The sequence below is a fragment of the Zootoca vivipara genome, chromosome 15 (genome assembly GCF_965207765.1).
Source record: "Zootoca vivipara chromosome 15, rZooViv2.hap1.1, whole genome shotgun sequence".
NCBI lineage: Eukaryota > Metazoa > Chordata > Lepidosauria > Squamata > Lacertidae > Zootoca > Zootoca vivipara.
This window is the reverse complement of record NC_142598.1, coordinates 34,956,407-35,058,787: the sequence shown is the minus strand read 5'-3', so window position 1 is coordinate 35,058,787 and position 102,381 is coordinate 34,956,407. Positions and strand designations below refer to the sequence as shown.

Genomic DNA, 102,381 nt, shown 5'->3' with positions numbered 1-102,381 from the left:
CCATGTTCCATTCTCCTTTTGTAGGAGTGGGGAAGCCACAAGGAAGCCACGGTTAACAACACTTCCTGTTGCCTTTGAACCAAGAAACATTCATGGCTTCCACAAAAGTCAGAACGGGAAGCCGTCGTCTGACGTAGGCTTCCAGTCAGAAGAGTACCTAAAGGTTGGTGAAACCAGCCCCTGCTGGGGACGCCGCTCTGGAGGGTGGGGCGTGCAAAAATCACATATCAGACCAAGGATTGTACGATGTGTATACAGTCATACCTCGGTTTAAGTACGCCTCGGTTTTAGTATTTTCAGTTTAAGTACTCCGCGGACCTGTCTGGAATGGATTAATCCACTTTCCATTACTTTCAATGGGAAAGTTCGCTTCAGTTTATGAACAGACCTCCGGAACCAATTACACCCATGCTTCAGTTTATGAACATTTCAGTTTAAGTACTCCACGGACCCGTCTGGAACAGATTAATCCACTTTCCATGACTTTCAATGGGAAAGTTCGCTTCAGGTTAAGTAGGCTTCAGTTTAAGTACTCCGTGGACCATGTGGAACGGATTAATCCACTTTCCATTACTTTCAGTGGGAAAGTTCGCTTCAGGTTAAGTACAGACTTCCGGAACCAATTGTGTTTGTAAACCGAGGTACCACTGTATGTGGCACTGCAGTGCCGCCGCCACAGTCGGATCCAGCATAGAAGACGCTTCCTTCTCACACCGCGGCACAAAAGCATGTGGTCAAATGATTTTTTTCTAGGGGGGCACTGATACAGCTCCTTGGCAAAGGCACAAGGCACCCTAGTTATGCCTCTTGCTTCCAGTCCCGGTACTCTGGATAGCGGCATCCCAAGCCAGATGGGCAAGTGGCTGTGGCGAGCCTGCATAACTGGTCTTCTCCTGGCTTCCATCACCTGCGGCGATTGCTTCATTTTGCATCACCGGACAAAAAAAGGCTGACATTTAGAGTTTTCGAAACTTGGAAGACTAGTTTTACAAGGGGTGAGCGCTTGCAATAAATTAGCACAGGCTTCTTTCCATTGTCTTAAGAGTTTTTGCAGTGATATTTTGGTGAGCGAGTAATTCTCTCGCCCCTGAAAGTTAGACGCCCCCCCCCAACTGAATCTTTGACCCTGCACTCCTCTCTAAAAAAGCTTTGACCTGAACCCCACTAAAACGGGGGTAGATCACCTCCAGTTTATAACTGCGAGTAGATCGCAGTCTCCTGGAAGTTGCCCACCCCTGCTGTATGTGGCTTGTAACCCTGCTTGACACCAAAGGAGGAGGATGAGTCTTCCTTGGAATTTAACACCACAAGTTGCTGCTGGCTTTTGTCACTGTAGAAGAGTCGTCTTCTTCATCATCATCTTCGATCACTCGTAGCTGAGTAAGATTGTCTTCCACAAACACGGTTTTAACAGTGAGTCCGTAAGTGACAGTGGAGGCCAATTCTGGATCCACACGTCCTTCTGCAGTGGGGACATAGGTTTCTGGATGGGAGCTGATCACGGTGAGGGTTTGCCAAGCACACCTTCCTCTTAGCACCTTTCTCTCTTTCGACCTGAGTTCAAGCGTCTTCAAAGTCCATGGCACCTTTGGCAAAGGCTGTTTTCCAATTGGAGCGCTTGCAGGCCAGTGTTTTCCAGTTGTCGGTGTTTATACTACATTTTTCAAGATTTGCCTTGAGAGGGTCTTTAAACCTTTTTTTGTCGACCACTGGCATTCCACTTTCCATTTTTAAGTTGGGAATAGAGTAGTTGCTTTGGAAGACGATAATCGGGCATCCGCACAACATGACCAGTCCAACGAAGTTGATGTTGAAGAATCATTGCTTCGACACTGGCGATCTTTGCTTCTTTCAGTACACTGGTATTTAACCCCACAAGTTGCTGCTAGCTTTTCTCACTGTACATGAGTAGCATTTTATTCGCTTCCTGAAGCATACAGGTTACATGGCATGACATCGCGGCTGCAGAAAACTGTTCATGCACCTGTGTGCTACATGCAACTTGTTCAATTGTAGTTTCACTAATACAATCACTTTTGTTGTTGTTGCTGCTGAAAACCATTAATTTAAATGGCTCTTCTCTGAGCAAAACTTAGTTGGATACAATCCTCTCTGCTCAGTTCATTAACTTTGTTCCACTCTAAGATGAGAAGTTTGGTGCAGGCCAGATCAGATAGCTGAAAAGGAGGTACCTTTTGCCTAGTTAAATTGCCAGGCCCCTATTTAATACGAAAAAGGCTATGGTTGTTAACAGTGGTAAGCTGAGAAACATGAGGAAATGGTTGAATCATACCCCAACTCACTGTAACTATATTGTGATGCATTGCCCACAGGGATATTGTAGCAATCTGCCGGCCTGAGAGTGTTAAAAGTTCATAGGCATGTGCAGTTCTATGTACCCCCATCATGTCTTGTCTTCATTCCAAGGTGGTTACTGTGTCATGAAAAGAAAACCACCACTTAGCTGCAGGACAAGAGTACAAAATGTTAACGGCTGGACAACAAAATGTGCTTGTTTTCGGTCATTCTAGCTATAGACAAAACTGGCTGGCTATAACTCGAAACCTTTATTGCAAAACTCTGGAAGCTTAAAGCAATCAAAAGGATTAGCTAGGGCAAAGTACTGACTGCATTGTCCTTTGCAGGTAAAGACATCAGTAAATACTTCTCTGCATTGCTTCTGGGAAAGGGGAGGCCAGCGGATTCTGCAGCCGGCCCTTAGGGTACAACTGCCTCTTGGCAGTAAGCTGGGTGTTGTTTTTCCTCCCATGGGTGTTCTTTTTCCTCAAAGGGGTGCTCAGTTTTTCCATGTGCAGAGGTTACTGGTGGTTTCAGGCTGAGTGGTGGACAAGGGAGAGGCACCCTTTCAATGCCAAGGAGATGAAGAGCTACACAACTTTTAGAAGACACCCGAAGGCAGCCCTGTATCGGGAAGTTTTTAATGTTTGTTATGTTTTTATATGTGTTGGTAACTGCCCAGAGTGGCTGGGAAACACAGCCAGATGGGTGGGGTATTATTATTATTATTATTATTCCTCCAGCTCTTTCTCAGTAGTTTTTTCTCTTGAGGTAAAAATAATTTTGTTGTTGTTGTTTAGTCGTTTAGTTGTGTCCGACTCTTCATGACCCCACGGACCAGAGCATGCCAGGCACTCCTGTCTTGCACTGCCTCCCGCAGTTTGGTCAAGCTCATGTTCGTAGCTTCGAGAACACTGTCCAACCATCTTGTCCTCTGTCGTCCCCTTCTCCTAGTGCCCTCAATCTTTCCCAACATCAGGGTCTTTTCCAGGGAGTCTTCTCTTCTCATGAGGTGGCCAATGTATTGGAGCCTCAGCTTCAGGATCTGTCCTTCCAGTGAGCACTCAGGGCTGATTTCCTTCAGAATGGATAGGTTTGATCTTCTTGCAGTCCATGGGACTCTCAAGAGTCTCCTCCAGCACCATAATTCAAAAGCATAAATTCTTCGGCGATCAGCCTTCTTTATGGTCCAGCTCTCACTTCCATACACCACTACTGGGAAAACCATAGCTTTAACTAGGACCTTTGTCGGCAAGGTGATGTCTCTGCTTTTAAAGATGCTGTCTAGGTTTGTCATCGCTTTTCTCCCAAGAAGTAGGCGTCTTTTAATTTCGTGGCTGCTGTCACCATCTGCAGTGATCATGGAACCCAAGAAAGTAAAATCTCTCACTGCCTCCATTTCTTCCCCTTCTATTTTCCAGGAGGCAAATAATAATACAGGGGTCCAAATCTTTTGCCTGATGGAAAAAACTGTCAAGAACAATGGAGATAAGGGAATACTAGGGGCTGGTCCCCTGCTCATGTCCCCTGCCACCCCCGCAGAAATCCCTCCCCAACCCCAACCCCCACCAATCCCTTCAGTCACCAGCCCCCTCCAACCCTCCCCCTTTCAGTCTGCCCCCTACCAGTTAACCCATTCTTTTTTAATTTCATGCTGCTATAGATCGCAAGGCTGCTGCCCCCAAATCAGGTGCACCTGGGCATTATTTGGAGGGAAGGAAAGGCTGGAAACGCATGGAGGGAGAGATGTCCCCTCCCCCTCCTTAGACCATCTCTCCCGAAGAGGGGAGTGTCCCTGGCAGCCCAGGCAAGCCATTCCCTTTAGCCAGCCCCCCCCCCCCCTCCTGGAGAGCTGTGGAGGCATAGGTGATGACAGGCCTGGGGCAGCTTCTCGGCACCCGCCCTGCTCGCAGGAGAATGGCATCTTTGGTGAGGTGGCAGCAACAGGAAGCGGGCAGGAGAGCTGAGGAGCTGTTGTGGCCCTTCCTCTGCAGGTTGCCTGGGCTGACTGCCACCACCCTCCAATGCTGCTATGATGGGCTGGCAGCTCTCTGAAGGCTGTTGTCCTGCTGTACTTTACGGTGCCACCTGTCTGTGGCCAAGTGAACTGCAGGGTGATGACACTCTTAAGATTTTATTATATCGGAGGTTTCCAACCTTTTTGAGTCCACGGCTCCCTTGGCCAACTACATTCTTTCTGGGGCTCACCTGTGGGGAAATGCGCTCCGAGCCTCAGGAACCTAGTTACGTCAGCCCTTGCCTGCAGAGCCAGCAGCCCCTCGCCCCTTTTCGAATACCCTGCCTTGTGGAGTGTTCGCTCAGCCTCCTCTCCTCTCCTTGGGAGTCCTCCAGGCAGCCGCTACCACCACCCCTGGTCTCTGAGCTGTCCCCTCCCCCCCGAGAGAGGTGCCTCCTCGCAGCGCCCCACAGGGACCTGGGACAAAGATGCACCCAGCCTTAGTGGCCCGACAGAGACTGGCCAAAGGTGAACATGAGGCCAGCACCTTACTCTCCTTGGGAGACAGTAGTAGTAGCAGGCCTGCATGTCGGAATGGCTTCACTTGGGCATCGGGCACTCGGCTCCAAGGCACTGCACACAGCAAGCACAAGAAAGGCCATTGTGGCACCTGCCTGGCATCCCACTTGTCTGTCTGTCCATTCCCAACAGCAGGGGCTGGCTGTTGGGCTGCCTTGCCCCCTTTCTTGCTTACTCCGAGGCCACCTCACCTGGCAGCCAGCACCCCCTGGTCAGCCCCAGAGACACTATTTGCCTGGGGAGCTTGTAGCCAGGGCTGCTGCAACAAACAACCGCACAAAGCTTTTGGAGTCGGAGATGTGGGAGGGCATCAGAGGAGGGAGGGAAGGGAATAGGGACAGAGGCCAGTGTTTCCCACATCATCCCTGACTATCATTCAAGGCAACCCAGGGTGCCACACCACACTGGAAATCGCTGCTATAACGCATTTCTGCCTCTCTATTTCCCCACAAAGCGCATTTATGGGGGATCAATTCCATCCTTTTTCCTACCACCGTTTTCCCAATTCACACATCCCCCACTTGCTATTTGGGAGGGGGTGACCGAGATGCAGTCATGCTAGTCAGCTCACCTTTGCCGTGCTTCAAAGGTTTCTCCAAACAACCTGCTGCTCATGTTCTGCCTCTTGCAATTTTCCGCTCTGGCACGGCATTCCCTGTGTTTTTATGGAGGAGTTTTGCGAGCCATCGGAGGATTTCCCAATCACCACTATCAAAACTATCTGACGTGAGCCCCACCCATTGCCCTCTGCTCCATTAGGCATTGTTAACACAAAAGTTGGCTTTGACCAAGTATTGGCTCATCAGTCTTGCTCAACTTGGGGTAATGAGAGAGAGCACCACCGTGTTTTCCGAGAGAGGGCATCACCATTTTAAGAGCTCTAAAAGGTATTCTGACTGATACATGAACAGTTCTGGTAAAGGGCTGTGTATGAAGCCCCCCTCCTCCTTATGACAGGGCAGAAAGATTGTCCTTAACAGTCACATTCCCCACAGGCTGGCCACACACTTCACTGGGAGTCACACACTCACAGGTTTCGTGGCGAGTAGACCAAGAGAGCAGCATGAAAAGAATGTATAAGGAAGACTGGAAAGGATACGTAGAATATCTGAAAAATCATTGTAAACACATTAAGTTGTTGACCGCATTAGAATAAATTCAGCAAGAAATATTTTGATAGAAAACGAGAATGGTGGAAATTGAATGTGTAGCAGAAAAGATGATGTTGTTGTTGTTGTGTTTGTTGTTGTTGTTATTTATACCCCGCCCATCTGGCTGGGTTTCCCCAGCCACTCTGGGCGGCTCCCAACCAAATATTAAAAACACAATACAGCATCAGCATCATATTATAATAATAATAAACCATGTATGGGGGGAATAGGGAAGGGAAGTGATGATAAATGTACCGTATGTTTTGTATTTGTTAAAAAATTGAAAAGGATCTATTTTTTATTAAGGAAACCCTCTAAGGCTATAGTGTTTTACCACGGGTTTTGAGATTTTGTGGGGCTTGCCAAGTTAACGAAATATAAACAGGGCAATTGTGTGCATGTTTACTCAGGAGCAAGTCCCGCCGTGTTCAATGGCGCTTATTCCAGATTCGTTTAGTGTGCAATTGGCTATAGAAGTGCTTTGGCATTTAGAGCGCTGAAACTGCAGGGTCCCCGTCCCCTCTTAAATTCAGAGACTAAGTGCAGATTTTGCCTGAGTCAGAACTGCGGCCTTTGCTCGGTGACACTCAGAATATTTGTGGGAAAGGATGCGGAATAATATCTGCGTAATGTCAAAGCCCAAATATCAGCATGTATGTACAATGGAAAACTGCCACAAAAGCCCAGTATGGTCACATTTCGTTTCAGAAGATGCAAACTCTTCAAGTACTTTAAATTGCAAAAAAGAAAATTTAATAATAAATCATATTTAAAAAAGAAGATGACGTCCTTCGATTCAACCGAGAAATCTTGGAGGCATCGGGGTCGCGGTGGCGCATCAAGCAAGGTGACGAAAACGGATCGCTGTGCCCAGCTTCGTCCTTGCGTTCCCTTTCACCCGAGGCGCCGCCTCTCCCAGCGGATCGCTCTCCCGGGCTTCGACGTCGGGCGTGGGCGGCGCGGCTCCACCCCGGCGCTCCGCGGCTCCTCCCCGGAGTGGCCGCTGCCGGCGCCCCTGCTCTCCTGGAAAGCCCATGCGTCGTGACGCAGCTGGCGAGCGCCTCCCGAGCGCAGGCCCTCGCCGCGTCCCGCGCCGTCTGGGTCCCGAGCGGAGGAGGCGCCTCTGTTCTCCACGCCCCCCCCACCGCCGGGCGAAGCGACCGGGAGAAGCGGGGCGGCGGGGTGAGAGGCGGACCCACCCGGGCGCGCTCGGAGGCTCGGCGGCGCGCGCAAAGCAGCTGGCGTCGTTTCATCCTCGGCTACTTCCTCCTTGCCTGTATGTAGCGGGGGGAGCCTGAGGGCAACCTCGGTTTCCCCTGCAGCGCCGCCGTCGCGGGAGTGGGGAGTCGGTGTGGCCACCTCCCCACACTCCCGTTTTCCGAGGTATTCGCTTGCCGTCCTTCTTCAGGGGCGGCGTTGCTCCCGGGCGCCTTACTGCGCTTTCGCTTCCCCGGTGGGGCGAGTTTGGGGGCGCCGCGGAGGGTTTGGTGCCTGGCGGGAGTGGGGAGGAAAGGAGAGCGGAGTTGGGGGGGAATAGGAGGCGGTTTTTTGGGGGGGGGGTTGTTGTTACTCCGGCCTCTTTATCTTTCTCTCAAAATACCCCCCCTTTAAACCACAAAACCAAAACTAATTTTACGCAGGAAACTTCAGGCGGGCTGGGCTTCCTTCCACCCACCCTGAGAAATTCCCTTCCCAGATACGAATGAAACCAAAGTGCAAGCCTATCAAAACGGGGTGGATCGGTTGGGATATTAAGAGTTTTGAAGGCCAGGGGTGTAATCCACCCCCTCCCCATTATTTTCACCGTTTCTATTAAAATAATATTAATGAAATGTTTTAATAATTATCTGTTTAGGCTGTAGTTGCAGTCTGAGGTAGAAAGATGTGAACTCTTTCCTCGTGGACAAGAAGAGGCCTTTCTGCCACCTTGCCGATGGTGTGTATTTTTTTTAATAATTTTTTTGGGGGGGTGGGAGTCGGTGTTTAAGTAATGCACCTTCAAAATATGGTTAAAGGGATGAGATTTCCCTCAGGTGCCTGTTGTGCTTCAGCTAAGGTGTAATTATTGTAGCCCTAGTGCATATAATTTTGTTACGGTTTGTTTTTTGCTCTTTCTCTTTTGCAGCATGGAACTTGTTTTCCAGCTGCTAGTCTGCTTCTTAAGAATGAAAGATTGTGTGGATTGTTGGAGAAGGGGAGATCTGGGGCAGCGGAACTTTTTATCTGGGGTGGGAAGGAGAAATGAAATGTGCAGTTTCAGTAACAGAAGCCAGTGAGGCTCTTTAGCTCTCCATCCTCTTACTTGATCACTCCAACTTTCCTGGTCTGTATAGGAAACAGATTCCCTTTGACATTGCTGGATTGTAACTTTGGAAAATAATGGAGGGTGAAGGAAATGAAAAATACCAGTAGGAAACATGTCAGGCAATTTTGTAGATTTTTAAAAGCTGTTTCTATTTAAAAAACAAAAACAGAGTCTGTATAGTAGCTGTTGGTTTTAAGACTGCAGAATTATATGGTTTTATCTTCCAACATCCATTCTTTGATTAAAAACAGCTGTGATGTCTTGGCTAATAAACCACAGAGCCGAGGGCTTGCCGATCAGAAGGTTGGTGGTTCGAATCCCTGCGACGGGGTGAGCTCCCATTGCTTGGTCCCAGCTCCTGCCAACCTAGCAGTTCGAAAGCACGTCAGAGTGCAAGTAGATAAATAGGTACCGATACAGCAGGAAGGTAAATGGCGTTTCCGTGCGCTGCTCTGGTTCGCCAGAAACGGCTTTGTCATGCTGGCCACATGACCTGGAAGCTGAATGCCGTCTCCCTTGGCCAATAATGTGAGTTGAGCGCCGCAACCCCAGAGTCGGTCACAACTGGACCTGATGGTCAGGGGTCCCTTTACCTTTATGGAGGGGGAAAGATAGGTGCCTATAGCAATTTTAAGTTGTTTGAAGAGTGTGGGAGGAAGCCCTCCCTCAGCAGCTTGCGATCCATCTAGTTTGGTTATTCATTGTGATGTGCAAACTCATTCCTTATATACTGTACTTGCAATTTATTTTTTGGTCAAATGTGCATGTGTTGTACAGTATATACAATTCATACATTAAGAAGAAGAATAGCATTAATATTGCTGTCAAAAGTTAAGGTTTCGAGCTCTTCCGGACACCTGTAAAATGTTTGTTGCTTTGTTGCCTGGCCAACTGCTGCCTTCCTTGGTGTCGTTTCCTTGTGGGCTGATAAGAATAATATTGCCCTTTCCATCAAAAATCAAATAGTTGATTATTCCACCCTGCAAATGGTAGTGTTTTACTTACACTGGAAGAGGAGTACAGGACCTCTGTTCCAAGTTGGCTGTTGCAGAGGAGTGTAAAACCTTGATTACGAGTTGGAGTGAAAAGCCCCCTCTTAAATGCAAAGCAGCAAGGCGCTTCATAGTTTTCATGGTAATGTTTTCTGCCACTGTTACACTGCTGTGTCGTTCCCCCCCCCCCCACACACAGCAGAGATGTGTGTGAACAAACCACACGTCCTCACATGTGTGTACACATTTCAGGAGAGTCTTGGCTGTCTGTCGTGGCCCTCAATGTTGGATGAAGAACTTGGAACTCCCTGCACAGTTTCTGCTAAAGGCTTTGATGCATGACTCAGATTGGTGCATAGCCAAAGCACAGGTTTCAAGATGCAGCAGGTATCTTGTATAGAGGGCCAGGTATAGAGACATGGCTGTGTGCAAGCAGATAATGTTGATTTGATAAGCCACATGCTCCCTGGACCTTCCTTTTGAAGAGTGGGGTAAGCACAGCTCTTAGTGTGGCAAGTGGTCAGCACTCAATTAACTCTCAGTTGCCTTCCTGAAAGAGGGGCATCCTCACTGACAGGAGGAGGAGGAGGCATCTGCCTAGGGATGTCCAGTGTCACAGGGCTGGAACAGTCCTCTGCCAACCTGCTCAGCCCCTACCTTGGATCCAGCTCTCCATTCCTCCTCGCCGAGATGTTTCTTGGGGGCCCTGCCCAGGGCCGCCCATCTCCAACTCCCTGAGCAGCACCTATTCCTCCTTAGCATCTGACCTGCAGTAGCTTCATGGCATCGCCCTGTTTATGAAGTGCCCAACCCCAGTCATCATGTTTGGACTTGCCTGGATAGCAATAATGAAAGTTGGCAATTAGTTGGGGGCACGCAAGTTATCCTTTTCTTCCCAGAATGGCTCTTTTGACCATAACTGGTCCAGTGAATCAAATACCTGCGGCCTAGGGTTGCCCAGCTCCAACTCCCTGAGCTCCTCAGAATCCGGCCATCTCCTTCATGACACTGACTCTCAATCACAAATACGGGTTTAGGGACCTGTCGGGAACGCTTTACTGTGGGGGCAAAAACTACTGTACTGTAACAGTTGCATTCCTGTGGCAGACAAGATTGCCAAAGGAAGAGGAAGTTTAAAAGCAAGGGAAGCTTCCAAAGGGTTTTGGAACTCTTTAAACCAGGCATCCCCAAACTTCGGCCCTCCATATGTTTTGGACTACAATTCCCATCATCCCTGACCACTGGTTCTGTTAGCTAGGGATCATGGGAGTTGTAGGCCAAAACATCTGGAGGGCCGCAGGTTGGGGGTGCCTGCTTTAAACCCAGTGGAAGCAAAATATCCTCAGCTATAGAATACTACTAAAGGACACTGAGTGTCTCTTGTGTAACTGTATAACTTTATGCTATGTTTACTCATTTCAGTGCCAGTTAATTACATAATTATTACCTTATTCTGGTTGTAGGGTTATACATATTTTTACAGGTGGCATTTTACTTTTAATAACAGCTTCATTAATTGGTTGTGTGTGTGTGTAGTGGGTGTTAATTCAGCTGTGGGAAGGGCAAATTATTTCACAATTGGGAGTTAGATATGCTTGAAAGAGGCAAAATGCTCTGCATTTATTTTGCTTTTAAAACCCGGCCACTGAGTTTTTGCCATGCTCCTTTGTTGTATCAAAGGCAATGTCCAAAATCAACTTCTGTGGTGCTTTGAGAGTTACAACTATGCAACCACAACTTTTAAATATACCAGAGCATTAAGAATTTAAGTTTTTTTTGAAATGTGTTTGAAATTTTTGAAATGTGTGTGTTTGACTTACTTTGTTGCGTATTTGATGTAGTGCACTTTCAGAATTCGCTGTTCCATGAAATATTTATTTTCTGTATTTAATTTGTATACAGTTCTTCCTCCCAAAGGAGCCTAGGGCAGCAAAAACATCCTCAATGTTAAACAAACCCGTCTAAGAGTAATCTTCTGTCATTCCTAGTGTCCAGTGTCTTAACTAATGCCAAACTAGAATTTTCCACTCTCTCAATATACTCAACAGATCTCAAAGCACTGAACAGTGTATCAGTATGTACTATAAGATACACAAGGCTCTCACTCATTGGTATCATTACCATCTGAAGGCAGCCCTGTTTAGGGATGCTTTTAATGTTTAATAGATTATTTCATTTCATTTTTCTGTTGGAAGCCGCCCAGAGTGGCTGGGGAAACCCAGCCAGATGGGCGGGGTATAAATAATGAATTATTATTATTATATTATTATTATATTCTGAAGCTTCCACTGTAAATTCTTGTAAATTGATGCTTCTAACTTACATAAGGATGTTCTAGTTAACCATCGTGGCAAAAAGTTGTTTTGATATTTTTTGGGGGGAAATTGTGGATTTTGTTTAACTTTGGGAGTTGAAAAGATGTAAGTGGTGATATCAAATGTTAGTAGTCAAACTCATACTTAACCCATTGATTTCAGTGAGTCTTGTATGAGTATGATGTAGGTATTGTTTTTAGTTGAACTGAGTGTTGAATCCATATATTTGCAGAAAGGGAGAACCAACATCAAACAAATTATGCCTTCCATTCCCTCCCTTTCCACTCCAAATTATTGCATTTTCTGCCTTCAGTGCAGCAGCGAAAAGCAGATTTCCACTGTGACTCCCACGGTCTTTAAACTATGTAGTTAAAGCCGATTTGGCGTCTATACAGAACAAACAACACAGTATGCATTGCTTTATGTTTGCTGAATGTTATCTGCCATTTCACGGATCCAATTTGCATTTTACCCCCAGGAATGATCGCATCTTCTAATTAATACCATATCCTTTTGTTAATGCTCCTTGCACACAATCAGAGTTACTCTGCAGAGTTCAACTCTAGTGAATCACAAAACTCTGATTTCACTGATCACAAAGCAGTTTTATCCAGTGCTGATCCAAACCCTCCTTCCTGCCCCATCTCGTCGCACACCATTTAAATCTTTCTTATTTAATGTCCCTCTGTGTGGAACAGAAAACACTTTTACAAATGCTATCACCAGTGTCTCAGGTTTGGAAATCCACCCTGGCGCTCCCATCTTGTCTTCTTTGCACGCTTGCATTGCAAACGTTCAGAAAACATATCACAAGACTTGGAAGCGAATATGAACGCAGCAAGGAACAGCAGTGTGTTTTGTTGTGAGTCATGAAGACCTGGATCATTTGTATCAATGCCACAGTTCAGAGCTTCTGCTGCAATATCTTTTGGTAACTGTTTCCATGGCAGGGAGCACATTATTCCAAAACATGGTTCAGACACTTCCCTCTTGACAAGCATATTTATATTTGCTGTATCCTGCTTAGATGTTTTCGGCACAAGTTAGCAGCATGTAAACATTTTTATAAATAAAATGAAAATACTGGCATTGGAAGTTCTCACAAGTCAGCAATATTTGCCATTTCTTTTGCTGGCATCAAGCATTTAGGGTTTCTTCTTCTTTTGATAGAAAACAATGGATGCCACCAATTCTTCTTCCTGAGCGTCATGTACCGACAACCGTTGCTACACTAGGCAACAATTAGGAAAGGGGAATCCTCCAAGCTTCTGTCAAACAATTGCCTTCTGATGAGGTTCTTTGGGCTTTGGTATGTTGGCCTAGACAGGTGTTGTGGTTATTCTGCATGTGAAAGGGCAGGTCCTGTGACCTGTGTCAAGCTTTTCTAGGTCTTTGAACACATACACATTTACTGCAACTCTGTTTAACGTTAGTACCGTATTGGCCTGAGTATAAGCCGCACCTTTAAAAAAAATTGGGGGGGGGGGAGAGACAATACCTGAATATAAGCCGCTCCCTTAAAATTCCGCAGGCACTCACACCCGTTCCATTTTACCGTATGACTGTGTTTTAGCAGCGACATCGCAAAAGCCTATTTTTGTAAGGTTGCGAATTTAAGCTGTGCTTTAACTTTTCACAGTTGGAATGTGGGGTGTGTGTGTGGCTTATATTCGGGCCAGTACAGTAATAAGCAAAAGGATGGGGGAGAACACTTCTTTTAATTAAAAAGTGCAGATAAAATTTTATGCCTGTCTCATAACAGATGTGGATATTCAATCAATGCAACCGAACCACTCCTGAATCTGGTCCAAATTTTAGAAAATAAAGGAATCACATAGATCAGTGGTTTTCTGGTTTGGGGATAGGATCAGAATCTTATTCTGATGTGTGAATGTCTCCTTGACTCGGTTGATGTCCCTATCCTCTAATTATCTCCTATAATTAGATTTACAGTAAGCAGAATGGCACCTGCTATAGCCTTAGAATGGCAATTTCAAAAACTTCCTATCTTAGTTGGGCTCAGTGCTCAGTCATCAGCTGACATCTGAAATAATTTGATTCTGTACATTTTTAATAGATTTTGGGATGATGGGCTTATTCAGTCAGAGAGAGCGACTGATGCAAGTTAAATAGCTTCTGGGCTTCATGCCTGCGCCACACAAATTGCATTGTTAGAGTACCCCAACTTTTTGGTAAGTGAATACCTAATTTCATGGCTGCCAACACCAGCTACCTTTGATGGGTGTAGTGTATTCACACATATTATTAATTTGCTTGAGATGGTTCTCTTTTGTACAGTTAAGCAGCTGCACGTTGAAACAGTTATTTTCTAAGACCGTTGTTTAGGCAGTTTCTCTCTTGGTTATAAAAATAAGTATTGATTAATTTTTGTTTACACTTTGTCAGATTCGTTCACACTGAACAGCTGCATGAGTTTATAACCAGGGATCTCAGGTCAGCTGGAATACGTTAAATATATTTTGCTGAAACAGAACATGCAAAACTGAAAGTATACAAGTTAATCATTAGTCTGCTATCTTTTTGTGGGAAGCCATATTCACACAACAAGACAAATATAATTAATATTGTTTAGTCTATGGATGCTATCACAAACCTGTGTGTTTTCTCATTGCATATTTGCATGGGAAAGGTCAAGTATTTAAAGAACTAAAATAACATGTTGACATTCTTTCATTCTCAAAATATTCCTTAAAGTTATTCATGGTTACATTTTATCTTCAGTCTTTATCCTAAAAGATAGCTATAATTGTATATTGGTTGGTGCTGAAAATAATTCAACTTCCAGGGAAACAGTGTCTGCATCTCTGCCAACCATGCACAGGTGTGTAGGGGGGGGTCACTTTGTGACACCTGAATTCCAAATCCTATCCCTAACCTTGGTAAAGTTCTACCTATCTCCGCCCCTTTCTTCCTACCAAAGAAGAATAATGCAAATCATGAACTTCTAACTAATTGCTTAAATGTCCCTTGCTGTGTTCTTTGGAAAGCTTTACCAATTATATAAACGCTAGAATTCTGACACTGCATTGATAGAACAGTTTTATGACTTTGCATTGCAGGTGATGTCTTCTCAATCAAACCATTGTATATTTATTGAACCAACTAGTGGGAGCAATTATAATTTTTGTTGCTTTTCTACCAGTGCTTTTATCCCAAAGCGTCTGCACTTCTCTGTTCAAAATCTACATGTACTCAGTGGATGAACTTAGGACTACTATGTATGAGGTATAAATTACAATTCCACCCAACTATGATTCTATGAGTCATTGTGCTTACTAGATGGCCTTGATCAAGTCACAGTTTTCCAGCCTTAGTTCTACATTTGTAAAATGGGGGAAATATCCACTTGCTTCGTATAGTATAGTTGTTGTAGTAGGAGTGGACTGTGCAGCACTGCTTCAGTGTAAGAGCATTTATGCAGTTCACTGGCAATTACAACAATCAAAAATTCGTAAACCGAGGTGTTTGTAAACCAAGGTTCCACTGTATGTATGAATTGTGATGTGTATCCTATTGCCTTTGAGTTGGGGGACAATTGGGCAGAAACATACATGCAAGTGAGGCATTCATTGATTGCATTCCATCTGAAATAAGCCCTTGGACTCATGAAAGCTTATATGATAGATTAAACAGAAGACTATTATGAATGGGATGGGTATAAAAAAGCACCATGAGAAAGGAGAAATAATAATGGAAACTGGCTTCAGAGAAAAAGTCACGGGTGACTAATGATATGAACCTAATGACCTGGAAATGAGTTTTGAATGATAAATTCCTTCCTCATTCTAACTGTAGACCCAAAGTCCACAGTAAAGTTAAAGTCTTAAAAACATTGTCAAAATGATTGAAACAGATTTAGTTTCTTTTATTTTTGACAAACCCGGCTTTTAAAAAATCTGCACATATATGTTCTTTCCTGCCTCTCAGTTGTTTTAAATTCTTTGGCTTGCTGCTTTTTGCATGTAAGGCTTGGTCTTCTGCCTTTTGAAACTGCCAGAACTAATTTTGAGTCAGCCTGTATACATTTTAATATAGCATTATTCAGAGGAAACGGGGGAATATGCATACTCAATTGCATGATTCATCACTAGAGAGACCTAGCCAAATGCCACCAACAGAATTCTTTTGAACAATGCCACTGCCTTAATGACAGATTTCTCATGCAGTCCAAATGCCTTTCAAGAACATGAGCCAATGTTTTCTTCTCGCCTCTTATGAAAGCAACCTTGTATAGTCATACAATGCACCAGAATACTACTTGAAAGGAATAGTCTTTCTGGTATGGAAATTGTATGAGTTGTAGCTTGGAAAAGTACCTTTCAAATGTCAAAGTTGGGGTGCCCTTAATATTTCAAATGACCCTGTATTAACATTGCAAAGTACTTCATTCTTAATACATTTGTGTTCCACCGAGTTTTCCTAGTACGGCCTTAGAGCCAAGCTAAACTTTGTTCCCACCAAGGGGGATGCTGCTGGAAATAAAATAGCCATACTTATACCTCTCTCTCCCCATCACATTATCTCTAGGAGAATGGTTCCAAAACACACTCTCACACGCCCAGGCCACTTGAAAATTGTTGAGAGTACTTGGTCGACCACTCACGATGTTTCTCCCTGTTGTAACTATGGCAACGCATTGGGTTAAATGCTGTATGCTTTTTAAATTGCTTTTTTATTTCTTATGTGTTGCATGTTATTATATTAAGCCTGAAATTAATGGAATTCAAATTGTGACACCATAAAATGCGAGAGAAGAAACAGAAGAAACACTAAAATGCAATTAAAATCAATACAGATATTTAATGCAACCGATATGCCTCCCATGTTGTTGTTTAGTCGTTTAGTCGTGTCCGACTCTTCGTGACCCCATGGACCATAGCACGCCAGGCACTCCTGTCTTGCACTGCCTCCCGCAGTTTGGTCAAACTCATGTTCGTAGCTTCGAGAACACTGTCCAGCCATCTTGTCCTCTGTCATCCCCTTCTCCTAGTGCCCTCAATCTTTCCCAACATCAGGGTCTTTTCCAAGGATTCTTCTCTTCTCATGAGGTGGCCAAAGTATTGGAGCCTCAGCTTCACGATCTGTCCTTCCAGTGAGCACTCAGGGCTGATTTCCTTAAGAATGGATAGGTTTGATCTTCTAGCAGTCCATGGGACTCTCAAGAGTCTCCTCCAGCACCATAATTCAAAAGGTAAAGGCGCCCCTGACCATCAGGTCCGGGCTTGCTGATCAGAAGGTAGGCGGTTCGAATCCCTGCGACGGGGTGAGCTCCTGTTGCTCGGTCCCAGCTCCTGTCCACTTAGCAGTTCGAAAGCACATCAAAGTGCAAGTAGATAAATAGGGACCACTCCGGCAGGAAGGTAAATGGCGTTTCTGTGCGCTGCTCTGGTTCGCCAGAAGCAGCTTTGTCATGCTGGCCACATGACCCGGAAGCTGTCTGCGGACAAACGCCGGCTCCCTCGGCCTATAGAGCGAGATGAGTGCCGCATATTCAACCACAAATCCACAGGTGCCCCGTGGGCCAGCTCCGAGACCATAGTTCGAGAACTCCTGTTCTAAGAGAATTTTCCATGTGACGCACTGTGACCACCCTGAGTTTCCTTGCCACAGTCAGTGGTAGCCAGTGCCATGAAGCAAGGGCAGCAAACTCATTTTAAGTGGGGGCAGGGAGAAGTCCAACTTGCTACAACCAGTTGGATAGAAAAGCTATTCACCACATGGCTCCTGGAACTGGGGTACAAGCACCAAAACAGAACAGTTAGTTGCCATATCCCTCCCCCCAACGTGTCAGCGCTATTTATTTTTATTTCCCCCCGAAACACACAAACGAATACGCAATTCACATCAGTGACACATTGTTAAAACCACGTTTTTAATGGTTCTTAATTGGTCGCCACAAACATAAATGAGGCTCAGCAATAGTGGCCAACCATAAGCATTTATAAAGACTGGTTGGTGTGCGTGTGTGGACCATGGGTAGGCAAACTAAGGCTGCTATAGCCTGGTACAATACTTTGTAACTTAAATTAGCAGGGGATTTTATTACCTTTTGGCACAATTAGCCACTTCCTCAGCCAGGGTTTTTGCCTTCTCAAGGACTGTCCCCTGTGCTTTTACTACGTTGCATATTCCTTCAGACAACTCAAGGTATCCTGTTCTTTTTAAAGTCTTCAGCGATTAACAGTTTCGTGCTATTTGTACATCTCCTTGTTCACAATGAAATGGACCTCCCCTAGCCCTGCTACGGCCTCTTGGATGCAATGCAGCCAGGCACTGAGGAAATAATGTACCCTACTTGAGCTTGCTTTAGTTTTGCTGCAACAGTTCGCTGCTGCAAGAGACAGGCTCCTGGTCATTTTGAAAAGCAGCTTATTTCTTAGAGCAGGGGTCAGGGATGAACGAATTTCTATGCCCCACAAATAACCCAGAGTCGCATTTTAAATAAAAGGACACATTCTACTCATGTAAAACCATGCTGATTCCCGGACCGTCCGCGGGTCGGATTGAGAAGGTGATTGGGCCTCATCCAGCCCCGGAGCCTTAGGTTGCCTACCTATGTCTTAGACATTAAGGGAATGCTATACGAAAAGTGTATGCAAGCAGAACTATTTTGGATTGAAATGCCTAATTTATTTTTTGTAATTTTATGTCCACCTCTTTTTGTGGGTGCAGGTACTTAAAAGTGGCTTACAGTTAAAGCTAGTATAGAATAAGAGAACAAGAAGAACATACATTTAAAGAAGATTCGAAAATGTTTGTTGAATATATGGGGGGGAATTGTGTGCACTTGAAAATGTTGGCAGTGTTAAGATAAACCCAACAGTGTAAACAAGTTTTGATGGATGTAATTATGAAATTCTGAATGGTTTAGTTTATGTAAAATATGCAGGGATTTATCATATGTAAAATGAACCATGGAAAGAGAAGAAGGGAAGTCATTGGCATTTTAAGGTTGTTTCAATGAATGTTCTAAATTATAAAACAGAAAATTTAATAAAGTTATACCTAGTACCGTGTTTCTCATATTATAAGACACGTTTTATATTTATTTTTTCCACAAAAAAACACACTATGGCTTATTTTCAAGGGATGTCTTATTTTTTTCCTCTTCCTCCTGCCGCGGCCAACATTGCTGCTGCGCCTATCACTATGTCTTACTTTCGGGGTATGGCTTATATTCCTTGAATGCTTAAAAATCCTGCTATGGCTTATTTTATGGGTATGTCTTAAAATATGAGAAACAGGGTATAAGTAATGTCTTTGTGTGTGCACCTCATAGTTCCATGAAGGTACCTACCTAAAAAGTTGTTTTTAATTAGCACAGAGTAGTAGTGTGAGCTCCATTCATGCCCCTATTTGGGGGGAAACTCAAATTAAAATTAATCTGATGTATGTGTGTGTGTGTGTGTGTGTGTGTACACACACATATACAGTGGTACCTCTACTTACGAATGTTTCTACTTACAAATGGAGCTCCGTCCGCCATCTTGGATGCGGTTTAGATAGGATTGTTTCTACTTACAAATTTTTAGATGGGGTTGCTTCGACTTACAAATTTTATCCCAATGCATTCCTATGTATACCTAAAGGAGCGTCTCCACCCCCATCATTCTGCCCGTACACTGAGGTCCAGCTCCGAGGGCCTTCTGACAGTTCCCTCATTGCGAGAAGCCAAGTTGCAGGGAACCAGGCAGAGGGCCTTCTTGGTGGTGGCGCCTGCCCTGTGGAACACCCTCCCATCAGATGTCAAAAAGGAAAACAGCTACCAGATTTTTAGAAGACATCTGAAGGCAGCCCTGTTTAGGGAGGCTTTTAATGTTTAATAGATTACTGTGTTTTAATGTTTCTGTTGGAAGCCACCCAGAGTGGCTGGGGAAACCCAGCCAGATGGGCGGGGTATAAATTATTATTATTATTATTATTATTATTATTATTATTATTATTATTATTCGACTTACAATTTTTTTCGACTTACGAATGTGCATTCGGAACGCATTAAATTCGTAAGTAGAGGTACCACTGTATATATATATATGCGCTGCATTTCTTCCTCCTTGCAATAAATGATCTTTCTGGCAGTCTTGGAACTTGCCATTTCTTAGGATATGAGATTTTACAGAACCATAGAGTTATAAATTTACCATAGCAGTCTCTTGCTCTGAGACCTCGTGTCATGTTGTCATTTATTGTTCTTGACGATGGTGAGCCTCCAAATGTACATTGATGGTTTAACAAATACCTTTCGGTGGTGCTGCTTCCTATGCAGAACTCATTTTGTTTGGTACTGTACTCTGTATCTCTCTTGTTGAGAATAAGAAATACGTATGCTTACAATGGGAATGGAATATACAGTGGTGCCTCGCTTAACGAATGCCCTGCTTAACGAAATTTCTGCTTAACGAAAGGTTTTTTCTAGTGGAGGTTGCCTCGCTAGACGAATTCGTTTTACGAAAAAATCGTCTAGCGAATCCCATAGGAATGCATTGAAATTCAATTAATGCGTTCCTATGGGCAAAAAAAAAAAATTCAATGCATTCCTATGGGATTCGCTAGATGAATTTTTCGTTGTAAGAAAAGACCCGTGGAACGAATTAAATTCATCTAGCGAGGCACCACTGTATATATATTTTTCCGTGCACATATTTTTGTACAATTTTTCAAGTGTTTATATTCCCCCCTTTTATAAAACAAAAATATTTTAAAAGGAAACTAATGAAAGAAAAGAAAAAAAATGCTGGAAATATATCACAATCATAATTTGGTGTTGCATTACATCATCTCAAATATTTTGGATCTGGTGGAGAATGTTACACTAGTATTTGATAAACATGAGAAAGAGTTAGAAATGAATCCAGCTCTTTGATACTGTACTTAAACTCACAGTGTCTTATCAGGCCTAATTATTACGTACTCTCATTAGACCAAGCCTGTATAGTGGATTGTTTTCTTCCAGTTACTGAACAGGGCTTTTCTGCACCCGTCTTTCCACTACTGCTGTCTGAGCCCACTAAAAAGCTGTGGAAAGCGGTATAGGAGGCTACAGCAGGGAAATAAGGTTGTTGTAAAGCTGGGACGCGGGTGGCGCTGTGGGTTAAACCACTGAGCCTAGGGCTTGCTGACCAGAAGGTTGGCAATTCGAATCCCCGCGACGGGGTGAGCTCCCGTTGCTCGGTCCCAGCTCCTGCCAACCTAGCAGCTCGAAAGCACGTCAAAGTGCAAGTAGATAAATAGGGACCGCTACAGCGGGAAGGTAAACGGCGTTTCCGTGCGCTGCTCTGGTTCGCCAGAAGTGGCTTAGTCATGCTGGTCACATGACCCGGAAGCGGTATGCCGGCTCCCTCGGCCAATAACGCGAGATGAGTGCCGCAACCCCAGAGTCGGTCATGACTGGACCTAATGGTCAGGGGTCCCTTTACCTTTAAAGCAGGGAAGGGGTACCTTGCACAAAGCAAAGTGCCTTCAGCTCAGTGCAAGAGCAGCTTCAAATCTACCCTAATAAATACACCGCAGCCTTTCCATTGCATAAGCAGGAAACTCTCTTATAAGACGCTCCAGAATTGACTTCCACTAAGTACCATTAAAGCGCCTTTAATGGCGTGTAGTTTTTTATCATAAAATAGCAGAAGGAGGCTGAGATAAGGAACTGAAAGTTACTGTTTTTGTTTTACGGACAGAAATGCAAAGGAAAAAAAGGAACTGTGGAAGTGCTGCCATTTTATCATTCCAGCGATTTAGTTTATTTCCCTGCATCTGCATGCTGGATTTTTTAAAATATTTTTTTACGATGTTGGCTTTCTGCTCGCCTTGAGATTTTATTTTATTTTAAGATGTTGGCTTTCTGCTCGCCTTGAGGTTGTTTTGAGGCATAGCCACTTTGCCAAAGGGGGTGGGGAGACAATCCTAATTCCATTTCTTACTTGTTTGCGGAGACTTAGCCAGTGTAATCAGGATAGTTGCATAGTGAGCTGTAACTGATTATATTAGGTCAAGGCAGCTTATTTTGGTGCGTGTTTGCCTGGCTAGGTAGGCTGACATGGTTGTGATAAAACTGAAAAATGTACATTTTACTGCCAGTGGGAAGCAACAAGAACCTCTGTTCTATTACACCAAGACAGCTGGTAATTGTGTTGGGAAACTTGATAAGAAGGCTATCCTTCAGCATCGTTTATGTACTCGGATAAAACATATATTATTAGTGCCTCAGAGAATCGCACTCTTGCTGTGGGCAAAGGAAATATGCTGCCTCTATAAAAGGCTGTCTAATTCAGTTCAGAGTTGAACCTGGCTGTTTAGAGTTGAAATTGGATTGTCAAGAGGAGAAGTGTTGAAAGTTTTCCAGGCAACACTGCTATATCTCTCAGGCTTATTGGTGGATCATCAAGGAGACAAAGTTAGTGTTGAAAAATGTTCCTTGGAGGAAGAAACTACAGAAGACCACTCTTTCAGACAACGTTGGCTGTATATACAGTGGGACCTTGGTTTACGAACTTAATCCATTCCGGAAGTCCGTTCTTAAACCAAAACCGTTCTTAAACTGAGGTGCGCTTTCCCTAATAGGCCTCCTGCTGCCGGTGCCCTTCCACCATTCGGATTCCATTCTTAGACTAAGGTAAAGTTCTCAAACCAAGACACTATTTCCGGTTTTGCGGAGTTTGTAAACCGAATAGTTCATAAACAGGGCTGTTCTTAAACCGAGGTACCACTGTGTGTGTGTGTGTGTGTGTTCGTTTGCAAGTCTGACAAGTGGAAACCTGAAAAGGCCTGAGGTTGTCGTAGGCTACAACATAACCTGGGAACCAGAGCTATGAACTGGAGCATAATTCTTTTGTGATCTGATTGGTTTTGCAGTGAAATAGATTCAGAGGTGGTTTTTAAGCTATACAGTGGTACCTCTACTTACGAATGTTTCTACTTACGAATGGAGCTCCGTTCGCCATCTTGGATGCAGTTGGATTTTTTTCTACTTACGAATTTTTAGATAGGGTTGCTTCTACTTACGATTTTTTTCTCTCAATGCATTCCTATGGGATTCGACTTACAATATTTTTCGACTTACGAATGTGCGTTCGGAACGCATTAAATTCGTAAGTAGAGGTACCACTGTATTGATATTTACAACAACATGTGCAACTTAAAACAATTAACCACATTGTAAATGGTATGCAGTGAGGGAAATCCCACTATGAGCTATTAATAGTTAAGCCACACTGTTTGCCATTGGAGTTTCTATTTAATATGTAACAGGCTAACCCTCGTGGCAGGGATAAGGTTGTGTGTGTGTACCGCCAGAAATTGCATTTGATGAGCCATTCAACAAACTGGGGCACTAACACCTGTAAGGTATGCAATATTGTGAAGTTGTTTGGCGTTAATATGGGCCTCTTTCATAAACTTATTTCTTACAAAATATAAGCTGATTCACATGCCAGTTGAATCCTGTGGGGTTAGGAAACTGATTTGTTGAAAATAACTTATTTGTATGTTTAAAAGTTAAACAACTCAGCCATTCAGAGCACAGCAGGATTTAATGCTCTGCAACTTTAGCTGTTTTGCAGCTTTATTGTTTGCAAAAAAATAAAAGCACCTTTTTTGCCTTAAGATTTAAAACTTGAGGTTTTCATGCCGTGTAAAATTTAAAGAATGACTAAAATGGAGTCACTTTTTATTCGGGTGTTGCTATGGAGTGTTCTAGCTCCGCATCGCTTCTATATGTGGGAACATCTGCCCTTTTCATTTTTGTGAAGCCTCTTTGATCTTTCCTTTCCTTCCTGTTAAGAGCTTGACGGCTTCTTTCTTCCTAACACGTGGGGTGGTATTCCTGCTGTCATTCAGAGACTCGTGCATTGAACAAATCCATGGATCTTATCAAACGCTCGCTGCTGAATAATGCACATTTGCTTGCTAGAAACTTGATTCTGAGTGACAACTTCGAGCTATTAATCATTTTAAAATAAAATAGATATAGTTTTGTGTTTTAAAGTAAACACGGTTATTTTCGTTTCATGGGTAAGGTATTTCTTTCCCTAGTCCTAACCTGAGGGGTGTTAAAATTACTGTGACATATCGGGAGGCATAATCCTCTATGTGTGTGCATGAAGCAATTTATATCAGAATATTAACGCTATATAATCATAGTTAACATGATGACTGGGGCAAGGAAGAGAGTTGTAACGTGGTTATAAATTGACACATGTTAAGTACTATATGGACGTGGGTGGCGCTGTGGTCTAAAACACAGAGCCTAGGGCTTGCCGATCAGAAGGTCGGTGGTTCGAATCCCCGTGACGGGGTGAGCTCCCATTGCTCGGTCCCAGCTCCTGCCAACCTAGCAGTTTGAAAGCACATCAAAGTGCAAGTAGATAAAATAGGTACCGCTCCAGCGGGAAGGTAAACGCCGTTTCCGTGCGCTGCTCTGGTTCCCCAGAAGTGGCTTAGACATGCTGACCACATGACCCGGAAGCTGTATGCCAGCTCCCTCAGCCAGTAAAGCGAGATGAGCACCTCAACCCCAGAGTTGTCCATGACTGGACCTAACGATCAGGGGTCCCTTTACCTTTATCTTTAAGTACTATACAGTGGTACCTCGGTTTATGAACACAATTATTTCCAGAAGTCTGTTCATAAACTGAAGCGTTCATAAACTGAAGCGAACTTTCCCATTGAAAGTAATGGAAAGTGGATTAATCTGTAACAGACGGTCCGCGGAGTACTTAAACTGAAGCGTTCATAAACTGAAGTGAACTTTCCCATTGAAAGTAATGGAAAGTGGATTAATCCGTTCCAGACGGGTCCGCGGAGTACTCAACCTGAAGCGTACTTAACCCGAAGCATGGGTGTAATTGGTTCTGGAAGTCTGTTCATAAAGTGAAGCGTTCATAAACTGAAGCAAACTTTCCCATTGAAAGTAATGGAAAGTGAATAAATCCATTCCGGATGGGTCTGCGGCATTCGTAAACTGAAAATTCGTAAACCAAGGTTCCACTGTATAAACATGGTTTTAGTGGCTAGGATCCTGACTAATTGTCCACAAATGAAAGAGCTACTTTGATCCAATGGACGTTCTTAACAGTAGAAGAGGAGAGGGAGATTTCTCCAACTTCTCCTTTCTCCCATGCAGTCCCTCTTGCTGCTCAGAGGGGCCCCCATCCCTCTAATGAAGATGGTGGGGCAGAAAGGGCTTCAGAGGGAAGGGAGAATCAGTGAAAATCGTCACCCCAGCCTCCTCTTATGAGTGGAACTCTGCTCTGGGGATGTTCTTGCCAGCAGAATCCTACTTACGGTACATGAGGGACGCTGTGGTCTAAACCACTGAGCCTCTTTGGCTTCCTGATCAGAAGGTTGGCGGTTTGAATCCCCGCAACAGAGTGAGCTCCCATTGCTCTGTCCCAGCTCCTGCTAACCTAGCAGTTCGAAAGCATGCCAGTGCAAGTAGATAAATAGGTACAGGTACCACTGCGTCGGGAAGGTAAACGACATTTCTGTGCGCTCCGGTTTCCGTCATGGTGTTCCGTTGCGCCAGAAGCCGTTTAGTCCTGCTGGCCACATGACTAGGAAAGCTGTCTGTGGACAAACGCCGGCTCCCTCGGCCTGAAAGAGAGATGAGTGCCGCAACCCCATAGTCACCTTTGACTGGACTTAACCGTCCAGGGTTCCTTTACCTTTTACTTAGGGTACAATACATTCTGTTAGCCTTAGGTTCACATGCTTTTAATCTTAAACCTACTGAGTATTATTTTTTTTAAATTCTGGTTAACAACTTGGGCACATGGACATTATTAATTTTTTTTGCATTGCTCTTTGCATCTGTTTGTGGGTGTACACACCCCCTCCTCCCTCCCTGTGCTTTGCATAGCTAACCTTCGTCATGCCATTCCCTTCCACCAGATACATTCTGTTGCAGGCTATACCGTTCTGGTACTGTACCGTAGCTAAAGATGCAGTTGTAGGCTTAGTTTGAAATAGCACTTTCCACTGTTTTCACTGGAATTCACGTCTTTTGACTGGATTTGCTGGAATCCATATGTTCAATATTTAATTGACCATATTAAAAAGTAATAAGGAAAGGAGTGATATCTGCAGTGGCCTTTTTATGCATGCAAGGCAGTTAAGAGTTGAAGGATACATATGCCAGCTCCCCCTTCCTTTCAACTCATAAGGTTGACAGATTAGGTTAAGAGTTCATGTTCTTCATTGCCTTGCACAAATAACTCTTTCCTTTCCCTGTTTTAACTGGCGAAATACCCTTACTTAAGTTGCTTCACACTGTTGGGTAGGTGTGGTTTCTTTTTTAGAATTGCACTGTGCAATCTAAAGCCACAAATTCAAGTACAGATCAGCTTGGCTAGACAGCAATTTTCGGAATTAGCCAGGCACCAGGCGCATCTTGCACCTGGTTATCAGCCACTTGCGACCAAGTGAAGAGGCCTAGGTTCCAGGAGGGCACCTAACATCACCACCTGGAGGTTCATGCTTGGGGATCATTGGACCTGGACTGTTTGCACACACTGACACCCCATCCTGTAGAATTCTGTCCGTTAGATTTTATCTGCATAATCCAAATGAATTTCGGGAACCAAAATGCTGCTTCTGAGCAGGAGCAGTGAATGACATTATAATTAATTGCTGTAGCCTGTCTTCACTTACTTCACCCTACTGCCCTGCTCACAATTGTGTGTGTGTGTGGGGGGGGGGGGAAATATTCATGTTATGAATGGTCCATATCACCATTAAGAAAAAGAGGTTGGAATAGGCCAATATATATGTGGCCTGTCTCTGGATCAAGTGACTTTTCTTCTTGAAGTTCTCAAAGCTCTTAACCTAGCTCAAGGTTGTCCTCTGAACTAACCAGATGTTTAACTCATAATCAGTCACAGTCATTTGGAAAATAAGACCTTAGAGACATCTTGCCCCAAAATAGCAACTAGAACATTCCGTACCACCGATTATAACCTTGGTTTAAGAGCCATTTGGCGCCTAGCTTACTTATGTGAGTTTCTATCAGTGCTGGACAAGGGATGAATGGCTTTTCCCTACACTAGAGGTTTTCAGGCTCTTTGGGTCCACGGCTCCCTAGATCAACTACATTCTTTCTGTAGCATCCCTGTGGTGCTCAGGAGCCCAGTTGTGTCACCCTTTGCCTGCAGGACTGGCAGTCTCTCACCCTTTTTCAAACACCCACCCCTTGTGGAGTGTTCCCTCAGCCTAATCTCCTCTCCCTTCTCCTTGGGTGTCCTCTGGGCAGCCGCAGGGGCCACCCCTGGTCCCTGAATGGCTTCTCCCTGCCCCAAAGAAAGGTGCCTCCTCCCACTGCCCACAGGGGCCTGGGAAGCACCCCTTGGCCAGCCCCAGCCCCACCATTCGCCTGTGGAGCTTGTAGCAAGGACTGCTGCAACAAACAGCTGTGCAAACCTTTGGGAGGCAGCGACACGAGGGCATCAGAATAGGGAGGGAAGGATAGATAGCCGCCCAGAGTGGCTGGGATAGCCACTCTGGATAGCCGCCCAGAGTGGCTGGGGGAACCCGGCCAGATGGGCGGGGTATAAATAATAAATTATTATTATTATTATTATTATTATTATTATTATTATTATTATTATTATTATTATTATTATAGAGGGGTGGAGGCCAGTGTTGCCTCTGGCACCCTTGACCATCATTCAAGGCACCCCAGGGTGCCACTTCACACTGGTTGAAAACCACTGACCTACATGATTATATATGATGCCAGTATAGATATATATTTATTGGGGCTGTTTTCCGAGTTTGACGTATCTAATAGGTGTTTTTCAGAGGCCAAGCATTATGTTAGGAGAGGATGGAGGAACATGAGACATATTCCGTGCTTGAGAATAAGCAAGGATATGTTAAGCCTGTTCTCTTGCAAAACTTCACTCTATAAAATGTGCTGTGCTGCCGGTATTGATTAGTACAAGTAGTAAATCCAAATGAGCAACTGTGGCCAATTAGTTTGTTTTCAGTGTCTTAAGAAATCACATTTCGTTGATTGCTCTTTCATGCGGAGTAAGACGTTGCATTTGTATTACTCCAGAGTTCACAGTTGGGTAGCAGCTCTGTGAGCGCCGGTTAGGAAGTCACAAAATTGTGGCAAGGTTACAAGTTCTCCAGAGTTCTTCATCAGGAGAAGTGCTAATGCAAAGTAGTTGAATGTGGGAAAAAAAAGGTAGAAAAAATTAGATTGGATGTTGTAACCATGCAGTCTGTTTATAGATTGAGCTTGGAAAGAAGATTGCCAGCGAAGTCCTTTCTAGGTGCAGAGTTTTCAGGTTACACACTTAGGATTCTGGGATGAAAAAGCAGTGGCTGGTGCTCACATTTTTTTTTTTAAAAAGAAAAGAATGCCTGGCTTGTAACGGGGAGTCTGTGAAACAATCTTCTAAGTGTTTCAAATAGATTTTTTAAAACTTTCCTAAGGGTTGCTTCTGTCAATGACCTTTGACAGAACAAAGGAATGCATGATTTTGCACCAGGGAGCTGAACGAGGAGGACTGGGATCAGCAAGTGCTTACTGAATGTCCTCCAACTGCCTGCTGTGTAATTAGAAGGGTACAGAACGGTTCTGCTCTAATCCTGGCATCCAAGGAGGCAGCTACACCTGGTGCTGAGGACGCATCTCTCGCCTAACAAAGTTAAAGTGGTCCACGTGCATTGAAGTCGTGATGCCACCTGAAGACGATTGATCTGAGCAGAAGCAAGTACTGTTTGCATGTCAGGGATTGTCTGTTCCCCAGGGGGCTGGACTAGTTGGCGCTCAGGATCCCTTCCAACGCTACAGTTCTATGACCTCAACTACATTGCTTGACTTGTAGGCTTGCTCTTAAAACAGTTCACTTGTCCCAGTACGCAAGAAGGTAGAAACCACACAGTGGAAATGGAAATGGTATTGACAGTGGACTAAGGCAGAGGTTTATAAACAGCAGTTGCTAACCTGGCGCCCAGAGATTCGCATGTACTGTAGTCGCAGTTGAACCCTGCGCCAGTAGCAAAACGCGCCTGGCTAATTTTGAACACTGCTCAGAGGAGGAAGGATCTGATGCAGAAGAATGGTGGTGGGATGCAGAAGACGGGTCAGAGGAAGAAAGGTGGAGGCAGAGGAGTTGGAGGCTGAGCAAGCAATAGGTTTGACTGAGAGTGAAACGGCTGAGGTGGAGATCCCCAGCAGCCTGCCAGTTCCACTGTTTCTCTCTCCCTAGAACAATAGAGACAGGGAGCATCTCCTCAAAGGAGTTTGCAACTTTTGGAAAGGCCTTAGGAGGAAGCGAGAAGCTCAGATCCTCAGTCCTGGCAGCTGCTTCATGGGGCTCCTGTGGAGTTCTCTGTTTGCATTTCGTCTCTTTGAATAAAGAGTAAATTTTACTGCTCGTCTCCGGGTCTCTGTGCTGACCTGCGGCTGAACCTGCCCTGACATTGCACTTTTTATTTGAATTTTTGTGTAAGCTGCCTTGAGAACCCATATATAGTGCAATCTGAAAGTCATTTAAAAATAGAATTATAAATGGAATGGCAGAAATTCTCTCTCCCTCCCCTATCCAATACAGTATTTGGTTGACAAAGGTTGTTGAATGCAGGGGTGATCTTGTGCAATTTTTGTTGATCCTTCGTCCCTGTGACTCCCAAAACCACCTCCTCTGGGATGGTATCAGATATGGCACAAAAGGCTGCAGATGATAGGAGAGACTGGTGAAAATTGGATTCCTTGTCTACCGCTAGTGGAAGTACGTACTTCTGCTAGCGCAAAGCTACCATTTGATACAAACCAGCAGCAGTATTGCCCAAATGGAAGCCACAATAAATATACGTATATACTCGAGTATAAGCCGACCCAAATATAAGCCAAGGCACCTAATTTTACCTCAGAAAACCTGGGGAAACTTATTGACTTGAGTATAAGCCGAGGGTGGGAAATGCAGCAGCTACTGGTAAATTTCAAAAATAAAAATAAATACCATCCTATGCCTTTTCCAGCTGTCGGCTTCTCATCGCTTCTCCCTCCCTGCCGCCTCTCAGAGAGCAGGCATAGGACGGGGGTTCGGAGAGGCGAGGCGCAGCGCAGCGCTTCTCCGAACCCCCAGTCCTGTGCCTTTCCCCGCCGCCACCCGCCTGACTCGAATATAAGCCGAGAGTAGCTTTTCCAGCACATTTTTGGGTGCTGAAAAAGTAGGCTTATACTCGAGTATATATGGTAGTTTATATGGTCTTATTGAGGTCTTGTACAACTGCATGTCGAATTAGTTGATGAAGAGTGGGCCACCAGATTATGAGCTAACTCTGCTCTGCCCTTTTGGGTATAGCCGACGAACCAATTCTGAACTTGAAAATGTTCTGCTTGCCACAGCCGTTTCTTTCACAACACAAAGAAGGTAATCTCTTTTGTAAAGACAGATAGCCAAGATGAGTTCAGTGCCCTTTCGTTTTAAGCTGTTGTTTGGCGTTGTCTGTGCTGATGTTTACTCTTGTCGGACTTCTGTCTAAGCCAGTCTCCTTACCTCTGGAAGCACATTGTGACACAGTAGATACTGTGGGCTTTTGAGTTAGTTGCTGCTTCCTCCCACCCCTCCCCTTTTCTCCCAGATTCAGAATGGGCAAGCACCATGCACTCTGTGTGTGTCAGTACAGCTGCCTTTTTGCCCTTAAAGTTGGAAGACGGATCATTAAAGTATGTCTTGCTTCTTAAGTTTTAAAGTGAGAGCTGGTGTGGGCAGCTGCCATGGAGCTACACTGTGGTACCTTCACAATGGCTGCCCGTATGGCCTCATCCTTTTCTGCCCACTAAAGGGCTGCTGAGAGAGGGAGAAAGCTGCAAGTATAGTGCTGTGGCAGCTGGCAGCTCTAGAGATGGGTGCCAACCATAACGCTTTGGCAGCAGGTGCACACAGGAAGGCAAAAGAGAAGGGATGTTTTCCCACTTGATTGGTCCAACATAAAAACCAGCTGATGCAGCCTAGAATAGCATCAGCTTTTTTGCTGCTGCCTGCATTACACTGTTGACTCACGTTAAGCTTGTGGTTCACCAAGACCCCAAGATCCTTTTCACGTGTACTGCCAGCAAGCCAAATGTCCCCCATCCTATATTTGTGCATCTGGTTCTTCCTGACTAAGCGCAGAACCTTACATTTGTCCCTATTGAAATTCATTTTGTTAGCTTGGGCCCAGTTCTCCAATCGGTTAAGGTCATTTTGAATCCTGATTTTTGTCTTCTGTGGCCTAGCTACCCCTCCTAGTTTGGTGTCACCTGCAAATTTGATGAGCGTCTCCTCAATTCCTTCATCCAAATAGTTTATAAAGACATTGAACCCAATATCACGACCCAGCTCTGCTCCCTCCTGAAACAAGTGAGAACTTTGGGCTTCTCCCAGCCCTTATGCTACCTCCGTGTTGGTAGTAGCAGAGGAACGTAGCTGCCTGCACTGCTCAGAAATGGCTTGAGGCATTAATATTAGCTCTTGGTGAGCTTGAAGCTACACTGCAGGATGTGACGGATTGGCCTGGTGGGCAAAAGAACTCCAGGGTGCAAAGAGTTAAACCCCAACCTCCTGGATAAATGACGCATTCCATTCCTGAGGGGCGGGACTGCCAGGAGTTTAAAAGGAATGGGAGGCAGTTAGTTCTGGGGATTGGGAGAGGGTTGTGAGAGTGAAGAGGTAGCGAGGGAGCGTGTAGGAGCAGGAGATCTTAAAGTGTTCTGAGGAGTTTAATTGAATTATATTATCTAGTCATTGTTAAAGGAAACTAAGAATATGATCTAAGAGCCTGTACACATGAAACCATTACGCGTTTAAAGACCTCTAGTTTGAATAAAGCTTTCTTGAATGTTATATTAAAAAGTGGATGTTCCTGGTTATTCCAGCTGGGTATCAAAACTCACAGAAGTGGTGGCTCAGTAGGGGACAAAACTTACCTCGGGAATAGAGGCGCCAGTTTGTGTCCTAGAGTTACACTGAGGAGGCTTAGGAGGATAACCTAGGGTGCCACAAAGTTGCCAGAGTGGAAAGGGCAAACTTTTGCAGTGGGGAATCAAACTGTGTGAGACCCTTTACTGTAGGCAAGAGGTTATTCCGTCAAACAGCCTAGAGTTTCCCAAGATACCAGGCCACGTAAGCTGGAAGACTCTCTTTACTAAGAAACCCACAAGTAAAAAGGGGTTTATCTTAAGGAGAAGAGGGAGGGTGGTTTCACCCCTGGATTCCTGTGTCACATTTTTAGTAATAGAGAGGGAGGACAATTCGTCACATAATTGGTGGCAGCGGATCCTCGAAAGTTTAGTGACAACGCCGGGACTGGGTTTGTCGCATATTAATTGGTGGCAAAGTCCTTGGGTCCGTCGCACAGGGTATCAAGAAAGTGGTTTGTGCCACTGAGACTTTAGTGAGAGCGAAATGGACTTGGAATCTCGTTTCCTCTCACAGATAAAATATGATTGCCTGATGGTGTGCGGCTCCTGAAATACTTCATACAGTAAATGTAAACTTAAAATGGTAAATATTGTCGATGTGGTTTGAGTCCTGGAAGCTCTGTCCAAATATATTGGCCGTGTAACAAAGCAAATGAATTTTGTTTTCAAACAAGGAACAGAATAGAGAGAAAAACAATTAGCTCCAGGTCCTGTTTTATTCTGATTAGCCAGTATCAAAAAGCACCATAGCAACAAACAGAACTAATATCCTATACAGTATCAGGGATGTCCAACTGGTCAATCTCGATCTAGATCACTGCCACTTCACTGGGTAGATCACTACCAGTTTTTTTTATATATAGTGGGAGTAGATTGCAGTTTCTTGGAAGTTGGACGTGCCTGTTGTATATAATCGTTGCTGTAAGGAGTTCTTTGCACAGATGCAGGCAGAAAGAGGAAGTTAGGAGAAAGGGTAGTGAGAGGTTTTGGGGGTGTATAAGAGAGAAAGCAGGGCAGGGGAGGAACCCACCACCCCAAGGCTCGAGGGAGAAAGGATAGCTCAGAGAGCAGTGCTGCTCAGCCATTTTTGGTTTCAATTTTAGTTTCTCATTTTTCCAGTCTTCAGCTCAGTTCTCCCCCGACCTCATCTTTAGCTTTGGTTCAGCACCTTAGAAAGACACCGGATTGAGACTTCTTATAGCCACAAGTCCCGGCAGACCCCTGATAATAGGAATGTACAGGAGCTCTTCCGAAATGGATGGTGTGATTGACATTGTGCTGGAAGCATCTCAAGCATCTGGTGATAATGAGGCAAGTTTTGCTGGGGGTTATTTTACGGCTTTCAAGTCCATTTGCTGCTTTTCGGCCGTAATGTTGATCCGAAGCTGCAAAATAAACACTCTATTGTGATTGAACATCTAAGAGTGACCAAAGTTACTGTTCAGGGGATTGCAGAAACTGGACCTTGTGGTTTTGATTTGCTGTTGTAGTTTTGTTGCAGGGCTGAAGAAGGAAGGGTTCACCTTGCACAACAAAGCTATTCTGGTGGAGGCAGAGCAATCGCATCCATTTTAGCACATGGCTTTCCATGAAATAACTTGGAGATCTATGCTCATGGAGATTGAAGCATATCCCCCTTCTGAATGGCCCTCTTTTGCTCTGTTCCTGAAGGAATAGACTCACTGCACTGCTACTGCAAGAGGCAGCAGCCCTACCCAACCCAAGTACAGTGGTACCTCTACTTACGAATTAAATGCGTTCCGAACGCATATTTGTAAGTAGAAAAAATGTGCAAGTCGAATCCCATAGGAATGCATTGGGAGAAAAAATTCGTAAGTCGAAGCAACCCTATCTAAAAATTCATAAGTAGAAAAAATCCTATCTAAACCGCATCCAAGATGGCGGACGGAGCTCCATTCGTAAGTAGAAACATTCGTAAGTAGAGGTACCACTGTATTACAAATCTCTATCTGAATGTGGCGGTCATGTATTCTTCCAAAGCAAGGGCTAAGGGTAGAGTGGGGGACCTGTGGCCATTCAAATGTTCTTCGACTACAAGTCCCATCAGGCTCAGCCAGCATGACTACCAGTCTGGAATGAGATGAGATGAGATGTAATCCAGCAACCTTAGGGGGGCCACAGGTTCCCCACCTGTGCACTAAGGTGCATGCTAAAGTATGAGAGGAAGTCCTGACTTGTTTTTTCTTAATAAAAGCAGCTTTTCGGAGCACAATTCAAAGTGTTGGTGTTGACCTTTAAAGCCCTAAACGGCCTCAGTCTTGTATACCTGAAGGAGCGTCTCCACCCCCACCATTCAGCCCGGACACTGAGGTCCAGCACCGAGGGCCTTCTGGTGGTTCCCTCGCTGTGAAAAATGAGGTTAAAGAGAACCAGGCAGAGGGCCTTCTTGGTAGTGGCACCCACCCTGTGGAATGCTCTCCCATCAGATGTCAAAGAGATAAATAACTACCTGACATTCAGAAGACATCTGAAGGCAGCCCTGTTCAGGGAAGTTTTTAATGGGTGACATTTTAATGTACAGTGGTTCCCCTGACTTACGAATTTAATCTGTTCCGAAGGCACCTTCGTAAGTCGAAAAATTCCTAAGTCGAAAAACGCCATTGGAAACGCGATTTCCCATAGGAATGCATTGAAAACGGAAAAATTCGCAAGTCGAAAAATCCCTATCTAAAACCGCCGCGGATTTTTTTTCCAGATGTCGAGACATTCGTAAGCGCGCGGCCATTACCCCCATTCGTAAGTCAAAAAATTCGGTTGTCAAGTCGTTCGTAAGTCGAGGTACCACTGTATTTTAAATTTTTGTTGGAAGCCACCCAGAGTGGCTGGGGAAACCCAGCCAGATGGGCTGGGTACAAACTTTAAATTACTTAAATGTTACTCAAGAAGGGTGCAGAGTTGAGCACAGGATTGCTGTTGGCAGACTGGCCACTTGATCTGTTCTCCATGGTCCACTTCTCTTCTCTGAATTCTATTCCAGCTTGAATCAGCAGATGCAGAGGTCCCAAGTCCAAGTTTGTGTTGCACCTTTAATCTCCTGACACTGCTTTTTAACTGGAAAAAAAAATGGTTGGAAAGACTTGTATACAATTTTCATGTAACACCGTAACTCTTGCTCTTTGGTTGTTTTTATGCTTCCCTTCCTCAAACCTTAGAGCCAGCGTTAGAAACTCAGATATATAAGCTAGGTGGCAAATGGATCCTTAAACCCAAGGTTCCAGTCACCAAAATGGAATGTCTAGTTGCAATTTTTGGGCAAGATGGCTCCAGTGTCTTATGTTTGACTGGCTGGGATTGATTCTCAGCTAAACATATGGTTAGTTCAGAGGACAACCTTGAGCTAGTTTAAGAGCTTTGAGAACTTCAAGAAGAAAAGTCACTTGAAGCAGGGACAGTCCACATATATACACATTATCTATTCCGACCTCATTTTCTTAATAGTGACATGGACCATTCATAACGTGAGAATATTTTTCACAACTGTGAGCAGGGCAGTGAGGTGGCGTAAGTGAAGACAAGCTACAGCAATTAATTATAATGTCATTTGCTGCTCCTGCTTCGAAAAAGCATTTTGGTTCCTGAAATTCATTCGGATGGTGCAGGTAAAATGTAAACTGGTAGATTCTACAGGAGGGGGTATTTGTGTGCGGAAAACAGTCCAGATCCAAAGATTCCCCAGGTGGTGGAGCCGTCAGGCATCATCCTGGCACCCAGGCATCTTCACTTGGTCTCAAGTGGCTGATAGGTGCAAAAAGCTCCTGCTGTCAGGCTAATTTCGAAGACTGCATAGAGCAGGGGGACATTTTGCCTATGTGGGCTGGATCCTTATCAGATCCTAGTTGGTGGGGGCAGATTTTACAAGTAGATCTGGACCAGAAGTCGGAACTTAAGAGGTTGCCAAGAGTTCCCATGGGGGAACTTTTTTGCACCGCCAATCCATCTGCTAGGGCCAATGCCTGTTGTCCTTTGCCAATGCACTTTAAGGCTTCCAATTGTGCACTGACAACTGCATTTGTACCTTCCCAATAGCAGACAACACATATGCTGAAAGGTGTGGGGCAGGTAAGCATGGATTGGGGAATGCAGCCTTGCGGACAACGTTTGAATCCCTGCCAGTTTGACTTGCAAGCCAAAGTTTCCCCACCTGTGCTGTAGAGTCTAAGAAGCTCAAGGTGATGTGTTAACCAGCCTCCTGGGATAAGGCTATTACTAGTGATATTGACTTGCAGCATCCATGCCTTTAAATAGCGTGATTTGATCACAAATGCAATGTATGTTTGAGAAGAGAGAAAAGAAGGGAATTGTAGAAACACTAAGGAGAATGAGCTGTCTTACGATGTATTTTGTTGAAATTGCTTTTTTATAATTCTGGGCAGAGCTTTATTTGTTTTTTTTGCTCCCTTATATCGGATTGTGTGCAATCTTATCTTTTTCTCCATAGGCTTCACCTGGCCTGCAAGACAATTGTTAGGCTTGCAGCCTAAATGAAGCACTTTAGCACTATGCAAGTTTATAAATGTACTTTAAACCTTCCCAAAAAAGACACCCCAAATCATTAACTTTTCTACTCAGTGAACTGTTCTCAGCTTTGTTTGTTTACTAGAAAGACCCAAGAACAAACAGCGACTGCATTCTGACACTGTATTTACTTTACCAAAATAAACGCCAGTCGAATTCATAATCTGAAGATAAATTAGCAAATAACTGCTTGTTTGGTTTGGATGCAAAGATGGCTGGGCTACTTTTGCATAGCTGGCCAAAGTCTTTGTGAGCTAATATATCAAAACTCCCTGTGAAAGGTCTTTTATGGCTTCTGGGATGACTGCAGCAGTAATACGGTACTTGCTGCCTTTTGAAAACCAGAAGACCACAACCCTACCCTTTAGATCGTATGCTCAGATCACATGTACAAGTTTTTCGTATCAAATCGTACAGTCTGGGCAACGAAAGGTCATGACTGTGTACAGGCGGCATAACCTCCCGAGTATGGTGGCAGAACATGGTTGTGTTGTGAATTGAAGTGGCATAGAATGTGTGCTCTGACCATGTCTCCATCCCTATTTTGGCTGCTCTAAGTCTCTATTTTCTCTGGCAGAGCAGCTGTGTTTTGTGGTGCCTCCCCACAGCATATTGGAGACTTCTGATATGCTGGTAGAATATATTGTGTTCCGCGGCCGTAGCAGGGCTTCTGTCGAGATCCTAGAACTCTTCGGCTGATGCAAACTCAAGGAAAAGATTGCACTCCGATATTTAATTTACATTGGTTTTAAATCCCACCCTTTCTGTGTGGAGATTTGAAAAAATGATTCTGCCGGCAAAATTTCAAAATACGGTATACATTTCAAAACAAAATGTTAAGTGTAAATACAATATTATAAACTTGAAATTGGTCTTGGAGAATGGAATAGTTTTGCATTAACAGTTTCTTTTCAGTTCAGTTGTAGTAGGAGGAAGAATAAAAGCTTGTTTGCTAACATTCTGTCGATTCAGTGAAATGCAGACTCCGTTCTTAGCCTTATAAGAAACCAAGTGTTTACACTAGCAATGAATGCTCCCTGTTCGCCTCCGCCTCCTCCTTTTTTCTTCTTCCTTTTTCACATGTTGTTTACTTTCAGAGCCCTGGCTTGTGTTTGCGGTTTTCCATTTTCTGTCAAGCTGCATTTGTAGAGATAAAAGCGATCTTCGTTCTGCAAGTTGTCTTATATCTCTTTTACAGACTATCTGCCTTTTTCAGATACGTAGCCGTGGAAAACACTTCGGGCCACTCAGGGCAAAATAAACTAACATGAAAAAGTCTTGTGTTTTTCAACTTAGTGTTCAAGAGCATAGGTTCTTCATGGTGGATTCCCCACCCCACCCCCTTCCAAAGTGATATTTTCTTATTATGATTTGACATTATGCCAGTAACAAAATATGCAATAGTTTACTGACCAGTGAAGTTAAAAAATAAAAAAATCTTCAGTTCTTTGGGCAATTTATTTTCACCACCATTTAAAGGAAAGGTAGGAGAGGGGATATTTTGACTATGTCTGAAGTAGTAGTTCTATTTAAAGATATCTCTGGTTTTTATTTAGTTTCTTGCGGCAGCCTTCTCCTCCTCCTCCTCCTCCTCCTCCTCCTCCTCCTCCTTGAACAAAACTCAGTCCTTGCTCTGCCTACTGTACGTAAGCCCTGCCATTGGTTCTGATAGCTGAACGGAACCATATTCCGAGGAAGTATGAGATGGTTGAGAACTTTGGTGAATGTTGTTCTGCCCCCACCTCCATGCTTGCAGAGTTTCTGCCGCTTAAATACTGAATTAAAAATCCCCCCCCCCCGTTAAGTATAGTTTAGGCAATATTGTGGTGAGCTCACTAAATCATCATGCTGTTATAAGCACCAAGATGGTACTGCATTTCACAACTTCATAGAACTCCTGAAGTTTACATTGCAAACGCCTCAAACTTTGGCCAATTGCTCAGTGTCTGACTATTCAGATATGGTTTAGTTGCATAACCATTCTTTTGAGAACTCAAATTCCAGCTGAAGGGAAGACTTGAGCACAGTACATATGTATCGTATCAGTTAATGAAGGATGCACACTGGTTTTTAACGTGGCTTATTTACCTTTTTAAAGAACACAAAAGCAGGAGCCTAATCCTTCCCTGCTTGCTTCTGTAGTTTATAAGGAAGGAGGTCTGGATTAAAATGACAAAGTGAGACTGCCAGAAATCCCTGCTCTAATTATTTAGATTGATTTCCCTTTGATGGTTTCACTTATTTTGAATCCTACAAATTTATCCCATTAGACATGCAAAATATATCCAGATTTCAAGAAAGAACAGTCAGGGAAATGTGTTGACCTTTGGGATGGTATATAGACTCTCCAAAAGAACTACAAAAACGTAAGATAATGCTAGAACACCATTGCAATCTTAGTTTAACCCGCTTGTCAAGTTATAGTACTTTAATTGAATGTCCTTTTCCTGAGGATCTGCTTTTAACTCATGTTCATAGCTTCAAGAACACTGTCCAAAAATCTCATCCTCTGTCGTCCCCTTCTCCTTGAGCCCTCCATCTTTCCCAACATCAGGGTCTTTTCTAGGGAGTCTTCTCTTCTCATGAGGTGGCCAAAGTATTGGAGCCTCAGCTTCAGGATCTGTCCTTCCAGTGAGCACTCAGGGTTGATTTCCTTCAGAATGGATAGGTTTGATCTTCTTGCAGTCCATGGGACTCTCAAGAGTCTCCTCCAGCACCATAATTCAAAAGCATCAATTCTTCGGCGATCAGCCTTCTTTATCGTCCAGCTCTCACTTCCATACATCACTACAGTGGAACCTCGGTTTATGAACACCTCGGTTTATGAATTTTCGGTTTATGAACGCCGCGGACCCATCTGGAACGGATTAATTCACTTTCCATTACTTTTAATGGGAAAGTTCGCTTCAGTTTATGAACGCTTCAGTTTATGAACAGACTTCCGGAACCAATTACACCCATGTTTCAGTTTATGAACGCTTCAGTTTAAGTACTTCGCGGACCCGTCTGGAACGGATTAATCCACTTTCCATTACTTTCAATGGGAAAGTTCGCTTCAGTTTATGAACGGTTACTCCGTGGACCGTCTGGAACGGATTAATCCACTTTCCATTACTTTCAATGGGAAAGTTCGCTTCAGTTTATGAACGCTTCAGTTTATGAACAGACTTCCGGAACCAATTGTGTTCATAAACCGAGGTACCACTGTACTGGGAAAACCATAGCTTTAACTATACGGACCTCTGTCGGCAAGGTGATGTCTCTGCTTTTTAAGATGCTGTCTAGGTTTGTCATCGCTTTTCTCCCAATAAGCTTTCTGAGGGAAATAAGAAAAGCTGATATCAAAGGGGAAATGTTTCCTTGGTCCCAGAATTAAATAACAGATGGTGATGATGATGATGTGAACAACTAAATAATCAGGATTTTGCCAGCTTTGAAAACATCAGAAAGCATAGCTTAGTATGGTATGTGTCACAGGCGCGGTAGCGGCTACTCTAGAGTAACGACTCCTCACGACGTTGCCTTTTCATACTTTTATTCAGTGCAAACTATTTACAGTGCAGAGTCAGTACTATGTACATGTTGTCAGTCTGGGTCAGAACCTCCGAATGGAGATTCCCGCGTTTTCCTCCAACAAAGTAGCCTGGGAACATTGAATCTCCGCCCCCGTCGCTTTTTGCGCAATTCCGGGGTTGGCGGGAGAGGTCTTCTGGTTGCGCTTTCCCTGCTTCCCACTTCCTTTCCTAAGCGGAGCAGTGGCTCTGCTACCCTACCTGAGCCATGCCCTCTACTTCCTGATTCCCCGCTGGAGACATCCCCCTCCCCGCTCCCACTGGCGCTGGGAGAGGAGCTTGTGCTTAAGATGGGAGGAGGCTGTCTGTAGCTGCTCTCCCTCACAGTATGTAATAATAAAGAATACAGAAACACATTTTAATGGTTTTGTAGTAGTTCTTTTGGTGTTTTTTTTGGGGGGGTGTTTGTTTTTTTGCAATAGATTGTCTAATTTGAGGAAGTTAAGTGAAAGAGGATCTAAACCTGTGTGCTATTTTTGTCTGGGCTACCTTTTTAATGCAGAAATGAAACTTCTGAATCTGGAAATTTTGTTAAGTAGAACGAGCTTGTTCAGGAAGTGGAAAATAAGAATTCCCTTAACTTTCTGCAAGTTGGCATGACCAGAGCCTGCACCTCTTCAGCAAACAGCAATGGTCTGCCTCGGTTTCTTTCACTGTTTCTCCACCATGACTTTCAGAAGTTGCTTCCACAGCATTGTGGAATGAGAGTTCTAGAACAGTTTCACCAAAAAAAAAAAAAGACAGTTTCCATTAAGTGGTTTCAGAAAGCCACTTCAGGATTTGAATGGATGGTATTAAGCAATGCCTTCAACAGTGTTTGCTTGTAGAATTATTGAATTTTTGGAAACAAGTGGGCGATGTTGGGTTTTCAACATCGCAGTGTATCGCCAGCCAAACATCGCGGTTTGACGATATACCTTGATGTTCAGAAAAGCTGCAATGGACCCAGCCGGCGAGATTCCGGGTGAAACTGCCACAACTCTCATCGTGGGAGCTGAGGCGCTTTCACCCCACTGCCTTGCGGGCTGTGGCCAATACAGCTGGCCCCAACCTGCTGCTCAACCTGGGGGCAGAAAGGCTCCTGCCCCCAGCTGAGAGAGCCCTAAGACTCCTTGGCCAGGTTCTGTTGGGGGCGGGAGAGCTCCTGCCCCCAGCAGAGTTAGCCCCAAGGATGGAACTTTTTTTGGGGGGGGGGGAGAAGGCGTTTTGGAGCTCCTTGTAAAGAAAGGCTAGGGGGAACCCCCAAATCTCCACTGTCATTCCAAATCAATGCAACGTATTCTAGATCTTTGAAAAGGTAACGTGACATTTTTTTCTTTGTGGATCTCTTTCAGGCCAAAGCTATGAACCTTAAAATGTCGTGATGGCTTGCCTTACGATGACAGAAATGGAAGGCCCGGCTTCATCTACTCTCCACCAGAATGGTGGCGTCCTTGGGAATACGGCCGTTTCCACGCACGCAGAGCCACTGCTTCGAGTTTACTTGTATCATTCCCAAGGAAGGATGGACGCCGATTATCTACAGTTTCCAGCAGGAGAGTATGTTGCAGAAGAGATCTGTGTTGCTGCTTGTAAAGCCTGTGGTAAGATCACACGCCCCATTTTCCGTTGACTGATGGAAGCGTTTCGGCTTCACTTTTCTAGGATTTGGCAAGAATCGCAGATCAGAATGGCGCTTTGCGGTTCAGGCAGCCCCAGCAATGTTCCTTCAGTGCTCTGCAATCGAATGTTTGAACAACTGTCCTGGGGGCTGTTGGAACAGCTGTGTGCTACACCTCAAAGCCCTGACAGTTGAGGCTTCAGAAGAGCAGCTCTGGGAGGGAAAAGTGGTTTGCTCCAGCACAGGAACGGTCGTTTAAGTTCCAGATTGTTCCTTTGCAGCCCCACCCTTACCCACATCTGACATCCCCAAGTTTGACCCACAGCCTGGAGGTTCGCCCATGGTTTAAAGGTAAAGGTAAAAGGACCCCTGACCATTAGGTCTAGTCGTGACCGACTCTGGGGTTGCGTGCTCATCTCGCATTATTGGCCAAGGGAGCCGGCGTATAGCTTCCAGGTCATGTGGCCAGCATGACAAAGCCACTTCTGGCAAACCAGAGCAGCACATGGAAACACCGTTTACCTTCGCGCTGTAGCGGTTCCTATTTATCTACTTGCACTTTGACGTGCTTTCGAACTGCTAGGTTGGCAGGAGCTGGGACTGAGCAACGGGAGCTCACTCCGTCACAGGGATTCGAGCCGCTGACCTTCTGATCAGCAAGCCCTAGGCTCAGTGGTTTAGCCCACAGCGCCACCTGGGTCCCACAGCCTGGAGGTTCGGCCATGGTTTAGTGTCATGCAAATGAGCCTTGGGCTCCCCCCTCTGCTTCCCCCCATTAACTGCTGTTTAGAATGGTCAGAACACTGAACTGTAGTCACTCTTAACTACAGCGGTACTTCTGGTTGCGAACGGGATCCGTTCCGGAGGCCTGTTCGCAACATGAAAAGGCCGCACCCTGAAGCGACGCATCTGCGCACATGCGTGACGCAATTCGGCACTCATGTGCAAAGCACGGTTTAGCGCTTCTGCGCATGTGTGCGCACCGAACCTGGAAGTAACCCGTTCCGGGACTTCCGGGTTCGGCGCATCCGTAACTTGGAAAGACGTAACCCGCAGCGGACGTAACATGAGGTATGACTGTACTATTGAAACAAGCCAGCTTCGTGTAACATAGCTCGAAATAAAGCATAGGTAAGACTAACAGGGTTGTCCAGGTTTGGACGTAACTCAAACCAGAAGTTAGTTAATATGGTCTCCTTCTGACTAGAGGGGGAGCATACTTCACATAATGCTGACACGTTCACAGAATGCTCAACCATCGTTTAGCATTTCACCTAAACAAGGCTTTTGTTGGTGTGAGAAAAAGAACAGAACCTGCGGCTGGTGCTCACAACGTCCTGTTCCCCTCGGAAGCTGCGGTTGTCTTTTGAAACCGTAGGTTCCGCTTCACTCAAGCTGCCCCTGATATTCTCTGACTAGACGAAGGAAGCTCTTGCTGAACCAAATGGAAAAAAAGGTGCTTTCAAAAGAGACCCAAAGTTTGGATGATATCTTGATGATGTAGGTGACAGTCACCGGCCCTTCTCGCTCCTCTGGCAATTTTAGGATTTCAAACATCCGATTAAGAATTTGCATCCATGCATTTAAGAAAATGTGACCAGAGCTCAGAGGCTGCACATTTTTCTTCGGAAGGCTTGGGAAGGAAAATTGTTCAGTGTAACAGAAATCTTAATGTCCTTAATATCATTAAAAGAAATCAGTCTATTTTGTGGAATTAGAGAATAGTTTGGTTCCATATTTTTAAGCTGCTAGTGTCATTAAGATTGTCCATTGCTAACTGTTGGAATTTGATTAATAGCATAACATCTGCTGATGTATACTTTCTGGTGACAACTCCTGCATGGGTTGTCCCTTTTTTAAAATCTTTGCCAAGTATTTCTATTATTGAAGTAAATATTGTAGTAATTGCTTAAGCCAGAGTGCTCAATTTTTTTAAAAAAATTACTGGGAAGGTAATTGTAAGGCCATATGTGTTGTATCCTGGGGTAGTAGGGGAGCTTTCTGGTGTAGTCTCAGAAGTTCTATCACCCTGGAGAATGGGAAAGGTGACACGGGAAATAATTTAAGGTTGCCAAGATCAGATTGTGTCTTTAAAATATACATATTGGACAACATGTCTGTTCTACCCACCCAAGATACATTCAGATGCCCTTATAGAGCCTTTATGTAACCTAGGGGAAATTAGAGTTCCATCTTGGGAGTCAAAAGATGCGTCAGGAGAACGTACTATGGAACACTTTATTCCTTCTTTTTCACCATCTCCAATCTATACTTCACTTGTTCATGAAGGTTTGATTTAACCCACCAAATTACACTGATTCAAAACAGTGCTCTACTTTTTGAGTTTTGGAAGACAAGGAATGTGAGCACTGCAGTTCTGTTTGTAATCTGAATTCATAGCATCTGGTAGATCATTGGTGGTCTTTTTTCCCTTTTCCCTTTAAATCAGCGAGTGGTCTTAAGCAGGTCATGGAGCACCTGGAAAGCATGGTTAAGGAAGCTTTGTTTGGCCTTTGGTCATGCCGGTGGTCTATGCATATTCATGCTTGCAAAGAGTTTCCTTATCTATTCCTTGCTATTACTGACTTAATTTTCTTAGTACCTCCAAGTATGAACTTAGGACTGTTGTTCTGTCAGTGCTTCTGTGAAGGATGTTATTTGTTCACTTCTCTTTCTGTGCTAAGCGGTGCACCATTTGTGGGGTGTGGTATAAAACCATCCATCGGACTACGGCTCTCCATGTGAGGCGTTTGTCTGGAACTGTTGGATTAAGCTTTGCTTTGTATCTAATGTGGCTCGGTCCCTTTCTGTGTTTCCATGCATTGGAGCCATGGAATGCTTATTTATGTAAGTGTTCATTCTTCCTTGCAGTCCATGCCTTTATCCTGTGTTCGGGAGGAGGTGCCTTTTCAGGAGTGTGTTGTTTAGACCAGTGGTCCTCAACCTTGGGCCTCCAGATGTTTTTGGCCTACAACTCCCATGATCCCTAGCTAGCAGGACCAGTGGTCAGGGATGATGGGAATTGTAGTCTCAAAACATCTGGAGGCCCAAGGTTGAGGACCACTGGTTTAGACAGTAGGCTAGCATATGCACACGTGGCTCCTCGTTGGTTCAGAGGTTCTGCTTCTGCTGAATAATTCCACTTTCATAATTCCAATCCCCTCCCCCTTCTCACAGGGTGGCCTTCAGCATACAAATCTAGGAAGTATAATGCAAGAGACAGAACTGTGCCTGGGTACCAGAGGTTTGGCTAATAATCAGTAGTATTCCTAACTCAGTCCATTCCATGGAATCCAGATCTCCGTGGCCTCAAGCAAAGTTCCTCACCATTCAAGATCCGGGGACTTTGTTCAAACACATTTCATAGAACGTAGGATGCTGTTTTATACCACATGAGTCTGTTGGCCCATCTAGCTCATAATCTGTCCACCAACTGGCAGCTGCAGCTCTCCAGTGTTTCACACCAGGTGACATTCCCTGGCCTATCTGGAGATGCACAAGATTGAACCTGGGACCTTCTGCAGGCAAAGCTTGCTCTGCTACTGAGTCATGGCCCTTCAGCTATTGGTTACTTTCTCTGGCCCTTATCCCTGGAACAGGGATTTCTTGGGATGACGATGATTGAAATAGGCCAGTATTCTGCTCCTCCCCAAAACCTCTGCCAAATTTATTATATCACACAGCATACAATCAATCATGGCAGAAAACCACAGTCCATTCCCCCCACCCCGCGATCTGCAAGTGTGGTTCCTTACCATCAAAGGCAATGTGCTAACGGAGGGCCTTCTACTTTTACCACTAAGAAGTGATTGGCAATACAGGGCGAGTTTGAGCAATCCATGGTGTCAGGGGATTGTTGCGGCTACTCCCGAGTAAAGACGCTCCAGTCCGCTCTGTCTTTAAGAGCTTTATTGTGCATACTATTTGCAGTGCAGAGACATCAGAAAACATGATTGCCTAGTTGCTCCCAGAATCCGGCAATACCGTCTTCCGGTTTCTGGTCCAACATAAGAGCTTGGGGACCTCAAAACGCCTCCCCTTCACCCTACGTCTGGGCGTGCACCTCAAATCAGGCGCTGGAAGGGGCTGCGTCCCATCTCCCCTCTGTTGGCTGGGACGTTGCTGTGACTCCGCCTTCCTTCCTCTACTGGCCATCGGTGTCGGTGCAAGGGCTCAGCAACATCTCAGAGCCCTCCCTCCATACCGCTCCAGTCCTCCTCTCTCGCTCCTGACCCGCTGCTGACGCTATCGCTGGGCGAAGTGCTGGTTAGGATGACTGGGGGAGGCTCCCTGTAGGGAGACCCCCTGACACATGGGTTGGAGGAAACCGGGGTTGGCTGCAAAATCCAAATGTGGTAGATTGGCACGTTGGTAAGTACTTTTCGTGCACCCTGCGTCTTATATAAATAAGATCATCAAACACTTTTGAGACAATTAAACGTGGATGGTTAGACAACGAATTTCAAGAAATTAGTAGCCAAATCAGGATAGTGTCTGTGCAGGTTTGGGGGTGGTGCAGTACAGACCGCCAATGGCGACTTATTTCTACCACCTGACCAACCCGAATCAAAGCAGGTAATACACACTAGTGAGACTGAATGTGCTGCCATCGACAATACTACAGGGGAGATTCCAGAAAATACCACTTGCAGAGAGACCATGGCCCTGTGGACAGAGCTGTATAGAATCGGTCGTGCAGTGTTCTTTTGCACTGCCCCTCGTATCAGAGAATTCCATCTTAAGTTCATTAATCAGTTGGTTATTAGCAGAGAGTGGCATTTAGATGAATGTAAACTCGCCTTCCTAATGTTGACCCAGGATGGGGATAGCATGGAGATAGTAGCCAGGTTTCTGCAACAAGCAGAATGTTATACAACAGTTTTGTAATTGTTAGATGAATGGTTTTCTTGTACTGAACCTTTGGGAATGTTGTCTATATGCCCATAAAGGTTTGAGATTGATTGATTGATTGATTGATTGACCTTTAATGGATGTTACAGGAACTGTTCTCCAGCGGCTAAGATGCCAACACACGAGGATAGCAGATTTACCATGATTTATATTTAACTACTAAACACCCAAAGGAGACACAAGTCCATTACATGGTTACTTAGGAGATAAATTCTAAAGCCCTCATTATTTTGCAAAGAGGGCCAAACCCGATCTCAGTGTATTGCCCTCACTAGCCATGAAATTTCACACAGGCACAAGCAAGGATCTGAAACGCTGCTCAGCATTCTGACATGTTGGCTTGAAATACAAGGAGGCTTTTGTCTGTCTCTGTACATAAAGTACAGGTTCTGCACTGCTGTCCCCTCCGTTGAGCTCAGCTAGAGCATTCCAACAGCGAAAAAGAACCACTTGCAAGTTAAATACCCCCAAGATAAATATGCCCAGGACCTCTCAACCAAAGTAGAAGCTTTTTTCATTCCTGGTCTAAAGCTATTTATTACACTCGCATACATGCGTGAGTCTCCTGTTCTGGAATATGCAGCACTGGAAATAAATTAGCTCAGTTACATAAATGTACAACTGAAAGCAACTTAAATTATTAAAATACCTAAGCAGCAAATGTTCTCCCTAGCTGAACTGAATGGGTAGCATAAAAATAATATGCCAGTGTTGTTTAGTGGTTAAGAATGATGGACCGGGATGACGAGGGTTCAAATCCTTACTCAACCATGAAGCATCTTGGGTGATCTTGGGCCGGTCGCAGTCTCTCAGCTTAACCTGGCCCACGGGGTTGTTGTTAGGATAAAATTGAAGGGGAGGAGAACCACTTATGTCACATTAAGCTCCTTTGGGAAAAGGTGAGATATAAATGCAGTAAGGTAAAGGTAAAGGGACCCCTGACAATTAGGTCCAGTCTTGACCGACTCTGGGGTTGCGCGCTCATCTCGCATTATTGGCCGAGGGAGCCGGCGTATAGCTTCCAGGTCATGTGGCCAGCATGACAAAGCCGCTTCTGGCAAACCAGAGCAGCACATGGAAACGCCGTTTACCTTCCCGCTGTAGCGGTCCCTATTTATCTACTTGCATTTTGACGTGCTTTCGAACTGCTAGATTGGCAGGAGCTGGGACCAAGCAACGGGAGCTCGCCCCGTCACAGGGATTCGAACCGCCAACCTTCTGATCAGCAAGCCCTAGGCTCAGTGGTTTAACCACAGCGCCACCTGGGTCCCATAAATGCAGTAGGAATCCTAATAATAACAAGAAAAACAATACTGTTGGAGGCAGGGGAGTGATTGAGGCCCAGTAAGCAGCAGTCTCTAGGGCTGGGCGATATTTGGTTTTCAACATCGCCAGCTGAACATTGCAATATATATCGATATATCATGATGTCTGAAATAAGGATGGAAGAGGTGAACATGTGGGACTTGGCGATATTTGGTTTTCAACATCATGATATACCACCAACTAAACATTGTGATATGCCAATAGATCGCAATGTCTGGAATAAGGATGGAGCTATGTGCAAGAGGCAGGGGAGAGCTGAGCTGGGAGACTTAATAGGGCTGCAGGAATCAAGAGAAGCCTTGGCTGGCTTAACAGTTTTTTCTCACATTGTGATTTTTGCATAGGACAGACACACACCCACACCATGATTCACAGTATATTGGCAGGTCAGAAATTATGAAACCGATATCACAATACCGACTTCAAGAGTGACTGGGGAAACCCAGAATGGGGTATTAATAATAATAATAATGATTTATACCCCGCCCATCTGGCTGGGTTTCCAACAGAAAAATAAAACACAGTAATCTATTAAACATTAAAAGCCTCCCTAAACAGGGCTGCCTTCAGATGTCTTCTAAAAGTCTGGTAGTTGTTTTTCTCTTTGACATCTGATGGGAGGGCATTCCACAGGGCAGGCGCCACTACCGAGAAGGCCCTCTGCCTAGTTCCCTGCAACTTGGCTTCTCGCAATGAGGGAACCGCCAGAAGGCCACCGGTGCTGGACCTCAGTGTCCAGGCAAAACTATTATTATTATTATTCAGACTGGTTTTGGACAATATATTGATATATTGCCCAGCCCTAGTCATCTCTCTGTAAAGAAAATCCTTCATCAGTGTAATAATAAATAGGATCAATCTATCTTCCCCTACATTTTGGCTTTGTGACGAGCAGGTTCAGCTCAGTACACATAGCAGCAACGTGTCAAAAGCAGAATGCAGCACCTTGTCTGAATTTAAACTGGCAGAAAACTGCAACAAAAGGCAAATTTTGGGCAGAGCTGCAGCTTTTTTTCCACACCTCTGCAATTTCTGTGTGTGCTGGCAACCATGATAGCTGAACATAATGTAAGACAATCATCCCTGAAATTTATTTAGAACTTGTTAAGCTACTGTAAGTAACAACCCAGCCTGTGAAATGACAGCAATATGGAAGTATTTATGGATGGAACTGTAAATTCAGTATTTTCAGGATTTGAGATGTGAGCAACAGAAGAATGTAGAGAATGGCCTATGTGATATGTGAAGACTGGTTCTATACAATACAGTCGTACCTTAGTTTTCGAATGCCTTGTTACTCAAACGTTTTGGCTCCCAAACGCTGCAAACCTGGAAGTGAGTGTTCCAGTTTGTGAACTTTTTTGAGAAGCCGAACACCTGACGAGGCTTCCACGGGTTCTGATTGAGTGCAGGAAGTTCCTACAGCCAATTGGAAGCTGTGCCTTGGTTTTCGAACATTTTCGGAAGTAGAACGGACTTCCAAAACGGATTCCATTTGAGAAACAAGGTACGACTGTAGATGTGTTTTAATGCAGCTGCTAAGAGGGGAAAACATCAGGGAAAGGAGGGACAGGAAGTCAAGAAGAAAATGTGCAACCCAAAAAAAATGATACACATGATTGGAGTTATGTAATAATTTGTAAGGTTTAATAAAAATGATTATTTGAAAAATGCTTGCAATACTAATAACACCCAATTTTCAACTGTATGCAATGGGTGTGTATGTAAACAACCAGCCCAAAATCTGTACTGCACTTAGAAGGTTTTAGATTTGGCTATCAGTCCACAGAGCAGAAATGCATTCTGGTGCTAAGATTATCCATCTGGGATGACAGCTGAGTCAGACAGGGGATTAAGATGTGTCTGTGACCTCTAGCATTCTTGCCATCTTTTCCCACAGCCAGAAAGTTTCACTTACAGTTTTCCACAGTAATTGCCAGAGCTAGAAAATCTTGCTTTTCTGTCGCTAACCTTCCTATCTGGGTTAACACCTGATGCCAAAAGGGTAAATCACCTAAACCCCTTCTGCTTTTTTTTTTTAAGTGGTTTTTGTTCTTGCTCACGGAAAGCTCAAGTTGCAGACACATTTGGTTCCTCTTGAAATCTCTGCGAAGTAAGATTGCCGTGCTCCCTATTGCTCACCTTCGTATGCAAGGAAAACTAGTGCTTTAATCGAGATTAGGTAGAGTATTTAGCAAATGATGGTGCAGTTTAGTGAACAACGCCCTTCCAGAATGCATAACGGTGGCCCTTCGAAAAAATTAAGCCAGGTTGTTTTAGGAGGCACTGCAGAGTAGAGCTGGGCGATGTTACGATTAATTGTCTGAAACCGGTATGATGTTCAAACTGTGATACCGGTTTCAAACTTTTTGAGCTGGCCCACAGCTGGTGGCCAGGAAGCCAAGATGTAGGGCCAGCTCAAGTTGCCTTTATCAGCTGTGAGATGGGCAGTTTATGGGTTTCTCAGCTGATCAAGCCTCCTGCAAACTGAAGTGGGGGCCAGCTTGTTTAAACTGCTCCTCTGAGGGCACGGCAGTCTCAGGGGCCGGCAGGAGCCTGCCCGCCCTTGTCCCCATATAGCTGCTGCTTGTGGGAGCCAGAATGGGGGGGGGGCTCGTTCAACTTAGTGAGCTGGGCAAGTCCCCATACCTCTTTGGCTCGTGTATCCAGGAGCTTCTGGAGCAACGGAACAGCGTGACGGGAACCAGAGCGCACAGAAACGCCGTTTACCTTCCTGCCGCAGCGGTACCTATTTATCTACTTGCACTGGCGTGCTTTCAAACTGCTAGGTTGGCAGGAGCTGGGACAGAGCAACGGGAGCTCATTCCGTTGCGGGGAATCGAACAGCTGATCTTCTGGTCGGCAAGCCCAACCAGTTTGGATCACAGCGCCACCCGTATGTCATGGCAGAAGTGTAGGGACTGGGATAAACAGTGAGGATCAGAGTATTGCATTAGTTCCCTTCCATTCTGGTGCTTTTAGTCTTTCTGAAGTGCATTAGTTTTTATGATTATTCATTATCTACAGTACTTACATTTTGAAATGACTGCGGAACGGCTGGAGTTCATGGGAGTGCAACAAAGGTGTATGAGGAAAGGATAAATGCACCTTTTTGTGTTGGTTATGGAAAATCCCCGGTGTGACACCAGCCTTTCCCACATAATCCATAGCCCCAAATACCTGTATTTTACACTCTTCTATACAAATAGATGTAGGCTGCTTTGTAAAAATGACAGGAAATTACATCAAACGTTCATCCTGAATCATTATTTCTTCATCAGGTTTGTAAAGAGTCCAGCTTGCTTATTACAACATGAAATTTCAACATATTTCTGCAAATAATAAATATGAATTGCTGGTTAAGGCTGAATTGTTCCTTGGCCATTGTTCTCGGGTGTTTTTAGAGAAGGCAAATAAGCTTTTTGTTTCAAATGGAAAGCTGTTAAGCTAACCAATCTCACGTTGCTTTAAAGCTGGGACTTTCCATATATTTGAAACCACCAGCTGCCAAACTCCAGTCCAGACAAATGTCGGCTCATTCTGCCGTTCCGTTGGCACCGAGAGAGGTGCTTCATTAAAGCTTCATCTCTCTCTCGTTATGCTTGAATGCTGTTCTGCCAAATTGATGTCCAAAGTGACTCACAAATGAGTCACCTTTTGCTTAGCAAGTGATTGCTGCAATATGTGAAGACTGGTTCTATACAAACAGAAGCTGTTGAATGTTTTGCTTTGCTTTGGTGGAGCATATCTGGGGGTTTCTACCCTAAGAAGAGCTGCTCTTTCCCCAGGCAAGGTCAAGCAGAGTTCTCACGGTGACATTCTCCCATCTTCTGTTGTGTATCTTTTCTTAGCCATGTCTTCAACCTTGTATATATTAATCCATTCAGAGCAGGAGTCCCAAACTAAGGCTCGGGGGCCGGATGCGGCCCAAATACCTTCTAAATCTGGCCCGCGGATGGTCTGGGAATCTTTTTTTTAAAAAAGCATTTTATTAAATTTTCCAATTAAACACATCTCACAAATAACAAAACAAGACAAACACAACATAAACACAACATTTTTCTGTTAAACATCTTCTCAATTGTTACAATTCTCTTTGCTCTGCCGAGCTTTGACTTCCCTCCCTCCCCCCAGTCGGTTTTTTTGTCCATTCCTGTCTTACAGTTTCTTTATTCCTCTATCTAAAGTCAATTCGTAGGATTTATTTCAATCCTGCGAGTGTTTTTAAACTTCTACAGTTCTTCTCCATATAGTCCACAAATTTACTCCATTCCTTTTGGAACTTTGACTCTCCCTGGTTTCGGATCCTGCTAGTCAGTCTTGCTAATTCCGCATAATCCATCATTTTTGTCTGCCACTCTTCAATCGTCGGTAACTCCTGAGTCTTCCATTTTTGGGCTAATAAAGTTCTAGCCGTGGTTGTCGTGTACATAAATAATACTTGGTCCTCTTTCACAATCTCGTGTCCTATAAGTCCTAATAAAAAGGCTTCAGGTTTTTTGGGAAAGTATATTTAAAAATCTTTTTCAGTTCGTTGTATAGCATTTCCCAAAAACTTTTAATTTTATCGCATGCCCACCACATATGATAAAATTCACCATCCTTCTCTTTACATTTCCAGCAAGTTTTACTACTCATCCTATACATCTTAGCTAATTTTACTGGTGTTAAAATACCATCTATACATCATATTCAAAACATTTTCTTTCAAGGCAGTGCATGCAGTAAACTTCAATTTCAAGATGGTCTGGGAATCAGCATGTTTTTACATGAGTAGAATGTGTCCTTTTATTTAAAATATGTCTCTGGGTTATTTGTGGGGCATAGGAATTTGTTCATTTCCCCCCAAAAAATATAGTCCGGCCCCCCACAAGGTCTGAGGGACAGTGGACCGGCCCCCTGCTGAAAAAGTTTGCTGACCCCTGATCTAGAGCCATAGTCTTCAAAACACAAGGAGACAGAAGTTACACAAAAGTGCTGTTGTCTCTCATCACGTTGCCTGAGCCAGTCCGCAGAGCACTGGTGCTTAAAAGCAACCTTTCTCCTCTCTGAGCACCATTGGCTGATTTGACTGGTCTCGCTTTGTCATGGAGCTAGTTTAAGGTTACCAGGGTTTTTTCAATGAATCCGGGGACACTTTAAATAAATAAATACTACATGTTCAGGACATTGATGCTGCAGCAATGGCAGTGGCAGAGGGCCAGCCGCCGCCATGATCTCAACCACCACATTTCCCCTTCCTCTGAGGCTTCTATCTCCTTTCTCCATGAGCCTGGGCTGCCCCTGAGTTGTTGGTTCTTTGGTGGTGGTGGGGAAACGGTGCGCGGTGGGTCAGGCATAGAAGGCGGAGAAGGAGGGCCGGGAGCGGCAGTGGGGCTCGGGCAGCGCGATGCCTCCCTTCCCATCGGAGCAGCCCCAATCCCATTCCTACTTGCATGCAAGCAAGACGGGGTGGGGATCCCTCAGCTGGGAAGGGAGGCTTCCTGTTGCCTAACTGAGAGATCCCTGCCCCCTCCTGCTTGCACGCAAGCTCTGATAGGCAGCCTGAAGCCTCCCTTCGCAGCTGAGAGATCCCCGCCCCGCTCCTGCTTGCACGCAAGTAGGAGTTGGGAGGCTGCTCCGATAGGCAGCATGAAGCCTCCCTTCGCAGCTTAGTTGCTGGGGTCAGGGAAGGTGGAGGCAGCCCAGAAGCTGCATCTTTGAGCCCCTGCACCACCATCCTATGGGGACTTCCGAGCAGCTCCTGAAGCCAGCCAGAGCCAACTGCTCCGGGCTGCTGAGACAGCCGCTGCTGCGTTTCCCGGGGACATTAGATGAAATCCGGGGACATTCCGGGGATGGAATTTGTCTGGGGACATATTCGCAAATCTGGGGACTGTCCCCTGGAAACTGGGGTGTCTGGTAACCCTAGGCTACTTCACACTTTGCTCTTCCTGTGTGCACTCACAACCTCCTTTCCACAATGCACACGACTGTAACCAGGTGAGTAAAACTGAACTGGGTTGTATGTTGATAGGCTTTCCCCAAACTTGGATCTCCAGCTGTTTTTGGACTACAAAGCCCATCATCCCTAGCTATCAGGACCAGTGGTCAGGGATGATGGGCGTTGTAGTAGAAAAAAACCCACCAGCTGGAGATGCAAGTTTGGGAAACGCTTGCTATTGTTTGCTATGGTTTTTTTTTTTAACTTACTTTAATGCCTCTTGTAAGGATCCTGCCTTGGTATGATTGTATACTGAAAAACAGGATATATATATATTTAAAGAAGATGAATAAATGTGCAAATGTTCAAGTTAATTTGGATGCGCAGAAGATATTGAAAACAAATTTAAGGAACCGCAGAAAGAGGGGGGTGGAAGTCAAGTTTTGAAATGTCAAAATGAATGTAAAATTAGTGAGATGCATAAAACTAGTGAAATGTATAAACTTGAAAGGTATAAATAAATAAACAAAATCAAGAAAAAGAAAAACAGGATATAAATAACCTTTTGTAAACCTCTCTGCAAGATCCATCCTAATAGTGGTATAAAATACCTTAAACAAACAAAAACAAGCAAAGAATTGTTCTAGTTGGGTGTTGGAGCTGTTACAAGTATTTCAAAAGCAGATGTTCTGTTTACTGAAGCATGTCTTGGAATGGGTACCACATTAAGGGATGAGCAGGCCTACCTCAGCCCTCTTTCTGCAATGTTATAACTACCGGTATTTATTGTTTTGGCGTTGTCTGTTGCTTTAGCCGAACCAAATTCAGTGTGATCTGAATGTTTTCTTTTCATAAGCTTTTCCCCATGGCAACCTCTTCATAACCTAAAATCCAAAAGAAAGTATTAAACGCCTGCGGGTGTGGCAAGTAAAACAACTGCTTAGCAGCAGCACCTTTTCAACGCAGGAAGCAGATCTCGCAAATAAAACATCTTCGTCCTTTCTTTTCCTTAGGTATCTTGCCGGTGTACCATAACATGTTTGCACTAATGAACCAGACGGATAGATGCTGGTATCCTCCGAACCACACCTTCCAAGTAGAGGGATCAGCCAGTCTCACTGTTCTCTACCGGATAAGGTTAATATCTTAGCTTGTACTTGTTTAAATCAAAATGGTTTTTGTTTGATCAGATTTCTCTTAAAGGAATATAGCGTAGGTTGAAATGATTGTTTAATTTCCTACGGCTTTTTAAAATTTCCATTTAATTATCAGAGGGGTTCATAATAGGAATAACGCTCTTTGTCCATACATTTTACAGTCAGTTTTATTCCATGTGTGTTTTATGGAGGTTAAAGCAAATGCGCATGAAGTCGGGGACAGACCCCTGAAAGCTGACGGACTCACATGGTGACCACTTTTACTCCTCCTTGAAGTAAACTTGATTATCTATTTTATTTAAACCCAGAGCTATTTAATTAATTTGATGGGCCCATTTATAAAAAATAAAAAATAATTTCAGTGGAATGTTCTCTTCTTCTGTTTCTTCTTCAAATAAATGGATTGTAATGCAATTACTGTACAATTCTAAGCATGTAGGTGTGAGTGTTATTTCCAGGTTGCAGCATTTTGTTTCTGGAAATAAGCAGTTGTTTCTGAACAATGGCTGCATTTCAACTGTGTCCTAGCAACCAAGGCATTCCCATCGCTCTAGTCATATAACCATTTTGCATATATTTCCAGAATGTAAAACACCTGCGGATCAGTGCGTGTACTTCTGTAGTCTAGAAAAATTCCCATTGAGTAGCCCCCATCTTAAGGATCAGTGTGCCACAGTGTGACTTGCCATCACAAACATAAAGGAGATTTTAAAACCATTTTGCCATAATGTTTCTGGGGAGGCCAAACTGCCTGTTCCTTTATGTCATCATGTCAGCCAATGATGAGGGTAGGAGTTTCGGGAAACTTGCCAGAGTCCATAAAATACATAGATACAGGCTTTGTTCAGAAGCGTATTTACCATGCCTGACAATTGTCTCGAAAGAGCTGCTTCTTCCTTCTCCTCTCCCAACTAAGCCATGCTTCCTAAAATGGAGATTGCATGATGCACAAGAAAGTATACGTTTACTACAAAAGAGACACAAAACTTTTGATTCCTGAGTATGCTAAAGCGATATTCTTGAGCGATATTTTGATAAATTGTCTGAAACTGGTGTTTGATGTTCAAACCGTGGTACAGTGGTACCTCGCAAGACGAATGCCCTGCAAGACGAATTTTTCGCAAGACGAATGTGTCTTGCGATCTGATGGTGACTTGCAAGACCACGGGTGTCAAACACAAGGCCCGGGGGCCTAATCCGGCCCGCCAGACCTCGTCATGTGGCCCGCGTAGCCGCCGCCGACAGTAGGCGCTAACAGTAGTTCTGGAGCCTGTGATTGGCCGAGGGTCAAAACCGGGGGCGGGGCTGCAGGCGGAGGCCGGGGCGCTGGAGCCGCGCTGATGGCCTTGGCCAGGGACTTTCAATTTCGAATGAGGCTGAGGGAGGCGGTGGCACAGCGGCCAGACGGGGAAGTGAGATGCAGGAGGAGGAGGAGGAAGCCCGCCGAGGAGGTAGGAAAGCCCTACAGGCACCGCCGGCAAAGTTGGTGCCGGGACGGAGCAGCGCTGGATTTTTTTTTGGCGGGCTTTGCTGTTGTCTCCGAGAGCGAGTGAGGCGGCACTGGGGAGCCGCCACCCGCCGCTTCCCTTCCTCTCCTCGGCTGCATCCGGGAGGTGGGCAAGCGAGCGGGCGAAAGGGACGCGGAGTGAGCCTGAGGGGGAAGTAGGCGAAGCGCAACAGCCGCTCTCTTGATGGAGCCGGGTTTCTCTTCCCTCTTCCCCCGTTTTCTCCTCATAGACACTCGGGAGGGTGCCTGGCTTTTGCTCTGCCCCCCCACCCCCGAGCCGCCCTTTGGCTTCTCAGTTCTGGCGGAGCTGCTCCCCGGGGGGGCGGCTGGGAGGGAGGTTCCTTCTCTTCCCGCTCTCTTCCCGCTCTGCCGCCGCCTCCTCTCAGCCCCTCGTGATGTAGGGCTCCAGATGGAGTTGCCTCGCGGTTTGAGTAGGTGGGAGGGGAATTTTTTTGGGGGGGTTTTCAAGCCTCCTCTGCCTGCAGTCCCGGTAGGGAGAGGCGGCGGCGAAGACGACAACAGCGCGGGTGGGGGGAAGAGCAGCTCTGAGGCGAAGATGCACGACCGCTGGGGCTGCCGCCGCCTTCCTCCTTGGGAAATCCGCTGCCCTCCCTCAGCGCAAGGGGAAGGGACTCTGGCGCTGAGGAGGGAGGATGCAAAAGCAAAGCAGGGAGTTGGCACTGCACTGCATGTTCCTGCCCCTCTCCAAAGCATGGGGTGGGTTGCAGCGTGTGGCATCCTGCCTAGCGGGGTTTGGGTGTGCGCAGGGCGGGAGAGGGAAGCCCTCTTTCCATCTGCAGGTTTTTAATCCCAGCAGTGGTTTTCTCCTTCCTGCCGAAGGTTTAGTTGAGCCCCCCCCCCCGGAAGCCGTCGATCCCCACCTTTTGTTCAAATTTCCCTCGTTTACATCCCCTCCCACACACGCGCCACTACGCAGGAATGTGATCCGCGTGGGGGCGGGAATGAGCTTACATTATTACAAAAAACAGTAATAATTGAATGCAGTGACAATAATTTATGATAATAAAGAGTGGACACATAGTCCTACAGACACAACCGGCCCTTTGAGGGTGACCAAACTGCTGAAGCAGCCCACGATGAATTTGAGTTTGACACCCCTGTGCAAGACGAATTCGTTTTGCGAAAAATTCGTCTTGCGAATCACGGTTTCCCATAGGAATGCTTTGAAATTTAATTAATGCGTTCCTATGGGCAAAAAAAGAATTCAGTGCATTCCTATGGCAAACCGCGATTTGCAAGACGAATTTTTCGCAAAAACGAATTGACTCGCGGAACGAATTAAATTCGTCTTGCGAGGCACCACTGTACCTGTTTCAGACTCAATACATCCACAATGTATTGCCAGCTCAAAATGTGCCTGCAAAGGCACAGGCAGGCAGGCAGGAAGACAGAGCCTGAGAAGTTGCTTGCCTTGAACCTACACAGGCTCCATCCTCCTGACTGCCTCCGGCTTCATCCAGGTGGGTGAGCTGCCACTACCTCCTTGTTGGTTGGTCACTCCTGGAGTGACAGACTGACTGACTGAGCGGAAAGAGGCAGCCCCCCAATTGGGCGAAGGTGGAGGCAGGCAGGTGGACGGAGCGTGAGAAGGTTTCTGGTGAGTACCTTCCCTGTGTGCACCTTCCCTGTGTGCCCCTGGGCTCACACGAGCCAGAGCAGTTTGAGGGCTCACTCAGCTGTAGGGCTGGGTGATGTATCTCAGCTGTTTAAGGTGGGGAAGAAGCAGCAGCCGAGATACATTTCAGGCATCACGATATATCCGTAGATCGAGAAATTTAGCTGCTGAGATATCACGATGTTGAAAACCACATATCGCCCAGCCCTCCTTTCTGTGCTGCCCTGCTCTGACAATGTGTTGGAACTACAAGAATCCCTGAACAGGAAGCCATGGCATATGGCATATGAGCAGCCCCAAATTTTACTCATCGCAGTAGAGCAGGCCACAAGTGCCCAGGAATCCAGACTTTCATAGAACCAGCTGCATTTGCCTGCCTGTGATCTGACGTAGTACTTTGCAAACTCTAGAAGATAAGGCTCTAAAACAGGCATAGGCAACCTTGGCCCTCCAGATGTTTTGGGACTACAATTCCCATCATCCCTGACCACTGGCCCTGTTAGCTAGGGATGATGGGAGTTGTAGTCTGAAAACATCTGGAGGGCCGAGGTTGCCTATGCCTGCTCTAAAAATTAGCAAATTTATTTAGTAGCAGTTGTAAGGCATGAATGCATCACGCACATGTAAGTCCCAGAGGCAGTTGCAGACAATGCCAGGGAATTGTGCTCCTTTTGTGACTTCACTCCTTCAGAGTCATACCAGAATAAAGAGGGGGAGGGAGGAGGCAGAGAAGTCAGTGCAGTGCAAATACGCCAGCAGGAGCACCAGATTGCCTCTGCCAATGCGTTTGCACCACTGCTCCCTTGCCTCTCCCACTCCCCATCCTGGTATTCAGGAGCAACTTGGTTGGAGGGAAGCCAGGGAAGCAGTGCCCCCCCCTACTGCCCCATTCACTACTATCTAAAGGCCACTGCTGAAGCTAAAGTAGTTCTGGGTCTGGTCGGTGTCTCAATGGGCGGTTGTACATCACTCTGGGTTTTGAGATGGAAGAAAGGTGAGATAGAAACATAAGAGGCGGGGCGGGGGAATGAGTGGTGGTACTTGACCAGTAAATTGGCTATGAGTTTTGATGTTTGGTTATTTGCTGGCTAAATACCTACTCCAGTGAAGATGGCTCATTTCACGCTGGAAACTAACCTGGCCTTGTCAGGCTCTTGCTTGGCTTTAAGAAGCACTGGTCATATATTGGTTCTGTGAATTGTTGGCCTTTGAGGGTTTTAAAAAAACAACAGTTGGCCCAATGGTTGCAGTATTTACCCTATAAATACCGAAACTTACTATTTGAAAACATAATTTAAATTTAGTGGCAATATGAACTTGTGTGAAGGTATTCAAAGCCCTTGCCCTTTAAGCAGCCTGAATTTCATTAAACAACATGTTTCTAACATGTGTGGTCTTGGCTGCAAAAGCACTGATACGACGTGTCTTTGCTTCTTAACAGGTTTTATTTCCCACACTGGTATTGTAACAGCAATGTGCGAGCATTTCGGTACGGTGTTTCCCGAGGTGCAGAGAGTCCTGTCCTTGATGACATTGTCATGTCTTATTTGTTTGCTCAGGTAAAATTTTGACAACGTATTATTTGGGTATGGATGTTATTTGGCTCTTCTGTGCGTTTTTACTGCTGGAAAATGAATGTCTTCATCCCAATATGGATAATTTCACAGGAATAATAACAATAATATGCAATTATCCTGTGAAATGAAAATACAACAGCCTTGAGAGCCAGCACCAAAGTGTTGATTCCCCTTTGAGATCTGAGCTGATTTCTTTGTTCAAATTAAGTTCAGAGTTGATTCAATAGAAGACAACTCAAGCTGCGATGAAAATAAATGAAAAGAGCAGTAGGCAAAATTCATCAGAATTTCTGTGCCTTCGGGTTTTTTTTGCCTCCAGTGGCGGGAAGACTTTGTCCATGGCTGGGTGAAGATGCCTGTTACTCATGAAACACAAGAAGAATGTCTTGGCATGGCTGTTCTTGATATGATGAGGATGGCCAAAGAAAAGGACCAAACCCCATTAGGCATCTACAATTCTATGAGGTAACTCTCTTTGCGACTACTTCTTCTTCTGCAGCTGTGCAAGTGGAGGAGGGGAGGTGGAGGCAGGAAAGCACAAAACGGAAGTTAGGATCCAAACCATTATTATTATTTTTGCCTGTTACTCCACCTCTTTTTCAAGGAACTGGTTTCCAGTTCATGGCTTCCCCCCCTCCCCCATTTTAAGATTAGGCTGAGAGATGGCCCACGGTGATCCAGTCAACTTGACGGCACAGCAAGAGTTTGAACTTGGATAAGGCATTTGCAGATCCGAGCAAGTTGCCGCGTGCTCCATTTCACCAGATGTGACATCTCCTCTTTTATACAGCCTGGTGGTTCCTAGTTCTGGTCATTGCAGAGAGAAAGTTTGAGGGTGCAAACCCCGATGTCACCAGCGGAATTTGCCTCCTGGTTTTCTGTCCCACTTGCTCATAAGTTAAAAGATTTTGGGATTTAGGACTTACCTGATAGGCTTTTGCATCTTCTGTAGAAGAATACCACCAGCCCCCTTTGATATTTCGCCGCTCACTTGGTTGTCTTTGTGTTCACAGCTACAAGATGTTTTTGCCAAAATGCATCAGGGAAAAAATCCAGGATTATCACATTCTGACGCGAAAGAGGATCAGATACAGGTTCCGCAGATTTATTCAGCAGTTTGGCCAGTGCAAAGCAACCGCCAGAAACTTGAAACTGAAATATCTCATAAATCTGGAGACCCTCCAGTCTGCCTTTTATTCAGAAGTGTTTGAAGTGAAGGAGCCCGGTAGAGAGCTTTCGGGGGAAGAGAGTTTTGCAACCATTGTTATATCCGGAAATGGTGGTATTCAGTGCTCAAGAGGGAAGCATAAAGAGAGTGAGACGCTGGCAGAACAGGTAATCTCAAATAACATTCTTCTATATTTTGTTACTATGAAAGCTTCAAGAATACCACTGGAACCAGAATGATTTGGTTCCATCAATAGAATGCTTACTGGCCAAGTAGAAATTCACATTGTACAGTCAGTTGAAAGTATTGTGGCAAGTACTTTGCAGGAAAAGGTACGCAGAATATAAATGGTGAGAGAGGAATGGGAGGCTGGTGTAAGTTTCTGTAGGTTTTTAGTGCACACCCAGTTCTTTTCTGTGGCTTGGGCAATGCAGGTTCCCAATCCTTTAGTATCAACGCAGACTGTAGTTCCTATTGGTTTTTATTTGTGCCTAGCGCTGAACGGGATTTCAACCAAGTCTTTTTAAGATTACTAGTCTTCCTGTCGTGGAAATAATTTGGATTAGCAGTAGATGTGCCTGAGAAGTGAAGACTGCCATTCTCTGTCCTGCAGTGGTGTTAGAGGAGGATAATAAATTGACAGATCATTATTTTTTTGAATGATCATTATTTTTTTTAAATGCATGGTGGTACACAATTAACTCAACTGATAAAATATTTCCTTTCTAGGTGCTTTATAGACTGTAGGTTGGGTTCAGCAAAGGGGGATTTTCTCTTGAGTGTTCTGGATTTTGCTGCGTATGATGATTCTTATCTAAACAGAGATCAGCAAACTTGAGTAATGCTGTCTGTGCACACAGATGGTAGCCTTCTTAGAAATAAGACCCCAATCCTGCTCTGCAATCTGTGCAGTTGTCAAGGTTAGCCTTTCATCAGTTTATTCTGAACATCATTGCATAGAGAGGGATTTTTCCCTTGGGAAACTCTTCCTTTGAAGGTCTGCCTGATTCAGAGGCTGGTAGCTTGTGGTAAAGATGTAAAAACCAAGAATTTAGCTGCCATTAATAAACATTGTGAAAGGGGAGTGGAGAAGGCTCAAACTTATTTTTCTGGCAGGAAAGGATGTTTCTTACTACCTCAGAATCAGGCTATTGAGAATAATGTTACAATTGCTCTGTTCCAGTTGATGGCTAGAAGGTTGATTAAACACTCAAAAAGAATCCGTTTCCTAATAAAGCAACATCTTTTCGCAGGAAATACAGACCTATTGCGATTTTCCCGACATTATCGATGTCAGTATTAAGCAAGCCAGCCAGGAAGGTTCTGGCGAGAATAGAATTGTAACCATTCACAAGCAAGACAGCAAGAATTTGGTAAGAGTGGCTTTCCCCTTTGATTACCTTACATTTCTGTGCATTACTTGTCTAAACAAATTGGATTTGTTGCTCTGCGTTGTTTGCATATCTGCCATGCTGGACCATTAGGCAAGTAAGTTAGACTGTGACTTTCACAGAATGTAGCAAAAGCAACCTGTGTGTTCTTAAAGACAACAACCCTCCTGTTCCGTTTTGAGGCAACAACACCATAAGCCTTGGCTTTCCTCATGCATTTTGCACAGGGAACACACGATGGCACATTTACATAATTTTGAAACATGGTGGAAGACAGATTTTTCCCCCTTCATTCTTTGTTAGACACACCTTACTAAAAATCTAATATGTGTGGTTTGTTGTTTTTTTAATCCCCTTTAGGTTGTAGGGCTGGGCAATATCTGGTTTTCAACATTATGATATACAGTGGTACCTCTACTTACGGACTCGATCCGTTCCGGGGTGCCATTCACACCCCGAAAAGTCTGTAACTAGAGCACCACTTCTGCACACACACGCAGCGCGATAGAGCTCTTCTGCGCATGTGCGAAGCCCGCAAAACGCTTCTGCACACACGCACACACGGTGAAGTATACACTTCCGGGTTTGCCATCTTTGCAAGCCGAAAAGACGCAACATGAACCTAACCCAACAGAAGGTACAGTATGACTGTATATCACCAGCTAAACATCGTGATATACTGATATATCACAATGTCTGAAATAAGGATGGAGCTATGTAGAGGTATTGGCTGGCTTCATAGTTTTCCCCACTTTGTGATTTTTGTGCATGTGCGCACACACACACACACACACACACACCACAGTTTGTGATATATTGCCAGGTCAAAAATTACGAAATCACAATATGGAATTCAAACCTGTTTTGGATGATATATGGATATATCGCCCAGCCCTATTAGGTTGTAAACCTGTGAGCAGAAAGTGCAGTGGGTCAGCAGGCTTTTTTTCATTATATGTAGTTCTGACATCTTCTGTATGCAGGCACTAGAGTCATTCAGATTTGGGGTATGAATGATTTGCACGATGTATTGGCCTGTATGCACAGATATGAAATGTGGCTTCAGAGATTGGGGCGTGGAGCCCAACTCCTCACCTTAATAAGGAGTTTTGAATTCCACTGCTGACTTTCCTAAACCTTGAATAACCTGGGCCTAAATCACAGTTGTGTAGGTGGGGGCGGGGGCCGGCATTTGCTATTTCTCTCTCCTTGCCCTGTGCTGCTCTTCACACACCTGGTATCCACATGTGGAAAGATTGGCATAGGAATTACTTGCAGGTAAGCCCCTTTCCTTTATAGAAGGGAGAATACCTGGAGTATGGCTTTTTATGTTAATCACTTCAGGATGTTTAATGGGGAGTGATTGATAAATGAGACAAATATTTTTGTACTTTGACAGCAACCTGTTCAAATCGATAGCCGGTGCTGGTATTCCCTGTTCAGAATAACATGCTGTTTAATCTATAGTAAAGTTTTGATTCAGGCAATTCTTTTGTTCAGCTTCAGTTGGGAATAAGTGTACATTGGGTCTCTCCAGAGACGTTGCCTAAGAAAATGCATTTTTCTGAAGTAAAATACAGCTTAATCGCAGGGGTCAGCAAACTTTTTCAGCAGGGGGCCAGTCCACTGTCCCTCAGACCTTGTGGGGGACGGACTATATTTTGAAGGGGGGGAATGAACGAATTCCTATGCCCTACAAATAACCCAGAGATGCATTTTAAATAAAAGCGCACATTCTACTAATGTAAAAACAGGCTGGTTCCCAGACCGTCTGCGGGCCGGATTTAGAAGGTGATTGGGCCGGATCTGGCCCCCAGGCCTTGGTTTGCCTGTTGTTGTTGTTGTTTAGTCGTTTAGTCGTGTCGTACTCTTCGTGACCCCATGGACCATAGCACGCCAGGCACTCCTGTCTTCCACTGCCTCCCGCAGTTTGGCCAGACCCATGTTGGTGGCTTCGAGAACACTGTCCAACCATCTCGTCCTCTGTCATCCCCTTCTCCTTGTCATCCTCTTTCCCACCAACTCATGAGGTGGCCAACCCATGCCTACCCATGGCTTAATGCATTCACCAGACCATTCATAATCCTTGTCATGGAAATGGATGCATTATTCATTTCAACACTCGTGGGTTAACGCAACAAAACGATCAACCATCGGAAGTATGTGCATCCAATTAGTGTTAAGTTTTATAAGTGTATCAGAAAAAATATATATCTTACTATCTTTCTCCCTTGCCTTTGCAGGAAGCTGAATTTCAGTCACTAAGAGAGGCTCTTTCTTTCGTGTCATTGATTGATGGATATTACAGATTAACCGCAGATGCCCATCATTTCCTCTGTAAAGAAGTAGCACCCCCTTCCATCATTGAGAATATTCAGAGCAACTGTCATGGGCCAATTTCGTAAGTGGCATGTTTTATAAGACGTTGAAAAGGTTTTTTCCTTCTTTAACCCTGAAAGAAAAGAGATGGCCCACTTTGCTCGGGAGGCAATTGCCCTGGTTCGTCAAGGATAATTAATGCCAAATCTTTTAGGTATGTGCAGATGTGCAGCTGGATACATGCTTTATTTGGCTCGTGGTGCTCATTTTGGCACAGCAGGAAGTGGCTGGATGTGCACACCTTCACCCAGGAACACTTAAAAAAATGCATCTGCCATTGGGTATTTTTTAAAAAAATATACAATAATATATTTCCCCTATCTCTCTTTCTCTCCCTGGAAATACTGTGAAACCTTGATCAAAACATGTGGGAAGGTCTCTCAGTGTCTCCTTTTATAATGAATTCATGTTTATTCTATTCAGGCACAACACTTAATGCAAAGTTTTAAGATGTTTTTTCTTTCATTCTCAGTTCAGTTCTGAATGTGTCATACAGTGAATAGAGAACAGTGAGTTTAAGGTCTTCCAGCCATAACCATGGTGATGGTATATGCGGTCATAGACAGAGAACTTCTTAATAGGTTCACTGCAGGATCTGGCAGAAATAGAATTTGAAATTGTGGAGGAAGAAAAGGCAATTCAGATATCAATATCTGGAATTGAGCACAGAACATTGCTAGCAAAGGAAATTGCTTTTGGGCTAAGTGTTCCCTTCTTGTGAACTTTTCTGTAGGCTTGAGGAAAAAGAAATATTTCCAGCTGTGAGGGTTGTTTTTGTACTGTTGTGTAGTATTGCCTGTTTCTAAAGAGCCCAGTGTCTCTGTGTGCTTCAGTTAAAAGTCCATCATAGGGGTTTCTCAGCCTGTTAACCAGAGGGGTAGAAAACACCTCCTTGCTAGTGGAAGGCAAAGGATCGCCCCCGCCTCCAGCTTGGGCAAGAGTTGCAGACAGTCTTTTTGAGCTCTTCTGAGCTCTACTTCCTGACCTCACCGTTCTTTTTATTATTACAGTGGTACCTCTACTTACGAATAACTCTACTTACGAATGTTTCCACTTATGAATAGAGCTCCGTCCGCCATCTTGGAATTTACGAATTTTTAGATAAGGTTGCTTCTACTTACAATTTTTTTCTCCCAATGTATTCCTATGGGATTCGACTTACAATTTTTTTTGACTTACAAATGTGCATTCGGAACGCATTAAATTTGTAAGTAGAGGTACCACTGTACTTACGAACGGAGCTCCGTCCGCCATCTTGGATGCGGTTTAGATAGGATTTTTTCTACTTACGAATTTTTAGATAAGGTTGCTTCTACTTATAATTTTTTTCTCCCAATGCATTCCTATGGGATTCGACTTACAATATTTTCGACTTACGAATGTGCTTTTGGAACGCATTAAATTCGTAAGTAGAGGTACCACTGTATTATTATTATTATTATTATTATTATTATTATCCACTCTGGGTTGGGAGGAAATACAGCTATAGGAAGCACCTGAAGATTGCTCTTGGGTACTTTGTCCCAAACAAACTGCACTTCCTCTTCTACAGTTCCTCCTTTCCACCTGGGCTTGGTGAAAAAAGTTCTTTGAGCATGAGCCTGCTGGCTTGCCCACTCCTTTGTAGGAGAGACAGAAAAAAGGCGTTCCCCAAATGAGTAACTGGATTGCTCTCCTCCCTTCAAAACCTCTTGCAGAGCACGAGAAGACTCTTTTGAAATGTGTTAATTCCTATTCTCTGCTTGGAGGCATCCATTTACTGACTTCATCCCTACTTCTGCCCAGGAGTAGCAAGGAACCATGAGACCAGGTTCTGAGGTCCATCCATTCTCCAGTTTCCTTGCCTTGCCTCTTCCAGGGCAGAACGTGTGTCTTTGTCTCTGCAATTTTACGACTCCACCTCCGCTCCAGCATTTTTTTTACCTTTGCTGTCTTCCTCTGTTCAGTTTCCACCCAACCCTTTCTCATTCTTTTGCAGAAACAAAACTTTAAAAACACACCACAAGAATGACTCTTTTTCACGTACCAGCCCTCTTCCAAGAACATGCCCAAATCCTAACATCTTTCGGGCTTTTGTTGCTGGACTCCAAGCCACATTTCTCCTCTCTTGTTTGACATCTCCTCAGATCTTTGTCTCTTAGCTGGACAGAAACTTTGGAATGTGTTAGAAGGAAGAGGATAGACCTAAGAAGTTAGTCACACCATTCTCCTGGGCAAAAGTAGGGGTTAACCCAGTAGCCCTTCAGTCACCCCAAGCAAGAAACTGCTTTCAAGGAACCACATTTCCTTTTTCTAGATGTCACCAGGCAGGAATAAGGATGAGGACCCTATACTATATTATGAGATTCTGGGTGTGATATCATTTTGAGGATCTTTTGGTGAGCCACTCTGAGAACCTCCTGAAGATATAAAATGAGACATAAGTTTTCTAAATATTAAAGTTTAAGGAGGTTACATGAGGACAGGCATCGTGCTTTCCATTTTGTTGTTTAGTCGTGTCCGACTCTTCGTGACCCCATGGACCAGAGCACGCCAAGCACTCCTGTCTTCCACTGCCTCCCACAGTTTGGTCAGACTCATGTTCGTAGCTCCGAGAACACTGTCCAACCATCTCGTCCTCTGTCGTCCCCTTCTCCTTGTGCCCTCCATCTTTCCCAACATCAGGGTCTTTTCCAGGGAGTCTTCTCTTCTCATGAGGTGGCCAAAGTATTGGAGCCTCAGCTTCAGGATTTGTCCTTCCAGTGAGCACTCAGGGCTGATTTCCTTCAGGATGGATAGGTTTGATCTTCTAGCAGTCCATGGGACTCTCAAGAGTCTCCTCCAGCACCGCAATTCAAAAGCATCAATTCTTCGGCAATCAGCTTTCTTTATGGTCCAGCTCTCACTTCTATACATCACTACTGGGAAAACATAGCTTTAACTATACCAGGCATCCCCAAACTGCGGCCCTCCAGATGTTTTGGCCTACAACTCCCATGATCCCTAGCTAACAGGACCAGTGGGCAGGGATGATGGTAATTGTAGTCCAAAACATCTGGAGGGCTGAAGTTTGGGGATGCCTGAACTATACGGACCTTTGTCAGCAAGGTTATGTCTCTGCTTTTTAAGATGCTGTCTAGGAAAGGCAATATTGTGTTATGGGATCATTTTCAGCTTTTGCTTTCAGTGGGATTGGGGGATGTCTGGTTTTTCAACACTGTGATATATCACCAGCTAAATATTGCGATATACCAGCATATCACAATGTATGCTATGTAGAGGTGAATGGGATAGTATCCTGGCAACTGCTACTACTTAGGGGGTCTAAAACAAATGCATTTTACTTAATCTATTTACAGCTGTATGTGCTGCTTCTTGTGTATAAAAATGATATTATTGCTTCAGTGCTTTTATTTGTTTCTATTTTATTTTATTTTATTTCCTATTTCATCTACAAGCTGTCTTGAGTCCCTGCCAGGGGAAGAGGGTGGGAAATTAATAAATAACATCCAAGTTTGGCACTGATCACACTTACAGATCCTAGAGATAGTTATGCCCCCCCCCCATTTTCTTGCTAGATTTTCCCTTGCATTTGAACTGCTGCCATACTGATTTCAACAGTCTGTTAGTATTGTTAGGGGTCTGGGGTCTTCTGTTCTGCCAGGTTTCAAATGAGACACCGAATGAACCCCTTCCAGCTAGCAAAATGGGGATTTGGTTCTGCCTCCCTTACTCAGAGGGGAGACTTTAGAAATTCATAGTAAGTCTGTTTCCCTTTCACCTTGACAAATGAGTTTATAGAATCATAGAGTTGGAAGAGACCACAAGGGCCATCCAGTCCAACCCCCTGCCAAGCAGCAAACACCATCGAAGCATTCTTGACATATGCCTGTCAAGCCTCTGCTTAAAGACCTCCAAAGAAGGAGACTCCACCACACTCCTTGGGAGCAGATTCCACTGCCGAACAGCTCTTACTGTCAGTTTGCCGGAGATGCCCAGATGTTGTAACCTGTAGGCAGTTGTAAGTGGATGGTCACAGTGTATTTGAAACTTTTACCGGGGGTAGAAATATGATAATCTCTAGATGTTGTGCATAGCTCAAAGGTTGCTAGCTTTTAAAAGCTTGCTTTTAACACTTGTGCTCCCTGCCTCTCGTTTTTCCAAAACAGCATGGACTTCGCAGTCAGTAAACTGAAGAAAGCTGGCAATCAGACGGGCTATTACGTTCTTCGTTGCAGTCCAAAGGAATTCAGGAAATACTTCCTTACCTTTGCAGTCCAGGTTAGTAAAGAGGAGCAGAATACACTGTTACTTTGGCTGTGAACAAGAAAGGGAGGATTCAGAGTACCTTTGATTATAAGTGTTATCTGTTAAACCACTGTGCTTTTGAATATCTTTAAAAAGCTCAGCCACCTCTAGTTCTCAGTAATCTCTGTGCTTTGTGAACAGTGCACATACCCATGTCAGTCTGCAAAGATCAGGAAAAAGTGAAGAACTATAACTTTCCTTTTCTTCTAATATGTTCATTCAGGCACCGAGTAATGGTAATTTAACTGTTAGAATTTAGTCATATCTTCTATTTGTGACTTAAAAATAAACCTGTATTAATATTAGCTTATCTGCACAATCTGTAGGTAACCAGGCATCATTTGTGCTACAAGTAACGAGATTGATGCTATTTTCATATGAGTATGGGCTTTCTACATACTCTCACTAGCTTCTCTTTAAAAAAAAAGATTTACTTGCTTATATCTGTGCAGTTGCTTAATATAACATGGTTAGTTTTAACTACAAATGAAAGTAGTGTACAGTATTCAAAATGTAATTCCAAATTATTCCTTGGAAGATGATCAGCTTCTTTAGTTAAAAATGCACAGATATTCACAGTGTACTTGAAAAATAACATGGATTAGATACGTGGTTGTTGAATTCAGGTGTCTTGGAGTTCTGGTGTCTTGGAGGGCTAAATTCTGCACCTAGCAGATAAAGCAGGAGCTATGCCCAGATTTTTTCCAGCAGAAATGCTATTCCCACCTTGATTCCCCCTGAGCTGTCACTTGCAACACAATCAGACATTAAATATAACTGTGGAGATGGGGTTAGGAATAGAAACATGCAAAATATCCATTCTTAGGCTTCTTTTTTTAAAGAGCAAATGTGATAAAGAACAAATTTGCCAGACTGAATTAGGGAACCTTAGCAGACTCTTCAAGGCCTCAGAGGCTGATAAAAGCATCTGACAAGGTTGTGGGTTTTATATCCTTGCTTTAACCATTGATGTCACATTAGCAGAGTGCTTAAAGCAAGATTAAAGGACAGGTTTTCTGCTGTTCATCAAGTGACATGCGGTGTGTGATGGTAAAATATTGACAGATACAGGTGGAACCTACAACAAAACAATGCTTCTGTTCAGAGTACCAGCAATACAATACAATATACAGTGGTGCCTCGCTAGATGAAATTAATTCGTTCCACGGGTCTTTTCTTATAACGAAAAAATTCGTCTAGCGAGTCCCATAGGAATGCATTGAATTTTTTTCGCATTGTTTTTTGCCCATAGGAACGCATTAATTGAATTTCAATGCATTCCTATGGGAAACCGCGATTCGCTAGACGAAAACGCATTCGTCTAGTGAGGCAAGCTCTGCTCGAAAAATCCTTTCGTTAAGCGGAAATTTCGTTAAGCAGGGCATTCGTTAAGCGAGGCACCACTGTACTTTATTCTACCGATAGTCAGAAAGAAAAACACTTTTCAATACAAATATATTGAATATATTGTATTGTAGAGTACCAGCAAACCATGTCATCTTCCAGGATAATCTGATTCTGTTAATTTCTGATTCTGTTAAGTTCTTCATTATATTTGAGTTTCCACACAATGTAAAGGCCCCTTCTGGAAACATAGCTCAAATTTAGTACTCATTTCTGTTTTGTTTGCTTCCCGGGGGGGACGGGGACGACCCATTTGCAAATAACACTGAAATTCGCGCTAAACCTGTGCTATAATCTGCTATATTTCTGGAAGTGGCTTTTTTGTCAGGTAAAGGCTCGAATATAATGCAGAAATTAATAGTTAGGTGAACATCAGGAATACAGAATAAACATCCGCATGAATCCACTGGATGTATCACTGAGGTTTTTATTATTGTTCTATAAATTTTGAGGGTTTCTCTGAGCCTGCTATGCTGGTACCTCCTTCTCATGCATGGGTGGCACCATTTTGTCTACAAAGGTATGATTCCTAATTTAAATTCAATATTATAAACAACATATTTCTTACCGTTTCTTAATCTTCAGCGAGACAGTACCACGGACTATAAGCATTGCTTGATCACAAAAAATGAGAATGGTGAATATAATCTCACTGGAACTAGAAGAAATTTTACAAACCTCATGGATCTCTTGAACTGTTACCGGACAGAAACTGTCCGGTCAGACAGTATAATTTTTCAGTTTACCAGATGTTGCCCTCCAAAGCCAAAAGGTAAATGATTCATAACTCCCTTAAGGGGCGGTGTTAATGTTTTTTGGTTTTAGACCTTGCTTCTCTGTAATAAAATCTGCCTGGAGTGACTTGCAAAAACACTAGCTGGCCCTGCCACGCGTTGCTGTGGCTAATCCCTGTGACTACCACCACCCTGTGTCGATCCATGACAATCCCCCGGGTTTCCCCTGTGATTTCCCCCAACCTGTCCCGTCCCAGACGTATCACGCCCCCTCTTCCCAGCACCTCCGGGTCAACCCTTTTTGAGATTGGAATTATGACAACTTTCCCCTGCAACTTTCCCCTTGCTGTATCAGGAAAACATTGCGCTGGGGAGGGGTGTTGAAATGAGAAAAACACAAAACCCTGCAATGAAAACAAAGTCAGAGAACTGGGGTCAGGCCTTTCGAAAGCAGGTTCTCAGTTTAATAAAGTGGCTTGAGTAATCAATGTTATCTATATTTTTTCTATAACAGGCAGTGTCATGTACAATATAGAATCTACTTGACACAATAACCAATACACACTCAAGCTCCAAAACGTGGCATGAGTGATAAAAGCAACAGGGATTTGTGGCCCACGGTGGTCGTGGTAGGAGGATGCTGACTTAGACACTTTTTTATTCTAGGCCATTTATTAATTTCATTCATTCATTCTATAATCTGGTTGGTTTTAATAAATGGCCTGATAGCTAAGCTACAGACACTCATAGGGCTGAGGGCTAGGTGTTTCAGAGCCACTCCTGGCTCTGGGGCCAAATTCAGGTGCAGCTCAGGCCCTCGTAACCGTGAAGAAGTAGCAACCAGCACTGAGATCCCTCTCCGCTGTGGTTCAGCGCAGCCGCGGCCTTCTTCCGATCCCCTTTTGTAGCATTCTGCAGGGGGCCTTTTCTGCCGCGAAGGAACTGCGGAGACTGACGTGGGTTTGAGGAAAGGGGAAGGAAAGCAGGGTGCCAAACAAACTGCAGATATGGGAAGCTGCCCTCTTGCCAAGTATAGGATTCTGCTTGTAGCTGCAGTGGTGTTAGGGGTAGGGAACTTGTGGCTCTGCAGATGTTGTTGGGACTAGAACTCTGCATCCCATGCTGGCTAGGACTGATGGAAATCGGACCACATCTGGAGGGGCAAATGTTCCCCATCTCTGGTGTGAGCCATGCTCCGTGCAACCATGGCTAATGCAGATGAGGAATGTTAAATAATATTTGGATTAGGTGTGTGAAGGGAACAATTTTTAAAAAGAGTTCTGTTTTGTGGCCAGAAGTGGAACTGCAATACTGCTTGAACCGTATGAGGAAATAGGGTTGCAGTCTCCTGTACTATATCCCCCTGGTGGTGCAGCAGTAAAAACTTAGCTGGCACATTGGCCAAGCTAAGCAGAGTCCCCTATGGGTTTCAGATTGGATGGGGAACCCCGTGTTGAGATTCGTGCATTGCCAGGCGGTTAAACTAGATCCTCAGGGTCCCTTCCAACTCTGCAATTCTACGAGGTCAGCTTTGGACTTGTGTTTCTGCAACAACATTTCCCCACCGTCACCAACCCAACGCTACACGACAAGCCGCTTTTTAAATCAAGGGTGTAAAATGTGATCTAGAATGGATGTAGTTTGCATGTTGCAAAGGTTATTTCAGTGCTACGCTGTTCCCAGTTTTGCACAGAGATTTTTCTAAAATTGCTAATGGTCTCATTAGAGAAAAAGTGGAGCTCTTATTACATATTTATCCTACTGTTCTGGGTGATAGGCTTCTCTCCTTCCCCATTTTATTCTTACAACGACCCCGTGAAGTAGGTTAGATTGAAAGGCTCAAGGCGATTTAAGAAGCTTCATGGCTGAATGAGGAATTCCGATTCTCCTCTCCCCCTTCAAATGGCAAGTTTTCATTGTTGAAAAATGTGAAACGAAATAATACTTTGCTAATACTTCGTGCAGATGCATGCATACTAGTTAGCACTTGGCTCCTGGTCTTATTGATCACATATACATTCTGGTTAAGAACTCAATTCGTTCCGGAGGTCCGTTCTTAACCTAAAACTGTTTCTTAACCTGAAGCACCACTTTAGATAATGGGGCCTCCTGCTGCCGCTGTGCTGCCGGAACACAATTTCTGTTCTCATCCTGAAGCAAAGTTCTTAACCTGAGGTACTATTTCTGGGTTAGCGGAGTTTGTAACCCTAAGCGTTTGTAACCCGAGGTACCACTGTATATAATGTGAATGATCCATTGCAGAGGGAATTCTTACACAATTTCAGCTCAGAACTAAATATATAATTTTACAGTGGCGACGATGTACATGTTCAACTGCAAGTCAGCAAGACTTCAGTCTGAGAGACCAGGGTTCAAATCCTCAGTCAGCCATGAAGCTCACCAGGTGACCTTTGGCCAGTCACGGTCTCCCAGTGTGGTGTAGTGGTTAAGAGCGGTAGCCTCGTAATCTGGTGAACCGGGTTCGCATCTCCGCCCCTCCACATGCAGCTGCTGGGTGACCTTGGGCTAGTCACACTTCTCTGAAGTCTCTCAGCCCCACTCACCTCACAGAGTGTTTGTTGTGGGGGAGGAAGGGAAAGGAGAATGTGAGCTGCTTTGAGTCTCCTTTGGGTCGTGATAAAGCGGGATATCAAATCCAAAGTAGTCCTCCTCCTCCTCCTCCTCCTCCTCCTCCTCCTCCTCCTCCTCCTCCTCCTCCTCCTCCTCCTCCTCCTCTTCTTCTTCTTCTTCTTCTTCTTCTTCTTCTTCTTCTTCTTCTTCTTCTTCTTCTTCTTCTTCTTCTTCTCAGCCTAACCTGCATCACTGGGTTCTTGTGAGGTCAGAAATGGGGAGGAGAAAGCCATGTACACCACCTTGAGCTCCCAGGAGGATGAGGTGGAATATAAATATAATAAATAGAATGAAATTAAGTCTTTCTGTGTGTGAACCAGGACTCTGTTGACTTCTCCTCACAGATAAGTCCAACCTCCTTGTCTTCAGGAGCAATGGAATTTCTGACTTGCCATCATCGCCCACCTTGCAGAGGCATAATAACGTTAACCAGATGGTCTTTCACAAAATCCGGAATGAGGACCTGATCTTTGTAAGTTCACGAGACGTATCTTCTTGTGTAACACTCTGATCCTCAGCGCAGTCCTTTGAATTAAGTCCCCTTAATTTAAAGGCACCAGAGTTGTTTCTCAGAGGTGTGTGTTACTGGAAATAAATGTGCACATCGGTGGGAAATTGCATTTACAGAAAACTAGGTATTTATTGTGATAAGTACACCTGGAACCACAGAGTGGAAGTGTTCACTCCATTATATAAATTCATTTGCTGTGTGACTAAATTTATTGAAAATCAGCATGTGTGGTTTTTCTTTTTCATTTGGGTTCATACTTTTATTACTAAGATAAATGTGGGAGTTTGAACTGGATGATGTCCTAATCATCACATTTTCTTTTCAGTAGCCTTTCCAGCCTTCCTACCGTCCGTTCTCAACCAAATAGAACCAATTTAGTTTTGTGGCTTTTAACTTTATACAGTATTGCACTCCTGAAGCCTCTCCACCAATAATAGTGCATGCATCAGCCAGGAAGGGGAGAGGCAGAGAGACAGCCAACATATATCAGAGAGATGTTTGTGTGGCAACTTCACCCTAGGCCAGTTTCCTCTGAAATCAAGTCCCCTTGAATTAAATGGAAGTTACTATACCCCATGAAGTAGTAGCAGCAGCAACAATTTTATTTCTTTAGCTGTAAACTGAGGCTGGGTGATATATCGATATTCGATATATTGTCCAAAACCAGTTTGAAGTCCATATTGTGATATCGATTTCATAGTTTTTGACCTGGCAAAATATCACACGAATTATGGTGTTTGTGTTGCAATGTGGGGGAAACCGTGAAGCCAGCCAATGCTTCTACATAGCTCCATCCTTAATTTCAGACATTGTGATATATTTGTATATCACATTTTTGGGCTGGTGATATGTCACGATGTTGAAAACATCTCTCAGGCCTGTTGTAAACCGTAAAGGTAAAGGGACCCCTGACCATTAGGTCCAGTCGTGACCGACTCTGGGGTTGCGCGCTCATCTCGCATTATTGGCCGAGGGAGCCGGCGTATAGCTTCCAGGTCATGTGGCCAGCATGACAAAGCCGCTTCTGGCAAACCAGAGCAGCGCATGGAAACACCGTTTACCTTCCCACTGTAGCGGTTCCTATTTATCTACTTGCATTTTTTGACGTGCTTTCGAACTGCTAGGTTGGCAGGAGCTGGGACCAAGCAACGGGAGCTCACCCCGTCACAGGGATTCGAACCGCCGACCTTCTGATCAGCAAGCCCTAGGCTCAGTGGTTTAACCACAGCGCCACCTGGGTCCCTCCATATGGGTTGTAAACCATAGCAAAGATTTAAAAAGACATTTGGAATTCAGCCACAAATCTGGTGCTTGATTTCCTGGCTGCCAACGCAATTAGAGAAACTCGCAAATAACATCATTTTCCTTGTCTAGCAGCAAAAGAACTTCCCTTGGTGTAACCCCCCCCAAAAAAAAAATGACGTTGTGTAGGATCACTTTGGCCTCTCTCCCCAGGAGGGAAAATGAGAAGCCCCCAGCCCGCCCTAGTCAATCCCCTCACCGTCAGAGAAGTCATTTTGGCCTTCCAGCAACACTGTTCAAGGTGGCCGCTTGCAGGGCAAGTTTGTGCAGTCAAATGGAAATAATTTCCCTGAACTCAGTTGTGGTTCCATTTGGGTGAACGCACAAAGGATTGGTCTCCAAGCCTCTCTCGCGGAATATGCATTTAAATGAAGCATTTGATCCGTTCAGTTATTAAGCTAAACTGTTTTTACATTGCATGCACACGAAAGCTCATACCAAAATATAAACTTAGTTGGTCTTTAAGGTGCTACTGAAGGAATTTTTTTATTTTGCTTCGACTCAGACCAACACGGCTACCTACCTGTAACTGTTTTTACATTGTAATTGTTTCCTTTCAGCTGACACAGCTCCTGTATTAGTCTTGAAACTAGGTATGCTTTTGTTTAAAATCAGCGTGAAGGGATTTTGCAGGCGATTAACTCCCCCCCCCCCATATTTATTTGTGGGTTTTTTTTAGAATGAAAGCCTTGGCCAGGGCACCTTCACTAAAATTTTCAAAGGTGTGAGGAAAGAAGTGGGCGACTATGGCAAGCTGTATCAAACTGAGGTGCTACTCAAAGTCTTGGATAAAGTCCACAGGAATTATTCTGAGGTTTGTATTCCTACTCCTTGCGTAATATGCTTAATAGTTCGTATCCAAGGCTAGCTCAGCAGAGCAGGAATGCAGAGTTCAGCAAATACGGGATTTCCGCTTTAATTTTTAAGATGATGATGATGATGAATTCAGTTTATATACAGCCCTTTACCAGAAGATCACAGGGCAGTGTACAGCATGAAAACCACCTTGCAGAACATCAATGTTCCCTAGGGAAAGCTAAGTGTGTGGGGTTTTTTTGGGGGGGGGGTGCATTTGGCCATCCTTTACATAGTGCCCAGACCCTTTTATAATAGTAGTAGTAGTAATAATAATAATAATAATTTATTTATACCCCGTCCATCTGGCTGGGTTTCCCCAGCCACTCTGGGCGGCTTCCAACAAAAGTATTAAAATACAATAATCTATTAAACATTAAAAGCTTCCCTGAACAGGGCTGCCTTCAGATGTCTTCTAAAAGTCTGGTAGTTGTTTTCCTCTTTGACATCTGATGGGAGGGCGTTCCACAGGGCGGGTGCCACTACCGAGAAGGCCCTCTGCCTGGTTCCCTGTAGCTTTGCTTCTCGCAGCGAGGGAACCGCCAGAAGGCCCTCAGCACTGGACCTCAGTGTCCGGGCAGAACGATGGGGGTGGAGATGCTCCTTCAGGTATACTGGTCCAAGGCTCTTTAGGGCTTCAAAGGTCAGCAGTCTGACCAGGCAATATGACCCCATTTCCTTTCCCTGCCCGCAGACAGGTCGAATCCCATCTCTGCCAAATAAACTGTTGTGTCGAGTTGAGGCGGGGGGGGGGAGAAGGTGAGGGTACCCCACTCATACACGAACAGTGATTGCCTCGTGCTCCCAACAGGAATATTTATTGCCAAGTTCCCTGTTCCCAACCAAACGGTTGCAAAGACCCACCTAGGCTCTCTCTGAAGCAGCCTGCTTTCTCACTTGGTCTTTTTCATGGGGCGATGGCTGTTTGTGTACCTGCTACTCTTCCCACACGCCCCTTTCTCCTTTTCTTTTTAGCGCCGAGTTTGGGGTTCTAGTTCTTTTGGGCACGTCGAGCTCCTCGCCACCCTCATCCCTTCCGAACAGATAAAAACATAATGAAAAGCATGCTGACAGGCAGCCTAATAATAAAATCATCATCATCATCATCATAACAGTCCACACCCCCAATTGCATAGATTATTTAATAGCCTTAGGCCTGGGTGAAATTAAAGGGAAAAAACTGGATTCCAAAATATGAGATAAAAAACAAATAAAACCTACATACAGCAACAGTGTTTTGTGTTGTGTAGGCTCCTCTTTGTTATGTGCAAAAGGCTTTAGATACCTGGGATGATTACTGTTTCACACAATCAGATGTTCATGAGATAAACATGGACACATTTTCACAGTGTCTCTGTGTAATGTGATATCAAGCCTGCTCAATCTGATTGAATGATGTAGCTGATAGAAGTTCCCCCTGAGTTTAGTCTTTTGAACATTAAATGCTTGCCGGTTACTCATCGGTTGGAACTGTCATGCATTGAAAACTAGCAGCAGCATCACCCTCGGCTGTGGGCAGATGTAAGAGTCCTTGTGTCCTCACGGGGGATTTTCCTACTGCCAGTAAATTGACATGATTCACTATTAAAGCAGTTAGGCGTTGTGAGAAACAATGATTAAAAACAGGCAGAGAACAACAGCACCAAATTAATTACACAGTATCGTTGCGGAAGGTGGGAAGCTGAAGTTATATGAAAATGCAGGCGGTTTTTAATTAAATTTTATTCCAAACAGTTCCCATTAGGGTTCGCCCTGCTAATTATTGTTCCCTTTCTCTTGCAGTCTTTTTTCGAAGCAGCAAGCATGATGAGCCAGCTTTCCTACAAGCACTTGGTATTGAATTATGGAGTTTGTGTCTACGGAGAAGAAAGTGAGTAAAGCCAATTAACTGTTTTGTGTGCCCTAATTGGAGTTCTATTATTACCTCCCTGTATGCAAATATCTATTTCCGAAGACATTTGCCTTCTTATCAGGTATATGTTGTCTGGCAGGGAACTACAAGTGTCAGTACAAAACATTGAGAGATAGAAATGCCCTAGGATGGTGTAATCAATTTGTTCCTGACTGTACATATTTCTGCTGTACAGTGGTACCTTGGTTCTTGAACTTAATCTGTTCCGGAAGTCTGTCCAACTCCTGAAACCTTTTGAAAACCAAGGTGCGGCTTCTGATTGGCTGCAGGAGCTTCCTGCACTCAAGCGGAAGCCGCGTCAGACGTTTGGCTTCCAAAAAACATTTGCAAACCAGAACACTCACTTCCGGGTTTTGCGGCGTTCGGGAGCCAATTTGTTCGGCAACTAAGCCATTCAAGAACCAAGGTACCACTGTGTCCATAGAATTAAAATGAACACCTGATATCTATTTTTTGTTTTAAAATGCTCTTAGCTGTTTTCACTTTAGTTTTGGCATACTTTTTCTCACTCACTTTCCCCAGCAGTTAAAAGGTTGACCAATTCCATTATTATTATTATTATTATTATTATTATTATTATTATTATTATTATTATTAACTATTGTCTGCATCTATGTTTCAAATTAGATATTCTGGTGCAGGAATATGTAAAATTTGGTTCATTGGATACTTATTTGAAGAAGAATAAAAATTCTATAAACATCTTGTGGAAGCTGGAAGTTGCAAAGCAACTGGCAATGGCAATGCACTTTTTCGTAAGTATTTCACATTTCCCCCTAGCAAAATGCCGAAGGTTGGAGATTCACTCCCCCTTCCCCTAGTGCAGGCATGTCCAACAGGTAGATTGTGATCTACCGGTAGATCACTGGACATCTGCGGTAGATCACTGGTAGATCATTGGCTCCCCCCAAAGAAGCTGAACAACTGTGGCTCCCCTAAAAAAAGCTCAACATTTTACCTTCTCCCTGAAAAAACTCAACAACTTTCACCAGAACCGCCCCCCCAAATAGGCCTGCTTCCTTCCTAAAAAAAGCTCAACAACTAACTTTGACCTGAACCCCCCAAAAGGGGGTAGAGCACTGCCAGTTTTTTATTCTGTGAGTAGATCATAGTCTCTTGGGAGTTGGCAACCCCTGCCCTAGTGGATATTGGTGAAGATTTTTAGGCAGATTCATTGGTGTTTCTGTTTGTAGGATCCAGACAGCTTGCACACGGGTCTTGTTTTCACGCTCACTCCTTTTAGAATCTGGTGTCTTATGTGTGATATTATATTATCTGAGTTGTGCTGTTAAACAAATGCAGGAAACCCCTGCTTTATCTGTTGGAGGGAAGCAGGCTTACTTAAACTACAGGGGAACTTATAAGCAATAGATTTTTCCCCAGAAGCAACGATTGGATAAAGCCTGTAACTAGTTTTTGGTAATCTCCTTCTGTTCTTCTCTCTCTTCTGGGAAACGGAGAGTAAGTGTGGAGTTTGTCCCAACTAGATTAGGGCCTCTGTGGTGAAGTTTGCCATGCTCCTCTTCACTGCATTTAATGAGGTGCTGGACTGCTGCCACTAAGTTCAAGCTAGGCACTTGTGTACTGTGTAAATCAGCCATTTAAAGCTGCATCCCATTTCCTCTTTATGTCCGTTTGCATAAGTATTTGTTTATGTAAAAATGTCAGCTTGAAATGCAGTTAGGAGGTTGGCAGTTGATCTGTGCTCAGGAGGAAAAAATAAGCAACGCTTGTCTGCCTTTATCAGGAAGATAAAAACCTTGTTCATGGGAACGTATGTGCAAAAAACATCTTGCTTATCAGAGAAGAAGATAGGAAATCCGGGAACCTTCCTTTTATCAAGCTCAGCGATCCTGGCATCAGCACCACAGTTTTGCCAAAAGACAGTAAGTCTCTGACTCATCCATTTCAGCAGTTCACCTGCTACCTTGAAAATGTCGTCGAGTGATTATCTCCTCCTCTCATTGCACTTAAACAACTGTTCTTGTTTGGGAAGCCACGAACCTCCCACAAGCATGGGGTGTGCTTTTGATTTGTTCTGCTGCGGGCATCATTTTGCTACTTAAAACTATAAATCTTTATATCCATGCCAGCGGGCATACCTATTGCACAAAATGAGCAGTGCATATTCTATTGCAACCGGTATGAAAATACTGCTGGAAACAGAAAACCCATCAGAATAGACCCATCTGTTTCAATTCTTAAAGAGTTGTAGCCAATGTTGAGAATCCCCATTTAATACTCTGATAAAGGTGAATGTGGTTCAGGAGCAGCCAGTGTAATCTTTTATAGGATGCTGAGCTCCAACTCCCCATCAGACCCAGCCAGCAGGATGAGTCCACCTGGAAGACACCACACAAACTGCCCCTGATCCATTTGTTGGATTTAAAGCATTTTTGCCTCACCTGAAGAAGAGTTACATGAGATACCCTATCTGTTGGCTTACAAATTGAATTCCTTGGGTTAGGATTTTTATCTGAAGGAACCAAGAGAATCAAAAGCTCTCTCTGTGTTTACATGCTTTAGCTCAGGCATCCCCAAACTTCGGCCCTCCAGATGTTTTGGACTACAATTCCCATCTTCCCCGACCACTGGTCCTGTTAGCTAGGGATCATGGGAGTTGTAGGCCAAAACATCTGGAGGGCCACAGTTTGGGGATGCCTACTTTAGCTCATGCCTCCCATGCTTAAGTCTACATGTGAGGATTTCTAAAATATTTCTTAAAGGCCACAGACATGGGGCTTCAAGTTTGTTTGCTTGCTTGCTTGCTTGTTGTCATTTACAAGTCCTAAAGGTATTTATAGACCACATTTCCACCAGAGGTCCTCAGAGATTACCTAATATAATTGAGCAGCAATTAAAACATCCTACCAAAAAAAACCACAAAAACACATTCAAATGCTTTCTGATTCATCCTAGTAACAAATTGCCTTGTTTTTTTCACGATTGTATAGTTCTACTTGAGAGAATACCATGGGTTCCACCTGAATGCATTGAAAATCCAAAACAGCTGAGTTTGGCAACGGACAAGTGGAGTTTTGGAACCACTCTGTGGGAAATCTGCAGTGGAGGAGACAAGCCTCTTAGTGCCCTGGATTCTCAAAGAGTAAGTACCATGTGAGGTTGAACATGTTTGTCTTGGGGAACATACTGTGCAGAGATGGGCATAAGCCACTGTTAAAATAGTTGGATGCAGCTTCTTATCGGGTTTAGCATTTAGGGAAGATTTCCATGGGTGTAGACAGGGGGGGCAGGAGGGGGCAGTTGCCCCCCCCTAGCAGCAAAAAATTATTGTATTTTACAGACCATAACCAGCACTTTCCCCCTCCAAAAACTGAAGTGGAAAGGGCTTTGCTTTAGCAAGAGCAGCTCTCCACTTGCTGGGGGCGGGGGCGGGGGCGGGGCGGGGGCGGGGCAGGAACACAGCTGTAACAAAAACACATCAAATAAATAAAGCATAGTGGCTACCAGTACTTAAGCAGTTAAGACAAGGGAGAAGAATATCCCTTCAGGCAAGGTTCACCCTATTCACCCTATTGTTCTTCAGTGGGAGCTGTTAATGAGCATTCAGGGATCGCATTAACAGTTCTTTTGGCGATTTAATGAGGGTGCAGAGGATTCAATTTGACTAAGGTGGCCCTGCAAGGCTAAAAGGAAGTGAATAAGAAAGGGGGGGGGCTGTAGCTTTGATAGACACAGTGATGTTTATAAAAAGCAGTGGTGTTCCAGTCTGCCCCTCCTTCTGCATCTGTATACTGTAAATCAGGGGTGGCCACCTCCCAAGAGACTCTGATCTACTCACAGAGTTAAAAACTGGGAGTGATCTACCCCCTTTTTGGGGGTTCAGGTCAAAGCTGTTGAGTTTTTTTTAAGGAAGGGAAGCCCTGTTTTGGGGGTTTAGGTCAAACTTGTTGAGCTTCTTTTAGGAGGGAGGGAGGCCCATTTTTGATTAGGGCTTCAGGTCATAGTTCAGCTTTTTTTAGGGAGGAGGAAAATTTTGGGTGAGCTTTTTTTAGGGGTGCCAGTGATCTAGCAGTGATCTACCACAGACATCCAGTGATCTACTGGTAGATCACAATCTACCTGTTGGACAAGCCTGCTGTAAATCAAGCAGAGAGAAAGCTGCTTACAAGGCTCCTGTACAGGTGTACCAGTATCTTCCTCTTGCTGCACAGTTCTAGCATCACAGCGTCACCCAGAGGCACCCACAAATATGAGTTATCCCTCTCTCTATTTCTTCCTTCCTTTCCTCCCTCTTCCATCCTCAATAAAATACTGGGGGGGGGGGCAGATAAGCCCCACATAGAAAGCCCATCAACATGGGGGGGGGGATGACTCTTTAAAATACAGTATTTACCAGTAATTGGGGGGGGGAGGCACCTAGGCCTCTAGGAGTTGGCTGCTATGCCTAGGACAATTCAAGAAAGCAGAATGATGCATATGCTATGGTAATATATCAATAGAATCATGGAATTGTAGTCAGAAGGGACCACAAGGGTCATCTAGTCCAACCCCCTGCAATGCAGGAATTTCCCCCCAATGTGGGGTTTGAACCCACGGCATGGTTGAAATATCATGCTGATATGCAGCAACGCCTCGGAGCTGTCGTGACTGCGGGCGTGCCTTCCCTCGCCCTCGCCCGCCCTGCCACCCCCTCTCGCCTGCCCGACCCTCCCGTCCTCTTGCTGCAGAGTTCCAGCATCACAGCGTCACCCAGAGGCACCCACAAATATGAGTTATCCCTCTCTCTATTTCTTCCTTCCTTCCCTCCCTCTTCCATTCTTAATAAAATACGGGGGGGGGGCAGATAAGCCCCACATAGAAAGCCCATCAACATGGGGGGGATGACTCTTTCAAATATGGTATTTACTAGTAATTGGGGGGGGGAGAGGCATCTAGGCCTCTAGGAGTTGGCTGCTATGCCTAGGAGTAGGACAATTCAAGAAAGCAGAATGATGCATATGCTATGGCAATATATCAATAGAATCATAGAATTGTAGTCGGAAGGGACCACAAGGGTCATCTAGTCCAACCCCCTGCAATGCAGGAATTTTTTCCTAAGGTGGGGCTTGAACCCACGACATGGTTGAAATATTATGCTGATATGCAGCAACGCCTCGGAGCCGTCGTGACTGCGGCCGTGCCTTGCCTCGCCCTCGCCCGCCCTGCCACCCCCTCTCGCCTGCCCGACCCTCCCATCCTCTCCAGCCAAGCAGGGTAGCCGCCGACGCTGCCAGCCCCAGAAGCACAAGGTGGCCGCTGCCGCTGCCGCCACAATGTCGTCAGGCCAGCTGGCCCTGTAGCCCCGCCCACATTCCCACTTTGTGGCCCCGCCCCTGATCGACCATGGCTTGCCCCCCCCCCTAGTTTTGATCCTGGCTACGCCCCTGAAGATTTCCTAGACTGCTAGGGAGGTTTATTTAAACTACAGGGGAACTTGCAAGCAATAGCCTTTCCCCAGAAGCAACGATTGGATAAAGCCTGTAATTAGTTTTTTGTAATCTCCTTCTGCTCCTCTTTGTCTTCTGGGAAACAGAGAGTATGTGTGGAGTTTGTCCCAAATAGATTGGGGCCTCTATGGTGAAGACTGTCAGGCCCCCACTTTCCCGACATTTCCTCGGTGGTCATTCAGACACGCTGTGAAAACCAGCATGTGGACATAATTTGTGTGTACGAGGGAACCCCTCCCCATCTCTTAAACTGAAGTTGTTTGTAACAAAATAAAAAAAGTGTGCATGCACACTTCACGAAAGCTCATACCAAAATAAAAACTTAGTTGGTCTTCAAGGTGCTACTGAAGGAATTTTTTTATTTTGTTTCGACTCAGACCAACACGGCTACCTACCTGTAACTGAAGTTGTTTGTGTCAGAGACAAAGAAGTGTTGTATCTGATGTTTGCTTGGGCATTTAAAAGAGTCTCATTTGTTGTTGAAAGTATCTCTTTTCTCCTCCAAAAAAGCTACTCAGAATTGTCCTAAATCACTGTCATTTCTTGAATCCTAGAAATTACAGTTTTATGAGGATAGGCATCAACTTCCTGCTCCTAATTGGACAGAACTAGCAAATCTTATAAACAACTGCATGGATTATGAGCCAGACTTCAGACCCTCTTTTAGAGCGGTTATACGTGACCTTAACAGTTTGTTCGCTCCAGGTATGTTATTGGAGAAGAGGTAACTAAATTTTGGTGGGAGATGAAATATGTTTTCTGATCTGCAGTTAGAGTAGAATCTACTGCATAGGCAAACTGTTGCATGGGAGAAGGATGTTGCTCCAAATGTGTTCACCTGGTGTGGCCTAGTGGCTAAGAGCCTGAGCTATGGATCGAGAAATAATAATAATTGTTGTTGTTGTTTAGTCATGTCCGACTCTTTGTGACCCCATGGACCAGAGCACGCCAGGCACTCCTGTCTTGCACTGCCTCCCGCAGACTCATGTTGGTAGCTTCGAGAACACTGTCCAACCATCTCGTTCTCTGTCGTCCCCTTCTCCTTGTGCCCTCAATCTTTCCCAACATCAGGGTCTTTTCCAGGGAGTTTTCTCTTCTCATGAGGTGGCCAAAGTATTGGAGCCTCAGCTTCACGATCTGTCCTTCCAGTGAGCACTCAGGGCTGATTTCCTTCAGAATGGATAGGTTTGATCTTCTTGCAGTCCATGGGACTCTCAAGAGTCTCCTCCAGCACCATAATTCAAAAGCATCCATTCTTCGGCGATCAGCCTTCTTTATGGTCCAGCTCTCACTTCCATACATCACTACTGGGAAAACCATAGCTTTAACCATACGAACCTTTGTTGGTAATAATAATAATAATAATAATAATAATAATAATAATAATAATAATAATAATTCCTTCCAGTAGCACCTTAGAGACCAACTAAGTTCATACCAATGACAAACTTAGTTGGTCTCTAAGGTGCTGCTGGAAGGAAATTTTTTGTTTTGTTTTGACTACATCAGACCAACACGACTGCCTACCTGTAATAATTATATCTATTTATTTATTTATACCCCGTCCACTCAGGGTGGTTCCCAACAGAATATCAAAAACACGATAAAACATCAAACATTAAAAAATTTCCCTAAACAGGGTTGCCTTCAGATGTCTTCTAAAAGTCATCATTTCCTTGACATCTGGTGGGAGGGCATTCCACAGAGCGGGCACCACCACCAAGAAGGCCCTCTGCCTGGTTCCTGTAACCTCACAGCGAGGGAACCGCCAGAAGGACCTCAGAGCTGGACCTCAGTGTCTGGGCTGAACGATGGATTGAGAAATGCCTGCTTCAGCTCCTTAATCTGCCATGAACTCTGTCAAGCAAGGCCCCCCCCCATTTTTGCAGCTTCAGCTCCCATCTGCAATATGGGAATATCAACACTGGGCTCACTTTATAGAGTTGATGTATGTGAAAACACTATGAACTCTGTAAAGAGCTACATGAATGTAATGTATTATTTATCCAAAACTCTTTACTTCATGGATAAATCTCTTTTAATAGCCTATTAATAAATATTCTCCAATTTAACCCAACATTTTAAAGTTGTGTGTGTTGGGGGAGGGAAAATGCAAGGCTGTAAATCCATAATACTTTAAAAAAAAATACTTATTAAAAGTTGTGTTAAACCAGGCATCCCCAAACTTTGGCCCTCCAGATGTTTTGGACTACAATCCCCATCATCCCTGACCACTGGTCCTGTTAGCTAGGGATCATGGGAGTTGTAGGCCGAAACATCTGGAGGGCCGCAGTTTGGGGATGCCTGTGTTAAACCAATCAGGGCCATTTTGCACATAACACAGCTTTGATTTATTTCAGCTTGAGCTTCCCCAACTCTGATGTTGTATGACATCAGAGGCTTGGGAAAGGTGAGCATGGTTGACTGATGATTGGATGGGCCAACTTCTGGCTTGGTGGGGTTAATTAGACTTGTAGGCAAGAGATTCCACACCACTGCTATAGAACATGTCTGTCTGCAGAAATATGTGAGTTGCACACATAACTTCTCATATCAAAATTTGTTTCTGCTTGTAGAGTTAATGAGCAAATGAACCACGAGTGGGAAGTTTTGAAATGCACTAGGGATTAGGCTGCTTCTATTATCTTCCCATGGGACGTGGGTGGCCCTGTGGTCTAAACCACTGAGCCTCTTGGGCTTGCCGATCAGAAGGTCGGCGGTTTGAATCCCCAAGACGGGGTGAGCTCCTGTTGTTTGGTCCCAGCTCCTGCCCACCTAGCAGTTCGAAAGCACATCAAAGTGCAAGTAGATAAATAGGGACCGCTACAGTGGGAAGGTAAACGGCATTTCCGTGCGCTGCTCTGGTTCGCCAGAAGCGGCTTAGTCATGCTGGCCACATGACCTGGAAGCTAGCTGTGGACAAACACCAGCTCCCTCGGCCTATAGAGCAAGATGAGCGCACAACCCTCAGAGTCGTCTGCAACTGGACCAAATGGTCAGGGGTCTCTTTACCTTTACTATTATCTTCCCACGCAGGACAGTATTTTATGATTGAAAATTAAGATAGCATGTTCATATTTTCTAGGGCTGCACAAGTTAATTTGTCTGATGATGATGATGATCTGTTTCTGTGGGAGCCTGGCTGAACATAATATTTTCTTTTGTGTGTGTGTGTGTTTCCCCCCAAGATTACGAACTATTGAAAGAAAGTGATATGTTACCAAATATGAGAATTGGAGCTCTTGGGTTTTCTGGGGCTTTCGAATGCAGGGACCCGACTTACTTTGAAGAGAGGCACCTGAAATTTTTGCAGCAACTTGGCAAGGTAAGAAGATGGGATGTCTTATTGCAAGGATATGCAGTACTGTTAGAAACAAATAAGATATAGAGTGGAAAACCATGGCTAATTTGAAATAATTTGCATACTTTGCATAGTATTTTTGGAAGTGCTTATTTTAACAGTTTTTGGGGAGTGGTTTCAGCTTTTTGAAAGAGCAACACAACTGTTTTTTGTTCTGTTCCCTATCTGTTCAGCTTTTTGGGGAGGGCGATAGTTCGGAAATATCCTGTTCTGTTCCTCTTCTCAGAGTGGATCTACACACTGGGCTGGGGGTGGGGCGACGCTCTAAATAAGTCAGCAATTAGATTATTATAACAAAAGAAAAAGAACCCTACAGAAAATCGCATTCAGTGGTACCTCGACTTATGAACGACTCGACAACCAAATGTTTCGACTTACGAATGGGGCAAATGGCCGCGCGCTTACAATTCTTTCGACATCCGAATGGAAACCGCGGCGGTTTTAGATAGGGTTTTTTCGACTTAAGAATTTTTAGATGGGGTTGCTTCGACTTACGAATTTTTCCGTTTCCAATGCATTCCTATGGGAAATCACGTTTCCAATGGCGCTTTTCGACTTACGAATTTTTCGACCTACGAAGGTGCCTTCGGAGCGGATTAAATTCGCAAGTCGAGGCACCGATGTATAAAAATTTCCTGCTCTCTGGCGCCATCTGGTGTTGCATGTTTATAACTCATTCAAAACACTGTTTTTTGACTAATGTAGCTGAGTCCTAACAGCATTATGGAATTGCTACCTCCATCCCAAGATATTTGCCTTGCATTTTTCTTTAAGACGAAGAATGACAAGATATGGTGGCAGCCTCTGTTGTGCACACCACATCCCCTTTGTCCCTAAATTTTAATCTTCCCTCTTAACTTTAAGCCAGCTCTTTTTTGGTTTACCCCTTCCTATTTCCTCCTCGTTTTGCTTCCCTCTTTGTCACCTTTCTCCTTTGCAGTAAATCATTGGATGTGAAGAGAGCAGGGATTTTAGGGGCTTCCTTGGTGTTCAACCTGCCTCCTTTATCCCTGAGCCTTTTTGGTGTATGTTGTTGCTTGTACATCACATCTTCAGATCTGTTTACTTCACAGCCCTGAGCGGTCAAAACAGAACCAAGTGCAGGAATATTTTTCCTTTGGCCCATGCAAATTTTCAGATCCTTTAGGACTTGGCAGTGCCTGTTCCCTTCCTGTCCCTGTTCCTAAATGTGCAATTCTGTTTCCCTTTATTTGAATACACCATATTTTTCGGACCATAACACGCGCTTAATTTTCAGAGGAGGAAAACCAGGAAAAAAATATATTCTGAACAAAACAGTGGATGTATGGTTTTTGTGGTTCATGCTGTGGCCACAGAACATGATATTTGATTTCACGGTGAATTTGGGGTGACCCAATGCAAAAATCCTGAGGATCCATGTGGATCTGTGACTTTGTAACCATGTTTTTTGCGCCATTGCGGCCCCACGAAACAGTGGATGCGTGATTTTTTTTGGTGCAGGCTATAGCCATGGACATGCTATGTGATCTGATGGTGAATTTGGGGTGACCCAGTGCAAAAATCCTGATGATCCATGTGCTTTTACCTTCCCCCTCCCAGGCAGCCTCCTTTATTGCTAGCGTCCCTTATCTGGCTTGCCGATCAGCTGCTCATCGGCTTCATACCCTCTCTCCCTCTTGTTTGCCTTCCTTAGCTGGGGCAGTTTTTTCCCCTTTTCTTCTCATTGCTTGCTTTAGTACTCTCCATGCAAATTCGCTGTCTTAACCTCCCCGCTCCCAGGGCAGCCTTCTTTATTGCTAGTGTCCCTTATCTGGCTTGCCAATCAGCTTGGCTATCAGCTGCTGCTGGAGCCATGGCATTTACTCCATAACACGCACAGAGATTTCCCCTTACTCTTGAGGAGGAAAAAACTGCGTTATGGAGCAAAAAATAGGGTATATGCAGGCTACCCCTGAAGTCATATGGGTGAAGTTTACTTGTCCTCCATCTTCAGGAGATGTTGTTGTTGTTGTTGTTTAACTGTTTTTGTGCACTCTTAATAATCTCATGGGGTCATGAAGAGTCGGACACGACTAAACGACTAAACAACAACAATAATCTTAGACTCAGAGTGTTACGAAAGTCCCAAGCTGGTGGCGAAAACAGGACATTTATTGAGTCATTGGTGGGATCCCATTCCTGGCTGGGTCACCAGGTAGAAAACTCATTTTGTAGGCATGAATTGTGCTGTGTGGCACTGGGGAAAGAACCTGTCGTATTTTCTTTTAATTATTTCTAGGATTTTGTTGCCCATCAAGTCCCAGGGCAGGTTACAACTATAGGATGAGTTGGGTGGGGCCTAAAAATAAATGTATCAGCTGTCAAAACAATAGTGCTGGGTTCCTCCCCTGCCCCGCCCCGCCCTGCCCCCCCCAACCCGGCTTGATATGTAAATGTGTCTATTCATATTCCTTGCAGGGGAATTTTGGCAGTGTGGAGATGTGCCGGTATGACCCGCTGCAGGACAACACAGGGGAAGTGGTGGCTGTTAAAAAGCTTCAGCACAGCACGGAGGAACACCTGCGAGACTTCGAAAGAGAAATCGAAATTCTTAAATCTCTGCAACATGACAACATTGTGAAGTACAAAGGCGTGTGCTACAGTGCCGGTACATGCACTTTCTAATGTTATTTGTTAAGCAAAAGCTAGCAGTCCCTCGATAACTTATCAGATGTTCCCTCATTAGCGTGAATCGGTGTGTACAGATGTCCGAACAGTCTCTCTTTAAAGTAGTGTGACCTTTCCTGTTCACATTTTAAAGAGCAACCACAATCACACTGTCAGAGTCTTTGCAATTATTAGCTTCTTCTTGAATTGATTTCCAAAACGTTAACTAAATGAGATGTGGTTTCAGTAAATGTCATTGCATCCTTCTTCGTTTAAGCCTTAGCTTTTAATCCAGCATTTGTCTGTTAGCATGCTGTGCACTACTACAGCAACAATGCCCTTCCTGAGCTGCATTTTCCTGTATGGTTTTAGCAGTCAAAATCCCTCTTCACAGGGAATTCTGGAAATCGTAGCTCTATGAGGGGAATAGGGACCTCCTAACTACTTGCAGCAGCCTTCGCGAGATACAGCTCCCAGAATCCTTTGGGAGAAGCCATGATGGTTTAAAGTCATATCATAGGGCTTTAAATATCTGATGCAAATGTGGCCAGACGCATTGCACTGACACAATAGTGGTCACATCTCTTCATGGTGGGGGGCGGGGGCGGTCACAGGGTAGTTGCCCCGGCCACAAACTTGTTAGGGGCCCAAAATTGTAACACTGGGTGCTGCTTCAATACAGCTGTGTGCTCCCGTTGGCTGGGCTCCGTTGAAAACACGTTCTCCGTGCGAACCAGGAAGTGACCTCTCCAAACAATGGAACAACTCTTCTTCTTTTTTAATCTCTGCGACTGCAATCTCCTGGGTGACACGGACACTTTTGGGCATTGAATGCACGTGCTTACTCCTTCCATTTCACTCCCTCTCACTCCATGCAGCCCCGGGCACTGTCAACCCTTGATAAACCACTGCATTTCATTCCAGAAATGCAGTTGCCAGGGTAGCCATTTTGGGCTGCCATTGTTTTGAACTTTATCCTTTAGTTTTGCCCGTGTTAAAGTAGCAGCATGTAACTCTGCTTACTACTCATCAAACACATCTTCCTCGTGTAACTAGCTGTGTGGTGCCAGTGTGGTGTAGTGGTTAAGAGCAGTAGACTCGTAATCTGGTGAGCCGGGTTCGCTTCCCTGCTCCTCCACATGCAGCTGCTGGGTGACCTTGGGCTAGTCACACTTCTCTGAAGTCTCTCAGCCTCACTCACCTCACAGAGTGTTTGTTGTGGGGGAGGAAGGGAAAGGAGAATGTTAGCTGCTTTGGGACTCCTTTGGGTAGTGATAAAGCAGGATATCAAATCCAAACTCCCCCTCCTCCTCTTCTTCTTCTTCTTCTTCTTCTTCTTCTTCTTCTTCTTCTTCTTCTTCTTCTTCTTCTTCGTTTCTTTCTACGCAGTTGGAAAACAGCAAGCTTAACTAATTTTGATTTTTGGCAAAAGAATACCGTAATGGAATGTTCCACTGCATATATGCTGCCGGTGGTCTGTGCCCTTTGCTTATAACGTGTTATATGAAGGAAGCTCTGTAAAGCATAATTTTGAATTTTTTCTTTCTTTCTTTCTTTCTTTCCTCACGTGTTTGGGAAGGCCGGAGAAATCTGAAATTGATAATGGAGTACTTGCCCCACGGAAGTTTGCGAGACTATCTCCAGAAGCACAAAGACAGATTGGATCATAAGAAACTCCTGCATTATGCCTCTCAGATATGTAAGGTAATATGTTTTTCTAGTATCTCGAACTCTACCAAAGTCTGCTCTGGGAGCAAGTGGTGTGAGAACCAGAGCTGTTTGCCACAAATGCTATAAACGCTCAGGCAGACTGTGTGCAGTTCTCCTTCCCAAAATACAGTGCAGGGTCATAGAACCATAAAATCGGAGGGAACTTGGATATAATCTAGAACACAACTGTTGCCTCTTCTCCTCCACTCGGTCATGCCAGGTAGCAAACGCCGTAGAGGGGACAGTTGATTTATGCTGCAGATGTTATCAAGTTGTACTCCAGAGCTCCCTTTTTGCCTGCTTAGCCGTCACATAAACAAGCCTTTGCTGGCATTTCTTGGCCAAGTTTGGTCCAATGCACAAGGTGAAGTTGGCAGAAATAAATGTGGGAAGAATAAAGAAATGGAACAATTTCGCAGGGAACCACCCCCGTTGATGGAAAACAGGAGAATCGTGTTGTAAAGACACACACGTGTTTGGTTCTGAGAGAGAAGACTTCGAATTTCTAGGACTAAGCAGCAGTGAAATGGATGAGGTTATTCTCTGGGTCAAAACGATAGCTGTGTGTCTATAACAGGCATCCCCAAACTGTGGCCCTCCAGATGTTTTGGCCTACAACTCCCATGATCCCTAGCTAACAGGACCAATGGTAGGGGAAGATGGGAATTGTAGTCCAAAACATCTGGAGGGCCGAAGTTTGGGGGTGCCTGGTCTATAATGCCAGTGCTGTGTGAAGCAAGGTCAAGAATGCTGCTGGTTACTTCGGCGTTCTGCACAATTGCTTTGCAGCAGACACAATGGTGACATTTAGTGGTACTTGGGTCACGGTTTGGTAGAGGTATGGTGAACTTTAGGAACACCTGCTGCCTATTCCTCCCTGTCTGTTAATTGTTTCCTAATAGCATAGGATTATGTTGATAAGCGGGATGTTCATAAGCATTTGGGGGGGATTCTGACAGCCAGGCGTCAATTACATGTCTCATCATCCCTTCTGCCTCCAGTATTTATTAAACCCATCAACACTGATTTCATGACACTGTTTGTGTACGCACAGGGTATGGAGTATCTGGGTTCAAAAAGATACGTTCACAGAGACCTAGCAACACGGAATATCTTGGTGGAGAATGAAAACAGAGTTAAAATTGGAGACTTTGGCTTGACGAAAGTTTTGCCTCAGGACAAAGAATACTACAAAGTCAAGGAACCAGGAGAGAGCCCCATATTTTGGTATGTTTCTCTCTGCTGCTTGATTACAAGGCAAATGATTTGGGTAAAACGCAATACTGCATAAATTCTTTGGCCCTTGGAATATAATAAAGTGATGCATCTAAAATTTACTAAATCTAGAGTATTATTATTATTATTATTATTATTATTATTATTATTATTAATGCCCCAGCCACTCAGGGCAGCTTCCAGTACATATAAAAGCATAATAAAACATCCAACATTAAAAACTTCCCTGAACAGGGTTACCTTCATATGTCTTCTAAAAGTCATAGAGTTGTTTATCTCCTTGACATCTGGTGGGAGGGCGTTCCACAGGGCAGGCGCCGCTACCGAGAAAGCCCTCTGCCTGGTTCCCTGTAACCTCACTTCTTGCATTGAGGGACCCACCAGAAGACCCTGGGAGCTGGACCTCAGTGTCTGGGCTGAATGATGGGGGTGGAGACGCTCCTTCAGGTATACAGGACCGAGGCCATTTAGGGCTTTAAAGGTCAGCACCAACACTTTGAATTGTGCTCAGAAACATAATGGGAGCCAGGACTGGTGTTATATGGTCTCAGCGGCCACTCCCAGTCACCAGTCTGGCAGCCACATTCTGGATTAGTTGTAGTTTCCTGGTCACCTTCAAAGGTAGCCCCACGTAGAGTTGTCCAAGCAGGAGATAACCAGAGTATGTACCACTGGCGAGACAATGCACAGCCAGGTAGAATCTCAGCCAGCGTACCAGCTGGAGCTGGTAGACAGCCCCCCTGGACACAGACCTGTTAAGAGTATAATGTGTTGTGTTAAATTGTTTTTGTTTCATAGATCTGTTTTTCCCCCTCCTGTCCCCTATCTCTTCCCCCCACCCCGGCTTCTTATGCTATAGGTATGCTCCAGAATCACTGACGGACAACAAGTTTTCTGTGGCTTCTGATATGTGGAGTTTTGGTGTGGTCCTCTATGAACTCTTCACATATATAGACAAGAACAAAAGCCCCCCAGCGGTTCGTAGATAACCTACATGTGTATACTTGGTCTAGGGCTATGACTGTCCCCTATAGGAGAGGGTGTGGGACTATTTGCCCCTACTAGGTCATATTTTGTTGAGTCAAAGTGGTTAGGAGTTAACACCTCCGCCCCTTGGCTTCTCTGCTGCACATTGAGAAACGGACTCCTGTTTCTCCCTGTGCAGCACAGAAACACAGCAAGCTGCCCTTGGAGAAACAAAGTTGTCTTTTCCTCTATGGACAGGTCAACCTGGCACTTTCCCTCTTGTTTCCTGCTGAGCTGCGGTCAGCTGAGGAGCACAATCTCCTCTCTCCAAGGTGCTGATCAGCACAAAATACTGCAGGGTCTCGTTTTCCCTGCTAATGTTTGTTTCTGCCTTTAAGGGCTGTCTGAAGTTAGTTATTTATATGCAAACACAACTTTCATTCCTCCCTTTCCCCCATCTTCATCTACCCATCCATTCATTTTTGTTCTCTTCTGGCTAGAGCAACCATTCCGAAGGAGGTTGAGTGCTACATGCAGACTCCAGGTCAACAAATTGCAAAGCTCTTAACAGTTTGAACCCAGAATAACAGAAGGAAATTTCTTCTTCCTTGTCTTCCCACCCCCTGTTAAGTAGCTCTTTTTCAGTAGCTGGTTCCGAGATTTGGAATCAGTTATCAGGTTTGCTGTATGTAAATCTGGGAGACTGGCCCTTTTAAACAAGCAAGCCTTTTATAACTAAATATATTAACACCAGCTCTCTTTTTTTAAAATCTAACTCTGATAGTATTTTAATGTTGCTCTAGTCTTTGTTTTTATATATATATATAAATCAGCTTTAACCTACTGCAAGAGCAAATGTTGAAAAACAGGCTATAGATTTTCCAAATAAATAAAAGCAAGTTTCTGTCTGCAAAACCTTCAGATTGGCATAGTCTTTATTTATTTATTTTTACTTTTTTGAAAGAGGGGTGTTCTATAGACTTTAAGGGTTTGCCTCTGTGACATTCTGTCCAACAAAGACTTCTGCATAGCACCTCCTATGAAACTGGATCATTCTTTGATCCTTTGATGTCTTTAACCTTAACGGAAATTGAACTGGATTTTTATTTATTTTAGGAGTTCATGCGCATGATTGGGAATGATAAGCAGAACCAGATGATTGTGTTCCATTTGATAGAGCTTCTAAAGAACAACGGGCGGCTGCTCAGACCTGACGGATGCCCAGATGAGGTACCTGAATGTATCATTTTATCGCGCTTTTCTCTCACTTGGTGTAACTGTCAGTCATGGTGTGCCTCTGAATTGTCCCTGTGGTAGAGACAACCATAGCAGAACACTTGCTCTCGTTTTTACCTGGAAGCCTAGCAGCGTGGGCAGTTTCCCCGGCCTTCAAAAGTTTTGTTGCAAAACCAAAAACCTGGGCTTTCTCATTCATGAGGAACTTAGTTTTTTTATAAACAAGAAAGGCAATGTGGAAGTGCAATGCCGTCTAGAATCCATTAGTTACTTCCAGTTTACAAAGCTTGCTTTTGCAAAGAAGCTACTTGTAAGTGAACAAATTCCTCTTGGATCATTGCCCAGAAAAACCAAACGACCAATCACCAGGAGCCACATCCTTGGGTGAAGTAGATGTTCCACATAATTATTTTGATTTTATATATTGTTATCTTTCCTGTGAACTGCCCTGAGACCTCTGGGTATAGGGCGGTGTATAAATTCTTGGAGATCCAGCGCCTAGGGCCTTCTGGCGGTTCCCTCATTGCGAGAAGTGAGGTTACCAGGCAGAGGGCCTTCTCGGTGGTGGCGCCTGCCCTGTGGAACACCCTCCCATCAGGTGTCAAGGAAATAAGCAGCTACCCTATTTTTTAAAGACATCTGAAGGCAGCCCTGTTTAGGGAAGTTTTTAATATTTAATGCTGTATTGTTTTTAACACCTGATTGGAAGCTGCCCAGAGTGTCTGGGGAAACAGCCAGATGGGCAGGGTATAAATAACAAATTGTTGTTGTTGTTATTCTGATGATGCTGATGATGTAGTATATGGTGGAAACCATGAAGACAGGGTTTGCATACAGTATGTGTAAGGGGAAGAAAGTACAGAGAACCTCCCCCTTGCATCAGAAGTAGCTCCTCCCCAAGCAGTGATGGAAGCGAGGGCTCTGAGGAGGCTAGTGAGGAAGTGGAGAGAGAGGGTCAGGGCTCCAGCAGCATGGGAGAGCCCCAGCTACACAGGATGGAGGAAAGAGAGGAGAGAATGGGGAAAAGGAAAGCATGGAGCGTAGGCCCTTTCCTCCGGTTCCGGAATTACGCAGGAGAAAGAAAGGGAGGAGATTCACTGTCCCAAGACTCTTATGTTGGAGAAGATCACGTGGGGGGGGGGGCAGTTCCGGATTCTGCATCGGAATGAGCAGACATGTTTTTACACTGTAAATAGTCTGCACTAATAAAAACTGTTTAAAGACAAGCATGCGGAGCGTCGTTACTCTAGAGTAGTCGCAAGAACCCCTGACAGTATGGAAGAAATGTGCTGACCTGGGATTGCTGCAAGGTTTCGCACGGCTATTTCTGCTCATCTCATACTGGCGTTTTTCTCTCTTGCCAAGGTCTATGCCATCATGACGGAGTGCTGGAACAACAGCGCCAGCCTGAGACCCTCCTTCAGGGATCTTGCTCTGAGAGTGGATCTCATAAGGGAGAGCATGGGTGGGTGAACATGCTGGAATTCACCCAAAGGGACATGTCGACATGCACAGCAAGTGTGTCCTGTTCTTCGGGAGGTTGCAGATCGTTGCTCATCCCTCACCCATTCAGAGACGGCAGCAAAACCATCCCATCCAACCTCGCACGTGACGACGAAGGATGTGGCTTAGTTTCTTCATCGGGAATACTAGCGCGATGCATCGATGAAAAGTGCTTTGGTAGCAAAGGAACTGCATTTTATTTTATTTTTGAAGCAAAATAGTGTCACATGATCAGTAAGCATCACCGTGGTTTGCCTGATAGGACAACTGCAGAAAAAAATCATAATGATGTCAGACAGGGAAGCTATGGAACGATAAGAAGATTGGGTGGAGGCGTGGCGATTTAGGTACAGTCGTGTGCCTGCGGATTGCTATTGAACAATGATACTTGCTTCTATGGAGCCATATATAGGACTGTGCTCTTCAGCAGCAGTTGACTTGCAGAGTTTCTGGCAGCACAGCTACCAGAAGACTTTGCGCTCCCAGCTGCACCACTTTGAAAAAGAGCAAACGTTTGCACTTAACAATGGATTTACCGGTGCATGGATTCCTCTTTTCGCTACCCCTTATTTTGGTTCCTCCCCCTGTTAACCTTCGTCCACTTTTGCCTGCCGTAAGAGGTGATGTTATGCCAGAGGAGGCTATGTTTCACGTAGCTTGGAACGGTGTGTTCCTTTGCGTAGACGAACATTTCTCTAGGTGTGTGCAGTTATGCAGTTCTGTGAGAAACTTAAAGATTGTTTTTTAAAGGATAATATAGGTGTAGCAGAGAACACAAAGCACCAATCAAGATGAGAGAAGGTTGCTGGTGGGTCCTGGCGATAGCTTTTATGTCCTACAACTGCCCAATGTTGCGCCAGCACAAGGACTGCTCAAAACGTGGCAGCCATACGAAGTTGAGGCTCTGCTGCAGAAGTGTTTCGTGCCCTGCAAGCTGTTGCTGAGTAAGTCTGAGTTGCAGAAAGCATCAGAAAGAAGCCGCTGGAATACCTTTTTGACTTTTTCCTGCAGTGAACTATGAGCAGTTTAGCCTCCTGTTCCATGCATTGCACAAGAGACGCTGTTTTATGAAAGGGTTTGTTGCTGTTTATTAATAGTTTTAAAACTTTTTTTTACATTGTCAAGGCGTTACGGCTTTAATGTGTAGAAGAAAGGCTTAAAAAAAGAAAGAAAGAAAAATAGCTGTTTAAGCAACTTCTGTGTGCCTGTCTAAGCCAGCCATAGAAGAGATGGACTGTTCAGGCAGTGTGATGTACTGTAAATACTTCAAAGGAAAGGGAACAAATAAGAAGAGATATTTTTTTAAAACAAACACCTGCTGAAAATTGCATTTTTAAATGAACAAGTATATATAACAGTCTATTTTCCTATGTATGTTGTGGATATGTCAAGCGCTGACCGTGTCTCCTTAAGGTACAGTTTTTTGAAATCATGTCATAGGCAGCAGTTTAATATGTTCCCCATGCTAAACTTGGTTAGCCTTGCCAACCTTCGCAGATGCTGCATTTTCCCTTTCTACCCTCTTCAACTTTTTACTGGGTGGTAAAAGTAAAGTAAAAGCAGTAAAAAGTTGGTAAAAGTAAAAGTAAAAGCAGGCTTCCGATGTTACGAAGAACAAATGTCCCCCATCTGGTCCGTCCTACTCTTCTTCAGGTAACTGAATAATTTGGCTCTGTGTAAGGGTAGCCGTGTGATTTTTCCTTACTTGTACACGGCCCAACTCCTTGCGCACCGGAGTCGGTGGCGCAAATTGCCATTTGCCAGCCTAGGAACACAGAGAGTAAAAACCAGGTACAGTGGTACCTCGACTTACGAAGACGATCCGTTCCACGGCGCTCTTCGTAAGTCAAGGTTTTCGGATGTCGAAGCGGCTGTTCTGCGCATGCGCGAAGCACGATTTTGCACTTCTGCGCAGGTGCAGAACGTGTGCGCAGGGCGCACGCGGCAAAAAGACTTCCGGGGTTGTCGACTTCATAAGTCGAAACCTTCGGAAGTCAAAGCATTCGTATGTCGAGGTACCACTGTAGTAGCATCAGACTCTCTCTCTTGCCCCTAATGATTTGGCTGTCTGCTTCGGAGCTGGCCAGAGTACTTTAACAGAAGGGCACTGGGAATTTCCTCTTCTCTCACTGGTTGCCCACCAAGCCCTGCTTTGGTGGCTTGCAATAGAAGTATCCTCCTTGGGAGAAGGTGCTGAGAAGATGTTTGCATCCTAAAATCAAAAGGGGGGGACGTCAGTTGAAAGAGGTAGTTGCTTTCCACTATGGAGACGGAATGAAACTTGAAACGTACTTCGGCGTATGGCAGAACGTGCTTAGGTGTGCTATGAACTTATGTACCTACCTCAGAAATGGAGGACGGTGCAGCGATGCGAGTTTTGCTTGAGGCTAAGAAGTACCTCCAAAAGTTGCAGTTACTTACCAGGTGAACTCCAGTCTAGGAATATTTTGTGCCACTCTGTGCTCTGGCATGTGCTGATCGAAAGGCTTTTTGGGTACTTGTGAAGCTCTCCTTTCACACATGCAGGAGGCTATAATTCTGTTTTACAAGCAGGGGTGTTTCACACGCACGATGGGCATACGGAACAGCAATTCTTGTTTCTAAGTAGAGATAGGAAACGCTGGCGTCTTTTCCTCTGGTAAAGACATTTATTTTATTTGTAAGAGAGTTATGCCAAGCAACTGCAGGGGGATTGGCGGAAGGAGGAGGACGTGGGATTGAAATTGTGGGTAGCCATGTTTTGTAACAGCACGTTATGTTTAAATGGCTGGAAATGTTTGCATTTTAAGAGACAGTTTCACAATGTATATTTTTTAATTGCTTTTGGTCGAATACATTGCACATTTGTACATTGCTTTGAAGTTGATTTTAAAACAGGTTGTACATGAAATATATTTTCTTTTTTGTAGACTATTTACGTGTATTGTTTTTGTTTAAGTTCCGTTTTAACCGAAATCATAGTAGCATAAGGTTTAAAGCGACAACAAGTACCACGATAAACAAATGCAGCCGTCCGACCATGGCAGAAATGCATCTTCTATGTGATGAAGGATTTCATATTCCATATTTTTTAATTTAAAAAAGGGAAGAAAGAAGCCTCAGGGAATTTTGTGTAACGCAACAAAGAGTTCTTCCATAGTGGTTTTTAAGTAAATAAAAATGTATTTTGTTTCATCTAGTATAGTATGATTTACTTACATTCTCTTGATGATGGTGGTAATCTTTTGAATTTGTGTTTTAGCTGTTCTAAGGATTCACACACTTATGTGGTTGCAATCGCCTAACCTAGGTGGGGGGAATCTCATGCCAGGGGGCCAAACGCAACTCTCCAGGCCCTCTTTATCTGGCCAAAACCTCTGTCCCCAGGCCACACCTCTCACGGGCCTTGATTCACGTTCGCCTCCAGTGTTTTTCCTCTGACTGGAATGTGTCTTGAATAATAACTGTTGCTTACCTGGATAGAGAGGGCTGTGCATAGAAACCATTGCTCCATTCCCTTCTGCTTTTAACCCTCCTGACACTGGCACATGACCCTTGAAGCTTCCTCAAAAAAACCCAAGGCCTTCGGACGGAAAAAGGTTCCCCACACCTAGGCAGGTGCAAGCCCCACTGAGCTCATTGGACTTACTTCTGAGTAAGCATGTGTAGGATGGCACTGTTAGAAAGTTAAGTGGGCATCTGTGTGAGATTAACTTTGAAACATGTTCGGCGCACTCCCTAGCATGAGCAGAAGGTGCTGTAGCTCTGGCTTCTGCCGTTCCTCCTCCCTTCCTCCAGCAACGTGCCACATCAAACACAGGTGAGAAGCTCCCAAGACACAGAGGGGGCTGCCAGGGGAAAGAATTAATAGGTGGGAAAGCCTCGTTCCACAAGTGGAACGCGACTCAAGTGTTTCTTTTGAACCCTTCGTTCCTTTATTGAGATGGAGCGTTTCAGAGACCTGGAGCCTGGAATCCCTCAGTCTACAGAGGAAATGGAGACTGTTTCAGAATATGTGGATTTAAAACAAAAACCACAAGGCACCAACATGGAGGACTTTTAATTTGTGAGGGTATTGGCAACATGGCACTTTGAATCAGGCACAACTCCCTCTGTGTGTTCTTGGGAGATTTTTTCCAATGTGTACTTTCGGCACCAGAGCTCCGTGGCTGCATCAGCTACTTCTGTAGAGCAGCCTTTTCCAACATGGTGCCCTCCATATGTCTTGGATTATATCCCTGGCCTTTGGCCCTTCTTCCTGAGCTGATGCAATCTTCTGAAGGGCCACAAGAGGCTCTCCAACACAGGGGACCTCTACATCTTAGAGGGCTCACATGTTCTCCTGGGCTGCCCTCTGAATGTATGATGTTTTCATTCCCAATGTGATTTCAGTCTTCTGAGTTAGAGCCATCCCTTCAAAGTTATAGCCCTCCTTTGAAATTGGCGAGTGCACTTCAGAAATTCACTGCATCTCTGTTAGCACTTCTGTTAAGATTTTGCTTAACATTGCATCGTGCAATTTCAGTTAACGACTCCTTTCTTTCCCACAGTCCCTATTCACTTCCACAGGTGTTTTGTTTATCGTGGATACAAAAAAATTGCTTTGAAAAAACTGCCACACTGACTGCTGCTCTTGATAATTGCGTTTGAGAGAGAGAGAGAGAGAGATTTTACATGAATAAATTCTATATTGCAGAGCTTTCCAAACAGTTCGTGTTGGTGACACACTTTTTAGACATTCATCATTTTGTGACACAGTAATTCAGTTTTGCTTGCAAACCGAAGATTAAAACAACCCCTTTCCAGCCCTGGGAGGAGTATTTATGCAACACACCTACACAACCACACAGTTTGGAAAGCTCTGGTATATTGTTAAAAAAAAGTTGAGATGAATCTGTGCTTTTTAATTTCCAAATTTTTAAAAAAATGGTCTGTAGTTCATGATGCTAAATTTAAATATTGAGATTAAAAACATACAAATTAAAATAAAATACTAATCATCACAAAACAAAACAAACATCACAAAACAAACCAATATTAACAAATGACTTGTTTTTAATGTGTTCCAGAGAGTCGAAACACTAATGAAATAAGGAAAAGAATGCAATTTTTCATAAAACAGAAAATAAGAATTTTGAGTTACTCAAATATTCCTTGTTTCAAATAAACTCTTCCACATCTCTTGGGCATTTGTTACCATAAGTCGCTATACTCACATATCTCAAATATTTTCAAGAACCTGACCTGAGGTTTTTTTTTTCACATAGAGCTGCTGTACTCTCATCCCCACTGGGCTAACCCGGCCCTACTGAGGCAGGAAATAAAAGGTATCTATGCATTAATCTATTAATGAGGGTGAAAGAGGAGAGCACAAAATATGGTCTGAAGCTCAACATCAAAAAAACTAAGATCATGGCCACTGGGTCCCATCACCTCCTGGCAAATAGAAGGGGAAGAAATAGAGGCAGTGAGAGATTTTACTTTCTTGGGTTCCATGAAAGCAGTCACGGAATTAAAAGACGTCTGCTTCTTGGGAGAAAAGCAATGACAAATCTAGACAGCATCTTAAAAAGCAGAAACATCACCTTGCTGACAAAGGTCTGTATAGTTAAAGCTATGGTTTTCCCAGTAGTGATGTATGGAAGTGAGAGCTGGACCATAAAGAAGGCTGATCGCCGAAGAATTGATGCTTTTGAGTTATGGTGCTGGAGGAGACTCTTGAGAGTCCCATGGACTGCAAGAAGATCAAACCTATCCATTCTTAAGGAAATCAGCCCTGAGTGCTCACTGGAAGGACAGGTCGTGAAGCTGAGGCTCCAATACTTTGGCCACCTCATGAGAAGAGAAGACTCCCTGGAAAAGACCCTGATGTTGGGAAAGATGGAGGGCAGAAGGAGAAGGGGACCACAGAGGACGAGATGGTTGGACAGTGTTCTTGAAGCCACCAACATGAGTCTGACCAAACTGCGGGAGGCAGTGGAAGACAGGAGTGCCTGGCATGCTCTGGTCCATGGGGTCACGAAGAGTCGGACATGACTAAATGACTAAACAACAAAAATGCAAGCTTGTTGCTGACAAAAAGCAATAGGAAAAATTGGGAAATGTAGGGGCTCCTGAAAAAAACTTTGAACAATTTTGAACCATCCGTATCAGAGAGGCAGCCATTGTGGGGCCCTGGAGGACTCTCGACCACACTTGTTTGTGTAGTGAAAGATTGGCAAACAGCTCCCAGAAATGGAGGGGGGGAAAATAAGTGAAAAGGGGTGGGATGTCATAGAATCATAGAGTTGGAAGAGACCACAAGGGCCATCCAGTCCAACCCCCTGCCAAGCAGGAAACACCATCAAAGCATTCTTGACATATGGCTGTCAAGCCTCCGCTTAAAGACCTCCAAAGAAGGAGACTCCACCACACTTCTTGGCAGCAAATTCCACTGTCGAACAGCTCTTACTGTCAGGAAGTTCTT

At 44.4% G+C, this 102,381-nt stretch overlaps 1 protein-coding gene across 2 annotated transcripts; it reads left to right on the top strand.

Annotated features, from left to right (window-relative positions):
* The first annotated feature begins 6,954 nt into the window (after window positions 1-6,954).
* On the top strand, window positions 6,955-99,108 carry JAK2 (Janus kinase 2). Of its 2 annotated transcripts, XM_060268854.2 has the most exons (25): window positions 6,955-7,368; window positions 7,841-7,921; window positions 40,970-41,218; window positions 54,409-54,532; window positions 59,137-59,254; window positions 59,592-59,737; window positions 60,286-60,607; window positions 61,694-61,813; window positions 64,075-64,232; window positions 68,359-68,470; window positions 70,487-70,673; window positions 73,611-73,738; window positions 75,759-75,893; window positions 77,717-77,804; window positions 78,474-78,601; window positions 79,594-79,732; window positions 80,801-80,952; window positions 83,851-84,001; window positions 86,485-86,621; window positions 89,097-89,286; window positions 90,865-90,989; window positions 92,050-92,222; window positions 93,091-93,208; window positions 94,314-94,427; window positions 95,799-99,108. In XM_060268854.2, exons 3-25 carry the CDS (start codon window positions 40,999-41,001, stop codon window positions 95,904-95,906), a joined length of 3,393 nt encoding a protein of 1,130 aa, XP_060124837.2. In that variant the 5' UTR covers window positions 6,955-7,368; window positions 7,841-7,921; window positions 40,970-40,998; the 3' UTR covers window positions 95,907-99,108. The 2 variants fall into 2 exon arrangements, with proteins under 2 accessions (XP_060124837.2, XP_060124840.2); XM_060268857.2 differs by lacking the exon at window positions 7,841-7,921 and having other exon boundaries at window positions 7,004-7,368.
* The last annotated feature ends 3,273 nt before the right edge of the window (window positions 99,109-102,381 follow it).

Bases quoted from the DNA above. Each gene is read 5' to 3' on its own strand.
- JAK2 (XM_060268854.2), top strand. From the start codon at position 40,999: ATGGCTTGCCTTACGATGACAGAAATGGAAGGCCCGGCTTCATCTACT. The intron at 93,209-94,313 runs GTTCGTAGATAA...TATTTATTTTAG, and splicing joins AGAACAAAAGCCCCCCAGCG to GAGTTCATGCGCATGATTGG. The intron at 94,428-95,798 runs GTACCTGAATGT...TCTCTTGCCAAG, and splicing joins CTGACGGATGCCCAGATGAG to GTCTATGCCATCATGACGGA.